The 124,748-nt window shown below is 42.3% G+C and overlaps 1 protein-coding gene and 1 long non-coding RNA gene across 6 annotated transcripts; one reads left to right on the forward strand and one right to left on the reverse strand.

The window, feature by feature from the left end:
• Window positions 1–211: 211 nt before the first annotated feature.
• Window positions 212–20,732, reverse strand: LOC132345138 (uncharacterized). Its single transcript, XR_009494279.1, has 3 exons — window positions 19,658–20,732; window positions 8,895–8,961; window positions 212–448 (listed from the first exon to the last, which is right to left on the reverse strand). It is a non-coding gene; the product is annotated as an uncharacterized lncRNA (long non-coding RNA).
• Window positions 18,736–119,425, forward strand: AGK (acylglycerol kinase). Of its 5 annotated transcripts, none has more exons than XM_059885553.1 (16): window positions 18,736–19,060; window positions 24,539–24,656; window positions 53,101–53,140; window positions 57,987–58,066; window positions 64,816–64,891; window positions 69,739–69,831; window positions 71,425–71,457; window positions 72,835–72,929; window positions 77,612–77,681; window positions 96,355–96,434; window positions 99,245–99,302; window positions 103,841–103,988; window positions 104,437–104,531; window positions 114,347–114,417; window positions 116,591–116,675; window positions 118,010–119,425. In XM_059885553.1, exons 2-16 carry the CDS (start codon window positions 24,556–24,558, stop codon window positions 118,145–118,147), a joined length of 1,263 nt encoding a protein of 420 aa, XP_059741536.1. In that variant the 5' UTR covers window positions 18,736–19,060; window positions 24,539–24,555; the 3' UTR covers window positions 118,148–119,425.
• Window positions 119,426–124,748: the final 5,323 nt, after the last annotated feature.

The following is a 124,748-nucleotide window of genomic DNA, read 5'->3' on the forward strand; positions in this document are numbered from 1 at the left end:
TTAAGTTAGTGTGGAAATCCAAAGCATAAACAGTTAGAAGCTGCCTTTGCAAAACTGCATCTCTTAAACCTGTGCCTTTGGACACTCAAGAGCCAGGGTCTGCTTCTTTTTGTCTTTGCCTTGTGGCCACTGTTCCCATTTCCCTTTTCTCCCAGCAGTATCTTCTCTGGGTTAATGAAAAACAAAATCTAGTTTGTGGAAATGGAGGAAATGGAAGAAATAAAGCTTTTATTCTTTGCCATGGGGATGGAGCTGAAATCACTGTTCTCGTGATAAACTTGGGAATCAGCAGCAACTGGATGGTTTTTAAAATACAGAAAAGGGAAGTGGGATGAATTGGGAGATTGGGATTGACATATATACATGATTGATACTGTGTATAAAATTGATGACTCGTTGAGAACGTACTGTGTAGCCCAGGGAACCATATTTAGTGCTCCATGGTGACCTAAATGGGAAGGAAATAAAAAAAAGAGGGGACATATGTATAAGTATACTTGATTCACTTTGCTGTACAGTAGTAGAAACTAACACAATAAAATAAAGTAAAAATTAATTTAAAACTATTGAAATGAATAAGGACACTTGGGGTAAGGATGAAGCAAAATGGGAGCTGTATTAGTTTCTTTTTTAAAAAATGATTTATTTGGCTGCACTGAGTCTTATTCATGGCATGCAAGATCTTTAATTGCAGCATATGGGATCTAGTTCCCTGCTGCTGCTGCTAAGTTGCTTCAGTCGTGTCTGACTCTGTGCGACCCCATAGACAGCAGCCCACCAGGCTCCGCCATCCCTGGGATTCTCCAGGCAAGAACACTGGAGTGGGTTGCCATTTCCTTCTCCAATGCATGAAAGTGAAAAGTGAAAGTGAAGTCGCTCAGTCATGTCGGACTCTGCGACCCCATGGACTGCAGCCTACCAGTCTCCTCCGCCCATGGGATTTTCCAGGCAAGAGGACTGGAGTGGGTTGCCATTGCCTTGCTGCTAAGTCACCTCAGTCGTGTCCAACTCTGTGCGACCCCATAGACGGCAGCCTACCAGGCTCCCCCATCCCTGGGATTCTCCAGGCAAGAACACTGGAGTGGGTTGCCATTTCCTTCTCCAAAGCATGTGAAAAGTAAAAGTGAAGTTGCTTAGCCGTGTCTGACCCTCAGCAACCCCATGGACTGCAGCCTTCCAGGCTCCTCTGTTCATGGGATTTTCCAGGAAACCAGGGATCAAATCCTTGGGAACCACTGGACCATCAGGGAAATCCCTGGGGGCTATGTTAGTTTTACCAAGTTCCACAAACTGGGAGGATTAAAGCAACAAAGTTATTCCTTCACAATTCTGGGGACTAGAAGTCAGAAATCAAGATGTGATCTGGGCCGTCCTGCCTCTGAAACCTGCAGGGCAGAGCCCTTCTTTGCCTCTCACAGCTTCTGGTGTTTGCTGGCAATCCTCAGCGTTTCTTGGCTTTTAGATACATCTCTCCAATATCTATCTGTTTCTGTGGTCACAGGACACCCTCCGCTCACATGTGTGTGTGTCTTCAGGGGGCCCTCCAGTTCCTGTGTGTCTTTCTCTGCTCTTCTTAGAAGGACATGAGTGCCATTAGACTAGGGGCCATTGCTGTTCCCATATGACCTCAACTTAACTAATTCCATCTGCAAAACCCACTTCCAAACAGGCTTACATTCAGAAGAGCTGGAGATCAGTGCACCTTCTGGGGACACAACTCAGCCCATAACGAGGGCCCTGGGATAAGCTCTGAGGAATAGCAACATCAGGGGTCAGGCAGGCTGGACAAGCGTGAAAAAATTAGCACCACGATGCTTGTCTTTTCCGCTGGGTCTGTGTTCCTATTAACACGTCTGTCTTTCCCTTCAGAATGTGAGACCCATAAAGACAGGGGCAGCACCTCTCTTGCTCACCACGGCCCCCCAACAACCAACCGTCTGTGGGTAGAAAATGTGGAACTAAATAGTTTTTACTGTAGTTTCCCAAACCACAGTCTTCATTTCTTATAGGAAAATTATAAAAAATTTCCAGAGACATTTCACCAATGATCTCTTGACTTTCCAAACTGGTCTTTCCCCTTTCTGACCACATCTATATTTATTCAGGTTTCACGCATGTTCCTGAGGCCGGACAGTGCGTAGTGAGCTAAGGACAGCCATCACGTAAGAATCACGAATGTGATGCCTCTGTTTTATCGTCTTTGCCCCGGTCATTTTATGGACAGTCCTAGGAGAAGGCGATGGCACCCCACTCCAGTGCTCTGGCCTGGAAAATCCCATGGACAGAGGAGCCTGGTAGGCTGCAGTCCATGGGGTCGCGAAGAGTCGGACACGACTGAGTGACTTCACTTTCACTTTTCACTTTCATGCATTGGAGAAGGCAATGGCAACCCACTCCAGTGTTCTTGCCTGGAGAATCCCAGGGATGGCGGAGCCTGGTGGGCTGCCGTCTATGGGGTCGCACAGAGTCAGACAGGACTGAAGCAACTTAGCAGCAGCAGCAGCAGCAGTCTACTTCAGTCTTTTTGAAAAGAGATCTTTCCAGATTTCATTCCTTAGTGAAATGGCTGTGCAACCTTGGCGTACAAACGTGGTCACATCTCTCTTGTTTTACTAGTTCATTGCTCAAGTGTTTAAAGGATGACTTAGCTGAACGCGGGTGACTCTTGAGAATTTTCACTCCCTTCTCAGGGATTCTGGAGGTTTAAACGGACTCAAGAAGAGCCAGTAAGATCTCCATAGCCAGGAGGAGAGAAAAAGTCATCTCGTCTGATTTCTGCTGCAGTTGACTCTCATTACCACAAGGTGTCGCTGTTGAGGATTTGCTCTGAGCCATCTCATGCCGGTTCCTTCTAGACTGAGCCTCCTAGAAAGGCTGAAGCCCCATCGCAAGCTGTTGCTTGTCTGTATGAAAGACAAACCCACACCCTCAGAGCAATATTCTATAAAAACACTAGACTTTTCTATCTGGTCTCTCTGCTTTCATTCTTGCTCTAATGACTTATCCTAAAAGTGGAGAGGAAGCAGTTTCTAAGACTCTGAAGAAGAGAGAGTAGAGCTGGGAGAAAAAAGTGCATTAAAGATGCTCTTTTATACCTGAAAACGTACTAAATAGTGTCACATAGCCACAGAGTGAAGCCTTGAGTTATAATTTATAGTGTGTATCTATAAAATTGGGCTCACTGAGAACCTTGGGAGAAAAAAGAATAATCACTAGAGAGTGCAGAAGACTGTCACCAAATTCCTTATTTGCAAGAAAGTGAAGAGGAACTCAAAAGCCTTTTGATGAAAGTGAAAGAGGAGAGTGAAAAACTTGGCTTAAAGCTCAACATTCAGAAAACAAAGATCATGGCATCCGGTCCCATCACTTCATGGGAAATAGACGGGGAAACAGTGGAAACAGTGTCAGACTTTATTTTTCTGGGCTCCAAAATCACTGCAGATGGTGACTGCAGCCATGAAATTAAAAGACGCTTACTTCTTGGAAGGAAAGTTATGACCAACCTAGATAGCATATTCAAAAGCAGAGACATTACTTTGCCAACAAAGGTTCATCTAGTCAAGGCTATGGTTTTTCCAGTGGTCATGTATGGATGTGAGAGTTGGACTGTGAAGAAGGCTGAGTGCCGAAGAATTGATGCTTTTGAACTGTGGTGTTGGAGAAGACTCTTGGGAGTCCTTTGGACTGCAAGGAGATCCAACCAGTCCAATCTGAAGGAGATCAGCCCTGGGATTTCTTTGGAAGGAGTGATGTTAAAGCTGAAACTCCAGTACTTTGGCCACCTCATGCAAAGAGTTGACTCATTGTAAAAGACTCTGATGCTGGGAGGGATTGGGGGCAGGAGGAGAAGGGGACGACAGAGGATGATATGGCTGGATGGCATCACTGACTGGATGGACGTGAGTCTGAGTGAACTCCGGGAGTTGGTGATGGACAGGGAGGCCTGGCGTGCTGTGATTCATGGGGTCGCAAAGAGTCAGACACGACTGAGCGACTGAACTGAACTGAACTGAGAATAAAGAGCACTGGATGGATAAGAATACCTGAATTCCAGTCCTTGTCCTGTAATATGAACTTGAGAAGTCACTCAGTTTCTTTGACGCCAGTGCCTAAATCTGTAAACTCAGGACAGTACCAGTCCCTTTCATCCTGTGGTGATGCTCTTGTGAGAATCAAATGGATTGATTCAGAAACTTTAAAGCCCTATGTAAATATGAAGTCTTTCATAACAGGTTTAAAAAAAAATTTAACCGATTTTATTTTTAAGCAGTTTCACGTTCATAGAAAAATTGAACAGAAAGTACAGAGTTCCCACAGAAGCCCTCAACTGCCTCTGCAGTTTCCACTTTTATAAATACTTGCATTCGTCTGTTACAATTGATAAGCCAATATTAGTACATTACTATGAGCTAAACCCATAGTTTAAGTTAGGGCTCACTCTTTGTACATTCCACAGGCTTTGACAAATGCTTAGTGACATTTATCCAGTGCTGCACAGAATGTTTCACTGCCCTACAAGTCCCCTGCGCACCCCCATTCATCTCCTATCTCCCCACAGCCCCAGCAACCACTGATCTTTCACTGTCTCTCTAGCTTTGCCTTTCCAGATGTCATAGAGTTGGACTCATCTGGCGTGTAGCCTTTCAGATTGGCTTTTTTCACTTAGTATTGTATTTAAAGTTGCTCTACGTCTTTTCATTGATAGCTCTTTTTTATTGTTGAAAAATATTCCATTATAGATGTATTCCCAGCTGGCATTTTTTTAAAAATGAAAGCCCAAAGACTGCATTGTATGAGAGTTAATTAAATATCAAGAGCTCCAGGAAAGAGAGAAAGAAGGTGCAAAGGGCAGCTTGGTGTGGGGGTAGGGTGGGCAGAGAAGTGATACATCATCTCCTGGTTTCCATGCAGATGGCATGTGTTGGAGGAGGCAGGGATTTAAGGGCTGGATGTAAACATAAGAACCATGGTATTTCCCTTCTTCTGCCTCCTGGAAACACAGCTCAACTGCTAGCAACTTGGTCCCCTAAGTGTAGGGCCTAAAGTGTAAGCCCAAGCACAGTACCTGGGCGTGGTGCTGATAGCAGACTAAGGGGAAAGAAAAGCTCAAGTCTTGTATCTCACACGCCACAGCACTCCTAGCTATACGGATGACACAGGCGTTTGCAATAAATGCTTGAAGGAACAGTAGAGGAAACACAGTTGATCCCAGACTTGGGAACCAAGGGAAAGTGCAAGGAAGAGGCAGAAAGATCCAGGCATTAATGATCTGTGATAAAGCTCTGGAAATACTACTGCCAAGCCCAAGATCCCCTTTACAAACTGCTGAGCACCGCAGAGCGACCGTGTGCATCAGCTTCAAGTCAAGACATCCCTAAGATCTCTGACAATAAAGAAAATAGCAGCCTCCTGCCAGCCAGTACACCCAGAGGAAAATAGTAACTTGTGTGCCTTGTGGAGCACCGATTCTCCTTCTACAGCCGGATCTTCAGCGCCACCTAGTGGTGGTCCGTTCAGGCTGGCTGCGCTACCAAAGCAACGGACTAGGGAAAACTTCATGCCCTGGCTTAAAACTGGAAGGATTAAAGCATCCTTCTTAAGGTTCAAGATAAGAGACTATGTGGAAATCATGCATAAATTGAGAGCTTTAGACTTAACGTCAGAGAATCTTAAGTCACAGAACTTAATCTCAGCAATTACATGCACAATTAGTAGCAGGGTTTTGGATTTGTGCTTATCTCCCTGCAGCTTGGGGTACTGAGCAATTTTGGACAGTGAGGCTGAGATCAAGAGTTAAAGTTGCGCAGAGAAGTACAGAACTGAGAAGTGGAAGAGAGGATCTGATCCAGCCCCTGCCCCCAGGCAGGGGAAGTGCTGTTTCCTTTTCCCACTCTAGCCACCCATCTTTTCTCTTACTCTTTTCCACCTTTTCCTTGTTTGTTCCCCAGCTTCATTTAGAAACAGCTGACTCATAGTCTGGTAGCCCATTTTAACCCATCCATCCTAGCGTACAGCGGGTTTCAAAGTTACCACTCACACCTATTCTGGTTTCCTCAGGGCTTATCAGTTTGATGTTAGCAAAACAATCAGATCAAATTAATATTCACTGTATTATCAGGGCTTCATGCTTCAGGAGCATTTGTAATTGGAATAAATAATTCTGTAACTGGAAAGTTTCAATTAGCTTTGAAGAGACTTGGAGAAAAGAGTTGATCAATCTAAGCTGAATATTTAAAAAATATATTTCTATATATTCTATATGTTAGAAATAAATAATTTGATATTGAAATTTAAAAAGTATCATTTACAAGAGTACTAAAAACATGAAAAAATAAAGATACATTTAACAAAATGTGTCCAAGACATGTATAGTATGGTATACAATTGCTGTTGTTCAGTTGCTAAGTCATGTCAGACTCTTTGTGACCCCATGGACTGCAGCACGCCAGGCTTCCCTGTCCTTCACTATCTCCCTGAGTTTGCTCAGACTCATGTCCATTGAGTCAGTTATGCCATCCAACCATCTCATCCTCTGTTGTCCCCTTCTCTTGCCCCCAATCTTTCCCAGCGTCAGGGTCTTTTCCAGTGAGTCGGCTCATCACATCAGGTGGTCAAAGTATTGTAGCTTCAACTTCAACATCAGTCCTTCCAATGAATATTCAGGATTGGTTTCCTTTAGGATTGACTGGTTAGATCTCTTTGCTGTTCAAGGGACTCTCAAGAGTCTTCTCTAGCACCAGAGTTCCAAAGTATCAATTCTTTGGTGCTCAGCCTTCTTTATGGTCCACCTCTCATATCTGTACATGACTACTGGAAAGACCATAGCTTTGACTATAGGAACCTTTTTTGGCAAAGTGATGCTTCTACTTTTTTAATACGCTGTCTAGGTTTGTCATAGCTTTTCTTCCAAAGAGCCATGTCTTTTAATTTCATGGCTGCAGTCACCGTCCACAGTGATTTTGCTGCCTAAAAGGACGGTATGGGTATTCTGTAGGAAAAATAGTAACATTGTCACTGTTCTCATAGAATTTAGAATATCAAGTGGGGGAGGAGCCTGGCACTAATACAATTGTAAAACACTCAAATTATGATGAATTCCTTGAAGGACAAAGGAGCTCTGGGTGAGTGTAACGGGAGGAACCTAATTTAAATGAATGACCCGGGAAGGTGTCTGCGGTGAAGTGACACTTAGTCAAGAGGAGGAAGATGAGTGAATCAGGTGATAATGTGCCAGCCTCAGTGAAGACCTTGAAGTTGGAAAGATCTTGGTACGTTCTGATAGAGAAAAATAATGATGAGTGAATATTTATTTATTTATTTTATTATGGGTGAATTTTAAAAGATTAATATAAATATGAAACCACAGAAAATTCCTGGGAAATAAATACAGGTCAATTTCTGGTTATTTGATAGAGGGTTCTCAAGACTATGACTGAGATTCAACTGTATGTCATACAAGGGGTTTTTTGTGGTTTGTTTGTTTATGTGTATTCATTTATTTGGCTGCATCCGGTCTTAGCTGTGGTGCTCGGGATCTTCTGTCTTCGTTGTGGCATGTGGGATCTTTAGCTGTGGCATGTAAAGTCTTGGTTGCTGCACATGAGATCTAGTTCCCTGACCCAGGATCGAACCAGGGCTCCCTGCATCAGGAGCTTGGAGTCTTAGTCACTGGACCACCAGGAACATCCCAAACTTCTTGTTGCAGAATATTTAGAATTGGGTTCCTCTGGGAAAACTGGGTTTTGCAAAACAGTATTGGAGGCCTTGCTTAAAGTAATCAGTGTGAACCCTATCTTCATCCCCTGCTGTGTGTGTGTATGTGTGTGTATTAGTTGCTCAGTCGTGTCCGCCTCTGCGACCCCATGGACTGTAGCCTGCCAGGCCCCTCTGTCCATGGGATTTTCCAGGCAAGAATACTGGAGTGAGTCGCCATTGCCTTTTCCCTGTTACTCCTATATTAAACAAGCAACTGGAAAGTGCCAGCCAGGGCCCAGATGTTGTCAGGAGGAGGACATGTCCGAGGACAAGGAGACGCATTCACAAGAGACGTCACATTCAGGAAAAGACAGGGCCTGTACAGATCATGGATGAGTATGGGCGTGGCAGAGGGCGCTGTAAAATCCATTTTAAATGTGGAATACAGTCTCTCTCCTAGGAACCTGCTGGTTTCTTGAAAGGCCTCATTTACATGTTTCCAATCTGTTAGTTACTACTAACAGTGGATATTAAAGGTCACAACAGAAGAGATTTTAAGCCTAAATACCAGGAGAACTCCACCTCATGCTTTCCTTAGAGGAAACAGAGTAGTCTAAAGAATCCGTGTGCCTAAAACACATACATAAACCCAAGCGAATGTTGAAAGAATCTGTACATAATTTTCTATAATAGAAATTCTGGCGGAGGAGCATCTATTCCCACAAGCAGATTCCATCTGAGAGGCTTCATATAAGACTATTCATGGTAATAAATTTTCTAACTTTTAACTCTACTTTCATATTAATGACTCTGTAGCCAATGAGTATGGCCCAGGTCCAGGAGAATGGTTAGAGAATGATTTGATTTTTTTAAAGTATTTGTTTAAATATTTTGGCTGTGCCAGGTCTTAGTTGCCACATGAGGGATCTTTAGTTGCAGCATTCAAACTCTTAGCTGTGGCATGTGGGATCTGGTTCCCTGACCAGGGATCGAACCCGGACCCCTTGCATTGGGAGTGTGGAGTTTTAGCCACTGAACAACCAGGTTAGGCCCCTGGAGAATGATTTTAGGAACAATAAAAGGTTAAACATACCAACTGATGTCAACTAGCTCCTTTCTCCCATCTATTTTCATCTGTTTTCCCCTTAAAATTTCAACATTATCTTTTTAGAAATGTCCTCACTGTGTCTGCTACTCACCGAGATCTGATGACTTGCACTTTATCAGGTCAGTGCTCTTGGCTTCAAGGAACAGAATACGCTGACTCTGACATAGACAATAACGGAATTTATTATTTCACATTATAGGATGTCCAAGTTTAAGCAAACTCCAGGCATAGTCCAACCATTTGCCTCAATGATGCCACCAAGCACCCAAGTTCTTTCCGTCTCTTCCTGCTCACCCTCTGTGAGCTGGCTTTGCCTGGGGCTGGCTCCCTTCATGGCCGAACAATAGTTGTAGCAACTTTAGGTATTATGTACACATATGACCCTGTCTGGGGTTTCCCAGGTGGTGCTGGTGGTAAAGAATCCGCCTGCCAATGCAGGAGACATAAGAGATGTGGGTTTGATCCCTGGGTTGGGAAGGTCCCCTCAAGGAGGGCATGGCAACCCACTCTAGTATTCTTGCCTGGAGAATCCCATGCACAGAGGAGCCTGGCAGGCTATGGCCCATAGGGTTGCAAAGAGTCAGACACGACTGACGAGACTAAGTGCACAGGCACATGCATGATCCTATCTATGGGGAAAAGTGGGACGAACCGTCCCTTTCATTTTTGTAAACAGCATTGCTGTGGTGTAATTCACACGTCATACCATTCTTTTATCTAAAGTTTATAGTATATTCATAAAATTGTGCAACTATCACCACAACCAATTCTAGAACAGTTCATCCCTACCCCCAAAAGACATCTCATACCCACTAACAGTCATTTTCTATTTCTCCCTAATCCTAATCCCATCTCCAACCCTAGCCTCAGTTCAGTTCAGTAGCTCAGTTGTGTCCGACTCTTTGCGACCCCATGAACCACAGCACAACAGGCCTCCCTGTCCATCACCAACTCCCAGAGTCCACCCAAACCCATGTCCATCAAGTCGAGGATGCCATCCAACCATCTCATCCTCTGTCGTCCCCTTCTCCTGCCCTCAATCTTTCCCAGCATCAGGGTCTTTTCCAATGAGTTAGCTCTTTGCATCAGGTGGCCAAAGTGTTGGAGTTTCAGCCTCAACATCAGTCCTTCCAATGAACACCCAGGACTGATCTCCTTTAGGATGGACTGGTTGGATCTCCTTGCAGTCCAAGGGACTCTCAAGAGTCTTCTCCAACACCACAGTTCAAAAGCATCAATGCTTCAGCGCTCAGCATTTTTTATAGTCCAACTCTCACATCCATACATGACCACTGGAAAAACCATACCCTTGACTAGACAGACCCTAGCCTCAGGCAAACTCTAATCCACTTTCTATCTCTATGTATTTGCCAATTCTGATTGTTTTATACAAGTAAAACCATACAATATGTGGTCTTCTGCCACTGGCTTATTTCACTTAGCATAATATTTTTAAGGGTCATCACCATGTCTTTCTTGAGTGTCTTCTTTTAAGGAGAATGAAGCCTTTCCTGAGATCTCTCAGCAGAGTCCTTAGACTCTCTGGTCTAAATTGAATTACACAATCGATTTCTAATCGAAGCACTAACAATGGAAGAGGAATTACGATGAGTATTTTGAAGTGATGTAAACCAACTCCCAGCCACAGGGATGGAGTTATATAGTTACCTGCAAAGTTGTCATAGGCTGGCAGGGACTGTGAATGTGAGAGGCGGATACCTGAGCAAAATTTGGTTCCTTTTAGGAAAGATGAATGGGGAAATGGATGACGGATAAAGAAAGTCTACAATGTGTTAGATAGTACAAAGTAATTCCAAATGGAGCCAAGGTCAGTGGTGAAAAAGGCCACACTTATCTTTGGTATATTTATTCTCATGGTCTTTTCTTCCTGGCTATTTGTTCTGCATCTGCAAGTTTCAGACTCTAGGACACCATGAACATCCTATTCCTGTAGGCTTGCCATGGCCACTGCCGCATGCCACTCCATACACCACCCCTGCCATACAGCCTACCGTCAGGTTTAGCTATGCTGACCAAGTACAGGGAAGTGGCAAAGGTGGGGAGAAGTAAGTGAGGTGCGGGCCACAGAGTACCCTCTCTAGGTCATCAACAGACAAAATTGCACATGTCAGCTTTGTTGTTCCAGCTTTATGTGGTTGATGTATATAACTAGGAAGGAGGTTGAAAGCATGAGAACGTGCTATATATGCACGTGTGTATATCTGTATATGTATATCTTGTCAGCGAGTAGTTAAAATGTGAAGCCACCTTAAACCTTGAGTCCTCCCCCTCGATTTAGTCTCATGTTTTCTCACTGTTTTCCACAGTAGGGAGCGATCCCACTGGGCACTTAAGCACTTCTTAAATCCCAGGGCATTTGTGAGTAAGCAAGGCTCTCCTGTTTCCTCTTACGCTACATCTAAAAGAGGTCCTTTCCCTCAAACATTCTTAATAACAGATTTTGTGCCAAGAGAAAGTCACCTCAGGATTGGTTTTGGACTAATGGGAAGCTAGTGGGTTTCTGGATGGTCTGTTGTGTTAGGAAAACAAGATTTTAAAAAAAAAATTGTATATTTTGTATTAAGGCGTAGTTGATTAACAATGTTGTTAGTTTCAAGTGTACAGCAAAGTGCTTCAGTTATACATATACTTGTAGCTATTCTTTTCCCACTTAGGTTGTTATAGAATATTGAGCAGAGTTCCTTGTGCTATATAGTAGGTTCTTGTTGGTCATCTATTTTAAACATGTACACACATGTACATGTTCAGGCAAAACTCCCTAACGATCTCTCCCCATGAACCCTTCCCCTTGATAACCATAACGTTGTTCTCTAAGTCTGTGTTTTGTAAATAAGTTCATTTGCATCGTTCTTTTAGATTCTGCATGTAAGAGATATTTATGTTTCTTTGTCTGACTTACTTAGTATGATGATCCCTAGCATCCATGTTGCTGCAAATGGCATTATTTCATTCTTTTTATGGCTGAGTAACATTCTATCATCTATGTGTATCACATCATCTTTATCCATTCCTCTGTCAGTGGACATTTAAATTGCTTCCATGTCTTGACTATTGTGAACAGTTCAGCCATGAACATTGGGGTGGATTATCCTTGGATTCCAATAAACTGTGGAAAATTCTGAAAGAGATTGGAATACCAGACCACCTGATCTGCCTCTTGAGAAATTTGCATGCAGGTCAGGAAGCAACAGTTAGAACTGGACATGGAACAACAGACTGGTTCCAAATAGGAAAAGGAGTACGTCAAGGCTGTATATTGTCACCCTGTTTATTTAACTTATATGCAGAGTACATCATGAGAAACGCTGGACTGGAAGAAACACAAGCTGGAATCAAGATTGCCGGGAGAAATATCAATAACCTCAGATATGCAGATGACACCACCCTTATGGTAGAAAGTGAAGAGGAACTAAAAAGCCTCTTGATGAAAGTGAAAGTGGAGAGTGAAAAAGTTGACTTAAAGCTCAACATTCAGAAAACGAAGATCATGGCATCGGGTCCCATCACTCCATGGGAAATAGATGGGGAAACAGTGGAAACAGTGTCAGACTTTATTTTTCTGGGCTCCAAAATCACTGCAGATGGTGACTGCAGCCATGAAATTAAAAGACGCTTACTCCTTGGAAGGAAAGTTATGACCAACCTAGATAGCATATTCAAAAGCAGAGACATTACTTTGCCAACAAAGGTTCATCTAGTCAAGGCTATGGTTTTTCCTGTGGTCATGTATGGATGTGAGAGTTGGACTGTGAAGAAGGCTGAGTGCCAAAGAATTGATGCTTTTGAACTGTGGTGTTGGAGAAGACTCTTGAGAGTCCCTTGGACTGCAAGGAGATCCAACCAGTCCATTCTGAAGGAGATCAGCCCTGGGATTTCTTTGGAAGGAATGATGCTAAAGCTGAAACTCCAGTACTTTGGCCACCTCATGGGAAGAGTTGACTCATTGGAAAAGACTCTGATGCTGGGAGGGATTGGGGGCAGGAGGAGAAGGGGACAACAGAGGATGAAATGACTGGATGGCATCACTGACTCAATGGACGTGAGTCTGAGTGAACTCCGGGAGTTGGTGATGGACAGGGAGGCCTGGCATGCTGCGATTCATGGGGTCGCAAAGAGTCAGACATGACTGAGCGACTGATCTGATCTGATCTGATCCTTTCAAACCGTGTTTTTCTCTGGATACATACCTGGGAGTGGGATTGCTAGATCATATGGTAGCTCTGTTTATAGTTTCTTAAATACTACAGACACTGAAACATGAGCAAGACTCTTCCAATACTAGACAGAAATATCAGACCACCTTACCTGCCCCCTGAGAAACCTGTAAACAGGTCAAGAAGCAACAGTTAGAACTGGACATGGAACATTGGACTGGCTCAAAATTGGGAAAGGAATACTTCAAGGCTGTATATTGTTATGCTGCTTATGTAACTTACATGCAGAGTGCAACATGTGAAATTCCCTGGCTGGATGAAGCACAAGCTGTAATCAAAATTGCTGGGAGAAATATCAACAACCTCAGATATGCAGGTGACACCACCCTAATGGCAGAAAGTGAAGAGGAACTGAAGAGCCTTTTGATGAATGTATAGGAGAAGAGTGAAAAAGCTGACTTAAAGTTGAAAAAACAAAGACTATGGCATCCAGTCCCATCACACCATGGCAGATAGATGGGGAAGAAATGGAAACAGTGACAGACTTTATATTTTCTTGGGCTCCAAAATCACTGTGGACAGTGACTGCAGCCATAAAATTAACAGATGCTTGCTTCTTGGAGTAAAAGCTATGAAAAACCTAGATGGTGTACTAAAAAGCAGAGACATCACTTTGCCAACAAAGGTCCGTATAGTCAAACTTACAGTTTTTGCATTAGTCGTGTATGGATGTGAGAGTTGGAACAGAAAGAAGGCTGAGTGCAGAAGAATTGATGCTTTCAAACTGTGGTGCTGGAGAAGACTCTTGAGAGTCCCTTGGACTGCAAGGAGGTCAGACAAGTCAATCCTAAAGGAAATCAACTGTGAATATTAATTGGAAGGACTGATGCTGAAGCTGAAACTCCAATACTTTGGCCACCAGATGCTAAGTGCTGACTCATTGGAAATCACCCTGATGATGGTTAAGTTTGAGGGCAGGAGGACAAAGGGGCAACAGAGGATAAGATGGTTGGATGGCATAATCAATTCAGTGGATGTGAGTTTGAGCAAACTCTGGGAGACAGTGAAGGATGGGGAAGCCTGGCGTGCTGCAGTCCAGGCAAAGAGTTGGACACAACTGAGCAAAAACGACGGCACATACTTCTAATGCTCTCAGGGAAACACAACTTCATTTTATAGGCAACTGAATTCACACTTTCAATGTGTAGTTAATTTCAATATGTTCGTGCGTGCTCAGTCATGTCTGACCCTTTGTGACCTCGGACTGTAGCTCCTGGCTCCTCCGTCCATGGGATTCTCCAGGCAAGAATACTGGAGTGGGTTGCCATTTCCTTCTCCAGGGGGTCTTCCCAACCCAGAGATCGAACTCATGTCTCCTATGTCTCCAGCATTGGCATGTGGATTCTTCACTGCTGAGTTTCCAGGGAAGCCCAGTTTCAATTTGTAACAAGTACCAAATATGGCAGCATGATGTGTGAAGGAGACACAAATCCCTATCTTTGACCATGCAGAATGTTCTCCAGGCACGAGTTGGAGGCCCAGGAAAACTCCACATGGCAACTGGGAATTGATTTTCTGCTCTTTGGGAACCTCACTCAACTGTTAGCAATCCTTAACAAAGAACGCAGCAGAAGAGTATAAGCCATGCCCTTGTCTCTGACTGTGCTCCTCCGCATAGTTCTTTGGCCTCACCTAAGGCATGAAAGTGCCGTCGAACCTCAGGGCTGGTGCCCAGCATCTAAGGGCTGTGGTAGCACACCTTTGTGTCCCTCTCTGTAACCTGAAATTCTCATCATGGCCCAGCAGAGATGTTCCAGGACTCTCCCTATGAGAGAGGACCAGTCTCCAGTCCTTGACTAATGGAATCAATACCTGCAAAAAAAAAAAAGTGGAGGGGGATGGGGCGGGGAGAAGGAAGCAGGATGAGGCAGAGGGAGTAGCTGAGCTGTGACACAGCCTGATCGCCTCAGCTGACCCTGTGAGGAGCTCTGAGGCTAGAATAACCAGTCAGTGGTCTCTTATTTGGGGTTGAATTTGACCAGAGATCAAATTGCCAACATCTGCTGGATCATCAAAAAAGCAAGAGAGTTCCAGAAAAACATCTAATTCTGCTTTATTGACTACGCCAAAGCCTTTGACTGTATGGATCACAAAAAAATGTGGAAAATTCTTCAAGAGATGGGAATACCAGACCACCTGACCTGCCTCCTGAGAAATCTGTATACAGGTCAAGAAGTAACAGTTAGAACCTGACATGGAACAGACTGGTTCCAAATCAGGGAAGGAGTACGTCAAGGCTGTATATTGTCACCCTGCTTATTTAACCTTTATGCAGAGTACATCATGAGAAGTGCTGGGCTGGATGAAGCACAAGCTAGAATCAAGATTGCCAGGAGAAATATTAATAACCTCAGATATGCAGATGACACCACCCTCAAGGCAGAAAATGAAGAAGAACTAAAGAGCTTCTTGATGAAAGTGAAAAAGGAGAGTGAAAAAGTTGGCTTAAAACTCAAATTCAGAAAAGATCATGGCATCCAGTCCCATCACTTTATGGCAAATAGATGGGGAAACAGTGGAAACAGTGACAGACTTTATTTTGGGGGCTCCAAAATCACTGCAAATGGTGAGTGCAGCCATGTAATTAAAAGACAATTGCTCCTTGGAAGAAAAGTTGTGACCAACCTAGACAGCATATTAAAAAGCAGAGACATTACTTTGTCAACAAAAGTCCATCTGGTCAAAGCTATGGTTTTTCCAGTAGTCATGTATGGATGTGAGAGTTGGACTATAAAGAAAGCCGAGCACTGAACTGTGGTTTGAACTGTGGTGTTGGAGAAGACTCTTAAGAGTCCCTTGGTCTGCAAAGAGATCCAACTAGTCCATCCTAAAGGAAATCAGTCCTGATATTTCATTGGAAGGACTGATGCTGAAGATGAACCTCCAATACTTTGGACCTGACGCGAAGAGCTGACTCATTGTAAAAGACCCTGATGCTGGGAAAGATTGAAGGCAGGAGAAGAAGGGGACAATAGAGGATGAGACGGTTGGATGGCATCACTGGCTAGATGGACAAGAGTTTGAGTAAGCTCTGGGAGTTGCTGAAGGACAGGGAAGCCTGGTGTGCTGCAGTCCATGGGGTCGCAGAGTCGGACATGACTGAGTGACTGAACTGAACTGACCAGGCTTTTCTGTTTTCTTCTAGATCATACTAAGTGCCCATCTGCAGCCTGGGCAGTGCCACACTCTCATCCAATTGTGGTGATAAGTCACAGATCACAGAGGGAGGACTCTTTTCACTGCCATGAAACTTGATACACCGTGTGCACAGATACACAGAGAGCTGACACAGCTGTCCTCCCCGGGCACTCACAGGCCAGCACACACACAAGCACATTTGACGTGGTCAGATCACACCCACTCGGGACAAGGGTGTCCCAGCCAGCCTGGATTCTGTTGGTCCTAATGACAGACATGAGTATAGAGCTCCCTGTGGATGTGTGATCCAAAACAAAGATGAAATCAGCTCTAGAACAACAGAAAAAGTGTATGTATAAAGAAAGTATACAAAGTATACATCTCCATATAGGGTATAGATATATACTTTAAGAAAAAGCTTTATTCTATATTTCTTCATTTTTTGATTGGAAACTTCTGGAAAAACTCATTTAGGCTGAACTTTTCTCACCGAGGGGAAACATTGTTCTGCTGAAGCCCTGAAGCTTAATCTGCCTGTTGGACCATGCAGCGTGAAGTTCCAAATTTTTCTAACCTGCAGGCAAGCGGTTCAGCAACTTATTTTCAAATGCAGATCTTTTAGACGGTTGGAAAAGACGAGTTGAAAATAACTGTCATACCTAAAATATCACAACATTTTACAGCTAGGCAAGATATTTTTTTAATGATGATCTAGTCTCCTAATTTACAGGTGGATGGTCTAGGAAGTTCACCCAACCCTTAATATGGCCCCTTGAGGATTAGAACTTGGCAAGTATGCTTTACTGCACCATAATCTCGTCGGCCTGTCTCATTTCTCTTAAACAGTTCATATAGGGGGGTGATAGGAAGGATGTGCGTCTTTATGCAGTAAATGGGGAAACTAGACTGCAAACTCTATGAGGGCAGGGACCATGGGGAGGGGTGATGTACAGGCGTGCAGCCCCTGTGCCTAGCGCATGCGCAACACTCTGCAACTGTTGGTTGACCAATAATGGATGGGAGAAGGAAAGAAAACATTCTTGATTGACTGGCATGGTCTCCACCCTACAGGTACTAGTCAGGGGAAGAGGTGGGAGGACAGAGAATTAGAACTGCCCTCTGGTGGTCTGCCAGTCCCCTGACGTCTCTGCCCTCTCTTACTTGCTAGGACCTATTCACTACATTGTGGATGCTTTGGAACTGTGGTGTTAGAGAAGACTCTTGAGAGTTCCTCGGGCTGCAAGGAGATCCAACCAGTCCATCCTAAAGGAAACCAGTCCTGAATATGCATTGGAAAGAGGACTGATGCTGAAACTGAAACTCCAATACCTTGGCCACCTGATATGAAGGACTGACTCATTTGGAAGAGATCCTGATGCTGGGAAAGATTGAAGGCAGGAGGAGAAGGGGATGACAGAGGATAAGATGATTGGATGGCATCACCGACTCAATGGATATCAGTCTGAGTAAGCTCCGCGTATTGGTGATGGACAGGGAGGCCTGGTGTGCCACAGTCCATGTGGTCGCAAAGAGTAGAACACGACTGAGAGACTGAACTGAACATTGTGGCCAGAGGTGTTCAAAATGCAAATTAGATCACGTCATTCCCTTGACCCTCCCGGTCTTCCCATCCTGGTGCCTATAACGTGCTCAGAGCTCCTTACTACCTTGGCCTGTCTTGCTCACCTCTCCCTCTTCACGCCTGTCACCCACTCCTTGGTTCTCTCTGCTTCACCCACACTGGTCCCTGACTTGGTAAACTGCCTCAGGCTTTACAGCTTTTGCCCTGATTGTTCCCTCCCTCAGAAAAGAAGACCTTGCTTGACCTGCTCCTTCTCGCCTTCGGGTCTCAGATTAATTGCCCCTTACTGGGAGAGGCCTAACTTAAAATGGTTCTCTCCACCCACTTTCTATCACCTGTTTTCATTTTCTTGCGTACATGTTGTTTAGTGGCTAAGTCGTGTCTCACTCTTCACGACCCCATGGACTGTATGAAGCCTGCCAGGCTCCTCTGCGCTCCACTGTCTCCCCGGGTTTGCTCAAATTCATGTCCATAATGAATGAGTGGTATATTATCACTGCCTAAAATTCTCTGATTTGGTGCCGGGCCCTAAAACAGTGTTCGCCTTTTAGGCTTCTCATAAAATATTGTTGAGCGACAGAGGGATAGGTGGTAAGGATGAATGTATGAATGAGTGAGTGAGTGAGTGAAGTAGCTCAGTGGTGTCCGACTCTGGGACCCCATGGACTGTAGCCCGCCAGGCTCCTCGGTTCCGCGGGATTCTCCAAGCAAGAATATAGGAGTGGGTTGTCATTTCTTTCTCCAGGAGATCTTCCCGACAGAAGGACTGAACCCAGGTCTCCCGCATTGTAGGCAGACGCTTTACCGTCTGAGCCACAAGGATGGAGATCAAATAAATGTTTGATCAAAACCCGAAGGCAGTCCCCTGGAGGCGGCGGCCCCTGCAGACCGCGCCCTCCCTGCGCGCCAGGAACCCGCTGCGGAACCTGAGGGCGGCGGTAGCTGTTTCCCTTCAAAGAGCGGGGGACTCTTAAGGGAGCACACAGGAAAGGCAGGGCGGCGAGCGGGACCAGCCGTGGTGAGTGCGGCGGTGCTGGCGCTGGGAGCAGGGAGCGGGTTTCGGGGACCGTGCAAGCGCTAGCGCGCTGGACTCGGGGGTGTGGGGCGGAGCCCCGGGGGCCGGGCCTAGGTGACCGCTGTCGGAACACCGCTGCGGGCGGAGGGTGTGGGAGCGAAGGCCGGGCGGAGCGGCACTGGGAGAGCTCCGAGCATTGGATGGCGGGGTTCCTGTTGCCCCTGCGGGAGGCACATCCCAGAGCTGTCGCTAACTTGTGTGACCCTTTCCTTTTCTTGGGGACGGGGGTAAGATGGGGGTGGGGGGGGGGGGAGAAGAGAGCGATTCAGCTAACTTATTTGCAAAATAGGGCTAATGGTTTCTGGTCGGTTGATTCATTCATTCCGCCCTGCGTTACTAGGTTCTGTTTGTGAGAACCTGCTTTCTGAGGGTTCACAGTCTAAGGAAAGCCCCACCGTATGTGAGGGGCGGTGGAATACAATTGGAATTTGGGAGTTCTTAGGGGAAAAGCAAACATGCATTTCGGATGAGACGTGCAACCATTATTTCTCCAATGGTTATTATATGCCAACTTTTTTTTTTTTTAGTAAAAAAAATTTTTTTTTTTAACTGTGATTGGAGAATAAGAATTCTGTTGGGTAATTAGAAAGCATATACATTGGTAACTCATATGTTGCATATTGTGATGAGGACCTAAATAAGGAGACATTTACAAAGTCATCCACACCTGGTACAATGAATGGGAACTTTACAGCCAGATGAGTTGATCAGAGCAGGTGTATCCTCATTTTGGGGTCGCAAAGAGTCTGACACGACTGAGCCACTGAACTCAACTGATCCTCATTTTATTCGTAAAAACATAAGAGACAGGTTAAATGACTTACCCAGGCTCTCACTGCCAATAAGTGACAAGAGTAGGACTTGAATCTAAGCCGATGTTCTTTCCACTGCTCGGGGTTGCTTGCACGGTTCTGCACTAGTTTTATAACGCACAGACCCATTCATTTGTGACGCAAGGCAGTTCCAGTGGGTCATGGGTGGCCTTAAAACAGACTCTTACAACTCTTAAATTGTTCTCTAATTTCTGTCCTTGCCCTGGGTATTTTATCTGCACTCTATCTTGACCTCCTTCACACTGAGTCCCAAATCTATATCTTCTATCCAGTTTCTCCTGGCTTCTAACTGCTAAGTCCAGATACCCATTGATCATTTCCATTGGATTCCCCATGGGAATCTCAAACTCAGCATCTCCTACACCACATGTAACACCTTTCTTCATGAACCTACTCCCCAGATCCCATGATTGAAATCATTATTCAATAAATTGCCCAGGTACAAACCTGGCTTGGTGCCTCTTTTCTCACCATCTATAATCAATTGATCACGGGTGAATATGTTAGTTGCTCAGTTGTGTCCGACTCTTTTCGACCCCATGGACTGTAGCCCACCGGGGCTCCTCTGTCCATGGGATTTTTCCAGGCTAGAATACTGGAGTGGGTTTCCATTCCCTTCGCCAAGGAATCTTCCCGACCCAGGAATTGAACCCAGGTCTCCTGCACTGTAGGCAGATTCTTTACTGTGTGAGCTACCAGGGAAGCCCTAATTGATCACTCAGTGCTGCCAAATTCTATTTTCTAAAGATCTACCAAGTCCATCCCCCTTTGTTCTTTCTTTCATTTATGTTACTAGAGATTGTAATAACTTCCTGCCGCCTCTTTGTAGCTTTGAGCTCAGCTTCTTCCATCCCATTTTCCGTTTTGCTACAAAGTGATTTTTCTACAGTCCAAATGTGATCCTGCCCCTCACTTACTTTAATCCCTTCAGGGTTTTTTATTATTGTCAATATAATTTCCAAAATCTTTAGCATGGATTCAAGGTCCTGCCTGAAGTTTTTCAAACCTCCTGGACCTTCCCCATCCTTTATCTCCAAACTACTCTTTGTCAGAGTGTGGTGCTGACCTCCGTTAGAAGCAGGGGAGGACTGGTTAGTACTGAACATGATAATGCAGAAAATGGCCTTTGCGCGGGTACCCAATCGAATCTTGGAGGCAGAATTTTGGGTGAAGAAGAAAAGCATAGCGTTATTGCTTTGCCAGGCAAAGGGGGACACAGCAGGATCATGCCTTCAAAACCTGTGTGTCTCAACTCTGGGGGACTTGGTGAGGAGTTTTATAGGAATGGTTTACAGGCAGGATTGTTAATAAGGATCAGCTGTGCAGGGCCTGCGCCTCTTTAATCTGGCCTCAGGTGGGTTTCTGATGCGCTTCTATGATTCTCGAGTTTATCACACTGTGACCGTCTCTGGGATGAAGAATGCTTCCTCAAGTAATTAACATATTCTATCTGTTGGGGGTTCTAGTTCTGGGGTAGAGTGCCAAGAATCCTTCCGTTTATTGCTTGAGGCAGAACCAGGACTCTGCCCCCCAAGGCTGCACTTTTTTTTTTTTTAAATTTCTCCTCCCTTGTCTCTGTATCCCACTCCTTTCCCTGATTAGCAACTGTTTGAACCTGCCCTTTGGAACTTGGGGAAGGTCAAGAAATGGGGGGCACAGGCTTTTGTGCCCAGGAGCTCCCCAGGGTACTGGTCTGTTTCACTGACAGCCCAACTAAAATAAGTCAGAATCTCAGAGTCATGCCCAAGAATCCGCATTTTAAACAAGTTCTTTAAATTTTAACAAGATCTACACTAGAGTTTGAGAGGCCTTCTTCTCACCTTCCGTACTGACCCTGTTCCCTATCTACACCTGACGGCAGACGTGTGTTTCTCTGAACATACCTTGCTGTTATTGAGGCCTTTGTGGGCAGAAGTCTCCTTAGCTGCTGCTTTGGTGTTTCTCCTCATTGTTCAAGACCCAGGGTACATGTCATGCCTTCTGGGAAGACTTTCCCAATCATGGACCACCCTGTCACCTCCAGCCCCCATTAGGTCATTCTCGTGGCTTCTCACAGAGCCGTGACTTAGCCCTCAACAGCCTCCCCCCGTGTTACAACCATACTTTATGTAATTGTTTCGTACTTGTGGCTTTCACAGTTGCCAGCACTTGAGAATAGACTTGTGCTTCTCTGCCTAGCAGCCAGCCCAGAGCCTAGCACGTTGAATGAATGAGCGCTTTCGGGCCAGGTGGAGAGGCATCTAATTATCACATGTGCTTTCGGGTTCCTTTATGTGCCATCCTGCACTGCGGCCCTGATGGCACCGGTTTCACATGTGACTGGTGATAAGGATGTGTCTGGCCTTGAGAGGAGTTTTAACCAGTGGTGGCAGTAAAGAAAAATTAAGTAGTGACACTTGTTAAAGACTGGTAAGACAGACTTCCTCCAGGGTGGGGAGAGGCATCTGGGTGGATGTAGAAACCACTGCAGGCGGTATTGGACTGAGGGGAGGAGCTTGGACTCAACCCTGACTCCAATGAGGACAAATGGGTGTTCATAGCCAAGGAGCAGGGTGGCATCAGTGGATGGAAAATTGCTAAAGAAATGTCAGGGATAGAGGGGACTCTTACTAGGTGACCCAGTAGAATTCTTGCTGAAGGCAGACCAGGGTGATAAGATATCCAGGGTGGTCAGATTCCAATGGTGGGGATGGGAGATTTTCACTTAACTACCTTAGTAGGATTCTTGCTCAAACTGGATTCTACAAGGGCCGAGAGGGAAGCCCAAGGTAAGTCCTAGTCCAGCAGAACTCAGAGCCTGATTCAAGTTTCTGGTCAAGAAGAGAGTCCCTGTGGTTAAATGGAGTAATAAAAGAACTTGTGTGTGCTAAATCACTTCAGTCGTGTCCAACTTTTTGCAAACCCGTGAACTGTAGCCTGCCAGGCTCCTCTGCCCATGGCATTCTCCAGGCAGGAGATGCTGGAATGGGTTGCTATTCCCTCCTCCAGAGGATCTTCGTGACCCAGGGATCGAACCCACATGTTTTACGTCTGCTGCATTTGCAGGCAGGTTCGTTACCACTAGTCCTGCCAACTAGAATCAGCAAAAGCAGCTGTTCCCGAGCTGCCCCCAGCCCCATCAGCATTGGTCTATTTACCTCATGCACACATAGTTAAAAATGTTCTATCTAGAAAATAATTAAGAAAATTTAAAAAATACATTGCCATTTAAAACATAAATATCAGCCGTTATCTCACAAGAGGGAATTACTACCAAGTCTCATGTGTTTATTTCTGTGTTTTTTTTCATTTATATTTGTGTTTGAACGTAACTGGTAAATGCCAATTAAATAAGACTTAAATCCTGGCAGTTTTACTTAAAATTATATTTTTTAGTTTTTTCCACGTCAACAAAAATTCTTAGTGAAAAAAAATTTAATGTAGGTGGGGGAATAGTGTTCCTTGACCCTTGTAGGGTCCCTACCTGGGTCTGGAAATCGAATTGACAAAGACAGATTAACAGGAGCAAAGCATGCAAGTTATTTAATGAAAGTTTTACATGACATGAGAGCCTTCATAAGGAAATGGGACCCAAGGATTTGAGTAGACCATGGTGGAGGAGCGTGATAGGGTAAAGAGTATGAGGTATTGTAGCAGAGGAAAATCTTAGAGACCTGCATGTTAAAGAGTGTTTGTCGACAAAGCAAGTGCCTCTCACTGGAGGGTTTTATGATCTGTTTAAGAAACAGCAAGGTGGGGAGGTGGTCAGAGTGACTTTCCTGCTTCTGCTATTTTCCAAACCTTTTCTGAGTACGATATCCACCCTCACAACGTGCCATGTTTGGGGTAGCATGTCTTGAGCCCCATCTCATTCCACAGTTATTTATCAAATGGCTGTTAGGCACCAGATCTTATTTTGGACATGGGGATTCTGCAGTGGATCAGAGCAGTCAAAGTCCTTACTCATGGAGTTTACATTCCAGTGGGATAGTAAACTAACACATAAGGACCATCCACGTGATAAGTGCAGTGAAGAAAAACAGAAGTATATATGGTCACTTTTTTTTTTTTTTTTGCACTTTTTTGTTTTTATTTATTTTTTTTAATTGGAGGCTACTTTACAATACTGTGGTGGTTTTTGCCATACATTGACATGACTTTGGTTTTGAGTGTGCATGCTCGGTGGCTCAGTCATGTCCGACTCCATGCATTGCAGCCCGCCAGGCTCCTCTGTCTGTGGAATTTCCCAGGCAGGCATACTGGAGTGGGTTGCCATAAGGTTATGCTAATTTACCTTCCTTATAGGAGTGTGTGAGTGTCTGTCTCATTTTATTTTGTCATCAGTGAATACGATCATTTTAGAATTTTGTTCATTTTATCGGTGAATGGTGATAGTTCTTTGTAATTTGCATGTCTTTGATTACCTTGGAAGTTGAGCATTTTTACAGTTATGTACATTTCCTCTTCATTGAGTTTTCTCTGAATGTTCTTTTATTAAGGGCCTGGTTGTTTTCTCCTATTTTGAATAATCCTTTTACATCACTAATTTGATTACCAATTTGATGATAATAAGCACTTTATATATAAAGGCTAAGCAGATACTTTTAAACAGGTATAGTGACTGTAAAAAGAAAGCAAAGACAGGACTTCTAGAATTCCTTTCCCCTTCTTTCTAAGAAAAAGTGATGAAAGAAGAAAAAGTATAGTTTGGGTGTAAAGAAGTGAAGAAAGCAAGGAAATGTAGGTGGGCAGGTAAGAGATGAAGTATCTAGGAAGGAAGAGGAGGAAGGAAAGAAGACGTGGAGAGGATGAAGGAAGGAAGATGATGAAAGCGTAGGGCCCACATGATTCCTTGGATAATTATATTTTTCTTTTCTGCCTCTACTAATCTAGCAAATCCCTAAGAGAAGATGACTGTGTTCTTTAAAACGCTTCGAAATCATTGGAAGAAAACGACAGCTGGGATCTGCCTGCTGACATGGGGAGGCCACTGGGTCTATGGCAAACACTGGTAAGCGTCTGACAGCCCCCACACCCCACCCCACCTCACGTGCAGCACAGAACAGTCCACGGGGGCCTGTGGTTAGCGTCCTGTTCAGCTGTGCTTGTCTCTAAAACGTTGTGGTATAAAAGGAAGGCAAATATTAAAACCTCAGAGACAATGGCTTCTTGTAACCAGTCCTGAGAGGTGGAAACTGTGGAACTGTTGAGACTTACACCTCAGTGGACTCAGAGTACTGCCGCCAGATCAGGACAGGGAGAGACTGAGCGCCGCCTCGAGAGAGGCAAGTGGCCGTCCAAGGAAGGGTAGAGGCTGGCGCTCACACGTCTCCTTGGGGTTTTAGTCCTCCTTTTCTCACTCTAGTCTCTCGATATGTGACGGTGGCCGTTGCCAGACACTGAGTCCGCTCCCTCCAATGTCTGGCTCGGGCTTTCCTCGTCTAACTCGTTAGCCTGGGTTCATTTAAATGAAACTAAGACTTTCCAACCTTTTGTTTGAGGAAGGGATTCCAGGGAGTCCTGGGTTTTATTACCCTTCAGGTCTGCAGGGAGAAGAAAGTGCCAAGCTTTTCTTCTGGTTTAACATGCTAATAAAATTTAAATAAACAGTTTTTAAAAATAAAAATTATACAGATTATTAAGAGACCCAGTCACACAGTAGTCTTTGGGGGATTCAGGGCTACATCTTAAATATATAGCAACCTTCTCTAAAATCCAGGTGTCCTAACTGATTGCTTTGTTAAATGGAACCCATTGAGCAGGCTTTACAATGGAAGTCTCCACATTGGAAAGCAGACTCACATTGGTCCTTTTGTGAACATCCTCAATTCACCCGTCAGAGATCATTTATGATAAACGTGGTATCTACTTTCTGCAAGTATGGAGAAGATGACCCGTTCCCACCTCCTCTTAAGTATTCTCAAGGCGGAGCATGTGAGCTCCATTAGCTAGCATATAAAGAACAGACCCAAGAATCTTAAAATTTTAATATATAAAAAGAAAGGCAGAGGAAAGGTTTTAACAAATTGTGTCTGGAGCACATAATTGGCTTTTCCTCCCTTTTCAAGCTACATTTGAGCCCTCGAGGGAAGGCTCCTTACAGCTCTAGCCTAGTTCCTACCTGGATTTCCTTTGGAGGAGCACCCAGTCCAGGCCTCAGCTGGCTCAGTGCAGGAGAATCTTCCCCTCACTGAGGGTTATGGCTGTTGCTCCTGTGGGGTGAAGGTCTGAGGAAACAACCACGTCCTCGGTTCAGGATGTCTTTAAGGTGCCATAGTTACTTCTCATACTATAGTCTTGAGACTTTTAAAAAGGCCCCATTAAGTCTCTAGCACTGAGTCAGAGGTCTTATTCTCAGTTGGATCTGAAATAGCTTGAACTGGAAGTGTAGCAGGAGCCTGAAGGCTTCATTTTGCTCTTTCTCTTCCCTTGACATTCAGGGTCACTGCTTAGAATGAGAACCTCCATTGTTCTGCATAGCTTGCTTTTCTCAAGTTCTCTCCTGCATGCTTTGGTGCTACTTAGCACCCCCGCCCCTTTAAAAATATTGTGATAAAAATCACTAGCAGAAAATTTACCACTGTGACCATTTTTAAGTGTACGCTCAGTAGCATGCAGTATGTTCATTTTGTCATACAACAAATCTCTAGAACGCTTTCATCTTGCAAAACTGAAACTCTGTGCCCATTGAACACTGTCTGTTTCCTCCTTCCAGCCCCTTGCAACCACCATTCCACTTTCTGTTTCTGTAAGTTTGACTGCTTTAGTTTATGGGGTCGCACAGAGTCGGACACAACTGAAGCGACTTAGCAGCAGCAGCAGCAGCAGCAGATACTTCATGTGAGTGGAATCATGAAGTACTTGTCTTTTGTGACTGGCTTATTTCACCTAGCATGGTGTCCTTAAGGTTCACTCATGTAGCATATGGCGGGATTCCTGTCTTTTTTAAGGCTGAATTGTATGTGTAGACCACATTTCTTATCCATTTATCTATTAATGGACATTTGGGTTGCTTCCACCTCTTGGCCGTTGTGCATAATGCTCGTACATTGGACTTGGGCATGCAGATATGGCTGCAATATCTTGTTTTCAGTTCTTTTGGATATATATCCAGAAGTGGGGTTGCTGGATTAATGGTATATCTATTTTTAATTTGTTGAGGAAGCTCCATACTGTTTTCTATAGTGGCTGTACCATTTTGCAGTCCCAGCTGCACAAGGGTCCTACTTCTCCACATCTTTATCAAGGCTTATTATTTTCTGTTTTCACGCCCCCCCCCTCCTCCCCCATTATTGGCCATCCTAATGGGCGTGATATGGCCTTTTGTGGTTTTGATTTGCATTTCTCTAATGATCAGTGATGTTGAACATTTTTTCATGTTTGCTGGCCATTTGTTTATCTGTTTGTTTGTTTACTGGTAGTATATGAAAACATGACTGATTTTTGTATTCTGTAACTTTGCTGAATTTGTTTTCTACATATAAGATTATGTCATCTGCAAACATAATTTTATTTCTTCCTCTCCAATTTGCATGCCTTTTATTTCTTTTTCTTGCCTAATTGCTTTGGCTAAGATTCCCAGTACTATATGCAGTAGAAGTGGCAAGAGCAGGCATCCTTGCCTTTTTCCTGATCTTTAAGGAAAAGTTTGGATCTTCACTGTCGAACATGATGTCAGCTGTGGGCTTTTAATACATGTTCTTTATTGTATTGAGGTAGTTTCCTTCTATTGTCTTTTTTAAAAAAAATTTATATATCCCCCAACTTTTCACATAACAGTCCTAACACAATTTTTTATACTAATCTAGTTTTTTTCCCTGAGAAAATCTTCCCCTGAACTCTCTTGAGTAGAAGCTACTCTTGCCTTCAAATGTGTTGGCATTCTCCTAGCTTCTCAGTACCTATTCCAAACCATTACTCTTTCATCATCATATAAAAAAATCTCTTCTCCTTTGAGGTTCATAATATCTGACTATATCATAAAACCATAAAAACCAAAACCCTCCCAGATTTCTGGGGTCTCATCTGTTGCATTAGACTCAGGCTTCAATGCCTGGCTTATCAATATCCTTTTCTCTTTAAGTCTTGTTATCTTTCTGAACGCCCTGAGTGTTTATGTGAATGACCCATCTAATAGCACCTCATCTTCCCTTTCCCTGACTTTATCTGTTCCTGTCACATTAAATCTTTGCCTCTTTCAACTCCACCCATTCTCATTGGTTGAATGCTAAACCTAATTATCACTTGTCCCTGTTCCTCTGTTGAAATATGGAACTTCAGCATCTGAATCTTTCATATCAGCCTTCTGTTATCCTGGTTTTCTTCCTTTACTCCCCTTTTTCAGTGTTATCAACCTCTTGTCCTTTGGGCCCTCCATTTCTTCCCGGTCTATCACTCATCCCTGCCTTCTTCACGTTCTTCTGTCCTTGGTTCCTCTATCCAACATATTAGACAACTTCTCAATACCAGTTTTCATATATCCTCCCTGGCTTGTTCACAATCTCACTTTCTCTCCTTCTAAGTTAAACTTTTTGAATAGATTCTGCCTCCCTATCTCCTGCCCATGCTACATCCTGTTTGGTCTTCATTAGAATTAGTCTTGCCAGTTTTATTCCTTATTCTTTTTGACTGTGCAGCTTTAGACACAGTTGATTCTTCCTGAAACTTTTTTTTCCCTTGACTTCTGACTGCCAGAGTCCTGTTTTCCTCCTACTCCTCTAGCTGCTTATTCTCAGTTTTCACTTTTCCCTTCTATTCAGACATTAGAGAAGTATTAATAGTTCTCTAGGACTCTGTCCTAAGGGCTTCCCTGGTGGCTCAGATGGTAAAGAATCTTGCCTGGAATGGAAGAGATCCGGGTTTAATCCCTGGGTTGGCAAGATGCCCTGGAGAAGGGAATGGCAACCCACTCAGTATTCTTGCTTGGAGGATTCCATGGACAGAGGGACATGGCGGGCCACAGTCCATAGAGTTGCAAAGAGTTGACCACTACTGAGTAACTTTCACACACGCACACAGGACTCTGCCCCAGGTCCTCTGCTCACTTTATACCCTCTCCTTATACAGTCTCATCTGCTTGCAGTGGCGTCACTGTCAGCTGTAGACAGACAAACCCCAGGTTCATATTTCCATAAAGACCTCCTCTTCTGAGCTCCAGACCTTTGCATGTATTCAGCTGCTTACAACTTGTCTCCTTGGATAATTCCCAGGTGCCTCCCAACTCAACAGACTAAAAGTAAAATCAAAAGCTTTCCTGGCAAGCCTGTTCTTCTCAGTGATGGGTACCACTCACCATCCATGTAGTTTCCCAAACTAAAAATTTGAACATCATTCTCCATTCATCCTTCCGCCTTATTTCCCACATTCAGGTTATGGCATTCTGAGTGATTTTGCTTCTTTTATATCGACTTTGTGCAGTTTCTTCTGTCCTTCCTCCCTGTTACCACCTTTGTCTTTACTACCATCATCTCGGGCTGGATTCTTACTAAATGCCTTCTGGCTGTTCTTGCATCTGATCTTGACTGCTTCTAATCTGTTTTGTGCTGCCAGTACCATACTGTCTTAATTACTGTAGCTTTGTAATATATTTTGAAATTAGTGTTAGCCCTTTAACTTTCCTCTTCTTTTTCAGAATTCTCTTGGCTATTCAGGGCCCCTTGAGATTCTATATGCATTTTAGGAAGTTACTGAGAGACTCAAACTTTTTGGCCAGCCCAGTTCAGATCTTTCAGACTGCAATGTCCTATTTTTTTTTAGGGTCCCTTGGAGAGCCTCCAGGAGTGTTCCCTCCTAGAACACTCTTCCCTTCTCTTCTTCCCTAGCCAACTACTATTTCCCCAGGTCTCAAATGTTACTTCTTCCCTTTCCCCTTCAGACTAGGCAGTCTTCCTGTATTCTCTCCATAGTACTACGAACTACTGTGTAATTGTTGTTCAGTCGCTCAGTTGTCTCTCTGCAACCCCATGAACTACAACATGCCAGGACTCCCTGTCCTTCACTCTCTCCCAGAGTTTGTTCAGATTTATGTCCATTGAGTTGCTGATACTATCTAACCATCTCATCCTCTGCTGCCTTCTTCTTCTTTTGCCTTTGATCGTTCCCAGCATCAGGGTCTTTTCCAATGAGTCAGCTGTTTGCATCAAGTGGCCAAAGTATTGGTGCTTCAGCTTTATCGTCAGTACTTCAGTGAATATTCAGGGTTGATTTCCTTTAGGATTGCTTGTTGGAACTCCTTGCAGTCCAAGGGACTCTCAAGAGTGTTCTCCAGCACCACGATTCAGAAGCATCAACTCTTGGGTGCTCAGCCTTCCTGATGGTCCAGCTGTATGTATATTCACTACTACTGTCGTTTTTTGTTCTGTTCGCTTCTTCCGTCATAAGACTCTGCAGGCAGGGGCCCTGTTTGTCTTTCTCAATGTCATCCCCCCCAAGGCCAGCACATAGAAAGTACTTTACATATATTTTATTTATCGAGGAAGGAACAAGCAAAAGAAAGAAGGTCTGAGTTCTCAGAGAGCAAAATCTCAACCGTTTTGATTGGCTACTTCTGAATTCACAAGCCCAGGCTTTTGAATATCCTCCTGAAGAAAATGATACACTAAAGCCATGGTTAGGTTACTCTTCCATCTTCACCAATTTTGTTTGAAATGGTCATGAATTTCCTCAGTTTCCTGCTTTACCGTCTTTATCCTCGTTCTTAGACAACCTTAACTCCTTTTCAAAGAGAAAGAACATCAGCAGTTACCTCTGTATGCACATTTCTGTTCTTTTTGTCTCATTGTATGAAGCTGTATCCTGCCCAGGACTAGCCTCTCCAACCCTCATATGGATCCAGTTCTTCCTCCTTTGTTGGTTATCCTTTTCCTTGCTTGTACCTTTTTTTAAAAAACTAATTTGTATCGGAGTATAGTTGCTTGACAATGTTGTGTTAGTTTCTGCTGTACAGCAAAGTGAATCAGCCACAGGTATACATATATCCCCTGCTTTGTAGATTTCCTTCCCATTTAGGTCACCACAGAGCACTGAGTCAAGTTCCCTTTGCTATGCAGTAGATTCCCATTAGTTATTTTATACATAGTATCAGTAGCCCTCACGTGTCTTGAACCCCATCCTTCCTGCTTCTTGCCCCCCGTTTGTCAAACTGTTCAGAGCTGAGATGTGTCGTTTCAGCCGTGTGTTCCCATTTATTTACCACCTGCGTTCTCCCTTTTACACCGTTCTTGACAGCTTGCCTCACACTTGCATAGCTCTCCCTCTTTTTAGAATAAGCTTAGTAAAACTCGGTTTTCTATCCCATCATTTGATTGACCCTGTTCTTGACGAGGTCATTAATGCTTGTTAAATAAAGTAGATACTTTTCAGTTCGCATCTGCCACGTTTGATTCTCCTCAGTTACCTTTAGGGCATCTTTTTTTTTTCTCCCATTGTTTGATATGCCATGTGGCATGCTGGATATTAGTTCTTTCAGTTCCCATACCAGGGATTGAACCTGTGCCCCCTTGCAGTTGAACCACAGAGCCCTAACCACTGGACCGCCAGGGAGTTCCCACCTGTAGGGTGTCTTTTTGCTCTGCTTGTCCATAGATGCCGGTGTCCTATCCTCATCCCATAGACTTCTTAGGTGATCGTAACCACAGTAGAGTTTTCAGGTGGGATACTTAGATCTTGGAGTCATAGTATTTTCTAGTCCATGTCTTACTTCCCTTGACATCCTGCGTGAGGCGTGTCCCTGGAGTTGTACCAGGCAGTCGACAAGCAGAATATTCTTTCTGAAAGAGAACTCGGATCATGTCACTGTGGTACTGACAACCTGGAAATAGCTCTCCATTGCTTGGAACAAAAAGACCCAACCCCTTAGCATGACATAAAAGAGCCTTCATGATCCAGCCCTGTTGTCCTCTCCAGCTTTCTTCTGATTCCTTTTCATCCCCCGTCCATCGCACTTGCACTCAACCTCTGTGTTCTGGAAGTCTCTAGAAAAAGCCCTGTGTCTCACTCTCCCTTTGCTTGTGTTCTCCCCTCTGCCTGGAACACTTCTGCTCTTCTTCACTTTGCCAACAGCTCAAAAAATGTGTTGCCAAGCTGTGTAAAGCAGTGGTGGCATTACTGAATAAGAATAAAAGAAAGCAATGTGTGTTAAGTACCCCATGCCTGCTGGGCTGCCGGTGCTGGGCTTGTTGTTTCCATGTACTTACATGGTCTCGTGCAATCCTCAAACCAGACCTGTGGGAGAGAGAATGTTACTTCCATATATAAATTAAGATGTTGAGGCTCAGAGAAATTAATAATTTGTCTAAAATGGTCTCTCGGCCTACTGGTGAAATTGAGATTTGAACCCAAGTTAATCATGTTCTGTAATACATTCCACATGCTTTCTTTGCTGCTGACCACTTTTGAACAGCGATGCTCACTTCAGTATATAAATTCTGCTGCACTGATTAAATGACATTACCTTTTAAATGCCTTTTTTATGCAGCTTTACTAGAGTTGTTCTATTATGTTCCCGTTTCATTTTTCGTTGCTCACATGGAATCCAGCTCCTTTATTAAATAGACAGAATGCATTTATTTGCGTTTAGTAGAGATGAGGTGCAAACTGGACACGTAGCCCAGGGAACGCGGCCCTCATTTCAGAACCTTCTGGACTCTCTTGGTTGGTCCTTCATGCTCTCAGTGGTTTTCTGTGGGCCTCTGTTCATATTCTGGTCTGACTCCCCTTCTCTTGGCCTTTCACTTTTTCTCCGTGTCTCCTCCACTTTTATAAAAGTTTTATTTATTTATTACGGCTGCTCAGGGTCTTTGTTGCTTTCTGTAGTTGCTGCGAGTGGGGGCTACTTTTCATTGTGGTGTGTGGGCCTCTCATTGTGGTGGCTTCCTTGCTGCAGAGCACGGGCTCGAGGCACACAGGCTCATGGTTGCGCTGCAGCATGTGGGATCTTCCTGGACCAGGGACTGAACCCACGTTCCCTCCCTTAGCAGGCAGCTTCTTAACCACTGCATCAGGGAAGTCAGTCCCGTGCCCTGCCCCTTTAAGCTTCCTTACCTGTGTGTAATTTATAGATGAGTACATTTCTTTTTCTTCCATTTTGTGAAAATCTTTAAACGTACAGCAAACTTGAAAGCATTTTACAGTAAACATCTGCCTACCTACTTCTTGGATTCCAGACTTCACTGTATTTGCCTTGTCACGTCCCTATCCATCTGTCCATCGTCTCGATCTTTCTTTCTGAAGCATTTCCAAGTAATTTGTCAACATTGATGTACTTCTACCTGAAAACCCAACCATGTGGGTCAGTAATTAGAGTTTAGCACTTGCTTATACTGTGTTTTTCCTTTACAATGAAATTTACATACAATGAAATATACAGATTTAAGCCTGCTTTCGCTGAGTTTTGTCAGATGCAGACACCTGTGTACCCCAGACTCCTGGTAAGACAGAGTGCTGTCATCCGTCCAGGTGCTTCCCTTGTGCTCCTTCACCATCACTCCCTGTCCCCCAAACCCTGAGGCAGTCATTATTCTACTTTCTTTTTCCCACCATAGACTAATCTTTTTTTTATTTCTAGAACTTTGTATGAGAGAAATCGTATAATATAAACCGTATTCTTTTTTTGTTAAGCTTCTGCCTCTTAGCATAATATCTTTGAATTCATTCATATTGTTCATTTCTTTCCTTTTTTTTTTTTTGGCTGAGTAGTATTCTAGAAGATAAGCATTAAATATTTTATAGTTATAGAATTTTAAGTTTTTTGTTCCATAATATTTTGCATTCCTCATTTTAAAAAGCAAGCAAATCGTTATATGTGTTTGACTTTCTTTCCTTTGGAAGGAAACTGGTGTCTCCTGATATAGGATTCACATACCAGTAAGAATAATTGACTGTGTTTCATTGTTGACTTTTTGATTAAATAACGACCCTGGTTTGATAGGTGGGCTTTGCTGGTGGCTCAGCTGGTAAAGAATCCACCTGCAATGTGGGAGACCTGGGTTCAATCCCTGGGTTGGGAAGATCCCCTGGAGAAGGGAAAGGCTACCCACTCCAGTATTCTGGCCTGGAGACTTCCATGGACTGTTAATAGTCCATGGGGTTGCAAAGAGTCGACACAACTGAGCGACTTTCACTTTCATTTTTAAGGAAAAGTGTGTGTGTGTGTGTATGATAGCTTTGGAAAAAATGACATATGTTATTTTTATCCATCCGATTTTGGACTGCTGTCTTTGTCTTTGGGCACAGGTATTATTTATTTGCGGGTGTTATTTCATGTTGCTGTATTTATAGTTTTTTTATTCTCCTGTGGGAATTTCTCTCCTTTTTTTCCTCCCTTCCCCTCAGTTTCAAGGGAAAAAAAACAAAACAAAACACCTATGATCTTCTCGTCTGCATCCTTCCCTCCAGAGCAAGTTGCAGTAGTTGACAGGAGCAGCAGAGGCTGCTTTCAGGACTCTGGAAAGAGCAATTGAAGAGGAGGAAATGACCCTCTTTGCTGGAAGTAAAGAGAATTTAAGTATTGCTCATTCCTCTTCAACTGCTCTCCCCAAGCTTTCTGGGTTCCCTAGGGGAGATTGTATTCCGGGTTGTTCAGTTCATCATGTCAGCAGTTACCTGCAATGGTCTTTCTCTCATTCGGAGCCCTTTCAGTGGCGAGGAGCCTGCTAACAGACGAGCATGAGAAAGGAGGCACCTCTAACAGTCTGACCTTGGGCTCTCTGAGCCTCAGGTTCATCTGTAAAGTGGGGATAATAACAGTGCCTCATTGGATCATTGAAGGCTTGACGTAGCTGAAAAGCTCTTAGCATAGTGCCTGATTGATATCAAGGTCCAGTACATGCTAGTAACTGACTTAATTTGATGTAATAGGTACTCACTCACTTTGGGAGTTAAAACGAATTACTGCTGGTAACTGGGCAGTGAGTGATTCGAGAGCCAGTCAGTGGGGAAGGAAGATGAGGATCGGCCAGATGGTGTAATGAGATCTCAGCCTTTTATTTATTTCACCTTTCATGTGTAACAAGACAGCTTGGAAAAGTGTAATTTCAAGAGTGACAGAACATAACCACAAAAGAGGCAGGGCATAAGTAGTTAAAAAGCCGTGAGCCGTGTCTGAACCCTTGTCCATCTGATTTGAGCTTAGATCCTTTCATCTTTGGGGACCTTGCTCATCCTGCCTCTGGTCTCTCTCTCCTCGAGATCCTGGCTGGCGAGGCTTGCCACAGCTTATCGACTCGTCCTCGTGGCTCGGCAGGTGACAGAAGCCCTGTTCTTGCTTAGTTCTGGCTCCTGGTTCTCAGCTTTGGCTCTGTGCTTCTGGCACCAGTTCGGCCACCCACCTTGGCCTGTGACCCGGGACTTCCTCCCGTTTATTTCTGGAGCATAAAGCCACTCAGCCAGACATCCTGGTATCTTCTTGGAACATTTTCAATACTATGAACACTATGCATCCCTCCACATGAGACTTGCAAAGCAGACGTGATACTGTAGCACTGGTCCTGGGCCATGTGTCCTGAAGTTTTTATTAATACTGGAATTTTTTCCATCTGAACATAGGAATGTTGATCTTGATTACGATACATTAATCTTGATTACTATAAGCATTGATAAGAGCCCACCTTTCAATTCTGTGGTCAAAACAATTGCTTAGAAGTAAAACTAAATGATGAGTTGGCCCAAGGGGTGTGTTCAGTGTCGTTCAGCTTTATTGAGAACGTAGTAGTATTAATCATGAGGATCACTAATACTTCATCAGAGCTTGTCACGTGTCAGACACTGTTCTAAGCACTTCACATTTATTAGCTCATTTTATCTTCCTAACAACTTTATGAGATGGTTGTTAATCTCAGGCTAGTGTGAGATTAATAGCCCTAGACAGATGAAGAAGCTGAGGGATAGCAAGATGAAGTAATTTGTCCAGGGTCACACGGCTAGTAAAGGCTTCCCTGGTGGCTCAGATGGTGAAGAATCCTCCTGCAATGCAGGAGGCCTGGGTTCGATCCTTGGGTTGGGAAGATCCCCTGGAGGAGGGCATGGCAACCCACTCCAGTATTCTTGCCTGGAGAATCCCCATGGGCAGAGGAGCCTGGCAGGCTACAGTCCTTAGGGTCGCAAAGAGTTGGACACAACTGAGTGACTGAGCACAACTAGTAAGTGTCAGGACCCTGATGCAAAACCAGGGCCTCCTCGTCACCCCTCACGATGGCCCCTGTGTCTTAGGTGACAACTGCAAACAGATTGTCCCAGGCCCACGCCCCACATGGCCTAAGATGATGATAGAATGTCATGCTTAAAATCGAGCTTCCCTCTGAGTCAGCTGGGTTTAGGTTCGAGCCCTTGCCTTTGTCACTTCCTGATGTGTGACTTTGGGCAAATTCTTCAGGCTTGCTAAACTTCACTTTTCCGTATCCTCATAGTATCTCACAACATTATTATGACCTTAAATGAGATCATCGCAGTTTCTGGCTCACATCAAAAAGAGCAGCACCTTTTATTTTGGAAGAATAAGGTACTGTGTGCTGCATCTTGTTCGAGTGCTACAAAGTCAGTGTTAGGGGTGCCTAAGGGAAAAAAGGATTACGTGAACATTTTTTTTATTATGGAAATTTAAAACATATAAAAATACAAATAGTATGATGAATCTCCATATATCAGCATTCAGCTTCAACAAATATCAGCATTTTATTAATCTCATTTCCTTTGTCTCTTCCTGTTTTTTTTTTTTTTTTTCCTGGAATATTTTTAAGTAAATTCCAGATATATCTTGTAACTATACCCATAAATACATTAGTCTGTTATTTTTAATAATTAAAGAATTTTAAAAAATCACAACACCATTAACATGGGCCTAACAAAATTAAGTACATCATGAGAAACGCTGGGCTGGAAGAAGCACAAGCTGGAATCAAGATTGCCGGGAGAAATATCAGTAACCTCAGATACGCAGATGACACCCCCTTATGGCAGAAAATGAAGAGGAGCTAAAAAGCCTCTTGATGAAAGTGAAGGAGGAGAGTAAAAAAGTTGGCTTAAAGCTCAACATTTAGAAAACCAAGATCATGGCATCTGGTCCCATCACTTCATGGCAAATAGATGGGGAAACAGTGTCAGACTTTATTTTTGGGGGCTCCAAAATCACTGCAGATGGTGACTGCAGCCATGAAATTAAAAGATGCTTACTCCTTGGAAGGAAAGTTATGACCAACCTAGATAGCATATTCAAAAGCAGAAACATTACTTTGCCAACAAAGGTCCGTCTAGTCAAGGCTATGGTTTTCCAGTGGTCATGTATGGATGTGAGAGTTGGACTGTGAAGAAAACTGAGCGCCGAAGAATTGATGCTTTTGAACTGTGGTGTTGGAGAAGACTCTTGAGAGTCCCTTGAACTGCAAGGAGATCCAACGAGTCCATCCTAAAGGAGATCAGACCTGGGTGTTCATTGGAAGGACTGATGTTGAAGCTGAAACTCCAGTACTTTGGCCACCTCATGCGAAGAGTTGACTCATTGGAAAAGACCCTAATGCTGGGAGGGATTGGAGGCCGGAGGAGAAGGTGATGACAGAGGAGGAGATGGCTGGATGGCATCACCGACTCGATGGACAAGGGTTTGGGTAGACTTCGGGAATTGATGATGGACAGGGAAGCCTGGCATGCTGCGATTCATGGGGTCACAGAGTCGAACACAACTGAGTGAACTGAACTGAACAAAATTAAGAACTCTCTACTGTTGCTTCTGTTTAATCACTAAGTTGTGTCTGACTCTCTGTGACCCCACAGCCTGTAGCCTGCCAGGCTCCCCTGTCCATGGGATTTCCCAGGGAAGAACACTGGAGTGGGCTGCTATACCCTCGTCCAGGGGATCGTCCCAACCCAGGGATCGAACCCATGTCTCCCACATTGGCAGGCAGTTTCTTTACCACTGAGCTCCCATGGGCGGCCCCCCGACCCCGCCCCAAATCCTTTATGTCATCTAATATTCAGTCTGTGTTTACATTTTGCCTGTTGATGCCAATTTCTGCTTTATGGTTTTGTTCAATATCAAAACAAGTTCCACACAGTGCACTTGATGTCTTATCTTTTAAGCCTCATAAACTCTCACTCCCTCCTCCTCTCATAGCATTTATTTGTTTTAGAAACCAGGCCTGTCTGCATTTGCCCTGTAGAATTTTTCATCCTCTAGATTTGACAGTTGACTTACATGGTTCAGTGGTGGGCAGAGTCATATTGGAGCCTGAGGCAAAAAGAAGAATCAGTAATACGGAGTCTGTATTTAAAACTCTGATATTGTGTTCATCATGGATCTTTTAGGCTCATTTTGATTTTTTAAGCATGATGTATTAAAGTGTTTATCTCCATTCCTGTGTTTTGTGGTGTTCCCTTAAATTTTGCACCTGAGCCAAGTGGTTCCTCCCTCCCTTTGTTCCAGGCCCAGCTCTTGTTCGTCTGTCTCGCCTGTGTCTTGTACACTGGTGATTAGTTCCCTGCTGCTGCTTTTTTTTTTTTTTTTTTTTAAGTCTTTATTGAATTTGTCACCATATTACTTCTCTTTTTTTGTTTTGGTTTTGTGGCTGCAAGGTATGTGGGATGTTAGCTCCCCAACCAGGGGTCGAACCTGCGCCCCCTGCTTTGGAAAGCGACATCTTAACCACGAGACTGCCAGGGAAGTCCCCAGTTCCGACTTCTAGATCTTTGCTCTTCAAAGCATGAGCTGCGGTCCAGTGGAACGAGTCGCTCCTGGGAGCTTTTACAAATGCAGAACGCCAGGGTCCAGCCCAGACCTGCTGAGTCAGAACCCGCATTTTTAGCCAGATCCCCAGGGGCCCTGCCTGCGCAGTGAAGTCTGAGGAGCGCTGTTCGGAGGGTGTGATTCCAGTCAGGGTTAGTTGTTGTGGCGAGAGCGCTTCACAGACGTGTTCTGGATCTTAGTGTATCACATCAGGAAGTACGTGGTGTCTGATTGTCCTGCTTTGGGCGATGTTAAATTGATCAGTGGGTTCAGATGTGATCAGGCTGACCCATCCGTTAGAAGGCTGAGAAATCTCTTCTGAGCGTTCCTTGGAGTAACATGGTGAAGAGGGGGGCAGCTGGATGGATCTGAATGTTGGCTTACACTTACCCATCGGTGACCCTGGATAAGGTACCTCATTTCTTTGGCCTGTAAGCAAAGATGGATCATGGTTGATCCATCTCACTGGGCGTCACACAGGTTTTCTTAGGCTTGGCACAAAGCAGGCTCTCCATCAGAGGCATTGCTACTCTTCTTTCCTCATCAGAGACAGTGTTGTAGCAAAGATGTCTCAAGTGGGGCCTTGCAGAATGGATGGAATGATGTTCTGGGTGAGATTCATGACCTGAGCACAGGCAGGAAACGAAAGTGTGTGGTGTGTTCTTGGAGACTGGCAAAGAATTTGACTTCACTATAGAGTTTGTTTGTTTTTTTTTTTTTTTTCTGTAGAACAAGGGGAAAGCCAGATGGTGGAAGGCTTTGACTCTAGGCAGTGTATAGTATTTGGAGCTCAAGGAGAGGAAGATGTCTGGAACAAAGAGGCGTTTAGGAAGTTGAATTCTGGTGCCTAGGAGGGAGAGAAACGTGTAGACTGTGGAGGTGGCGGGGCGGGGGCAGTGTTTCAGTACTTCACATAGAAGAGAGCAGAGGCCAGAGTGCTGGTGTCAGGAGGGGAACATAAAAGGGCAAATACGAAGTTGTGGCACTGTGAGCAATGACTGAGTGTGGGTGTGGGTGCCATGCCAGCAGACTTCTGTTTGGTCTGGGTTTCGCTTCTTACTGGTCACGTCAAGTTGCTTAACTTCTGAGCCTCCTTTTCTTTATTGGTGAATGGGGACAGTGAGGTCTGTTTAGCAGGTTCCCTGCAAGGATTCAATGAAATGGTGCAGAGATTTTGGCAGTCCAGTGGTTAAGACTGCGCCCTTCCAACGCAGGGGATGTGGGTTCGATCCCTGGTTAGGGAATCAAGATCGCAAATGCCCCGTGGCACGGCCAAAAGGAATTAAAAAAAAAAAGAAAAAAATGGTGTGATGCATGTCACGTGCTGCACTTTGATAAATGCTAACTAATAATTACTAGATGGTTGGTTGTTTGGTTAAAGGAGAGGAAGTTAGGAGAAATCTTTTTCAGCTTCAAGCCTAGAATAATTGACATGAGTTTGCGCAAGCTCCAGGAGATTGTAAAGGACAGGGAAGCCTGGTGTGCCGCAATCCATGGGGTCGCAAAGAGTCAGGCACAGCTGAGAGACTGAACCACAACTAGGATAACTGGTGATACAGAAAGAGGAAGGTCGCCTTGGAGAATTGGTTTAAGGAGGCTGTGTTATATATTTATATTCCTTTTTAGATGTATTGAGTTTGAGACCTTGACGGGATGTCCAGGAAGGAATGTCAGATTCCAGGGGGAAATGATGCAGGAGCCACACTTGGCTAGACCCATGCTATTTCTTTTGGTACAGATTATGGGTCCAATAATGCCTTGTGCTTTATTTCTCAGTGATTTCTGACAAAGCAGAGGTTTTACTTGGACATCCATTCAGATTAGCCTCTGACTTTGCAGTCAGTGGTCCAGAGCCTGGCTGGTTGAGCAGCAGTAGAAGGTAACGAGGCTCTTCTCCCTCATGACTTTTCCTCATTCCAGATTTTGTTGCAGTTTGAAGGAAGCAGTTTGTTTTGCTTTTTAGCCATTTGAAAGTTCCTCTCTCTCTCCCTTTCTCTGAGCACAATCTGATGCTGAAATTTGAGGTATCAGTAGGTGCTGTTTAAAGAAGTTCATTTATGGGCGATTAAATAACATGCCTTTCGGCCTATATTTGATAGAGAACAGGGAGACTTTTTTTTTTTCCAGTGCAATGAAGTTTAATTATTTCCCCGTTCCTTTTAACTCTTGTCATATTATTTAGGAAACAGGTCTCTTAAAAAAAAAGTCTATGTTGTTTATTTTACCTCCTTTCCATGTATTTTCTGTATGTTTACTGGTAGAAGGTGGAGTGGGATGGGGTGGGGGTACTGAGCTGGAATGGCAGAGATATATATTTATGTTATATTTGGTTTTAATTTTACATAATTTTTAGGGATATTTATATCAGTGGTTTCAGCTGCTCCAAGCACTGCAGAGAGAATAATCATCAGTTCAGTTCAGTCGCTCAGTCGTGTCCGACTCTTTGCAACCCCATGAATCGCAGCACGCCAGGCCTTCCTGTCCATCACCAACTCCCGGAGTTCACTCAAACTCACGTCCATCGAGTCAGTGATGCCATCCAACCATCTCATCCTCTGTCGTCCCCTTCTCCTCCTGCCCCCAATCCCTCCCAGCATCAGAGTCTTTTCCAATGAGTCAACTCTTCACATGAGGTGGCCAAAGTACTGGAGTTTCAGCTTCAGCATCATTCCTTCCAAAGAAATCCCAGGGCTGGTCTCCTTCAGAATGGACTGGTTGGATCTCCTTGCAGTCCAAGGGACTCTCAAGAGTCTTCTCCAACACCACAGTTCAAAAGCATCAATTCTTCGGCGCTCAGCCTTCTTCACAGTCCAACTCTCACATCCATACATGACCACAGGAAAAACCATAGCCTTGACTAGACGGACCTTTGTTGGCAAAGTAATGTCTCTGCTTTTGAATATGCTATCTAGGTTGGTCATAACTTTCCTTCTAAGGAGTAAGCGTCTTTTAATTTCATGGCTGCAGTCACCATCTGCAGTGATTTTGGAGCCCAAAAAAATAAAGTCTGACACTGTTTCCACTGTTTCCCCATCTATTTCCCATGAAGTGATGGGACCGGATGCCATGATCTTAGTATAGGTGATGCTAAAATGGACCCCTCTCCAGGTGGTCACTGGCAGCTCAAATACTGCCTGTCGTGGAGCAGCACAAATACTGACGACAGTAGCTGTGAGGTTGTGTGTTTACAGGTCAGAAATTTTCCAGATCTGTCCTGAATCCTGGAGCCCAAAGTAAATAACCACTTTCTGTGTGCGACTTACATAGTATACGTCATTGAGGGAAGTGAGGGAGATAGAAAGGAATTCTTCCTTCCTGTGCTTTCTTCCTAAATGTTGTTGTTTAGTCGCTACGTCGTATCCGACTCTTTGTGACCCCATGGACTGTAGCCTGCCCAGCTCCTTTGTCCACGGGATTTCCCGAGCAAGCATACTGAAGTGGGTTGCCATTTCCTCCTCCAGGGGATCTTCCCAGTCTAGAGATCGAACCCATGTTTCCTGTATTGGCAGGTGGACTCTTGACCACTGAGCCACCAGGAAAGGCCTTCTCCCTGAATACCTGTCATAATTTCCATGTCATCCGTTTTCTGTGTTTTCTCTTTCTGTGCAGATAGGTGAGAGTACCTTGTACATAGCTGACACTCCATGTGTGTGTGTGTTTGTAATTATATCCATAAATATGTAATGGTTGATAGAACAGAAAAAACTAGTATTTTGGTTGCCAACTAAAGTTAATATTATACGTGTGTGAAGGAGACTCTGTGGCACAGAATGTTTAAGTTGGCATGTTGGGTGGAAGCGGATGAATGGAAAAAGAACAGAAAGCAAAAGAAGTAAATGAACCACAAGAGAAAGTCAGAGTATTTGTGAGAATTAGGTAGGGGTAGAAATCATCCAAAAAAAGTGACTAGAGGTAGCAGCTCAAAGAATCCCTTTAGTGGCAGCCAAAGTCCACACTTGAGCGTAACCTAGCAGCCAGCTGGAGGTGGTCCTCAGACCTCAGCCTCTGTGAATGTTTGGACAGCGAAGTTGGAACAGTTGGTATTTTATGGAAAGCCGAGGCTCAAATAAGAGGGTGAAAATGGAATACTTTCATGTTCTAAGATGAGAAAAGAAGATTTAGGCTTCCTCCATGTCCATTGCTCTTGGTCAGTAGAATGAAGGAATAACCTGCAGAACACATTTCTATCTCTCTGGTCAATGGAAATTTCTACAGAACAGACCCAAATGATTCATTTATTATGTGAGCGGAGCCCTCAGGGGATGCTGTTTTTCATTAAGTCATTTCCCATCCTGAATTAGAGAGGAAATGTTCTATAGAGTAAACCTGAGAAATAAGCTACTTGAAATATTACAAGAGGTTCACTTAAGTACACAATGAAAGTGCAAGTCGCTCAGTTGTCTCCGACTCTTGGCAACCCGTGGGCTGTAGCCCACCAGGCTTCTCTGTTCATGGAATTCTCTAGGCAAGAATACTGGACTGGGTAGCCATTCCCTTCTCTGGGGGATCTTCCCAACCCAGGGATCGCACTCAGATCTCCCACATTGCAGAAAGATTCTTTACCATGTGAGCCACCAGGGAAGCCCAAGAACACTGGAATGGGTAGCCTATCCCTTCTCCAGGGGATCTTCCCAGCCCAGGAATTGAACCTGGGTCTCCTGCATTGCAGGTGGATTCTTAACCAGCTGAGCCACCAGGGAAGTACACATGAGTATAGACTGAAACGACCAGGAATGAGTAAGCTTGGAGGAAGTTGGCTTTGGAGTTCTGTATTTCAGAGAGTAAGAAAGAATAAGCCCTAGTTTACCCAGAGCTTCATGTAGCCGCTGGCCATCACTATAGACAGGGCCTTCCCACTGAGCAGAGAGATTGGGTCTTTTTCTGACTGATAAGTGTTCTTGACTTAATGAATAAAGAGTGGGGTTAGGTTTAGTTGGGCTTTTTCCTAAGCCAATTTGCAGGACATAAAGTAATCACTCTAGCAATGCATTGTGAATTGAGGTGACCATAGTGGTAGCATAGACCTGTGTGTAGTTAGACAGTGGATGGAGCTGTATTGACGGCTTTTTGTGTTATTTGGGCTTGGCCTTAGAGAACAGAGCAGAAGCAGAGTGTCAAGAGAAGAATCACCATTGTTGAGAATGAGAAGGCTTAAGTTCTAGTACTACGTTTTTGAGTAACTTCTGTCTGACAGTGGGCAGATCCCCAGACCAGAAGTTTCTCAGACTAGATGAGTTGGTTATTTTTCAGGAGCTCGAAGGAGATGGCACTGTTGAAGGAGTCCCTGTTGAAGTGAACCTTCAGAATCTCGTGGGGTTTAGGGATTGGAATTATATATGTTGTGTGTGTGTGTGTGTGTGTGTGTCTGTGCACGCGGTGTGGTATGTGTGTGTCTCTTTTCCCAGAAGAGGATCACTGCTGTAGTAAACTTGGTTACTAATGGAATGCCATGTCATTTGATTGACAGGGATCAGGCTGTGTTGGGAGAGGTTGAAAAGTATTGGACTAGATAATTTCTAAGGACTCGCCCGACCTTAAAAATGTCAGTTGTCAGGAAATGGAATTTGGGCTTGGATGACAAGGGTTCAATCCATGGGTTGGGAAGATCCTCTAGAGCAGGAAACAGCAACCCACTGCAGTATTCTTTCCTGGAAAATTTCATGGACAGAGGAGCCTGGCGGACTATAGTCCATGGGGTCACAGAGTAGGGGCTTGAACTTGAAATCAGTTTTGTGTAAAGCAGAAACTCTGTTTGCATGCCTCAAGGGGAAAGCTGGTGGTAGAAACTGCTGTACAGTTTGCCTCTAGACTATAGTGGGAAGTATTTTGAAGGGGGGGAGTAGGATGAATCAATGTAATTTTTCTCTCCATGTAGAGTTGTTAGTGAAGTAACAGCTTATCTTATTTTGCAGTCCTAAAGTAATAAATAAAACATTTATGGCTCAGAATAAATTGAGAGCATCCTATTTCCTGCAGTAGCAGGCATGTTCAAATTCTTTTAAAGCCTCAGGCAGGGTGACATCAGCAGATTTTTTTCTTCATTTTCTAATCCAGAAGCTTCTAATTTCTTTCTGTATAAGAACCCACATTTTAGTACTGAGCAGATCTTCAGGGACCCTTTTTGATATGACTACATTTTGCAGCACCTCTTTTAAATTGTGTTAAACTTCAGTGCTCTCAGGGGACACCATGCTGTAGTGGATGGAGTGTGGGCTTGCAATTTATATGCAGTATTTGGTTTTTTCCTGTTAGCTATGTCTTTGGTTCACATTCAGATACTTGACCCATTAGCATTCTGGAATTTCTGAGTTCCTGACTTAGCCTTTCTAGAGGGCTCTAGCTCTATGACCCTCTCCCACAAACACACACACGCCACACACCCACCCCCGTGGGTCTTCTTGATCCAGTCAAGTCTACCCACTCCAGTATTCTTGAACTTCCTTGGTAGCTCAGCTGGTAAAGAATCCACCTGCAATGTGGGAGACCTGGGTTCCATCCCTGGGTTGGGAAGAGCCCCTCGAGCAGGGAACAGCTACTCACTCCAGTATTCTGCCCTGGAGAATTCCATGGACTGTGTAGTCCAGTTCAGTTGCTTAGTTGTGTCTGACTCTTTGTGACCCTATGGACTGCAGCACGGCAGGATTCCCTGTCCGTCACCAGCTCCCGGAGTTCACGCAAACTCATGTCCATCGAGTCGGTGATGCCATCCAACCATCTCATCCTCTATTGTCCCTTCTCCTCCCACCTTCAATCTTCCCCAGCATCAGGGTCTTTTCAAAAGAGTCAGTTCTTCGAGTCAGGTGGCCAGAGTATTGAAGTTTCAACTTCAGCATCAGCATCAGCCCTTCCAACGAATGTTCATGACTGATTTCCTTTAGGATGGACTGGTTGGATCTCTTTGCAGTCCAAGGGACTCTCAACAGTCTTTTCCAACACCACAGTTCAAAAGCATCAACTCTTTGGCACTCAGCTTTCTTTATAGTCCAACTGTCACATCCATACATGACTACTGGAAACACCATAGCTTTGACTAGACGGACCTTTGTTGGCAAAGTAATGTCTCTACTTTTTAATATGCTGTCTGCTGCTGCTATGGAGAAGGCAATGGCACCCCACTCCAGTACTCTTGCCTGGAAAATCCCATGGACAGAGGAGCCTGGTAGGCTGCAGTCCATGGGGTCGCTAAGAGTTGACATGACTGAGCGACTTCACTTTCACTTTTCACTTTCACGCATTGGAGAAGGAAATGGCAACCCACTCCAGTGTTCTTGCCTGGAGAGTCCCAGGGGCGGGGGAGCCTGGTGGGCTGCCGTCTATGGGGTCGTGACTTCAGTCGTGTCTGACTCTGTGCGACCCCATAGACGGCAGCCCACCAGGCTTCCCCACCCCTGGGATTCTCCAGACAAGAACACTGGAGTGGGTTGCCATTTCCTTCTCCAATGCGTGAAAGTGAAGTTGCTCAGTCGTGTCCGACTCTTAGCAACCCCATGGACTGCAGCCTACCAGACTCCTCCACCCATGGAATTTTCCAGGCAAGAGTACTGGAGTGGGGTGCCATTGCCTTTTCTGAATATGCTGTCTAGGTTGGTCATAACTTTTCTTCCAAGGAGCAAGTGTCTTTTAATTTCATGGCTGCAGTCACCATCTGCAGTGATTTTGGAGCCCCAAAAAATAAACTCAGCCAGTGTTTCCATTGTTTTCCCATCTATTTGCCGTGAAGTGATGGGACCGGATGCCATGATCTTAGTTTTCTGGATGCTGAGTTTTAAGCCAACTTTTTCACTCTTCTCTTTCACTTTCATTAAGAGACTCTGTAGTTCTTCTTCACTTTCTGCCGTAAAGGTGGTGTCATCTGCATATTTGAGGTTATTGATATTTCTCCTGGCAATCTTGTTTCCAGCATGTGCTTTATCTAGCCCAGCATTTCTCATGATGTACTTTGCATGTAAGTTAAATAAGCAGGGTGACAATATACAGCCTTGACGTACTCCTTTCCTGATTTGGAACCAGTCTGTCGTTCCATGTTTGGTTCCAACTGTTGCTTCCTGACCTGCATACAGATTTCTCAGGAGGCAGGTCAGGTGGTCTGGTATTCCCATCTCTTGAAAAATTTTCCACAGTTTGTTGTTATCCACACAGTCAAAGGCTTTGGCATAGTCAATAAAGCAGAAATAGATGTTTTTCTGGAACTCTTGCTTTTTCTATGATCCAACGGATGTTGGCAATTTGATCTCTGGTTCCTCTGCCTTTTCTAAATCCAGCTTGAACATCTGGAAGTTCATGGTTCACGTACTGTTGAAGCCTGGCTTGGAGAATTTTGAGCATTACTTTTCCAGCTTGTGAAATGAGTACAATTGTGTGGTAGTTTGAGCACACTTTGGCATTGCCTTTCTTTGGGATTGGAATGAAAACTGACCTTTTCCAGCCCTGTGGCCACTGCTGAGTTTTCCAAATTTACTGGCATGTTGAGCGCAGTATGTCTGTATTGACTGTATATGACTGTATAGTCCATGGGATCGAAGAGAGTTGGACACGACTGAGCGACTTTGACTTCAGTTTTTTCACTCTTATGACTGGAGTTTCCCCTTCTCTCCTGTCCTGCCCCACAGTGAGCCCTCCTCTTGCCATTTGGTGAGCATGACCCTGAAAGAGCATCCCCTTCAAGAACACCAGATTCTCCTACAGAAAATAACTTTCAGTGTCTCCTCCAGAACAAAGTCTGCCTGAGCACAATGAGTCAATCTCTGCTGTTCAAACATTTGCCACTTATTTATTAAACAGTTATTTATTGAGTATCTTAGATTGTGTGTAAAAGTCTGTGCTCTATGCTGTGGGAAAGAAAATGGTGAATTATCCACGACTTCAGGACCACTATCATCAAAGAAGAAAGATAAGACAAGCTGCTTTGTGTGTGGTAGGGTAAGGACTTGGGTGGTGGTGTTTGGTCTTCAATTTTTTTTTTTTTCCTAAAGGGAGAGGAAAGGAAATGATCACATCCCTGGAGGGGAAAAGTGAAGTTCTTGGTGTCTTTTAGGAATAACAAAGCATGCTGTTTGCCAAGAGTAGGGGCAACATTGAGAGCATGGTGGGGATATGCGCCCTATCCACCACGTTTTTCCTTTGGCTTTGAGATGAGGTACGGTGTCCGCTTCCCTGGGTCACTTGCTGTTCTCTGTCCGGGGTCCTGACGTGCAGGCACTCTCTTCCTGCTTCCGCTTTCACCTGCTCATAGGGATGAACTTCTCCCCTCTCATCCCTCCTGTTACCATGTGTGTATCTTTTTTTGGGGGGAGGAGGTCTTTGTTACTGTTCACAGTCTTCTCTAGCTGCGGGAGCAGGGGTTGCTCTCTAGTTGCCGTGCGAGGGCTTCTTGTTACAGTGGCTTCAATTGTTGTGCAGCACAGACTCTAGGGCGCACAGGCTCAGTAAGTGTGGCACATGGGCTTGTCACAGCATGTGGGATCTTCCCAGACCAGGGATCGAACCCACCCCCCCTGCATTGGCAGGCAGATTCTTAATCACTAGACCCTCAGGGTGGAGAAGGAAATGGCAACCCACTCCAGTATTCTTGCCTAGAGAATCCTGTGGATGGAAGAGCCTGGTGGGCTGCTGTCCATGGGGTCACACAGAGTCGGACATGACTGAAGCGACTTAGCGTGCATGCATACATTGGAGAAGGAAATGGCAACCCACTCCAGTGTTCTTACCTGGAGAATCCCAGGGACAGGGGAGCCTGGTGGGCTGCTGTCTCTGGGGTTGCACAGAGTCGGACACAACTGAAGTGATTTAGCAGCAGCAGCAGAGCCCCAGGGATGTCCAGCCGTGTTCATCTTTAGTCAAGAACTCTGTCTGGAATTCCAGATGTGTATTTCTAGCTGTCCTCTGGATCCTCCCACCTGGTCTCTCACCGTTGTCCCAGATCGACCTATCCAGACCAGGCGTAGCTTCCTCTCTCCTCAACTAGTCCTCCGTGTTGCCTTCCATCTCTGTGAATGTGACACCTTCCACTGGAAGGTAAAGGGGTCTTTGACCCTCCCTACCCATGAACCAGCACTTAAGTTCACTCCTCAACCTCTGCTGAACCTGTGTTCTCTCCATCCCCACTACCACCTACCCAGTTCTAGTCCTTTTCCTCGATGACCTGTGTTCTTGAAGAATCCTCCCTGGTCTCCCTGGATTCAGGCTTATCTTTGACCCTTGCCCTCTTGACACTGCAGCCAGAATGATCCTTCCACCCTGTCAACCTGGTCATGTCAGTTCCCTTGTTAAAACCCTGCAGTGGCTTCTTATGGCCCTTAGGGTGAAGCCCACATTCCTTAAATAGGTTAGAAAAGGCTCTTGGAGGCCCCTGTCCTGGCCCTCCTGGTGCGCGGCTGCAGCTGTCCTGAGCTGCTTCCAGTCCGGGCCTCGGCTGGGACCTGGCACTTGCAGGCTTTCCCCATGCTCTTTCCTTTGCCCGCATTCTCCTCCCCGTTTTTGCCTGGCTACTTTCTGTTTCTCTCCTAGATCTCAACTTCACTATCCATGTAAAAGTCTTCTCTAATTCCCTCAAGACAAGGTTAGATACCTCTACTAGACACTCCTTTTATGGAGTAAAAATATAAGTCATATCATTTTATGGAGTAAATGATATAAGTCATATCATTTGATGATTGCCTAACAAATTGTCTTTCTTCCCTCCTCAAACTGTAGACTTCACGAGGATGGGGACTGTTGTTATTCACCTGTATATCATGCCTGGCATGTTATCTATCAAGAAACATATCTTTTACTATATCACTGATATTTACCAAGTGCTGTTCTTTGCTCCTGGATCCCAAGCTTCTTCAGGTCAGGACCAGGTCTTGTTCATGGTGCTGTACCTGGCGCTTTGTGTTAAATCAGTTTCACCAGTTCCTTTTGGGAGCTTTATTGCACTTGAATTTATATCTATTAAAAAAAACTGTATGAATATAAATTCTAAGAGTTATGTTAGCTGGGACTAGGAAGTGATGTGATAGCTTAATAAATGTGCTGTAAAGTATGAATCCAAAGAAGTACTGCCCATTCAGTATGGTCTGGAATTAAGAAGTAGCAGCATTAAGGCATTTGAAAGCCCGCTCTCCCACTTAGCAACACGTGCTCTTGGGCAAGTCAGTTCCTTTCTTTGAGCCTGGGCTTCCTCATCTGTAAGATGGGAATATGCCACCTGCCTTGCAAGGTGGTTGTGTGCTTGTCCCTCAGTTGTGTCTGACTCTTTGCCACCCCGTGGAGTGCAGCCTGTCAGGCTCCTCTGTCCTTGGGGATTCTCCAGGTCAGAATACTGGATATGAGTTGCCATGCCCTCCTCCAGGGGATCTTCCCAACCCCGGGATCGAATCCAGGTCTCCTGCATTGCAGGTGGATTCTTCACCGACTGAGCCCCTCAGGGAAGCCCTGCAAGGTTGTTACAAAGACTAAAGCTTTATGAAAACAACAGCCATATAGTATCTGGTGCACAGTAGTTGCTGTGTGGATTTTAAGTTATTTTCTTTTTTATTGCAGCGATGCTGCCATTATGGAGAACATACTTGAAATTTCTTTTTTGAAATAGTTTTCAAAACTTGCTGTAGACCTTCAGAATATGTCAATAGGAGAAATATCTTTTCTTTTGAGGATAAGTTTGAGTTTTAGATACAGCTTGGTTCAGAGAACGTGATCAAGATAGTTGATACCGTTTTTTGATGTTTAAAAACCTAGGTGTGATTATAATGAGGATTTCTTTTGTAATGTCTAAATTGGTACATATTCTGTCTTTCTCACAGGTGGCATTGGCAGCGTGCATATTCCATTTAACATCCAGGATGTTAACTATCTAAATATCTTTTGACTTTCAATAGCATGCTGATACATCAAGTAGTTATTAGTAAGCTCAAGAGAGCTGAGATCTTTAATAATACACTTCATCACAAGTTAACCATCAGAATTTTACTTCTAGCAAAAAAAAAAAAAAGAAATGGAGAAAAAATGATCCAAGATGCTACCCATATTCCTGTATCTGTTTGGGGGTCTTCCCTTTTCAGCTGGGTCCATAGGCATCAGCGTGGCTGAAATGCAGTAAGGGAGGTGGTGTCTGCTAATGACCCAGAGGGGCCTGGTGCCTTCAGAGGCCTGTCCCTAGTAGGAGGAGGAGCTGGCTGGGGGAGACGGACAGATATATAGAGATAGGCACTCAGCTTTTACAGAAGCATGTGTTTGTACGGAGTAATCCACAGGATGTCTCTGTAGGATAAGACGAGGCACAGGTCATTCTGTCTACTAGGAGAAACACATTGAGGCAAGGAAGAGGAGGAAGCCAGTCCCCTGAGACTGGCAGCAGAAACTTGGGCAGTCTGGAAACTAGACTGAGGGTTAAATCCGCTGAGAATGCTCAGGTGACTACAAGGAACCGTTTTATTTTATGATCCAACGGATACAGAGGGCCTGTATTTTGCCTCATCATTGTACAGAAGGGCATGAGTCTGAAGGGTTATTACAAAAGGTTATTGACACTTAACTATTTTTAAATATTTTACTAGATTGTACTCTGAATCTGCCTCATCTTGCATGCATGTTCTGTTGACTTTAGAATAATTCACTGAGAGCAGTTGATGGAGAGGCTTGGAAAGAGCCAAGCATTTTTGACTCTTGGGTGGGGGAGGGAGATGAGCTTGGACTCCCTTTGCCGCGGGCTGGTCGGGAGCAGTATGCTCGAGCAAGAGGGCTGAGCCTGGCTGTAACAGCGCCTCGTGGGGTTTGTTGTAGAACCGGATGCGCTTTTCAGGTACTGAAAGTGAAAGTCACTCAGTCGTGTCCGACTCTTTGTGACCCCATGGACTATACAGTCCATGGAATTCTCCAGGCCAGAATACTGGAGTGGGTAGCCTTTCCCTTCTCCAGGGGCTCTTCCCAACCCAGGGGCAGAACCGGGGTCTCCTGCATTGCAGGTGGCTTCTTACCAACTGAGCCATCCGGGTTTGAGCTACTAGTGTCATTCTAATGGGACACTGTCGCTGCCCTTAGGTTTCAGGTGGGCAGCAGAGATACTTCCTCTTAGGGAGTGCTTTCTCCTGGAAGCTGATGGCTCTGTGAAATTGGGCTTGTCCTGCAGCCTGGCTATGGAAGAAAATGCCATAGCCTTTGACTGCAACTATAGCGAAAAGCAAAAGTTTAATTTTAATTAGTATGTGTTATTTGTGTGAAAAGTATTATAATTCTATTACAGTGCAGTGCTATATAGTCGATTGTGTTAGTTGGGTACCTAGGTTGGTTGGGCTTATGGACAAACTGGACTTAGGAATGCACCCTCAAAACGGAACTTGTTTGCATGTAGGGGACTTACTGTACTGTAAAGATGCAAAATTCAAGGTCTTTGATGTTATGAAAAAGGTCTAGACAGGAAATTTAAGTAAAATAACCCTTTCGAAATCATTTTAATTCTTCCCTCTAAATTGTTTACTGCTCATGTTTTCTGGGTATTCATTTTCTTAACTGTTGTTAGCCAGGTTGAAGTTACTATATGAATGCCAGCAACTCGTGTTAGAATGGACTCTTACAAGGAGAAGATTCTGGAACATGGTAGGCAGTCAGCCATTTAAAGTGGTCTTAAGGTATAAGTGGCCCAAACACATATTAGAAAGCTTAATGCTGAATAGATGAACATATTCTGATAGAACATTTTGTTTTTGCAAGCCAAAATTGTGCCTCACGCCAGAATTTTCCATTTATGATATAATTGTGTATCTGACTGTGATATAAAAAATAAGCGATTTAGAGAAAACACTAGCAGAAGCAACTATATATCAAATTTATTTCTGGCAAATGACCTGAATAATTTTACTGAATAAGAAAAACGCAGGGTATGTGCATTCATTTTTCTGTTGCTGCCCTAACAAATTTCCACAAACTTAGAGATTTAACACAACACAAATTTATTATCTTACAGTTTTGTGGCTTCCCAGGTAGCTCTGTGGTAGAGAATCTGCCTGCCAGTGCAGGAGATGCAGGAGATAGGGGTGTGATCCCTGGGTTGGGAAGATCCCCTGGAGAAGGGAATGGCAACCCACTCCAATAATCTTGCCTGGAGAATCCTATGGACAGAGGAGCCTGGCGGGCTGCAGTCCATGGGGTCGCAAAGAGTAGACGCGACTGAGCACACAGCACTGTTGTTCGTGGAGTAGAGATCCAACACAGGGCTCCCTTAACATCAAGGTGTCAGCAAGGACAGCGTTCCTCCTGGAGGCTCCGGAGAGAACCCCTCTCCTTCCTGGTACCCACACTCCTTGACTTAAAGCCACCTTCCATCTCCAAAGCCAGCGAGGCTGCACCTTTGCGACCATCCTTTCCTGGTCACATTTGCTGCTGAAGTTTCTCTGCTTTTGAGGACCCCTGCGATTCCATTGGGCCCACCTACATCATCCAGAATTCTCTCCCATCTCCAGACCCTAACTTAATCATGTCTGTAGAAACCCTGTTGCCACATAAGGTAACCTTTTCAGGTTCTGGGAATTAGGATGTGAGCATCTTAAAGGGAGTGGGGATTATTCTGCCTGCTGTTGTGTGGGAACTCCTAACACGGATTTCATTCGGAGAAAGTACCTTTCAGATGTGCCCGTGATTTGTTACAGGTCTTAAGGAACGTTCACTTGACTACTTTAAAGAGTTATATTTACTTTAAAAAACGATGATTTGGATCTGAACCTACTTATTAAAGCTAACGTTCCTTCTCTTTTGTTTACTTTGATAGTGATAACCTACTAAGGAGAGCAGCCTGTCAAGAAGCTCAGGTAATGCCGTTTAATATGAAACAATTAAAACCCGCCTTATCTCCACCGTGCAGAAGTCTTGGGCTGTTCCAGGGGACTTGCCCAGCACCTTGCATCAGTGCAGCTTGGCTATTTTTTCCCTCACTATCGGGATGAATCAGGCTGCCAGCCAACTCTGAATAGAACTCGAGGAAGTTAACCATCTGGTGAAAAGCAGTTCCAACGCCCACCCCTTCAGACTTGTTTACTTCTGGATTAGTCCAAAGAACACAGAACCGGACTGGTTGGCGTTCTGGGAATTTGTTCATGTCTGCAGGTGGCCTGGAAGCTCTGGCTAAAGCCAGATTCATGCCTAAGCCGAATAAGCCCCAAGGATATCAGTTCAGAGCAGTCGTTACCTCTCAAAGTCAAATCTTCTTAAAACTGTTGATTCGTACTTTAAAGCCTGTCTCTTTAGCCCAGCTGAGTCATACCCTGTGCATTGTTATTCCCCGTCTCAGGTATTGCACTTAAATATTCATCTCTCTAGTTAGAGTTGAATTGTTCATCCTTTCAAATTTAAGATCACATTTCTTTTCTTCCCTCCCCTCCAAATATGCACAGTATAACTTGCAGATGAATTTGCATGGTTAGGTTGCTTTTTTGTTATGTCACTTAAACTTATGATGTCAGAAATACCAAAAAGAAACGTGAAATTAAAAAGTGACAAAGGCATGATACATTTAGTAGAAGTAGGGGGCAGAAAACATTCTGAAATGTTGTCATGGATGCCAATGACAATAGACACTATGAACGAATTTCTCTCTTTCGGGATTCCCTAACTGTTCTAAATCCATGTTTTAGGAGTTTGATTGCTTTGTTGTTTCATCTCATGGCTCTGAGTTGTTCAAATAAACTTTAGTATTAAATTTGAGGTGATCTTCACCCCAAGCTAATTTTGCATTAGCAACTAGAAAATCATGCACGGGGAAGCCTTTTGCTCTTGAACAAAGAGTGGATATGGGCACTCACTCCCTTTCTTGTGCGAAGTATTAATACCTTCACCTCTGCTCTGAATTCCCTCTCCTCCTACTTTTTCATGACCCTGTTCCTTCCGTTGTTTCTTCCCTTGCATGTTTCCCTCTTCCCATTGTTCTAATTCTCCACTTCCCAACACCCATTTAGCTCCTCTCATCTGAAAAAAGGAAGTGAATTCATCCTTACAGTCTACTCATTCTAGTTGCTTTTCCTGTGTCTGTCCCCTTTCAGTCTAAATTCTTGAATAAAATACGATATTTTTTTTAAAGCTCACATAAACTCACCTCATTATAGTTTCATGTAAACTCCTTCAGTTCAGTTTAGTTCAGTCGCTCAGTCGTGTCCGACTGTTTGCGACCCCATGAATCGCAGCATGCCAGGCCTCCCTGTCCATCACTAACTCCCGGAGTTCATTCAAACTCATGTCCATCGAGTCGGTGATGCCATCCAGCCATCTCATCCTCTGTTGTCCCCTTTTCCTCCTGCCCCCAATCCCTCCCAGCATCAGAGTCTTTTACAATGAGTCAGCTCTTTGCATGAGGTGGCCAAAGTACTGGAGTTTCAGCTTTAGCATCATTCCTTCCAAACACCCAGGGCTGATCTCCTTTAGAATAAACTGGTTGGATCTCCTTGCAGTCCAAGGGACTCTCAAGAGTCTTCTGCAACACCACGGTTCAAAAGCATCAATTCTTCGGCACTCAGCTTTCTTCACAGTCCAACTCTCACATCCATACATGACCACTGGAAAAACCATAGCCTTGACCAGACGGACCTTTGTTGGCAAAGTAATGTAAAGTAATAGCTTTTGAATATGCTATCTAGGTTGGTCATAACTTTCCTTCCAAGGAGTAAGCATCTTTTAATTTCATGGCTGCAGTCACCATCTGCAGTGATTTTGGACTCCTTAACCTACTATAAACCCGAGTCTTGAGTCGCAAGTAGCTAAGGCTTCTAGAGGCTAAAAACCCAGGACCAAGAGGAATAATCTAGAACTATAGATCTGGAATCTGGCTGGTTAATTCATTCCTGGCCAAATTCCAAAAATAGTATGGATAGAAGAAGAACAAATTACAATATTATATTAAGGTCTAACTCAGAGTGAAAACAGTAGAAATTATGAAGTACTAGAAACTTTTTACAAAGAAACAGTATATCCTTCTGAAGTATTCAGCAATAAAGGTTTATTTTTGTCTTTAGAGCAAGTAATAGACAATAATGAGAAAGGATCTCCAGTGGGCTGTCAGGGAGGTGGTAGAGTCAGAACCAGTTACTTAGTAAGATACCTGGTATAACTTTCATTTTTCTTCTTTGCTTTGTACTTCTGTACTTGAATTCTACCTTGGCCCAGACCTGCTTCCCACCAGTTAAGACTTGAAATTTTGCCGTCTTAGGGATTTCCCTATTCTGCTTCTTTTTATTGACTATCTTCTCCCATCCTGATGGAGCAGTGGCAGCTGTGATTAGTCCCCATTGTAACCCCTTGCATCTTATCTGTGAGTCTGAACTCTGTCTCACCCATTGTCTTCTCTTTAGAACTGATAGAGTGGAAGCTTGGGTTTTGAAGTTAGATGGATATAAATTCTGAACTTGTAATTTATTAACACTTTGACTTAATTTTTCTGAATCTTGGCTTTCTCATCTATAGACATGGGAATATTTAATTCCTACTTAGTTTCTGAGAACTAAGAACAATATGTGTGGAAGTGGCAAATATTAGGCACTTAGTAAACATTAATTATGTTTCTTTTCTTGTACCAGTTGATGCTACTGAGTTATCATTCAGGGTTGCAAAGAAAGGAAGCAGCTAGAGTATGAGATTTATTTTTTATGTGTATAGAGATATGAAGGTTAATTGGTAACACAAAGATTTTTCATTAATAAGCTTTAGATGGTTGGGAAGAACCCCTGGAGAAGGGAAAGGCTACCCAATCCAGTATTCTCACCTGGAGAATTCCATGGATTGAATCATCCATGGGGTCCCAGAGAGTTGGACACGACTGAGTGACTTTCATTTCACTTAAAAGGAAAAATGATTATATTCTGAAAACTAAAGACAAACTTCCTTTGTGACAGACTGCATCCTTTTTGGTTGCAATAAACCTAGCCATATCTTATAGAGAAAAGAAAAGTTACTTACCTGTAGTAAGTGAATGAAGTGGGTGTTTTATTATAATTTAGCTTACTTTTATTAAGTAACGGTCCACTTTTTTTAAACTTTTTATTTTGTATTGTAGTATAGTTGATTAAAAATGTGATAGTTTCAGGTAAACAGCAGAGGGACTCAGCCCTATATATATACATGTTTCTATTCTCCCCCAAAATGTGGAAAATTCTTAAAGAGATGGGAATACCAGACCACCTGACCTGCCTCCTGAGAAATCTTTATGCAGGTCAAGAAGCAGCAGTTAGAACTGGACATAGAACAACAGACTGGTTCCAGATCAGGAAAGGAGTACGTCAAGGCTGTATATTGTCACCCTGCTTATTTAACTTATATGCAGAGTGCATCATGTGAAATACCGGGCTAGATGAAGCACAAGCTGGAATCAAGATTGCTGGGAGAAATATCAATAACCTCAGATACACAGATGGCACCACACTTATGGCAGAAAGTGAAGAAGAACTAAAGAGCCTTGATGAAAATGAAAGAGGAGAGTGAAAAAGTTAGCTTAAAACTCAATGTTCAGAAAACTAAGATCATGGCATGCAGTCCCATCACTTCATGGCAAATAGATGGGGAAACAATGGAAACAGTGACAGACTTTATTTTTTGGGGGCTCCAAAATCACTGCAGATGGTGAGTGCAGCCATGAAATTAAAAGATGCTTACTCCTTGGAAGAAAAACTGTGACCAATCTAGACAGCATATTAAAAAGCAGAGACATTACTTTGCCAACAAAGGTCTGTCTAGTCAAAGCTATGGTTTTTCCAGTTGTCATGTATGGATGTGAGCGTTGAACTATAAAGAAAGCTGAGCACTGGAGAATCAATGCTTTTGAACATCGATTCAAAGGTGGTGTTGAAGAAGACTCTTGAGAGTCCCTTGGACTGCAGGGAGATCCAACTAGTCCATCCTAAAGGAAATCAGTCCTGAATATTCATTGGAAGGACTGATGCTGAAGCTGAAACTCCCAATATTTGGCCACTTGATATGAAGAGCTGACTCATTGGAGAAGACCCTGATTCTGGGAATGATTGAAGGCAGGAAGAGAAGGGGACAACAGAGGATGAGATGGTTGGATGGCTTCACCAACTCAGTGGACATGAGTTTGGGCAAGCTCCGGCAGTTGGTGATGGACAGGGAAGCCTGGTGTGCTGCAGTCCATGGGGTCGCAAAGAGCTGGACACGACTGAGTGACCGAACTGAATCTCCTCCAAACCCATCTCCCATTTAGGCTGGCACATAACATTGAGCAGAGTTCCCTGTGCTGTTACAGTAGGTCTTTGTTGCTTATCCATTTTAATTGTAACAATGAGTACATGTCGATCCCAAATTCCCTAACTATCCCTTCCCCCATTCCTCCCCTGTGGCAACCTTAAGTTTCTTCTCTGAGTCTGTGAATCTGTTTCTGTTTTATAAGTAAATTCGTTGGTGTCATTCTTTTTAGATTCATGCAGCTTTATTGTTGTTTATGGTGGGGTTGCTGCGATTCATGGGGTCGCAAAGAGTCAGACACAACCGAGCACCTGAACTGAGCTGATGGTGGGGTTGTCAATACGAAATCTTGGAAGAACCTTGGCTTCCTCAGGGTAGACACCGGAAGTAAATTCTTTTGGAATGAAAGAATGTATGTGTTCACTAACTCAATAGAAGGACACTTACTGAAAACTTTTCTTTGTTCCTTTTTAGGTGTTTGGCAATCAACTTATTCCTCCCAATGCGCAAGTGAAGAAGGCAACTGTGTTTCTCAACCCTGCAGCTTGCAAAGGGTAGTTCAGTCTGTGCTTTGTTACAAATTCAGTTTTTCCAGGGGCAAAGAGTCACGGTGTCAGGCAGCTGGTTGGAGTCTGTGAAACTGGAAGCACTGGGTTCATTGCTCTTGTAGCCATAAGATTCAATTGTATTGTAGAAATCACGGTTTAAGGGGATATAACTGTAAAGCTCACTGATGCTTAGCCAACTTGTCTAATTGAATTTTAATAATTATTGCAGAATTAGCTCACTCAAATCAGTCTTATCTGCTTGGTCCTAGTCACCTTGGGAATAGCTTCTGCTGCCGTGATATGAGATGTTCAGAGATGGCCAAGAATATTGTGGCCTTGTGAGGTCAGAAACATTCTTCCGCCAAGCAGTGAATGTAGAGTTAGGTCTTGGAGGTCAGCCGGGAGGACGCTCAGTCTTCCCGACTAAGGAAATGACGCGTGGCGGTGGGGGACTGTGGTTAGAGATAGGAGGGCGGACTTAGGCCCCTTGCTATGTCACTGTTCTAACAGTCCTGGAGGGGTCATGTGAGGCAGTTGTGAGAATTAACATGTGAGGACTAGCTGGGACCTTGGTTGATAGTCATGTGTTCATTTATTGTAACAAATGTACGATATTGGTGCAGAATGTTGAAAGGGAGGGAGACTGTGTGTTGTGGGATAGGGGGGCAGATCAGGGAGGGGGTTATGTGAGAACTCTGTATTGTCTACTCTTTTTTACTGTGAACTTGGGCTTCCCTGGTGGCTCAGAGGATAAAGCGTCTGCCTGCAATGTGGAAGACCTGGGTTTGATCCCTGGGTTGGGAAGATCGTCTAGAGAAGGAAATGGCATCCCACTCCAGTACTCTTGCCTGGAAAATACCATGGACAGAGGAGCCTGGCAGGCTACAGTCTTAATTTTTTAAAAAGTACCGTAAGCAAAATAAAAAACTTTTTCTTTAATACTATTAGTTGGGAACAACTCATTCAGTTGGAAAGGAGTTTTGATAGTTTCTAGAAGAAATCATTTAAAATTTAAAATTTAAAATTACGATCGTTTTTTGTTTATTTACGGCTTTGCTGGGTCTTTGCTGCTGTGCACGGAGGCTTTCTCTAGTTGCAGTGAGCAGGGGCTACTCATTGTTGCAGTGCTTGGGCTTGTCATTGTGGTGGCTTCTCTTGTTGCAGAGCACAGGCTCAAGGGTGTATGGGCTTCAGCAGTTGCGACACTCAGGCCCAGTAGCTGTGGTGCATGGCCTTAGCTGCTCAGCAGCGTGTGGTCTTCCTGGACCAGGGATCGAACCCATGTCCCCTGCATCAGCAGGCAGATTCCCATCGCACTCTACCACCAGGGAAGTCCTAAAATTATTATTTTTTAAATAGTAAGAATTGGTGGGGGAGGGGGAGAGTGATACCTTTTATTCTTTCTGAGCCCTGATTGAGAATCAGAAAATTAATTAATATGTATTAGATTGGATTCTGTAAGGTCAAAGTCAAATGGCATTAAGATAATGAGAACAAGAAAAAGCATAGTTGGGAGCGGCTCTTAAGTGGTACGTTAGACTTTGTCTGGAAGGAAAAGCAGGGGTTCTGAAATAAGTTTCTCTCATCTTTTCTAGGGAGGTGGTGAGTGTGGGTTCACAGATGTGAGGACTAGCCCTGCCTTATTTCTTTTGAATTTAGCAGTTCGAGATACTTACTATGGACTGCCTAAATCGACTTCATTGCTCTACCTAATTGAATCATATTTGCCCACCTTTGTTGCAGCCACTTCCTGCTGCCCTAAACATACTTAGCATAAGCCCTTATGACCGTTCTTGTGTAATATTTACTTATATATATTTATTTGCTTGGCTGCATAGGGTCTTAGTTGTGGCATGTGGGATCTTAGTTCCCCAACCAGGGATTGAACCTGCGTCCCCAGCATTACTTCAGTATTCTGGGCTGGAGAATTCCATGGGCTGTGTCGTCCATGGGGTCGCAAAGAGTCGGACACAACTGAGCGACTTTCACTTTCACTTTCCCCGGCACTGCAAGGTGGATTCTTATCCACTGGACCACCAGGGACTTCCCTCATTCTTGTTTAAACCAGCACTAAACAAAAATACCAACAACGGTTCTAACAGAACACAATCAAAATACCCAAGATAGCTAAATAGTCACTGTTGGCTTTTGGGAGAAGCCGGCAGGGAACTGGGTGTGAGTTTGAGTCTGGAGGATCAGGTCTGTTTCCTCGCTTCTGCTCTGTGATGCTGTGGGTGTTGCTTTTTAGCTTCTTAACTCCTCAATTTATACACATCTGTAAAATGGTAAAATAATGGCACATACCTTATAAAAATTACCATGTAATCCTTCAGGATTAAATGAGATAACGCCTCTAAAGTCTTTTGCATTCCTTCCATTTCATAGTTACCATTCGATTAAAGAAATATAAGCTGCTGTCCTTGTTGTTACGGACCTGTAGTGTTAGTCACTCTGTCGTGTCCAACTCTTTGCAACCCCATGGACTGTAGCCCACCAGGATCCTCTGTCCATGGGATTTTTCAGGTGTGGATACTGGACTGGGTTGCCATTTCCTCCTACAGGGATCTTCCCGACCCAGGGATCGAACTCAAGTCTCCTGCGTCTTCTACACTGGCAGGGTTTGATCCCTGGGTTGATCCCTGCATCTTCTACATTGGCAGACGGGTTCTTTACCCACTGAGCCACCGGGGAAGCCCTTATCCTGTAGGCTGAGTTCAAAAGGTTCTTTACTTGACTCTCCACCCTTGGACCTCTCCTTCTGTCCGAACTAATGTAACTGTTCCAGGTCCTATTCCTCTAGAGACCTAGTAAGTTAGTAACTTGCCAATTCTGATGATCTATATGGCAATTGTTTAAGCTATAATCAGTCATTTTGAATTTTTACATCTAAGAGATATTTGCATTTTTAAACAATGACACTTCTTTTAAAAGCAGTTTTAGGTTCTGCTTACACTTTTACATGGAAATGTATTTGTGATTTTAAAGGTGAAGTTCTTGTTGAAAAATATGATACCTTTATCTGCAGACGAGAGTAAGGAAAATCTTTCTAAAGTCATGGTCCGCTTTGACAAGGTGAATCCTGCATGCTTCTAGGAAGCAGTCACTCTGAAATTGCTTTCGCTACTTAATTGTACTATTTTTGTCATCTTGGCTTTGCCCTGACACATAATTTATAATTTATCATGTAGCTATTTCATTATGTAGTACTGGTTTAAAACTACATTAGAGCTTTAGGAAATAAGATAACTGTGTTTAGCATTAATACATAATACATTAAGGAGTAATTATTTTTTGTGTGTGCAGGAACCTGGAAATTGCTGTAGTATAGAAAGTTTTTATTTGACTCTGGTGCTATCTCACCCTTAATTATATAATAAATAATACATTTCGTACTGGTAACACTTGTTTTTCAATCTTTTATATGGAACATTAGAAGGAAAAAAAATGTCTTCACTTTCATCTTCGAGATTGTCTGTACCTGTGGCATCACATAAATATGTGAATAAAGGCCCAAATGTTCAGATATTTTTTTCTTTTTTTTAAATTATAGTTGAGTTACAGTATTGTGTTAGGTTCAGATGTACAGCAGAATGATTCAGTTATATATACATATATATTTTTTCAGATCCTTTTCCATTATTGATTATTATAATACATTGAATATAGTTCCTTGTGCTATACAGTAAATCTTTGTTGGGACTTCCTTGGCCGTCCAGTGATTAAGATGCCATACTTCCAATGCAGGAGGCTCGGTTTCAATCCCTGGTCAGGGAACTAAGATCCCACGTGCTGCTTGGCAAAAAAAAAAACAAAACAATTAACTGGTAAATCTTCTTTGTTTATCTAATTTATATATAATAGTGTGTGTATCTGTTAATCCCATACTCCTAATTTATCCCTCCCCACTTTGGTAGCCATAAGTTTATTTTCTATGTTTGTGAGTTTATTTCTGTTTTTAAAATAATTTTTTTTTACATGCCACATGTAAGTAATATTATATAAAATTTTTCTCGTTCTTTCTGACTTATTTCACTTAGTGTGATGATCTCTAGGTCCATCCATGTTGTTGCAGATGACAACATTTCATTCTTTTTTATGGCTGAGTAATATTCCACTGTGTGTGTGTGTGTCTGTGTGTGTGTCTGTGTGTGTCTGTGTGTGTGTCTGTGTGTGTGCCTGTGTGTGCCTGCATATGTGTGTGTGTACACACCACATCTTTATCCATTCATCTATCGATGGACACTTTGGTTGCTTCCAGGTTTTAGCTATTGTAAATTGTGCTGCTGTGAACATTAGGGTGCATGTATGTATCCTTTCAAATTAGAGTTTGCATCTTTTTCGAATATATGTTATGCCCAGGTGTGGGATTACTGTATCATATGGTAGCTCTGTTTTCAGTTTTTTAAGGAACCTCCATACTGTTCTCCATGGTGGCTGAACCAATTTGCATCCCCACCAACAGTGTAAGAGGGTTCCCTTCTCTCCACACACTCTCCAGAATTTATTGTTTGTAGATTTTTTTGATGATGCCATTTGACTGTGTGTGAGGTGATACCTCATTGTACTTTTGCAAATGTTATTTCCTAAGCTAGCTCAGAGGAGCCCACAGGTGTGTTATAAGTGATTAATATAGCCACTTGAGACTTCGCCAGAGTCCTGCCTCCCAGAGACAGATCTGATCCAGTTCCACCTGACCTTTCTTACTAGCCTGTTAATGAAAGCAGTCCTGCAAGAAGGAGTGTTTACAGTATCACCAGCTCAGCCTTTTATTGTTGGTCTAAGCCCCAGAAATGGTGATTTGGGAAGGAGGAGTTTCCATTTAGCCTTTCCCATTCATTCTAATAAGCATTCGGAGCCGTAGAAGTGGAGCCGTAGAAGTGGGAGGATCGGTTTGTTTCATTTGCTTATTACCTGCCTAGGTGGGCCCTTGGCTCAAGCTATTCTTTTGTCTGTTGTGAAAATTTGCTCAAGTTTCTCAATTTCTGTTTTCGTTCATAATCAGAAACGTTTTATGTTTTGTATTCCATGTGGTAGTTACTTCTTTTTAAAGAACGTTGAATTTGGTCTGTGCATAACTTTGCATGTTCCTCATTCACTACTTTTGCATCTCTTTCTAGTATAAAATATTCTTAAGAAATTCAAAGCATGCCTCACTGATAAGAAAAATAATCTTTTTGATAGAGGACTGGGTAAGTGTGAAAGTAAAAGTTAGATGTTTGGTGTTGATTGTTTTGAAAGTGCTAGTTTTTGTTTCTGTTTTGTGATACGATAGTTGAAAATATTTGAGTAAAAGACGTCAGCTGATTGGTATGTTTAACATTTATTTAACCTTGAGACTCTGTGATTGGGAACTTTCTGCAGCTTCTGTATCCCTTGATTTCTAGGCTCTTGTTTTTGAATCTTGACCTGAATTGGACAAGGGTCACTACTAGAATGATGTGTATGATACTTTTAAAACACACAAACTCTCCTAAGAGAGTTTTATTTCTGTTGTTATCGGATACCACAATTGTCTCATTTCCTTTTCCTCACAATATACCTGTCTACATTTGGAATGGATTATTCATTCATTCATAAGTGCATTAATGTACCAGGTGCTTACTGAATAACCTTCTAAGTATACCAGTCATAATGCTAAAGGCCATAGGACTCAAGGACTAATAAGGTTAGGTGTGTGTTTTTGCAAGGCTTCCAGTCTAGTCCTGAAGACTGTCTTGGGAACCACTATTCATCATAGAAGGTAAAAGTCCCTGTGAGAGGTGTGGACCATGTGCCAGGGCTACCCTGAGAAGCACATGACTGGGAGTTTTAGAAAGTGACAGTGAGAGTCTCTCTGTTGTGACCGGCTCTTTGCTACCCCATGAACTATACAGTCCAGGGAATTCTCCAGGCCAGAATACTGGAGTGGATAGCCTTTCCCTTCTCCAGGAGATCTTCCCAACCCAGGGATGGAACCCAGGTCTCCCGCATTGCAGGTAGATTCTGTACCAGCTGAGCCACCAGGGAGGCCCCTTGGAGTTTTAGACAAGCTACCAAATATCCCATAGTAAGATTAGGTAATTTAGAACTTCTCCCTTTCCCAGCAGAAATTCTGCCTCCATGGAAAAGAATTTTGCTCTTTCTCCAGGGATTTCACTACAGGGGTAAAACTCAAGAAATGGAGATACTCCTAGTATTTGAAATTGTTAAAAATGATGTCTCTTTCCTTCAAAGGTTGTGTTCACTGAGTCAGAATTAAGCAATACTCTCTTTGGTTCAATCTGTTCTCTCAGACCACATGAAAAATGTTAAATACATTCTCAGTCCACCAGTGGACTATAAGAAGTCCCTTGAGGGCTTGTTACATTTTACCTGAATCACACGTTTGTTTGTCTGCCTTGTCCTCTTGTTTGTCCCGCTCCTATGTGTCTAGCACACAGTAGAAGGTCGGTAGTGCTTGTTGACTGAATCAGACGTTGTTGCTAGACTGGAGCCATATCTAGTGTACACTTTCCCCTGGGGGAGCTAGAATGTGAACTGTAAGCATCCCATATGGATACGGGCAAGCTCCTGGGGGCTCTAGAGTGAGAGAGTTTGTGTTTCTACCCAGAGAAACCCATTCATTACTCATCATTAGCTTCCTGGGTTGAACAAATAGAGGAAGCCTTTGTGCGCTAGGCTGTTCCTCGTCCTATTCTAGAGAAGATAGTTGGGCTTTTTATTTTCCCTCCTGAGCACTCCTGTTAAAATATTTGTATTTTTTCCTTTGTTTACAGCAAAGCCAGGACTCTATTTGAAAAAAATGCTGCCCCGATTTTACACTTATCTGGCATGGATGTTACTATCGTTAAGGTGAGAATTGCTCTAGAGTGTTAATTTTATCCAAGCCACCCCTCCTTATATCCTGTTCTCTTTACTTCTTAGCAGAAATCGTTTATCACGTAAGGAGGTAAGAACAGAATAATCAACGTTGTGTTCTTCTTCTGATAATTAATACAATTATATTGTTTTTCCCAACCACTCTCAGCTTTTCATTTTCAGAATAGGATTAAATGGAGCCATGAACCTGGTTCCTTTCCTCTGAAAGATAGGACTTGGAACTCTTGTCTCTTAGAAGATGAAAAGTTGTTATAGCTGTAAGAATTCTTCTGACTCTTTAAAAAAACAAAAAACTTCAAGTTTGAGTAATTAATTTCTTGGCAGACAGGTAAACATTTTCTTTCTGATAAGGAATTACCTCTGGTGAGGAATTTTAAGTGGTAAAGCTTTAGAATTTTCAAGATTTGGATATGAAGAAAGGGGGTCAGAAATAAATGAGAGGGAATGTGTACTTCAGAAGATGCCTCAAGGCCCCACTTTGTTGACTTTAAGTGCTTTGTGTATGGTGTGTATATAGGTCTATGTATTTGGTAAAAATCACTGTGTCACCTGTTTTTAAGTCTGTGGTTTACTGATTTTTAATATTAGACACTTTCATTGAATCTTAGAGGTTGGATGGGCATTTAGTCCAATTGACCATGCAGTGCTGAATCGCACCTTGTCTGAGACAGGGTCTTCCAGTTGTCTGCCTCCAGGGGTGGGAGAGAGGGGAACACTGGCGCTTATTTTAGAACCTGTAATGTATACTGCAGACTCTAGTATAAGAGAGCTGAGAATGGTCATTTAAGACTGATACTATTTATCCCTGGAATGTTTGGTTGAACTCAAAAGTAGAACCACCTGGGCCTGACTGGAGCTTTCTTTGAAGGGAAATTTTTTTGTATGTGTGTATTAAGTTTCTTTACTGCCTGTAGAAGTACATCAAGATGTTCCATTAGTATTAGTAAGGTTAAAAATTTTAAAGGAATTTCTGCATTTCGTCTTAAGTTTTCAAATTAATAGGCATCATGTTGTTCATAAAATCTTCTTTTAAATTTCTGTACCATATGAAATAAATCATTGGCATGCTCAATATTGTTTTATTGTTTATCCATACCATCTTTTTTTTGCCTCCCAGTCATGTGAGGGCTGTGTCAATTTAATCTTGCCAAGAACCATTTTTTGGCCTGTTGATCCCTTTATTTGTTTGTTTCACTGTTTCCTTCATTCTCCTTTCTTTGGATTTTTTTTTTTCTGCTTCTGCTGTTCTGACATTTTAACTTGAATATTCATTTCATTAATTTTCACCCTTCTTTCCTAGTGTTTGGTGCTTCAGCTACATCCTAGAAGTTTTGATATATTTTCATTATCATTCAGTTCTAAATATTTTCTAATTTTCATCATGATTTTTATTTGACCTGTGAGTTAGTCATGTTTTAAAATTTTCAAATCTAAAACTTTTGCCCATCTTTCTGTTAATGATTTCTGATTTAATTGTGCTATAGTCAAAGAATGTAGTGTATATAATTCCAGTATTTTAAGGTTGGTTGAAATTTGTTTTATGGCCTCGCCATGTGGTTTGTTTTCATAAATGTTTTATGTATGCCTGAAAAGAACGGGTATCAGTTATTGGGTACCATGTTCTATATATGCCCAGTAAGTCAAGTCTGTTAATTGTGTAGTTCAAAACTTATAATGTCCTTACTGTTTTCTTCTGTTTTAACTATAGATTATTCAGAAAGAGGTGTTAGAAATATCCCACTGGATAGATTTGTCTATTTCTCAATGTAGTTTTATCCACTTTTGCTCTTTTATATTTTAAGACTATGTCAGTAGATGCATTCACATTTCAAATTATTTCAATTTTCTTGCATTTTGAACCCGTCATAATGCATAACCCTTTAGCATTAATGCTGCCTTTTAGTGTGGTCTATTTTATTTAGGGTTATTAGTTAACCATACTAGCTTACTTTGGTTAGTTTTTGCCGGGTATAATTTTTACTTATCTTTTTAATTTTAAGAAAGTCCAACTTACCAATTTTTTCTTTTAGGGTTGCTTTTGGTGATTTATTTAAAGACTCATCACCAAACCCAGGATCATCTAGATCCTCAACTATGTTATTTTCTAGAGATTTTATAGTTTTTTATTTGCATTTAGATCTGTGATCCATTTTGAGTTAATTTTTATGAAAGGTATAAAATTTGAGTTTTTTGCATCCTTAGGCCACTCTTTCTCCTTTCTCTTTGGTGCATTTAGAATTTTCCTCTTAAGGTTAGAGCCTCAAATATATCATCCGTATTAATGTGCTCTTTTAAATTATGGTCTGTTAAATATGTCAGTGTCTTTTGAAATTTTGGTTCTTTCATTCCTGTACTCATTCCTATTTTTCACTTTTTCTTGCAAATATTTGAGTACCCCAGGTGGCCCAGTGGTAAAGAATCCACGTGCCAACTCATCAGTTGTGGGTTTGATCCGTGGGTCGGGAAGATCCCCTGGAAAAGAGAATGGCAACCCACTCCAGTATTCTTGCCTGGGAGATCCCATGGACAGAAGAACCTCGTGGGCTGCAGTCCATGGGGTCACAAAGAGTCAGACACTACTTGGCAACTAAACAACCACAGCACCTCCTATAAAGTAAACTCTGTTCTAGGTATTGAGGATACAGTCTGAACAAAACATTTTCCCTGTCTGCCCTCAGAGAAATTCTAAAGTGGGAAAAGAAGGGATGCACATGATAAACGTATATAAAAAAACTTACGATTTGTCAGGTGGTGGTGAGTGCCAAGAGGAAAAGTCAGGAAGGATAAGAAAAGTAATGGGGGTGTTAGTTTAGTCCAGGAAGCCAAAGAAGGCTGGTCTTATAAGATGCCCTTTGAAAGAGACCTGGAGGAAATGTGAGTCATGCAGGTGGGCGAGGGAGAGGATCCAGGGCCAGCATGCTGCACGTTCAGAGGCTCTTCAGAGTATTTGTGGGTGTTTGAGGAAGAGTTAGAAGGCCAGTGTAGTTAGAGGAGGATGAGCAAGGAGAGACAGGCAGAGAGGATGAGGTTGGAGAAGTCAGGAAGGGCAAAATTGTCAGGTTTGTGTCACTTATATATTCAGTAAATGACCTTTCCTCTCCTTGTTGATCAAGTGTTATGCAGGAAAAGGCTGAATGGAGAGCCCTAAAAAAATGTCATCAGGAATCTGCCTACAATTTGATGTTCCTCCCCTGGGGGCATGTTACTTAGAGCATAGATGTTCACTTGGTAATCAGTTCACCCATTTGTATCCCAGAGTATTGTTCCCATTTATCTCCACCTTGTTCCCAAGGATATTATCAAATAGCTTGCCAGGTGCCTTGCTGAGGACCAGATAGAATGTCTGTTTGGATTCCCATATCTTCTTATCTAGTAATCTGTCAAAGATGAGAATAGTCTGAGACGCCTTGTTCTTGGAGAACCCTTGCAGATTACCAGTGGTCACCTATTTCGGGATGTTTACAAAGCCTCCTTTTAAATTAGGATCAACATATATTCTTTTTTTTTTTTTTAATGAAATATTTGGATTGATTGAGCTCAACCACTAGAGGGCAACAATTTAATCAACCATGGGTATGTAATGAAACCAACATAAAAATCCGAAGGGACAGGGTTCAGAGAGCTTCAGGGCTGGTGAACCTGTGGAGATCTGAGAAGTGGTGTACCAGAGGGCATGGGATGCCCCTCTCCACACAGTTTGCCCCGGGTACCTCTTCATTTGTTCATCTAAATCCTTTCTAATAAGCTGTTAAGTGTGAAAAAAGATGTGTTTGCAAATGTATAACTACAAAGCCAGTCTTTGAGTTTTTCAGGATAGAAGTAGAACCGTACTTCATGAGATGAGAGGATGTTAGTGTAGGGACTTCATTTTCTTTTCTGTGTTGACTATGGCTGGGTGCTTTAGCCCATCTGAAACCTCAAGTCTCTTAATTTTTGCCTATTAGTTTGGCTAGTAAAATGTCCACAGGAGATAGTGTTTCCTTATTATTAATTGCATTACCTTTACATCTGTTAAAATCCAGTATTTGGTTTTAGTCGCTCTGTCGTGTCCAACTCTATGCAACCCCATGGACTGTAGCCCACCAGGCTCCTCTATCCATGGAATTTTCCAGGCAGGAATACTGGAGCAGATTGCCATTTCCTTCTTCAGGAGATCCTCCCGACCCAGAGATTGAATCTGCGTCTGTTGCGTTGGCAGGCGGGTTCTTTACCAGCTGAGCCACTGGGGAAGCCGTTATTTACACAGTACCAGTTAAGAACAGGTACCTTACTGTTTGCTTTGCACGAGAAATCTCTTACCCTTTCTTCCAGTACACATGATTTCATTGATAAGGAAATTAAGATCTTGAGGGTTTAAAGCCACTCAGCTAAAAATAGAGTTGGGGTTTAATCTGGGTCTCTTGGGCTCTCAAATCTGTGCTCTTTTCATTATATCTGTTTCTCCTTATTTGCGTATACATTTGACTTCTTGCTTTCAGATGAAAGTCATTGGATAAATGAATAGTAAAATCTGCACTGGACTGAAAATGAGTCCCCTGATTGGCTAACTGTAACTGAGACACATCAGTTTGAGTGTGAATTTTATTTTTAAAGCAAGGAGCTGACTAGATGGTTTCTGAGGTCCCTTCCAGCTCTAAACATATAAAACTATAAAAACCATAACTAGTTGCTTTAGCAGATATTTAGTTTTTCATATGCATCAATTATGAATTTAAGAAAAGATTCAGTGTAAAACTGTAAAGAAACTTCTACATGTTTAGACCTTTGGCCTTGCAGCTCTAGGGATGATACATTTACCAAAGGCTTCCTTTGTATTGCAGACAGATTATGAGGGCCAGGCCAAGAAACTCCTGGAACTGATGGAAAACACAGATGTGATCATTGTTGCTGGAGGTGACGGGACTTTGCAAGAGGTATGGCCACTTTTCTGTCTGGAGCCATTTTGAAAATGAGGAAAATAGAAGTGAGATCTTAGAGCGGGGGCATAAAGTGATTATCGTTTAAGGAAATGATTTCTTGGTAATCCATTCTTTCTAGGATTGTTTTCTCTGTGAAGCAAGCATAGCATTACATTTTTCCTTTTATTTCATTGTTTTGTATAAATTCTGAACCCAGCACATAGAAAGGTTTTTGTTCTATCAAATTGAAGGTAGATAAAGTGGAATAAAACAGGGTACAAAATGGTGCTGGGTGTGAAATGCTTTTTACATTTTGACGACTCTTCTGCAGTAGCCCTATTTATTATGGAATTGTAGTTTCAATTATGGGAAGGTTTCTTGTAAAACTTAAATAGTGATTCCCTTTTTAAAAGAAGGCCTGTGTCCGTTCTCATATCATTTCCATCCTAGGCAGTGTTACCTCCCAATGGTGCCTTTAGAGGCAGAGGTTCCATGTTCCAGTGTGTGTCCTGCCTTTGTTCTGCAGTCCCTTTTCCATATTGCTTGCCTGGGACAGTAAGCATATTGCCCTGGGAGTGCTCTTCTCTTCCAGGGCAGTAGACCAGGCCCTTCATTGTGTGTTGGAAGCCCCTGAAGAGCCCCGTGCAGGGCCCCTCCCCCCAGTCGCCCGGCCTGTGTAGACGCTGCCTCCGGACCTCATTTCTTGCCTTTTGCCTCTGCCTCTGGTTTCCTGGTGTTTGTGGGTCAAGAGCTCCCAGCAGGCAGGGCATTGTCCTGTGTTTAATTTAGCAACCATGTGAGCCTTAGTAAGCTGCTTCTTTAAAAAGGCTGTGCTAATGATCTTGTAATTGTTTTTATGGCTTTTTAATGAAGTGTGAAGAAAACAGATAGCATGCCAGCAAAGAATGAAGTGGGCCACAGCAGAGCCCCATTTCATCCCAAAGTTCAGGGCGGCAGGAGATGGCGGAGAAGATTGGCGTCGGCCTTGACTTCACAAAATGTTTTTAAGAAAGATAACCAAATTGTGTATCTGGTATAATCTAGTCATAAAACTATGCCCTGATTAAAAAAAAAAGGAATTGGAGAGAAATGTAACAGAATGTAAACAACTCACTAATGATGTCTGGTGGGTTAATGAGGAAGTATTTTTTCTTCAGGTATTTTTTACAGTTTTTACAAGACTTGTGCGTTATAGTTTAAAAGTGAAAAGTAAATTATATAAAAATTAAAATTAAAAATGTCTTTTTATAGAGGGAACACAATTCCCCTTGTCTTTGTATTCATCGATAAGAAACTTTTATTGAGAGCAGGCTTCTGAGTGACCCATCTTATCGAACTTAAAACATAATTTTGCTAATATAATGTGGAGGTTTCATAATTATTTTATCTTAGTCTTTATAGTCCTATTGATCCCAGGTGAAGAATAAAACCTAATTTAGCTCTGATCTTATTGGAGAATGGTTTGTGTTTTAAGAACCAATACATCTTTTGACATAGTTTCTAGGAAGAAAACAGGAACAAGTTTGTGGTCCATGAAAATTGAATCCAATTATTTTATGATAAAGGAACTACAAGGTGTTTATAATAATTTTTTTTAAACATTTTTAGGTTATTACTGGAGTTCTTCGAAGAGAAGATGAGGTGAGCTTTAAAATAAGAATAATTGCATTTTGACTTTTACTTTACTCCTCTTTCTTTATTCCTCCCTTCCTCACTCCCTCCCTACTTTCCTCCCTATTTCATGTTTTAAGGTGGGAACAAGTTTTGCTTCCTTGGATTTTAGAAAGTAAAATCTGCCTGTCATAGAACACTTTTATTAACCTGTGGCGGACTTTTCCTGCTTTGGGAATCTAGAATATCCAATGTTGTTTTTTTTTTTTTTTTTAACCAAGAGTTGTTTAAACTATAAAATTTCCTTATAAAATCTTTTTCTCAAAGGATTCTTTCATTAATAAACCGTGATATATTCATATGTTGGAAGCCACACAACAGTTAAAATGAATGAACTAGACTTACAAACATCTACGTGGTAAATCTAAAAAATATTCAATAAAAAAGTCAGGTTGCCAAAGCATGTTATGCATTTCTCCAAAGTTTTAAAATTCAGAGAACAAAGATACTGTTGATGGAAGCATCAACTGTGTAGTCAAAGGATAATAACGTGGATGGAAAGGAATTGTACCAAGTCTATGATGATGGATGGCTGGTTTCCTTTGGGGGAAGGGAAAGAGGAAGAGGGTGAGAAGGGAGTTGAACTGCATCTGCATCAAGTTCTCTCTTAAAACTCTGAAGTAAATATGGCAAAATGTAATATTTGCCAAATCTGAGTCTTAGTTACATGGGTGTTGTGAGATTATTTTATCCACTTTTCTACAATAACTTAAAGTATTTTAAATAAGAAATACAACAAGAAAAAAGAAAGTAACCACAAGGAAGAAGATCCTTCACAGTCCCTGAGTAATAATAGATTGAGCTCAAAATAGTCTTTAGAACCTTACAGTATCTATTAGTATTTGTAGCGTTTAATTAAGTCCTCTGCGATGCCATTCTTCTGCTATTTGACCTTGCATTTTCTCTTAGCCTTGGTTATACTTGCAATAGTTTACAAGGCAGTTTCACCTGTCCTCAGTCACTATACCAATGTTAGACTTTTTAAATTGAATTTTATCTGCAACTTTGTCAAATAGTGTGGCAACGTAATATACTCTGTCACAGTCATGCAGTTACGTAATATCCAAGACACTCATTTTCTTAACCAAATTTCTTTCAACCCATTGGTATTAGTGAATATTCAAGTATTTCTTCCAAATTTGAAGTTTTGTTGTTTTCATGAACTGCCTTGTTCTAGAAACTGCTTCCTCAGTATTGCATGATGGCTGGTCTAGGGCCGTGGGAAGGAAGACAGGGAGGCAGGGCCAGGGTCACTTACTTTGTTTTATGGACACGTCTGTGCCTCTTTGTTCAATCTCATTTTCTGACCATAACAATAAAACTTCCCTCTCATTTTCTTCCCGCCAGGCTACCTTCAGTAAGATTCCCATCGGATTCATCCCACTGGGCCAGACCAGTAGTTTGAGTCAGACACTCTTTGCCGAAAGTGGAAACAAAGTCCAGTAGGTTGTCAGTGTGGGATGGTAGCATTTGTGGGTGAGAGAGCCTGGGAATGGCAGATCCGCATGTGTGATACAGTTTTCTTTTTGAGTTTTGCTAGCCTGAAACTTCAGATCATTAAGAGGAGGAGATCAGAGTTCAAGCATTCGGTTGATTGGGAAGTTTCTCTGTTGGGTGGTGGGACCCTGGTGATCTAATATTAAGTCCCCAGGTGAGGTATGGCAATGAATACTGATGTCCTTTTTTTCTTATGAAGTTAGCTTTGCTGATCCAGGCGTACTGTTTGTGTGCCTTTGTGCTGTAAGATCCTCTGGTGAAGACAGATTCGCAGTGCTCATTTGTTTGCGTTAAGTATGCATGATGACAAATAGCAAATCCCCCGTGGAGACCGAGCCAGCAGCCTTGGCTCCATTACCTTGATAATATAAGGAGCTAAAACAACCAAATATAGTTACCTCCTTTAGTGAACGCCTAAAGTAGAAGGCAGTACAGAGAGAGTAGACAGAAAGCAGTGCAGCCCTGACATCTAAATTAAATTGCTGTGAGTCTACCACTGTCTTCAGGAGTCAGGCAAATTGTTACCATTGCACTTTTCTTTTGAAAGCATTATGTAAACAAAAATTGAGTCTTTCAAGAAGATGGGAATCTTGAATTTGAGTTGTGACTTTGATTAGAAATAGAATCTTGGACACATCCTTATCAGGTTCTTATTGTCAGTTGCCTGATCTTTGTTTATTTTTTAAACTTTTTGTTTTGTATTAGGATATAGCCAATTAACAATGTTGTTAATAATTTCAGGTGAACAGTGAGGGGACTTAGCCATGCATATACATGTATCTCTTCTCCTCCAAACTACCCCCTGTCCAGGCTGTCACATAACATTGCTCAGAGTTCCCTGTGCTATTCAGTAGGTCCTTGTTGGTTATCCTTTTTAAATGCCTGATCATTAAGGCTTTGTGACACATTGGAGAGGTCAATAAATAGTGTTTGTTGAATGAATGAACTGAAATATTCTCAAGGCATTTCTGTTTATAACCTTCCGAATCAATGACAATAACAATATGCAAGTGATTTTCTGTTTTGGATTATTTTTTTGTTTCTGCTTTGGGATTTTTCTTTTAAAGTGTAATGGACATACAACAATATATTCGTCTCAGATGTACCACACAATGATTCAATATGTGTATATCACCACAGTAAGTGTAGTTGACATCTGCCACCCGACAGTAGTTACAGAATTTTTTCCCTTACAAGGGGAGCTTTTAAGATATGCTCTCTTTAAAACTTTCAGACATACAGCGCAGTATTAGCATTAGTTGCCACGCTATACCTTCCGTCCCCACAACTTACTTATTTTGTAACTTTTGACCCCCTTCACCTGTTTTGCCCGCCTCTCTCACCCCACCTCTGACAAACACCAATCTGTTCCGTGTCATTAGATGCCACCCACATGTAAGTGAGATCATATAGTATTTGTCTTTCTCTGTCTGACTTAACTTCACTTAGCGTAGCACCCTCCAGTTCATCCATGCTGTTGCAAATGGCATAATTTCATTCTTTTTTATTGCTGAATACTGTGTGTGTGCACGAACATATACATGTATCACATATTCTCTATCCATTCACCTGTCAGTGGACACTTGGCTTGTTTCCATATCTTAGCTATTGTAAATAATGCTGCAACAAATATGGTGCATATATCTTGAGAGTTAGTGCTTTTGTTTTCTTTGGATAAATAGCTAGAAGTGGCCTTGCTGAATTGTATCGTAGTTCTATTTTTAACTCTTTGAGGAATCTCCATACTGTTTTCCACAGTGGCTGTATCAATTTAACATTCCCACCAACAGTGAACAAGGGTTCCCTTTTCTCCACATCCTCCATAACACTTGTTATTTCTTATCTTTTTGATAATAGCCGTTCTCACGGGTATGAGGGGATATCTCTATGTGTTTCAATTTGCTTTTCCCTGAAGTTTCATGCTTCCGGGCCATCTTTTCATGTACATGTGGCCATCTGTATGTCTTCTTTGGAAAAATGTCTGCTCCAATCATCTGGTCATTTTTCAAGTGGATTTTTTTTTCCTCTGTTGTATGAGATATTTATATGTTTTGGATATTAACCACTTAGCAAATATATGACTTGCAAATATTTCCTCCCATTCCTCAGGTTGCCTTTTCATTTTGTTGCTGGTTTCCTTTGCTCTCCAGAAGGTTTTTAGTATGATGTAGTCCCACTTTTTTATTTTTGCTTTTGTCGCTTTTGGTTTCAGATTCAGAAATCATCACCAAGTCTTACGTCAAGAAGCTTACCCTCTTTTCTTTTAGGAGTTTTATGGTTTCAGGTCTTACTACATTCAGGTCTTTAAACCATTTTGAGTTTATCTTTGCGTCTGGTGTAAGCTAGTGGTGCAGTTTCATTCTTCTGCATGTGGCTGTCCAGTTCTGCTTGCGGATTTTGAATTGACTGGTTTTATGGATTTATTATTGCTGTTTAATTTTAGGAGTCATCCTATATCTTTTAACAATTCAGTTCTTTGTTTTAGATAAAAGCCTTGGTCCATATATCACAGATTAGGCATAAATGTAGACATACACTAATATCAGGTCTTTATTAAAATGTCCCTCATGCCTCAAGTCTTCATCTATCCAGTCCTTTACCAGTCTTCCTGCAGCCGAACGTGGCATTTCATTTTGCTGTATATTTTCCCCTGGTTTAGAATTTCGGAGGGACAATAAATATGACACCCAGTGAGTTAAACGTTTTTGCTTGTCAGAGACAAATCCTGTCTGGTTCGGGTCTTGATCACTTGTGATAGCTGTTCTTTCCGCCTGTCAGTGTAGATTATTCGAACTGCTTGCCAGCGTTACCGAATATGTCAGCAATGCAGAGGCAGACGGCATTCCTGGGAGAATCCCTCACCTATCCAAAGCCAGGGTCTGTGCTGGGCGCCCGCCCTCAAGTCCTTAGATAGCCCTCAGTGTCTTGAGAGCTGATTTTCCCTGTAGTTAAACTAATGTTGTTGCTGCTTCTATTTATAATTTGAAGATTTTTAAAACTTAATTTATAAGCATGCCTCAGGGCTCTTAGGTAATTAAGTCGGTCTGCCCTGGGTTCAGAATTTTGTAGACCCTCTTAACATGGCAGGTGCCTGAGGCTATTTAAAAGAACAAGGCTTTGCTTTTTGCATTGCTGTCAAGATTTGTTGTACCATAATTACTACAGAAGAAAAAGGAATTTTGAATTCGGAATGTTGCCGATAAATAAGCCTAAAAAATAGCTGTTCCATGCTACAGGGCAGCTTTATTTAGAACTTTCAATTATTGCCAGAGGATGACAAATTTAAGGTTGCATGTTAACCATCTTCTGCCAAGCAATTTTGAAAAAAATTAATATGGAAAGGCATTTTTCAGTCAGAACATTTTTTAAAGGTCAGCCTCTCAAAAGCACTTCTTAAACCTCTTAATGTGCTAGGTACCACTCAGAGCAAGCACGGAACTTTAGGATTCTTTCTGATAACTTCCTTTGAAATTAATATATTTATATCGAATTAATCTGAACCGGTGATCATGCATCTTGCTTTCTCCTAAATTGAATCTCATTTTCTAGACTTCTACCTGCTTCCCACATAGCATCTGTCTTGGAGGCGAAAATGGGATAAAGAGAAATTTGAGAAAGTAAATGAGGTTGTTTATTAAGTTTCAGCTTGCTTACTAGGGAACCCAGAAAGTTATCCAAGCACTAATGTGTATATTTTGAGGATGTATTATATTTTTCTAAAATAACTTCAACGAATCTTGGCCTTTATTATTTTTTTCTTTTTTTGAATGTAATCCCCACACCAGAGATACGTAGTTGCTTTTTTTTCTTTTTTAAAATAATGTTATTGTTTATTTTTATTTATGGCTGTGCTGGGTCTCTGTTGCTATGTGGACTTCTCTCTAATTGGGGCAAGTAGGGGCTGCTCTCTAGTTGCGGTATGTGGACTTCTCATCGTGGTGACTTCTCTTGTGCAGCACGGGCTCCAGGGCACACGGGCTCCAGGGCACACGGGCTGTAGTACTTGCGGCACTCGAGCTCAGCAGTTGCGGCTCCCTGGCTCTAGAGCACAGGCTTGGTATTTGGGGCACATGGGCTTAGTTGCTCTGCAGCATTTGGAATCTTCCTGAATCAGGGGATCGAATTCATGTCTCCTGCGCTGGCAGGCGGATTCATTACCACTGAGCCAACCAGGGAGGCCCAGTCCTGTCCTTTAGTTATCCTTCAGATTATTAGAGTAAAAAGCTGTATGGTTTTGAAGTGCTTGACTTTGTTACAATGAATGAAAGATGTTATTTATTTATCATAATTTCCAATGATAAGAGTTGGACACAATGCAGACCCTCAGTAAGTGTGAAGTAAATAAATGATCAGTGCTTCCTATAAACTTCTCTTTGCTGAAGCCTTCTTTTTGAGTCTGTATCAGAGCCTTCCACTCTATGTGTATCAGCAATTCTTTTATACTCCTTCATTCTGTTTTCTTGGGGGTATTTCGAAGGGATATGTCTTTTTCCTGATTCATCTGTTGGTACTCTGGGCAGGAATGGTTTTGGGGGTGGTGAGTGTGTGTATACGTGGGTGTGTGTGTCTTGGGGGTACTGCTGCTTATTCTTCACAACGTAATAATTTCCTTCTTGTTACCTTTTAGACGTATTACAGATGCTACACTTGCCATTGTGAAAGGAGAGACGGTTCCACTTGATGTCTTACAGATAAAGGTAAGGAGGTCTTTTCATCAGAGTTAGAAAAAATGACAAGCTAATACATATTTAAAAAAATAAAATGTAATAGTTCAAATAATGTTAGAATGAAACCAATTCCTCATCTTACCCTTTCCTATCTGAAGTATAACTCCACATAGAAAATAATTTTACCTGGTTATTCTAGCTGTTACCACTAATTAGTATACCTATGATGCTACTTTTTAAAATTGCAGTTTAAAAACCCCCCACAAAACTTGAAATTTGCATCATAACCATTTTCCCGTGAAATTGGTGTAGGAGGCGTCCCAGGTGGCACGGTGGTAAAGAACCTGCCTGCCGATCCAGAGACACGGGTTCAATCCCTATGCTGGCAAGATCCCCTGGAGAAGGAAATGGCAACCCACTCCAGTATTCTTGCCTGGAAAAATTGATGGACAGAGAAGCCCGGTGGGCTATGGTCCACGGGATCACGAAGAGTCAGACACGGTAGAGCGACTGAGCATGCACACACAGTTCAGTTTATCAGTTTTAGGCCTTATCTCTTGGCCTCTCTTACGTATCAGAAGTCCTCTATATTGCCTCTCAATATAGTTGTATCATGATTTTTAGTTCCTCTGTTGATTATGTTTGACCCACAAGTAATTTTTTTATCTTATACAGTTGTTTTGAGTACCAGAAGAGCGAATAAAAGCATGTGGGACAGCACCTGGTTTCATTGTTGGTGTTTGTATAGTGGCTGCCTCTTAATCTCATGTTCTGCCATGGGCAGAACCCTTCTCGTGGCCTGTCTCTCCTCTGGAGGGCCTTCTGTTGGGAATTTAGGTTATTTTGTTTTCTTGTATTCTCAGCTCTCTGAAGAGCTTAAGAAAAATTATGATTCTGTAGATTATCAGGCTTTTTCTCAGCTTTAGGGTGGGAACAATGTTCTCTGTTGCTTCCTATGTCTTCTTTTGGGTGGCCTAACATTTTCTTAGTGATTTGTAGGTAAACTCATGAATTATTCTAGAAATACATTTGCTGGCTCTGCCCACTGAAGGGGCTTGAGACAGTGACAACAAGCAGCAGTGAGCATACCTGGCGCCCAGATTTTGGTCTCTTAAGTGCATGCCCTAATAAAACTTAGCAGCACTCTGTGCAGAGATGTCTTTCAGTGGCAGGGCAAGAACAAGGCAAAGAACTGCTCAAAAAAGAATGGGGACAACACTGAAATGACACGGGAGCCAGCCTGATGCTGTCCTTCATTGTTGTTCAGTCACTCAGTCGTGTCCGACTCTTTGCAAACCCCTGGACTGCCGAACGCTAGGCTTCCCGGTCCTTCACTATGTCCCAGAGCTTGCTCAAACTCACGTCCATTGAGTTGGTGATGCCACCCAACCAGTTTGTCCACTGTCGTCCCCTTCTCCTCCTGCCTTCAGTCTTTCTCAGCATCAGGGTCTTTTCCAATGAGTTGGCTCATCATGAAAGGCAATGCCAAAGAATGCTCAAACTACTGCACAATTGCACTCATCTCACACTCTAGTAAAGTAATGCTCAAAATTCTCCAAGCCAGGCTTCAGCAATATGTGAACCGTGAACTTCCTGATGTTCAAGCTGGTTTTAGAAAAGGCAGAGGAACCAGAGATCAAATTGCCAACATCTGCTGGATCATGGAAAAAGCAAGAGAGTTCCAGAAAAACATCTATTTCTGCTTTATTGACTATGCCAAAGCCTTTGACTGTGTGGATCACAATAAACTGTGGAAAATTCTGAAAGAGATGGGAATACCAGACCACCTGATCTGCCTCTTGAGAAATTTGTATGCAGGTCAGGAAGCAACAGTTAGAACTGGACATGGAACAACAGACTGGTTCCAAATAGGAAAAGGAGTACGTCAAGGCTGTATATTGTCACCCTGTTTATTTAACTTATATGCAGAGTACATCATGAGAAACGCTGGATTGGAAGAAACACAAACTGGAATCAAGATTGCTGGGAGAAATATCAATAACCTCAGATATGCAGATGACACCACCCTTATGGCAGAAAGTGAAGAGGAACTAAAAAGCCTCTTGATGAAAGTGAAAGTGGAGAGTGAAAAAGTTGGCTTAAAGCTCAACATTCAGAAAACGAAGATCATGGCATCTGGTCCCATCACTTCATGGCAAATAGATGGGGAAACAGTGGAAACAGTGGCTGACTTCATTTTTCTGGGCTCCATAATCACTGCAGATGGTGATTGCAGCCATGAAATTAAAAGATGCTTACTTCTTGGAAGGAAAGTTATGGTTTTTCCTGTGGTTATATACAGATGTGAAAGTTGGACTGTGAAGAAGGCTGAGCGCTGAAGAATTGATGCTTTTGAACTGTGGTGTTGGAGAAGACTCTTGAGAGTCCCTTGGACTGCAAGGAGATCTAACCAGTCCATTCTGAAGGAGATCAGCCCTGGGATTTCTTTGGAAGGAATGATGCTAAAGCTGAAACTCCAGTACTTTGGCCACCTCATGGGAAGAGTTGACTCATTGGAAAAGACTCTGATGCTGGGAGAGATTGGGGGCAGGAGAAGGGGACGACAGAGGATGAGATGGCTGGATGGCATCACTGACTTGATGGATGTGAGTCTGAGTGAATTCTGGGAGTTGGTGATGGACAGGGAGGCCTGGCGTGCTGCAATTCATGGGGTTGCAAAGAGTCGGACACGACTGAGCGACTGATCTGATCTGATCAGGTGGCCAAAGTATTGGAGCTTCAGCATCAGTCCTTTCAATGAGTATATAGGAATGATTTCCTTTAGGACTGACTGGTTTGATCTTGCATTTTAAGGGTCTTGAGAGTTCAAGACTCTCAAGAGTCTTCTCCAGCACCACAGTTCAAAAGTGTCAATTCTTCTGTGCTCAGCCTTCATTATGGTCCAAATCTTGCATCCATATATAACTACTGGAAAAATCACAGCTTTGACTGTATGGACCTTTGTCGGCAAAGGTAATATGTAATATCTGTATTACATATTAATAATTGTAATATCTCTGCTTTTTAATATGCTGCCGAGGTTTGTCAAAGTTTTCTTCCAAGGAGCAAGTGTATTTTAATTTCATGGCTGCAGACACCATCTGCAGTGATTTTTGAGCCCAAGAAAATAAACTCTGTCACTGTTTCCATTGTTGCCCTATCTATTGGCCATGAAGTGATGGGACTGGATGCCATGATCTTTGTTTTTTGAATGTTGAGATTTAAGCCAGCTTTTTCACTCTCTTTCACTTTCATCAAGAGGCTCTTTAGCTCCTCTTCACTTTCTGCCATAAGGGTGGTGTCATCTGTATATCTGAGGTTCTTGATATTTCTCCCAGCAATCTTGATTCCAGCTTGTGCTTCATCCAACCCGGCATTACTCTGCATCTACATTAAATAAGCAGGGTGACAGTATACAGCCTTGACGTACTCCTTCCTCAATTCAGAACCAGTCTGCTGTTCCATGTTTAGTTCTAATTGTTGCTTCTTGACCTGCATGCAGGATTCCCAGGTAAGATGGTCTGATATTCCCATCTCTTTAAGAATTTTCCACAGTTTGTTGTGATTCACACAGTCAAAGGCTTTAGCATAGTCAGTGAAGCAGAAATAGATGTTTTTCTGGAATTCTCTTTGCTTTTTCTGTGATTCAGTGGATATTGGCAATTTGATCTCTGGTTCCTCTACCTTTTCTAAATCCAGCTTGAACCTCTTGAAGTTCTTGGTTCATGTACAGTTGAAGCCTAGCTTGGAGAATTTTTAGCATTACTTTGCTAGTGTGTGAGATGAGTGCAGTTGTGTGGTAATTTGAACATTCTTTGGTATTGCCTTTCTTTTGGATTGGAATGAAAACTGACCTTTTCCTGTGGCCACTGCTGTGGCCAAATTTGGAAAACAGCAGTGGCTTTGCTGGCATGTTGAGTGTAGTACTTTAACAGCATCATCTTTTAGGATTTGGAATAGCTCAGCTGGAATTCCATCACCTCCACTAGCTTTGTTTGTAGTGATGTTTCCTAAGGCCCAGTTGACTTCATACTCTAGGATGTCTGACTCTAGGTGAGTGATCACACCATCGTGATTATCTGGGTCGTGAAGATCTTTTTTGTACAGTTCTTCTGTGTATTCTTGCCACCTCTTCTTAATATCTTCTGCTTCTGTTAGGTCCATACCATTTCTGTCCTTTATTGTGCCCATCTTTGCATGAAATGTTCCCTTGGTATCTCTGATTTTCTTGAAGAGATCTCTAGTCTTTCTCATTTTATTGTTTTCCTCTTATTTCTTTGCGTTGATCGCTGAGGAAGGCTTTCTTACCACTCCTTGGCTGTTCTTTGGAACTCTGCATTCAGATGGGTGTGTCTTGCCTTCTTTCTTTTGCCTTTTGTTTCTCTCCTTTTATCAGCTATTTCGATGGTATCCTACTAACCACTTTTGGGGCAGTTTGAACATCAAAAAGAGTAATGCTAGTGGATTATAATACATTAAATAAAAATGATCAATCCTGAAGCTACAGTCATATTACAGAAGAATCACCAAATTGTGTAAGTTATGACAGAGTTAGAGAATTACCGTTTGGCAGTCACTAACGAAGTAATTCAAGCAGAGATCATCAGTGGATGCTGCACACATTGAATAGAAGGTTGTTGAGAAACAAATATTATGCCAGATTACTGTACTTAATCATTACAAAGGGAAAAAACACCTTTATCATAGAGAGATCTAGCATACACCACCTTATCCAAGTGATCAAACAGCATCACCAGTAATGGGACAGATGAACATCGTCTGCCTCCTGATATGATACATTGAGAAGGACACAGCATCACCTATGTAGTGTCTTGCCTAAAACATTAATCTTAATGTAACTGACTCTAATCTTGAGAAAACAATCAAATCCAAGTTGTAGGACATTCTAGAAGCAACCACTGATTTGGCTTCTTCAAAAATATCAGTGTCATGAAATCTTCTTTTAGAAGATTTAATCTTGAGCAGTTAAGGAAAACTAAAGAAATATCATAATTAAGATATGAGATCTTGGATTAGAAAAAGAAAAAATAGTGTCAGGTATAAAAGATACCAGCGATATTTTAATATGGATGATATATGGTGCCATGGTGTTATGGTTATGTCTGGGTACATCCTTTTTCTTAGGAGACACATGCTGAAATTTTTTGAGTGAAATGTCATGAAGTCTGCAGTTTCTTGTACACAGATAAAGCTAATACAAGGAAATGTTGGCATGGTGAAGCTGAGTGTGAGGTAAAAATGGTGTTCATTGCACATACAAAAAGTTTTTTGGTTTGACATCTTACCAAAGGTGAAAGTTTGGAGGGAAGAAGCCCCAACAGCTATTGTAGGTTCTTGATCAGAATCTTCTAAAAAGGGTTCAATTCCTGGAAATTGAAAAGATACTCTCGCTTGATAGCAGTTAAGTATCTGTTCCTTTGTCATCTGTATTTCTCCCCATCCCCCCACCCCCCGCCAAATAATCCTGTAAACAGTGAATCCCTCATACTTTACTCAGATTTGGCCTTAAAAATGTACCAGCTACATTCAGGTTGTCCTCTAAAGGTTATGCACATTTTATATTCATGCAGGTTTCCAAGTCTCTGTGGAAGGCTCCACGCTGTGTCACGATTCCAAGCTTCAGCCCTAAAAGGCACTCTTGTTCTATAGCGTTTGTTATGTGCTTGTTACAGTTGATGAGCCCGTGAGGTTGCAGTCTGTTTTCCTTTTATTTTCCTTGTTCTTTATGCAGTGACATCTGCACTCTCCACTGTGACCTTGCTGGTCAGGGTAAGAGTGATTTAAGTTGCAATTGATTCTTCAGCATCTAATAAAGCTTAATTGTTTTCACAAAAGGTACTGAGAGAAATGTTAGGCTAGAAAAGGAAACTACAGATCAGCATCTATGAAGATATTATTCTAAAATATTGTTACTATCAAAGGAATGCATCAGGGTAGATCTCTTAATAACTGAGTGAGTTACTGCTTCTCTTTTATGTGGGAGAAGTTGTACATTCTAAAATAATTAGGATTTAACTGGAAATTCTTGACTGTGCTTGCATTTCAATATCTCGTCTCCTTTATCTTTTTCTTTCAAATATACCAATTCTGTGAATTGATAAAACCAGAGTCAAATTTACCACAGCCTCTTTATATTGGTAACACACCCCGGGAAGCAGAAAACTTTTAAAATCAATTCCTAGAAAACAAAGTACAGTAGCCCCTACTGTGGTTTCTGAGGCACCCAGCTAGGCGGAATTTGTCTTTTTCTTTTTTCTTTATTTCTGGAAATTGCTTTCAAAATATGCTGGAAAGCATTATAGATGAAGCCTGATACCAGATTCCTCTTCTTTTAAAAAACAAACTGAAACACAGTTAAACATATAATGGAAGATTCTCCAAAGATTAAAAAATGGCCCTTAGAAGCTCTAACAGTGCTTTATATTTTCATTGTGGAGTGTGAGTTCGCATCTCCTTAGGTCCTCTAACTCAGTGAGAGAGGCAAGACGTGTATTAGTGTCTTCATGGGACAGATTAAGGAATAAAGGGTTATCTGATCATAGACTAGCTGTGCTGGAGACAAAATAAGGATTCTCTGTCTTATGGGCCATTGCTTTTTCCTTCAGTGCTTTGTCCAGGGGGGATCACTGTTTTCCTGTCCCACATAGATATCTACAGTGCCTTGAACTTGACTTTAAAGTAACTACGGGAAAGATTTATGAAATTCTTTCTGGTTCTTTATTTTTGGTCTTTCGGTTTCACTCAGACTCTGCCAACCCAGAACCAAATGAGGAGGGTGGGGCAGGCAGTGAGAAGCTCCCCACCCTTCCCCACTCTGTCATTCCTGGCTCATCACATGGCTCCTTTCTGTGAAAGCCCCAGTGCAGATCCTTCTCATATGATGATGCTTAGGGCTGCTTTAGAGCTCCTTCTACCCTGGGCTTCCCTGATAGCTCAGTTGGTAAAAAAAAAAAAAAAAAAAAAATCCACCTGCAATGCAAGAGAGCCCCAGTTTGATCCCTGGATAGGGAAGATCTGCTGGAGAACGGATAGGCTACCTACTCCAGTATTCTTGGGCTTCCCTTACGGTTCAGCTGGTAAAGAATCCGCCCGCAATGCGGGAGACCTAGGTTTGATTCCTGGGTTGTGGGAAGATCCCCTGGAGAAGGAGACCCTGGGTCCGATCCCTGGGTTGGGAAATATTCTGGCCTGGAGAATTCCATGGACTGTGTAGTCGGACATGACTGAGCCACTTTCATTTTCTTTGCCTTGCTTCTTTTTCTTCATCTAAAATCCCTAAGATTCCTATATTGGGCAGCTGTCTGGTTGACCAGGATTGTTTTCTTTTCACTGTTCTGTTCCAGCCGGCTCTCCCAGTTAGTTACTTTCCTCTGCAGAGCACAAGGCCATTCCATGCAGGGAGTCACTCTGTCCAGGGGAGCCTCTGACTTGGTGCAGCATGTCTCCTCTGCTGCTAAGATCTGGCTCTGCACCATCTTTCTGTATCCATTCTTGTTTTGTGACCTCTCTATTTCATAACCTGTCAGCCAGACCTTCACTGACCTAAGATACAGTGATGCTTTGTCTGTTGGCTTCCACTCTGTCCATTTGACCTTGCTTGTTTTTGCCGAACTCATGTGTTCTCTAACTGGGACCAGTCTCTTCGCTACTGCGCCTCAGACCTCTTCTAATCCTGAAGGCTCTGTACCCATCTGCTTCTCTAGACTCTTCACACTCCTTTCCTATTGTCCAGAGCCCTTTATACCACTTGCTAGAACAGCACCTCAGGTCTGTGGAACCTTAAGGTTACAAGGCTTTTCAGTTAGTCTTAACAGAATAGTCCCCAAATTCTTCCCCCACATGAAGAAAGGGAAAGTGGTTTTAGAGCACCAGTCAGGAAATCTTGAGTACTTATCTCAGAACTTCTTGCCTCTACTACATTTCCCCAAGGAATATATTATACTTATGCAGGATGTCTTTCCAGAGAGGGCTGCACAAATGATTCAGGAAAACTGTGTATTGTATTTCTCCTTCTGGAAATTTATAATGTACGTTAACATATGAAAGACTCTAAGAAGAACTGCGGTCAACATAACTTGTTTCAAGCCAAATATGTTTGCTATTTCCCAACCTATTTCAGCATGGAATCTTCTGACATCAGAATCATCATCATCATATGTAACACTTAAGATCTTAAAAGACATTTGGGAAATGTCCCCATGGATACAGCGTACTATTCACGTAGTGCTGTTTCTCTCCCTTAGGCTAGAGCACTCTTTCTCCTCTTGTTTCTTTCCTTTCTCTCTCCTCTCCTCTCCAACCTCCCTAATCCAGGTTCTTTTTTTTTTTTTTTTCATTCCTTTTAGGAGAAGGACTGGTGAAATCACTGTGGTATGCACTTGTTGTATTGTAATCTAGTATTCTTCCTCAGTTGAGGGACCTGGTTTGTTTCTCTCTTTTTAATTAGCATGCATCTTCCCTAGTCCCAATACTGTATGATTCAGCCTTGTTCATTCTCTTTGAATCCTATATAGTGCTTAGGTCACTGTTGAGAACCTCCTATGTATTTCTGCAAAAATTATAATGAATAGATAAAATAATCCAGGCTTCATACAGATATAGATGTATATACAGATATACATATGTATATATGCTGAATCAAAAAAGATAGTTACATTGCATTAAAAAAAACTTCCCACCCACTACTTCCTACCTGTGTGAACCATGAGTCTGGTTTCTGTATCATCTAGGAGCTTGTTTTTTTTTTTGTAGTTGTTAGGTTTGTTTGTTTTTTTAATGATTCTACATGTAAGAGAGATCATACAGTATTTTTCTTCCTCTGACTTACTGCATTTAGCCTAATGCCCTCAAGGTCCATCCATGTTATCCCAAATGGCAAGATTTCATTCCTTATTTTATGACTGAATAATAAACATTGAGCATGTCTGCATGTGTGTGTGTGCATGTGCCACAGTTGATCCATTCATCTGTCAGTGGACACTTAAGTTGTTTGTGTACCTTGGCTATTGTTAATGATGATGCAGTGAGCATGGGGTGTGTATATCTTTTGAGTGAGTGTTTTGTTTTTGGATAAATACCTAGAAGTGGATTTGCTTGGGCACATGATAGTTCTATTTTTAATCCTTTGAGGAACTTCCCTACTGTTTTCCATAAAGTGAAAGTGAAGTCGCTCAGTGGTGTCCGACTCTTTGCAACCCCATGGACTATAGCCTACCAGGCTCCTCAGTCCATGGAATCTTCCAAGCAAGAGTACTGGAGTGGGTCACCATTTGCTTCTCCAGGGGATCTTCCCCTCCCAGGGATCGAACCCGGGTCTCCCGCACGACAGGCAGATGCTTTACCGTCTGAGCCACCAGGGAAGGGGCTTCACTGTTTTCCATAGTGAATGCACAAATTTACATTCCCACCAGCATTCACAAACGTTCCCTTTCCTTTGCATTCTTAACAGCATTTATTTTCTTATCTTTTTGATAATAGCCTTTCCAATAGATGTGAGGTGTTATCTCACTGTGTTTGATTTGCCTTTTCTGATTAATGATGCTGGGCTTCCTATTGGCCATCAGTATGTCTGTTCCTATGCTTTGCCCATTTTTCAATTCGATTGCTTCTTTTTTTCTATTGAGTTGTATGAGTTCTTTTTTTTTAATTTTTTTTTATTTTTAAACTTTACAATATTGTATTAGTTTTGCCAAATATCGAAATGAATCCGCCACAGGAATACCCGCGTTCCCCATCCTGAACCCTCCTCCCTCCCCTATCCTCCCTCTGGGTCGTCCCAGTGCACCAGCCCCAAGCATCCAATACCGTGCATCGAACCTGGACTGGCGACTCATTTCATACATGATATTATACATGTTTCAATGCTATTCTCCCAAATCTCCCCACCCTCTCCCTCTCCCATAGAGTCCATAAGACTGATCTATACATTGGTGTCTCTTTTGCTGTCTCGTACACAGGGTTATTGTTACCATCTTTCTAAATTCCATATATATGCGTTAGTATACTGTATTGGTGTTTTTCTTTCTGGCTTACTTCACTCTGTATAATAGGTTCCAGTTTCATCCATCTCATTAGAACTGATTCAAATGTATTCTTTTTAATGGCTGAGTAATACTCCATTGTGTATATGTACCACAGCTTTCTTATCCATTCATCTGCTGATGGACATCTAGGTTGCTTCCATGTCCTGGCTATTATAAACAGTGCTGTGATGAACATTGGGGTACACGTGTCTCTTTCCCTTCTGGTTTCCTCAGTGTGTATGCCCAGCAGTGGGATTGCTGGATCATAAGGCAGTTCTATTTCCAGTTTTTAAAGGAATCTCCACACTGTTCTCCATAGTGGCTGTACTAGTCTGCATTCCCACCAACAGTGTAAGTGAGTTCCCTTTTCTCCACACCCTCTCCAGCATTTATTGCTTGTAGACTTATGGATCGCAGCCATTCTGACTGGCGTGAAATGGTACCTCATAGTGGTTTTGATTTGCATTTCTCTGATAATGAGTGATGTTGAGCATCTTTTCATGTGTTTGTTAGCCATCTGTATGTCTTCTTTGGAGAAATGTCTATTTAGTTCTTTGGCCCATTTTATGATTGGGTCATTTATTTTTCTGGAGTTGAGCTGTAGGAGTTGCTTGTATATTTTTGAGATTAGTTGTTTGTCAGTTGCTTCATTTGCTATTATTTTCTCCCATTCTGAAGGCTGTCTTTTCACCTTGCTAATAGTTTCCTTAGTTGTGCAGAAGCTTTTAAGTTTAATTAGGTCCCATTTGTTTATTTTTGCTTTTATTTCCAATATTCTGGGAGGTGGGTCATAGGGGATCCTGCTGTGATGTATGTTGGAGAGTGTTTTGCCTATGTTCTTCTCTAGGAGTTTTATAGTTTCTGGTCTTACGTTGAGATCTTTAATCCATTTTGAGTTTATTTTTGTGTATGGTGTTAGAAAGTGTTCTAGTTTCATTCTTTTACAAGTGGTTGACCAGTTTTCCCAGCACCACTTGTTAAAGAGATTGTCTTTAATCCATTGTATATTCTTGCCTCCTTTGTCAAAGATAAGGTGTCCATATGTGTGTGGATTTATCTCTGGGCTTTCTATTTTGTTCCATTGATCTATATTTCTGTCTTTGTGCCAGTACCATACTGTCTTGATAACTGTGGCTTTGTAATAGAGCCTGAAGTCAGGTAGAGGTTGACTTCCTCCAGTTCCATTCTTCTTTCTCAAGATAGCTTTGGCTATTCGAGGTTTTTTGTATTTCCATACAAATTGTGAAATTATTTGTTCTAGCTCTGTGAAGAATACCGTTGGTAGCTTGATAGGGATTGCATTCAATCTATAAATTGCTTTGGGTAGTATACTCATTTTCACTATATTGATTCTTCCAATCCATGAACATGGTATATTTCTCCATCTATTAGTGTCCTCTTTGATTTCTTTCACCAGTGTTTTATAGTTTTCTATATATAGGTCTTTAGTTTCTTTAGGTAGATATATTCCTAAGTATTTTATTCTTTCCGTTGCAATGGTGAATGGAATTGTTTCCTTAATTTCTCTGTTTTCTCATTATTAGTGTATAGGAATGCAAGGGATTTCTGTGTGTTGATTTTATATCCTGCAACTTTACTATAATCATTGATTAGTTCTAGTAATTTTCTGGTGGAGTCTTTAGGGTTTTCAATGTAAAGGATCATGTCATCTGCAAACAGTGCGAGTTTCACTTCTTCTTTTCCAGTTTGGATTCCTTTTATTTCTTGTTCTGCTCTGATTGCTGTGGCCAAAACTTCTAAAACTATATTGAATAGTAATGGTGAAAGTGGGCACCCTTGTCTTGTTCCTGACTTTAGAGGAAATGCTTTCAATTTTTCACCATTGAGGATAATGTTTGCTGTGGGTTTGTCATATAGCGCTTTTATTATGTTGAGGTATGTTCCTTCTATTCCTGCTTTCTGGAGAGTTCTTATGATAAATGGATGTTGAATTTTGTCAAAGGCTTTCTCTGCATCTATTGAGATAATAATATGGTTTTTGTTTTTCAATTTGTTAATGTGGTGTATAACATTGATTGATTTGCGGATATTGAAGAATCCTTGCATTCCTGGGATAAAGCCCACTTGGTCATGGTGTATGATCTTTTTAATGTGCTGTTGGATTCTGATTGCTAGAATTTTGTTAAGGATTTTTGCATCTATGTTCATCAGTGATATTGGCCTGTAGTTTTCTTTTTTTGTGGCATCTTTGTCAGGTTTTGGGATTAGGGTGATGGTGGCCTCATAGAATGAATTTGGAAGTTTACCTTCCTCTGCAATTTTCTGGAAGAGTTTGAGCAGGATAGGTGTTAGTTCTTCTCTAAATTTTTGGTAGAATTCAGCTGTGAAGCCGTCTGGACCTGGGCTTTTGTTTGCTGGAAGATTTTTGATTACAGTTTCAATTTCCGTGCTTGTGATGCATCTGTTAAGATTTTCTATTTCTTCCTGGTCCAGTTTTGGAAAGTTGTACATTTCTAAGAATTTGTCCATTTCTTCCACGTTGTCCATTTTATTGGCATATAATTGTTGATAGTAGTCTCTTATGATCCTTTGTATTTCTGTGTTGTCTGTTGTGATCTCTCCATTTTCATTTCTAATTTTATGGATTTGATTTTTCTCCCTTTGTTTCTTGATGAGTCTGGCTAATGGTTTGTCAATTTTATTTATCCTTTCAAAGAACCAGCTTTTAGGCTTTGTTGATTTTTGCTATGGTCTCTTTTGTTTCTTTTGCATTTATTTCTGCCTTTATTTTTAAGATTTCTTTCCTTCTACTAACCCTGGGGTTCTTCATTTCTTCCTTTTCTAGTTGCTTTAGGTGTAGGGTTAGGTTATTTATTTGACTTTTTTCTTGTTTCTTGAGGTGTGCCTGTATTGCTATGAACTTTCCCCTTAGGACTGCTTTTACAGTGTCCCACAGGTTTTGGGTTGTTGTGTTTTCATTTTCATTAGTTTCTATGCAAATTTTGATTTCTTTTTTGATTTCATCTGTGATTTGTTGGTTATTCAGCAGCGTGTTGTTCAGCCTCCATATGTTGGAATTTTAAATAGTTTTTCTCCTGTAATTGAGATCTAATCTTACTGCATTGTGGTCAGAAAATATGCTTGGAATGATTTCTATTTTTTTGAATTTACCAAGGCTAGATTTATGGCCCAGGATGTGATCTATCCTGGAGAAGGTTCCATGTGCGCTTGAGAAAAAGGTGAAATTCATTGTTTTGGGATGAAATGTCCTATAGATATCAATTAGTTCTAACTGGTCTATTGTATCGTTTAACATTTGTGTTTCCGTGTTAATTTTCTGTTTAGTTGATCTATCCATAGGTGTGAGTGGGGTATTAAAGTCTCCCACTATTATTGTGTTATTGTTAATTTCTCCTTTCATACTTGTTAGCATTTGTCTTACATATTGCAGTGCTCCCGTGTTGGGTGCATATATATTTATAATTGTTATATCTTCTTCTTGGATTGATCCTTTGATCATTATGTAGTGACCATCTTGGTCTCTTTTCACAGCCTTTGTTTTAAAGTCTGTTTTATCTGATATAAGTACTGCTATTCCTGCTTTCTTTTGGTCCCTATTTGCATGGAAAATCTTTTTCCAGCCCTTCACTTTCAGTCTGTATGTGTCCCCTGTTTTGAGGTGGGTCTCTTGTAGACAACATATGTAGGGGTCTTGTTTTTGTATCCATTCAGCCAGTCTTTGTCTTTTGGTTGGGGCATTCAACCCATTTACATTTAAGGTAATTACTGATAAGTATGATCCTGTTGCCATTTACTTTATTGTTTTGGGTTCGAGTTTATACATCCTTTTTGTGTTTCCTGGTTTGGTGGTGCTGAATTCTCTCAGCTTTTGCTTGTCTGTAAAGCTTTTGATTTCTCCTTCATATTTGAATGAGATCCTTGCTGGGTACAATAATCTGGGCTGTAGGTTATTTTCTTTCATCACTTTAAGTATGTCTTGCCATTCCCTCCTGGCTTGAAGAGTTTCTATTGAAAGATCAGCTGTTATCCTAATGGGAATTCCCTTGTGTGTTATTTTGTTGTTTTTCCCTTGCTGCTTTTAATATTTGTTCTTTGTTAATTTGATTAATATGTGTCTTGGGGTGTTTCGCCTTGGGTTTATCCTGTTTGGGATTCTCTGGGTTTCTTGGACTTGGGTGATTATTTCCTTCCCCATTTTAGGGAAGTTTTCAACTATTATCTCTTCAAGTATTTTCTCATGGTCTTTCTTTTTGTCTTCTTCTTCTGGGACCCCTATGATTCGAATGTTGTAGCGATTAATATTGTCCTGGAGGTCTCTGAGATTGTCCTCATTTCTTTTAATTCGTTTTTCTTTTATCCTCTCTGATTCATTTATTTCTACCATTCTATCTTCTAATTCACTAATCCTATCTTCTGCCTCTGGTATTCTACTATTTGTTGCCTCCAGAGTGTTTTTAATTTCATTTATTGCATTATTCATTTTATGTTGACTCTCTTTTATTTCTTCTAGGTCCTTGTTAAACCTTTCTTGCATCTTCTCAATCTTTGTCTCCAAGCTATTTATCTGTGATTCCATTTTGATTTCAAAATTTTGGATCAATTTCACTATCATTCGGAATTCTTTATCAGGTAGATTCCCTATTTCTTCCTCTTTTGTTTGGTTTGGTGGGCATTTATCCTGTTCCTTTATCTGCTGGGTATTCCTCTGTCTCTTCATCTTGTTTAAATTGCTGAGTTTGGGGTGTCCTTTCTGTATTCTGGCAGTTTGTGGAGTTCTCTTTATTGTGGCGTTTCCTTGCTCTGTGTGGGTTTGTACAGGTGGCTTGTCAAGGTTTCTTGGTTAGGGAAGCTTGTGTTGGTGTTCTGGTGGGTGGAGCTGTATTTCTTCTCTCTTCTTTCAAAGACTTGGGTTGCTTTTCTGGGTGCCTGATGTCCTCTGCCGGCATTCAGAAGTTGTTTTGTGGAATTTACTCGGCGTTTAAATGTTCTTTTGATGAATTTGTGGGGGAGAAAGTGTTCTCCCCATCCTTCTCCTCCGCCATCTTAGCTCCTCCCCATATTGAGTTGTATGAGTTCTTTATATTTTGTATATTAACCCCTTATCAGATATGTGATTTGCAAACATTTTCTCCCAATCATTTGGTTACCTTCTCATTTTGTTGATGATTTCCTTTGCTATACAGATGCTTTTTAGTATGATGTAGCCCCACTTATGGAGAAGGCAATGGCACCCGACTCCAGTACTCTTGCCTGGAAAATCCCATGGATGGAGGAGCCTGGTGGCCTGCAGTCCATGGGGTTGCGAAGAGTCAGACACGACTGAGCGACTTCACTTTCACTTTTCACTTTCATGCATTGGAGAAGGAAATGGCAACCCATTCCAGTACTCTTGCCTGGAGAATCCGAGGGATGGGGGAGCCTGGTGGGCTGCCATCTATGGGGTCGCACAGAGTTGGACACGACTGAAGTGACTTAGCAGCAGCAGCAGCCCCACTTATTTATTTTTGCTTTTGTTGCTTTTGCTTTTGGTGTCAGATTCAGAAATCATTGCCAAGATTTATGTCAAGAAGCTTACCCTCTACATTTTCTTACAGGAATTGTTTCAGGTCTTCTATTTCAGGTCTTTAATCCATTTTGAGTTAATCTTTGTATATGGTATAAGCTAATGGTCCAGTTTCATTCTTCTGCACATGACTGCCAATTTCCCTAGCATCATTTACTGAAGACATTGTCCTTTCCTCATTGTATATTTTTGGCTCCTTTATCACAAGTTAATTGACTGTATATATGTGGGTTTATTTCTGGGCTTTTAAAGTCTGTTCTCCTGATTTTTGTGTCTGGTTTTATGCAAATGCCATGCAGTTTTAATCATTACCACTTTTGTAATATAGTTTGAAACTGGGAATTGTAATGCCTTCAGCTTTGTTCTTCTTTCTCAGGATTGCTTTGGCTATTTGCATTTATGTGTGTGTGTGTGTGTGGTTCCATGAAAATTTTAGGATTATTCTGTTTCTTTGAAAATGTCATTGGAATTTTGATAGGGATTACATTGAATCTATAGATTGCTTTGGGTAGTGTGGACATTTGAACATCAATGATTTTTTCAGTCCAGGATCACAGAGGATCTTCTTATTTGTTTGTGTCACTTTCAGCATCTTTCATTAATGCCACGTAGTTTTCAAATTTCACCTCCTTGGTTAAATTTATTCCTGGGTACTTTATTCTTTTTCATGCAGTTGTAAATAGGATTGTTTTCTTTATTTCTCTTTCTGATGATTTGTTATTAGTGCATATAAATGTTACAGGTTTTTGTGTATTGACTTTGTATCCTACATCTTTACTGAATTTGTTTATTACTTCTCTCATGTCATATGTAAATAGTGATAGTTTTTCATCTTCCTTTCCAATTTGGATGTCTTTATTTCTTGTTCTTGCCTAATTCCTCTGGCTAAGACTTCCAATACTATGTCGAATAAAAGTGGTGAGGGTAGACATCTTTGTCTTTCTTGTTCAAGATCTTAGACAAAAGGGTTTCAGTTTTTTACTGTTGAATAGGATGTTAGCTGTGGTCTTGTCATATATGGCCTCTATTATGTTGAAGTGTGTTCCCTTTATACCCACTTTATTGAGTTTTTTTTTAATCATAAATCATTGTTGAATTTTATCCCATACTTAAGTGTGTTCCCTTTATAGCCACTTTATTGAGAGGTTTGTTTTCTTTTTATCATAAATTAGTGTTGAATTTTATCACATACTTTTTCTACATCTAGTGAGGTGAACGTATGATTTTCACCCTTTGTGTTAATGTGTCAAATCACACTGACTGATTTGAAGACGTTGAGCCATCCTTGCATCCATGGAATAAATCTTAACTTCATCATGGTCTTATCCCTTTAATGTATGGTTGAATTTGGTTTGCTAATATTTTGTTTAGGGTTTTTACATCTGTATTTGTCAGGAATATTGGCTTTTAATTTTCTTGCGTTGTCCTTGTGTGATTTTGGTATCAGGGTAATGCTGGCCTCATACCGTCAGTCTGGAAGAAATCCCTCCTGTTTTTTGGGAGAGTATGAGAAGGATTTGTGTTAATTCTCCTTTGAGTGTTTAATGAAATTTACCAGTGAAACTGTCTGGTCCTGGATTTTTGTTTGGTGAGAGGTTTCTACTGATTCAGCCTTCTAGCTAGTCATCAGGCTGTTCAGATTTTACCTTATTCTTTAAAATGCCTGGTTGTCTTAGAACTTACGTCATGCTTCCCTGACCATCTGTCTGCTCTGTTCTCTCACTCATACAGTGGCACCCACCCTGTACTTTGATAACACTCGGTACATATCTTTATTCTTTGGACCTACTGCATGTTCTTATTGTCTGTGTCTGTCTATCCCCCCATTATACCTTGAGCTTTTTGAGGACAGACATTTTTTATTGCTAGTTCCTAATATACTATAAATATCCTTAATGATTCATGGAAAAAATGATTAAATGAATGATTAATAGCGTGAGAAAGACTCAGGCCCTGCTATCTTCCACAGCATGCACTTGGTACCCAGGAGACTAATACATCCTTGCCTTGCCCGTCATGATGTAATCTTAACATCACCTCTTTGCTCTACTATTTTTCTCTTCCCTCTACTGTTTCTTCTCTTGCTCAAGCAGGTACAGAGAGCAGAAAAGCAAATTTGCTTCAATCGATAGACAGCCAAGGAGTGAGAGGCCAGTGTCTTTTCCTTGTAGGCTGGCCCTGTTTATGTGTGGTTCTCCTAGAAGAGCCTTGCTTGTTTCAGCATAGTGGGAACAGGAGTGAAAATGGGACAGATGTCCTCTCCTAAGAAGACTTAAGACACTTTCTCTCGGCCAGCAACTTAGAGTGCCAAGAGTCTCCTCCAGTTCCTACTCTGCTTACACTGGTTCTGATGATGGCACAGTGGAAACTGACCTGGTTCTGTGCACGGTTAGCAAATTCTGTGGAGTTGTGTCTAGCAGTTGGCAGCTCTCTTTAGAATGTGGGGGAACCTTTGGGCTTTTGCTGCAATTCTGAGGTATAGGGAATGTCCCTTTCAAAATTCAGATGTGTATATGGAGTATAGACTCTTAGAGGCAGTGGCATTGTTAATGTTTATTTTCTAAAATAGGTATTGCTAAACTCACTGATTTATTAGAATTTGGTGATTATAATATGCAGTATTTGGCCATAAAGCACTGAATTAAACCCGAATCACTTTGCATCCTGATTTGTTATGACAAATACCTGGCTGTATCTTCAGAGACTCAGGTGAAACATTCTGGAGTACATACCAGAACTCTGATGATCTTGCTTGACCACTCTTGGCCCTCCATAGAGAACACAGATTTAAATTACCTCGGACAAGTACATGTGAGAGAAGAAGTTCTGGCTGACCCGATTAATTGGTCCAAGAATCAGCATAGTGATTACAATCTGAAGTATGATAGCATGTTTTCTTGCCAACCGATTCACGAGGCCTAATACACGAATGTTAGTTTCATTTTATTTCAGTACTTTTACTGAGCACTCAAAAGAGTTCATTTCTTAAATTTGGAACATCCCTTTTGGAATTTTATTTTGACGAAACATAGGCCGTGAACGTTTTCTGGCTACTTACCTGTAGAGAGTTCCAGGTTATTGTCATTAATTTAAGTGAAATGTATTTAACTTCCAGGGTGAAAAGGAACAGCCTGTGTTTGCACTCACCGGCCTTCGATGGGGATCCTTCCGAGATGCTGGCGTCTCAGTTAGCAGGTAGAAGGGCACTGGGTTAACCAGTGGTGGTTTTTAAACACCTTCTTACTCTGTCCCTGTCTTTGAGGTTTCAGTATACAGTGATCTCGGAATACATGCGGTGGGCCCAGCGGTTGAATTGTGTATGAATAACAGAAGTGGAGTTTACATTCTGTGTGCACAGAGGCTGGGGGAAGTCCCAGTTTCCTCCACGCTGGCTGAGTGGTAGCTCAGGATGAGCAGTGTCCACCTCTCTTTCTAGACGTCGTATTTGACCGGGGGTGGGGCTCAGCTGGACCAGAGGGACACTGGGTGTCGTCTCCTCCCACCGCCTGCTTAGCTGGGTGCCAAGTGCAAGGCACCACTGGGGCTGCAGCCTCCTGGAGCTTTGACAGCCCTGGTCGGAAGACCCCTTTTCCCCCAAGAGGTGTTCTTTCTGAAGGCCTGGTGGATTCACCGACCCCAGTGGAGGAGGGAGAAAGGCAGAGACCTGGGAATGCCAGAAGGTGGAAGAAACAGGCCTGCGGAGGAGGCCATGAGAGGGCTGCTGGTGGCTTTTCATGGCAACCTGCTTATTTTTGGTGAATTCATTGTGTAGCATATAACTGCCAGCTCAGAAAGAGGGTGTGCCCTGTGCTGTGTGCCATGGAGAGGCCGCGTGGGCAAGGCTTCCTGAGGTGGGGCTGGAGGAGACAGGGCATGAAGTTCAGTCCTAGCTGGTGGGCGTTATTTTCTTTCTTTACCTCTTCTTGACAACATGCTTACAATTTGAGTGTAGTGTAAATGAACGATGATTGAGCTCACACACAGCTCTTATCAAGAAAGCTCTCTTTACTTTGTAGGCATTCTCGCCACATTTTCTTTACAGATATTCCTCTCATTTGTTCCACATGGTTATTCCTGCTAATGAGGTTCCTGACAGTGGACTGTCAAAGGAGAGAGACCACTGAGTTACATCACACACTGCGTTCTTTTGTTTCCAAGTATGCATGGTTATCTTCATTCTGCAAGTCACCTTGTATCTGATCTGTAATCTCACGTGACAGCGGTTTACCATGAGGAATTGCTTAGTTTCCCCTGAGAAAGTCTGATGAGAGTAAATTGCTCTTTTTTTTTTTTTGGCCACACGACGTGCTATGTGGGATCTTCCCTGACCATGTGGGGTTCCTTGACCAGGGATGGACCCCATGCCCCTTACAGTAGAAGTGCAGAGTCCTAACCATCGGACTGCTGGGGAAGTCCTACATTGCTTTCTAAGTGTGTTCAGCACAAGCATAGGTCAGCCCTTGAGGAATATCACACCCAGACCCATATTCTGTTTGATTTCTGAACATGGAATTTTAAAATGCTGGCTGTTATTGTACCTGGACTAGAACCATCTGCTGAGTTGCTCTGTGTGTTACGGGAGAAACAGTGGGGGTGCAACAAGCCATTTCCTAGGTGGCCTCGCAGAGTATCAGTTCAGAATAAAGTTATTTATTTCTAAATCAGTTTAGAAATAAACTGCCTTGGCTGGGATGTGTTTCTGTCTGGCTACCCTGGAAAAGAAGCAAAGCATCGAGTAAGCTTTCAAACAAAGTAACAGAAACCAAAACATTAGATGATCAAAGCGGTTGTTAATAGCCTTGTGGTGCTTACTGGGATAATAGTTAGAATGGTTCTGCTCTGCTCCTTGGATGGCTAAACTCCATACTCTGGTGTTCCAGACCAACTTACTCCGTCGTCATCCCTAACTACCGAGTTCTATGTCTTTGTTTAGAGCTTTTGCTCTGGCAACTACTCTAAGCGCTTCCCGTGCTGCTACCCCTGTCCTGCCTAGAATGATGTCCTTGCCGCCTCCCTGTGTCTGCGTCCAGCCCAGCTTTCTAGGTCTCACGGCCTCACTTTGTTCTTGGGTCATTGGTTGTGCAGGTGTGGCTGCTCCAGTGATTTCAGGCCCATAATGATTTCTTGCGCCTTCTTGACTCTCCTCACCAGTAAATAGTGATCCGTTCATACCATGTCATAGAAATATGTTTGTTTGTCATCGTCTATTCTATTTGGGGGCCTTGTTTTCTCAGAAGCCCGCAAAGGCAAGAATTTTGTACTGATGATATTGCTTCTGTTTCCTCCATATACATCGTCAGTGCTAAATGAGTGCATATTGGTTTGAATTGAATAGGGAGCAGTTAAGATGGGCTGGTAGGTGAAAGAGACATTTTAAGAGAGAAGTCTACTTTATGCTACTTTTCTAAATCCAACCAGGCGTCTTTTTCTCTTCAGTAGCTTTTAGGAATTTAGCAATATGAAGTAGACCCTCTTTACTCCCAGATTTCCATTTCCCATGTTGAAGCTGCATAACATGAGTAATGCGGAATGATGCTGATTTACAGATTTTAATTGTATGTTTGTGCGTTGAGAGAGAACGCGGTGTACAGCATGCAGCCATTCAGCTCACGAGTAATACATTAGCACCCACACCCGCATCTCTTCGTGGCTTTATCACTCTCCACTCATTCAGAATGTGAACTTAACTGTGTTCCACGGTGCAAAGTACATATTACAGTGATACCTGTGAATTTAGAGATTCAAGAAGACTCTGATTATATATCTCATAAATTGCAAGGATTTAGCTGATGTATAACTAATTATGTTCTGTTTGACGTGGTATTCAAATGCAGATTAAAAACTTACTGTAATACTTTTTTATGCTAAACCACAATCTCCAAACCTCCAGAGCAGACACTTCTGGTAGAGGTGTAATTCTAATGTATTATCTGTCCTGAATGGTATCTAGCACATTGATAGTTTTCTTAATAGTCTAATCAGATTTTTATCTTGCTCTTTTTTAGGTACTGGTATCTTGGGCCTCTAAAAACCAAAGCAGCCCACTTTTTCAGCACTCTTAAGGTAAATGCAGGCTACAGTATTGACATTTGACCTCTGGTATTTTGTTATTCCTTTGTGATGTGTGTATTTGGAATTTTTAAAAGTTTCTTGCTATAGATGTATATGGCATGCTCCTAAAATGGGGCCTATTTACTTACACACAAATCCAGAAAGCATTCCTGTTCTGATATTTCTCATCTGCCAACTTATTCTCTATTACCAAGCCCATATTTAATTTCATTTTAGTATTTCACTTCCCTTTGTTCATTCACTCTTAACCAAACAAACCTTGAACACAGTGACCTATATCTCATTAATTACTTGCAAATGTGTCTATATTAGTATCGAGAAGCTAACTGAAGATTTGTATCTGAATACGCCATGAAATTAAAAGACACTTACTCCTTGGAAAAAAAGTTATGACCAACCTAGACAGCATATTGAAAAGCAGAGATATAACTTTGCCAATAAAGGTCCATCTAGCCAAGGCTATGGTTTTTCCAGTGGTCATGTATGGATGTGAGAGTTGGACTGTGAAGAAAGCTGAGCGCCGAAGAATTGATGCTTTTGAACTGTGGTGTTGGAGAAGACTCTTGAGAGTCCCTTGGACTGCAAGGAGATCCAACCAGTCCATTCTAAAGGAGATCAGCCCTGGGTGTTCTTTGGGAGGAATGATGCTAAAGCTGAAACTCCAGTACTTTGGCCACCTCATGTGAAGAGTTGACTCATTGGAAAAGACTCTGATGCTGGGAGGGATTGGGGGCAGGAGAAGAAGGGGATGACAGAGGATAAGATAGCTGGATGGCATCACTGACTCAATGGACGTCAGTTTGAGTGAACTCCGGGAGATGGTGATGGACAGGGAGGCCTGGTGTGCTGCGATTCATGGGATCGCAAAGAGTCGGACACGACTGAGTGACTGAACTGAAATATAGTAGGCTTCAAACAATGCTTTGTGCTTCAAACCATGCTTAACTAGCCAAATATGTGTAGAGGTTGCTGCATTGGACAGTACAAGTATGAGACCATTGCCATCATAAGAGAAAGGTCTATCAGGCTATGCTGTTATAGGCTATACAATGAAGAATATTGGCATAGAGAAAAACTCAACAGTGTATGTTAATGAAAATGCTAATAGAAGAGGCACAGTTACCTTGTACTACGTACCATGTTGAGCTTTTATGCACATGAAAGTAGTATATTTACAGTTTGAATCTGAAAATTGGCAGATGAAGTTTCAATGTAGTAAAGAGTTTGGTTCTATGTAATGTTAACATTCAGAGTATCGAATGGGTTTGAAATTAAAGAAGTAATGTATGTCCATTGCAAAACGTTTATAAAATATAGCTCCCTTTACCTGGAGCTATCCAGTTATTCATTAACAAAGCCATTAAAGTACTAGGGGTAACCAATCTATGTGATTACTAAAATGAACTTGGAGTGCTGGGGAGCAAGGACTTTCTATGCTTAAGGCGAACTGTGTGAGTAAAATGCACGACTGCTGTTGCTTGGAGGAATAATTTCATTGGTGAAATATTCAGGAAGAAATAGAGTAGCTCCGTATTTAAGTTTAGAATCTGGGACCATATAAACTGTTTCTATCATTTCAACAGCAGACAGTGATTGCGTACCTATTGGGTGGCAAGCCCTGCTGTATAATTGGACTACTGGGTCAAATAAGACAGGTCTCGTGCCCTCAAGAAGTGTTCACGTGCCAGGAGTGAGGGCCTGGTAAATCAGCAGTTTGGCAAGTGCTAGGAGAGAAGCAGGAAAGAATAAGATGGAAGCACAGAGGAGGAGCATTTACCTCTGACTGAAGGTCAGTAGAGTCAGCCCAGAGAAGGTGACACTTCAGCCAAATTTTGAAAAATATACTAAAGGGCATTCCAAGTGCAGGGGTCAGGATGTGTGGAGGCAGAGAGGTGTCACATGGTCTTTAATTATGGCCAGTGTGGAGTGGCTTGCGGGCTGACTGCAGGTTTTGACGTGGGATCTGACCTTTATCATGAAAGCACTGGAGGGTCACTGGATCTTAAGCAGGGGAATGACAGGAGCAGGCTTTCACTTTGGCAAGGAATTGTTTGGCAGCAGAATGGACGAGAGATTGGACATTGGTAGTAACAGGCAAAGGCATCAGATAGAAGATTGCTAACACGATCCAGGTGAGGAGAGATGAGGTCTCGCCAAGGTGGTAGTAGTGAACCTTGACCCCAGAGCATTGACTCAAGAGGCACAATCCTCGACAGTCAGCAGGACAAGGGCGTAGTCCCAGGTCTCTGGCTCGAGGGGCTAGAGTTTGGTAACTAGAGTTTTCCGTGAATGCTGATAATATCAGAGTTGGATCACATTCGTGAAGAAAGGTGAAATTCTCAGTTTGGCGCGTATCGAGTTTAACATTACCGGTGGTACAGACCAGTGAAGTCATACAATTATGACTTAGATCTGGAATTCAGAGATATCTGGGCTGAAGAAATAGATTTAAATGTCGTAAGTGTATGAGTGGCATTGAGCTATGGGTTTGTTGAAGTTACTGTTGAGAATAGGTGGGCAGGAGTAACCCATCATTTTAAAGAGCCCGAAATGATGCCCAGAAAATCCAGAGAGAGACTCTGGGAGGAAGTACTGACATAGAAGCCAATGAAAGAGAGAACTTCCAGAAGAGAGCGAGGTTTTAAGAAGCAGCATCAAAGAGCAAAATAAAGAGAGGAAAGTAAGGATCCATTGACTCTGGCAACCCCTGCAGGTTTGGTAACGTGTTAGGTGGAGGGGCCGAAGCCAAATTGAAGAAAGTTCAGGAGTAAACCGGAGGTAAAAACTGGAGGCAGCAGAGCCACTCCTTTAAGAAACTTGACTTTGAAGGAGAGGAGATTAAAAACAGCAGAAGGTACTGAGAAATACAGGTCAGTGGAGCACTCTGGGTTCTTTGTTTTGTTTTTTTAATTAGAGAGCTGTTCATGTGTTTTCTCCCTGAAGCAAAAGTAAAAGCGAATGGGAGGAGAGGAAAGGGCACCAAAAACATGACTGATTCGGCCAAGTCCGTGAGCAAGAGAAAGGGAGTGGATCAGAGCCCTGGACTAGCCTCGGACAGGGGCAGGGACACCTTTTTCCTTGAGACAGGGGAGCAATAAAACAGAGGTCCAGATGAAAACACATTTATAAAGAGGTGAGGCAGTTCTCTCTGATGTCCTTGTATTCTTTCTGAATGGTAGGAAGCAAGGTGATCTTTTGACAGCGAGGTGGGTGGGGAGTTTGGAAGAAGGATGAAAATAGGAAGGTTTAGAAAGATTATCAAGTGACGTAAAAGACCTTAGACCAAGAGCTTATGGTGACCTGGGTATGCTCACTTGGGCGGTGTTTTCCCTGTGTCAGTACTCAGCAGGAGGCCTCATCTCCCCCTCTGATAATACTGAGCCACGATGTAGAAGTACAGACACCAAGTGACAGATTGATCGAGAACTGAGGCTTTTCAGGGTACATGTTAGAGAAGGAAGACACGAGGGCCGAAAGCCATAGAAGAATGATGTAAAATCCACTGTTCACCTGGTTGGTGCTGAGGACAGCTGGAGAGGCCAGGAGCTGGGACTCTCTGAGAGCCCGGTGTGGTTAGAGTCTTCAGGGGCCCCCAGTTCATAGCCCTCTCTTCCTCCTCTGACTTTGAACCAAGTTATGAAAACAAAATGCAGAAACAAAGCAGATGGAAATTGACATACCGGCTTTATCAACGTCAGCAGGCGTGAAGGACACAGTGTAGATACGTGGTCACAATCTGATTTCCTCATGGTCCAAATTGAATTTCTCCGCTTAAAAGACCTCCATCAGGACAGAGGCTGCTAAGTAAGCCCACTGCATGAGGAATCAATGGATGTGTGATTCCGCAGGACTCTGATCACTTACAGAGAAGGAAGAGAAGAGGTTGGGTCTTTCTGGACTTGGGAGGAGTAAGAGATGGAGTGAGAGAAGTCAGAGTTAATTGTTACTGTTTTGTAATTCACCATGTGGAAACTTGAGAACAGGGGAGTGGTTCACCCTGAGAGCACTGAGCACAAAAATATCAACTGGAAGAATAAGGGTAGTGATTAGATAATGGGATACCAGGGCTTTAGACTTCTAAGATGGAGTAGTTCTGGGTACTGATAAGGACAAGGATGTGGCCATGGAAGTGGGTTGCTATGTAGGTTGGAGGCAATGTCAAGGGCTGAGAGGTTAGGGTATTATTTTAGAAATCCTCGAGGACACTGATGAGACCCAAGATGGTACTGGACTCGGGATGCCAGGAAGACGACAGATCTGGAGTGTGAGAATGATGGCCTTTGAAGCAGGAACAAGAAGCCTTGGGCTGGATTTCGAGGCCAGACCAGTGTGGCCTCTGAGTGGAACATGCTTCCCGAAGTAAAGGAAGTATGTGATGCAACTAGATTTCATCAGTCTCATGTGTGTGTCACCATCTCTAAATGAATGATAAATTTCTTATGGTGTGATTCTATGCTGGTTCATATTGAGAAGCTCCAAGAGTTTGTAATTGTGTTGCATGATAAACATTTTTTTCCCTTCATTGAAAGGAGTGGCCTCAGACTCATCAAGCCTCGATCTCGTACACGGGACCTACAGAGAGACCTCCCAGTGGAGCAGAAGAGACCCCGCCCCGGCCCTCCTTGTATAGGAGAATATTACGGAGGCTCGCGTCCTACTGGGCACAACCGCAGGGAGGTGAGGAGCCTGGGGACTGGAGGTTGGAAAGTCCTGGGCAGCTCAGGACTGCCTGAGGCAGACCCCACACCAGTGTCAGACCCTCCCAGAGTTGGGGACGCCTGAACTCAGCCCTCGATGTGCACAGCGCAGGCCCAGACCAGCAGCAGCAAGGTCCCAAGAATGGGAACAACAGCCTGTGTCATTCCTGACTCCCAGCGACTCCCTCTTTCTCTTGCCAGCCTTTATGTCACTGTAGCTGCTTTTGTTGGGTTGTCTCAGGCCTAGAGATTCCATTTTGAACCTGGCTCTTTATCCCATGTATAAAAAGTATGAGATAAAGAAAATTAAGCCTGGGATTCCACAGATGGCCTTGGGAGGCCATCTGAGCTGCTGGCAGCTGGCCGCGGGTGGCAGTGCTGAAATGTTCGTGGGAGATAACTGACTTGTATTGGATGCATTCACACAGCCCTGCAAGAGGTGAACCCAGAGGTCTGGAAGGAAGTGCAGTTGTCCACCCTTGAACTGTCCATCACAACCCGGAACAGTCAGCTTGACCTGGCAGTAAGTGTGCTTTTTTTTTTTTTTTTAATTAGAAAAGCATTTCGGAAAAGTGACAAAGGCTACAAAGGCTGCACACTCTTCTAGTAACTTGGTGTTTTTATTTTTACCCTGTGGGGGGAGAGAGGGGTCAGGAACAAGAGGATGTGGGATCCCTTTGAGGAATAACAGCATGAGAAGAAACAGCTGAGTGAAGTGCCTAAAAGCTTATGGGGCTCTGGTCAAGTATCTGTCACCAAGCTTTGTGCCTGGAGAGAACTGAGGGCAAAGGGCCTTTAGCAGTGGAGTTAGTCTACTCCTGTTTGTTATAGGAGTCACAAGTTGCAGAACTTTTACTTGAGTAAACATCTATTATTTTTGTGACTGTATTAAATATATAGATTTAGATCTCCAGGGAAGAAAACTATATATATATATATATATATATATATATATATACACACACATACATACACACACACACACACAAATATCTGTATTTACATATTTTGAGTCCAATCTATTGACATGGATTGTCCAATATAATAGCCACTAGTCACAGGTAGCTGTTTAAATTAATTACAAAATAAAATTTAAAACTAATTTCTCCTGCTATGTGTCACGTGCCATATGTGGCTAGTAGCTACCATATTGAAAAGCACAAATATAAAATATTTCTACAGTGCAGAGAGTTCTCCTGGAGAGTGCTGATACGGACAACAACGCTAAAAAATATTCTGAAATAAATCAGAGGTTAGCAAACTGGTCTGCTACCTGTTTTACTACAGCCTGCAAGCCAGGAATTGATTTTAAGTTTTTAAATGGTTGGAATAAAGTCAAAAAAGGAATTATATTTTGTGATAGGTGAAAAGTTATACGAATTCAAGTTTCAACATCCATAAGTAAAGTTTTACTGGAACAGAGCTGTGTTCATCCATATCCGTGTTGTCTGTGGCCATTCTTGTGCTGCAATGGCAGAGCTGAGTCATTGTGACAGAGACTGAATGGCCCAAAAGCCTAAAACATTTACTCTCTGACCATCCACAGTCAAAGTTTACTGACCCCTGGTCTAGAGGAAACCTTAGTAGTTTATGTTAATGAAGATGCCGGCAGGAAGGTTATTCTTAACCATGGACCAATACTATGTTTAGCTTTTAAGTAAATCAAAGTAGTATGTTCACAATTGACCTGGTCAATCTGAAAACTGGCACATGGAATTGAATGTATGGATGTAGTATGGTGAGTAAGGGAGAGAGGTGCAGTGGGAAGCTTGATTCCAGTATTAATATTCAGAGTGTAAAACTAATGCATGTCTGTTGTATAACATTTGGACCACATAGCTCTTTTCACTTTCTAAATTGATTCCAGTTGGATTAAAAGGTTAAATGTAAAAAAAATCAAAATTATGAAAGTACTAGAGTGAAGTCTTAAGTGATTATCAATATAAACTTGGGAGGACAAGACTAAACTGCCACCTGAGGCAAAAGTCATATTGACACATTTGTGTACTTCTAATAAAAAATAAACAAAAATTTTTGTGAAAATTGGAAAAAATATTAGGATATGATAGACCCAGAATTCATAGCTTTCCTTTATACTAAACTGTTATACTAATCAATAAGAGATGGACAAAGGATTCATATAAACAACAGGCAGAGGACAAAAATAGAAATTCACAGAGGAAGTAAACATAAAAAATCACTGGTATTTACTACATGAGAAGCACTGTGTAAAAGAGAATTGTACATAGTGTCAGCGCATGTACTCATCATAACTGCACTATCAGTTGGATATAATGTCTATCTTAATTTCACAAGTAAAGAAAAAAATGCTTAATGTCAAAGAAATACAAATTAAAATCATAAATATTGAATGGCCGTAAATTAAAAATCATGCTAGTTTCCAGTGTGGGCGGGGAAATGGGCTATCAGGTATTACTGGAGGGAAGAGGGCTCAGAACACCCTTTCTCCACGGCATTGTGGCAGTATATATGAAGCAGCTGAAATACAAGCACACCACTGGCCCTGTTAGCATATTTCTAAAAATGTATCCGTCAAAAATAATCAGATGATGTATAAAGACAAGACAATCCCTTATTTCTTACATAATGGGATTCTGGAAATGTTGGTGGCAGTGAATGTATTAAGGTTAAAAAATACTCTGTTAAAAAGAAAGATAAGATTTCTAATTATGCATTTCCTTTATTCCCAGTCTCTGATGATATGTATTTCCAGTGTTTTGTTCGTGTTCTTTAACCTTGTTCTTTGCTCTGATTATTGAATACCAGTGAATGGATCGAGTTCAGCAAGCAGGTGATTGTGGCTAGAGATTAGCTGCATTCAGAATGCCGAAAGCTTTTTATCTTTGTGCCAATTATAAAAGTATATGATCCTGTGCTGCTTATCACTGGCAGCAGTGCATTCATTTTCTTTTATTCCAAAACCTTTTTGTCAAAATAAAAGCTAATGCAATAAAATATTCAAAGACAATAAAGCTGCCATGTAGTAGCTCAAAATGTTCATTTATCATTTAAAAAGAAAAAGTCCATTCAGAGTCTGAAAGAAGCTTTAGGGGTGTAGAATGTTTGAAAATTAGGATCTTTTGCAGAGCTATGTTCACTGTATTTATCATTGCAAAATACATGAAACAAAACTAATCAGGCAACTGATTAAATAGATTTTGATGCGTTTAGTTGCTCAGTCATGTCCAACTCTGTGCAACCCCATGGATTATAGCCCCCAGGCTCCTCTGTCCAAGGAATTTGAATACTGGAGTGGGTTACTACTTGCTACTCCAATAGATTTTGGTACATGTATTTAAATGTATTTAAAAGTTTCTCTACCAGCATGGAAGATGTTCGTTGTATATTTAAATGAAAAACCAGGTAATATGATTTGCATCAAATGATTCCATATATATGTTAAAAAGAAATACTCCCACTTCTAATTGAATTTTGTGAATGATAGAGTTCAGTTCAGTTCAGTTGCTCAGTCGTGTCTGACTCTTTGCGACCCCATGAACCGTAGCACGCCAGGCCTCCCTGTCCATCACCAACTCCTGGAGTCCACCCAAACCCATGTCCATCGAGTCGGTGATGCCATCCAACCATCTCATCCTCTGTCGTCTCCTTCTCCTCCTGCCCTCAATCACTCCCAGCATCAGAGTCTTTTCAAATGAGTCAGCTCTTCACATCAGGTGGCCAAAGTATTGGAGTTTCAGCTTCAACATCAGTCTTTCCAATGAACACCTAGGACTGATCTCCTTTAGGATGGAGTGGTTGGATCTCCTTGCAGTTCAAGGGACTCTCAAGAGTCTTCTCCAACGCCTCAGTTCAAAAGCATCAATTCTTCGGTGCTCAGCTTTCTTTATAGTCCAGCTCTCACATCCATACATGACCACTTGACTAGAGGGACCTTTCTTAGCAAAGTAATGTCTCTGCTTTTTAATATGCTGTCTACGTTGGTCATAACTTTCCTTCCAAGAAGTAAGCATCTTTTAATTTCATGGCTGCAGTCACCATCTGCAGTGATTTTGGAGCCCAGAAAAATGAAGTCAGCCACTGTTTCTACTGTTTCCCCATCTATTTGCATGAAGTGATGGGACCAGATGCCATGATCTTAGTTTTCTGAATGTTGAGCTTTAAGCCAACTTTTTCACTCTCCTCTTTCACTTTCATCAAGAGGCTTTTTAGTTCCTCTTCACTTTCTGCCATAAGGTGGTGTCATCTGCATATCTGAGGTTATTGATATTTCTCCTGGCAATCTTGATTCCAGCTTGTGCTTCTTCCAGCCCAGCGTTTCTCATGATGTACTCTGCCTAGAAGTTAAATAAACAGGGTGACAATATACAGCCTTGACGAACTCCTTTTCCTATTTGGAACCAGTCTGTTGTTCATGTCCAGTTCTCACTGTTGCTTCCTGACCTGCATACAGGTTTCTCAAGAGGCAGGTCAGGTGATCTGGTATTCCCATCTCTGTCAGAGTTTTCCACAGTTTATTGTGATCCACATAGTCAAAGGCTTTAGCATAGTCAATAAAGCAGAAATAGATGTTTTTCTGGAACTCTCTTGCTTTTTCAATGATCCATTGGATGTTGGCAATTTGATCTCTGGTTCCTCTGCCTTGTCTAAATCCAGCATGAACATCAGGAAGTTCACGGTTCACATATTGCTGAAGCCTGGCTTGGAGAATTTTGAGCATTACTTTACTAGTGTGTGAGATGAGTTCAATTGTGTGGTAGTTTGAGCATTCTTTGGCATTGCCTTTCTTCTGGATTGGAATGAAAACTGACCTTTTCCAGTCCTGTGGCCACTGCTGAGTTTTCCAAACTTGCTGGCATTTTGAGCGCAGCACTTGCACAGTGTCATCTTTCAGTATTTGAAATAGCTCAACCGGAATTCCATCACCTCCACTAGCTTTGTTTGTAGTGATGCTTCCTAAGGTCCACTTGACTTCACATTCCAGGATGTCTGGCTCTAGGTGAGTGATCACACCATCGTGATTATCTGGGTCGTGAAGATCTTTTTGGTACAGTTCTTCTGTGTATTCTTGCCACCTCTTCTTAATATCTTCTGCTTCTGTTAGGTCCATCCCATTTCTGTCCTTTATCGAGCCCATCTTTGCATGAAATGTTCCCTTGGTATCTCTAATTTTCTTGAAGAGATCTCTAGTCTTTCTCATTCTGTTGTTTTCCTCTGTTTCTTTGCATTGGTCGCTGAGGAAGGCTTTCTTTTTTCTCCTTGCTATTCTGTGGAACTCTGCATTCAAATGGCTATATCTTTGCTTTTCTCCTTTGCTTTTCACTTCCTTTCTTTTCACAGGTATTTGTAAGGCCTCCTCAGACAGCTGTTTTGCTTTTTTGCATTTCTTTTTCTTGGGGATGGTCTTGATTCCTGTCTCCTGTACAATGTCACAAACCTCTGTCTATAGTTCATCAGGCACTCTGTCTATCAGATCTAGTCCCTTAAATCTATTTCTCACTTCCACTGTATAGTCATACAGTGGTTTAGTCATCTGGTGGTTTTCTCCACTTTCTTCAATTTCAGTCTGAATTTGGCAATAAGGAGTTCATGATCTGAGCCACAGTCAGCTCCCGGTCTTGTTTTTGCTGACTGTATAGAGCTTCTCCATCTTTGGCTGCAAAGAATATAATCAGTCTAATTTCAGTGTCGACCATCTGGTGATATCCATGTGTAGAGTCTTCTCTTATGTTGTTGGAAGAGGGTATTTGCTATGACTAGTGCGTTCTCTGGAGAAGGCAGTGGCACCCCACTCCAGTACTCTTGCCTGGAAAATCCCATGGATGGAGGAGCCTGGTAGGCTGCAGTCCATGGGGTCGCTAAGAGTTGGGCACGACTGAGCGACTTCACCTTCACTTTTCACTTTCATGCATTGTAGAAGGAAATGGCAACCCACTCCTGTATTCTTGCCTGGAGAATCCCAGGGATGGGGGAGCCCGGTGGGCTGCCATCTATGGGGTCACACAGAGTCGGGCACGACTGAAGTGACTTAGCAGCAGTGTGTTCTCTTGGCAGAACTCTCTTAGCCTTTGCCCTGCTTCATTCTGTACTCCAAGGCCAAATTTGCCTGTTACTCCAGGTGTTTCTTGACTTCCTACTTTTGCATTCCAGTCCCCTATAATGAAAAGGACATCTTTTTTGGGTGTTCGCCCTAGAAGATCTTATAGGTCTTCATAGAACTGTTCAACTTCAGCTTCTTCAGCGTTACTGGTTGGGGCATAGACTTGGATTACCGTGATATTGAATGGTTTGCCTTGGAAATGAACATCAGAGGTAAGGAGCAGCAGCTGCGCTTTGCTGGGGCAGCCATGAAGAGAGACCCCACGTCCAAGGTAAGAGAAACCCAAGTAAGACGGTAGACACTGAGAGAGGGAATCAGAAGGCAGACAGACTGAAACTACAATCACAGACACCTAGCCAATCTGATCACACGGACCACAGCCTTGTCTAACTCATGAAACTAAGCCATGCCATGTGGGGCCACCCAAGACGGCGGGTCACAGTGGAGAGGTCTGACAGAATGTGGCCCACTGGAGAAGGGAATGGCAAACCACTTCAGTATTCTTGCCTTGAGAACCCCATGAACAGTATGAAAAGGCAAAAAGATAAGACACTGAAAGATGTACTCCCCAGGTCGGTAGGTGCCCAATATGCTACTGGAGATCAGTGGAGAAATAACTCCAGAAAGAATGAAGGGATGGAGCCAAAGCAAAAACAACACCCAGTTGTGAATGACCTGGTAATGGAAGCAGGGTTCAATGCTGTAAAGAGCAATATTGCATAGGAACCTGGAATGTTAGGTCCATGAATCAAGGCAAATTGGAAGTGGTCAAACAGGAGATGACAAGAGTGAACATCAACATTCTAGGAATCAGTGAACAAAGATGGACTGGAATGGGTGAGTTTAACTCAGATGACCATTATATCTACTCCTGTGGGCAGGAATCCCTTAGAAGAAATGGAGTAGCCATCATAGTCAACAAAAGAGTCCAAAATGCAGTACTTGGATGCAGTCTCAAAAACGACAGAATGATCTCTGTTCGTTTTCAAGGCAAACCATTCAATGTCACAGTAATGATAGAGGGTGAAGCTCTAATTTTATTTTCCTTCCATATAGAAAGCCAGTTGTCCAAGCATCATTTATTGAAATGTGCCCCACCCCTCCCCCCTCCCACTGATCTGCAGTAAACCTGTCATACATCAAGAATTTGTATACATGGAGGTGTTCCTAAGTCTACTCTGTTGCTTTATTTTTCTGTATTTGTACTAGTACTATGCTTGTCTTAATTATTAGTTTTAGAGTAAGTCCCTCTGTTTTTCTTCTTAAAGGGTTTCTTGGCTATTCTTGGCTCTTTGACTTCAATAAATCTCTTAGAATGTTTAAGTTCTACATAAATATCTGTTATAAAATCGATCAGGATTCCATTGAACCTGTAGATCAGTTCGAGGAGAAATGACATTTTTTACAACATTGACTCTTCTGTCATATAAACATGGCATATCTCTTCATTTATTTAGGCTTTTAATGTCTTTCAGTGAAGTTTTATGATTTTCTTTAACATTTTGTCTTGCTGAGTAGATTCCTGGTTATTTTAATTTTTGACATTGTTGTAAATAGTGTCTTTTAAAATGTCATTTTTTAACTGATTTAGTAGACGGTCATGTAATTGATTTTTTTATATTGATGCTGTACCAGCAACCTACAGTTCTTATCATGTTTATGGATTCCTTTAGATTTTCAATAGGTTCAGTCATGCCAACTGCAAATGGTGCAGTTGATATGATTTTTTTCCTTTCAAATACTTAACCTTATAACCTTTTGCCTTGTCACGTTGGCTAGGACCTCAGTACTGGGTTGAACAGAAGCAGTATTGGCAGGAGTCCTTGTCTCATTCCTAATTTAGAGAAAAAGGCTTTACTGCTTCATTCTTGAATTTGATGGTTTTTTTTAAAAATAGATAGCCTTTATCAGATTAAGGAAGTTCCCTTCCATTCCTATCTTAGTTTGCCAAGAGTTTTTATCATGAGTGGTTATATAATTTTATCAAGTACCTTTTCAGCCACTACTGAGATAAGGCTTTCTCACTGAATCTGTTGTATTACAATACATTGATTTCTACACTTGCACGCTTTACAAAAGTCAAATCCTAGACTCGTATATATATCCACTTACCCCTTTTGATGTCTCATATACATTTCAGTCTTGGCATGTCCTGAGCTCCTCAGCTTCCCTCCCACCCCCTGAAAACCGCCTTATTCTCACTCTTCCTCCAGCGCAGCTGATTGTCACTCCATTCTTCTAGTTGTTCAGGCCAAACATCTTGGATACTCCTTGTCCACACCTGAAACCTCTGGGGAAATCCTAGTGGCCGCGCCTTCTGTTAATGAATATTGCCAGCACGTCACAGTCTCCCCTGCCAACTGTTCCAAGCCAGGGTCGTATTTTAGCCCAATTATTACAATAGGTCCCTAAGTGGTCTCCCTTCCCCTTTCACTCTTCTCTAGACACAGTATCCAGAGATATCCTTAAAAAAACAAAAAGCACATCACATTTCTCTGCTTAAGACCTTCCAGTGGCTTTTTGCTGCGCTCAGCCTAATGGCCAGCTTCCTTGCAGGGCTGTCCAGTGTCTGTCCTCTCTGATTTCTCCTCCTCTTGTCTCCTTTTCCCACTCTGCTCTGGCCGTGCCGGCTCCATGCTGTTGTTTCCCACGTCACACCTGCTCCCACCGAAGGCCCCTGCCCTGCCAGTATCCGTTGTGTGGACTGCGCGTCCCTAGACCAGTGGTTCTCAAAGTGTGGGCCTTAGATCAGCAGCAGGAGCATCGCTTGGGACCTTTTAACAAAGAAGGTTCTCGGGACCAACCCCAGATTATTGAACTGTAAGCTCTGAGAATGGGGCCGAGTCTGAATTTAACAGCCACCCTGGTGACAGAAAGCTTGCCCTGGGTTTCCACAGTTGCTGCACCTTCCTCAGGTGTCTGCTTAGAGGTTACCTCGTCATATTTCTAATATACTCTATACCACTTATGCTAATGCACATACTCTCCAGCTTACTATTTTTATACTAGCATACTCTAGCATACTTCTAATATTTGTGATCACTTATTACTTTATTATGGTTGTGTTTTGTTCATCCCTTCACTGCCTCCGGTAGAATGTAGGTTCCTTGTAGGCAGAAATGTTCGTGTTTCTGGTTCGTTGAGGGGACCCTAGCACTTAGAAAAGTTCATGGTACAAAGATGACAATAAGTCGTTTAGTAAGAGGTGACCTTAGAGCAGAGTTATCCCTCTGTGTTTTGTAATTCCTGGTTGAGATGTTAAAGTTGTGCTTTGGTTGAGCCCTTTAATCTTGGGCAAAGGCTGACAGCTTGCAGAGGCCTGGGGATGACCCTGGGGCTATGAATTTTGAACCTTTCCAAAAAGAACAAAATTCTATTTGAAGCAGACCCAGAACGATTGGGATTGATTTATAGAGGGCCAGATTGTATTGCTCACTACCAACTGGTAGTAAATTTCGGGGGTGGCCAAAGAACCAAGTCTGTTTTTTTATAGCCACTTCCTTGTAGCTTAGTTCTTCCAGAACATTCTGTGGTTGGGAATGCAGTGTTTTAAAAACATTTGTTGTTGTTTAGTCACTGAGTCACATCCCACTCTTCTTGTGACCCCTTGGACTGTAGCCTGCCAGGTTCCTCTGTCCATGGGATTTCCCAGGCAAGAATACTGGAGAGGGTTGCCATTTGCTCCTTCAAGGGATCTTCCCAACCCAGGGATCACACCCACAACTCCTCCATTAAAAACACTTCCATTCCATGGCATAAATGGATTGCTGCTCTTCAACTCTGGCCACTCACTAAGTTTGCATGTAGAGAGTTAAAAAAAAAATCCAGATACTTCTCCACACTAAGAAGCCGATCAAGCTGGTATGGTGTGATGCTGACATACAGTGAGGGTGGAGGCTTGCTGGGAGAGAGGCTTGCCAGGGAGGGGACCCTTGAGACTGTAACAACTGTTATTATCAGCAAGCAACAGAACTTGACCAACCTCCAAACCTGAGTTTTTACCTAGCTTATGTATATAGTCAAAAAAAAAAAAAAAAAGCAAGCAACGGAGATGAATTTTATGGTATGTAAATTATGCTTCAATAAAGGTCTTAATGAAAAAGGAAAGAAGGACTGAAAATATACTCAGGATTAAGTCATTCAAAGTCAAGTCCCTTCTGTAATACACAGCTCCAACCACGACCCTCCAAGGCTAAGAGGGCAACAGGGTCCATAGGCCAAAATTCAGAGCATTAACATTAATTTTCCTAACTTTTCAGAGCAAAGAAGACTTTATGAACATCTGCATGGAACCCAACACCGTCAGCAAAGGAGACTTCATCACTATAGGGTAAGCGGACTGGGGTTTGTAGGCAGTGAGGCTTTAAGTGGTTTGTGTTTTCAGACTTTACCAATCCGAGCGCCCAGAAAGTCCAAGCAGAGATCTCACTGAAGACTTGCGTGGTTTGGGAACTGTAGCACCCTTTTGTTTTTGGGGTTGGCATGCGTAGTGCATGTCTCCTAGTTTGGCCTTCCCCTTGCATTTTGGGAAGATCAGAGTTTGGGAACTGTCTTAGTCTTTTGACTGAAATGACAGGAGTCAGTGTAACATGGTATCCTGGCCAGAATTTTGGCCTCAGGGTCTGAACTACTGGATACAAATCTTGACTTTGCCACTCACTGGCCTCATGATCCTTTACCTTCCCTGAATCCTGGAGTGGAATAACATAATTGCTTCTCTCTCTCAGGGTTGTTTTTGAGTCTCATATGAGGGACTGTGTGGGCAAAGTCTTTTATCAGCGTGAAGTACCATCAGTTACCATTCATGTCAGCTCACCTTGCCTCTTCCCAGGGCATTAATGAAAAGGTATTGAGTACCTTGGACATTTTCCAGACTTTTTTTTCCCTTTTCCACTACAAAATACCCTCCCAAGTCCTGTCTGATTTGTTAAGCCGTACCTCTGCCAGAGTTTTATTGGTTAAGGATGCTCTCAGCCTTCCGCCAGACTTCAGAGCGACTGAGAAGGCTGTGTGTTACCATGCCAACTGGAATCTGCTCCATTTTTTCCTGAACTCTGTCTCAGAGCTCCCTCTTGTGCCCACGTAAGGGTTAGACATTGCTGCTGCAGCGGCCGGGTCTCCATGGCTACCTCAGTCTCTGTGCCAGCACTGGCAGCACAGTGTCTTTGCTCAGTTTGGGTGGTTCTCGCCTTGGGTACCAGTTCTTCAGATGCTGAATAGCTGCTTCTGCAGCCTTTGATTTACTTGCTGTAACTATAGTAAAAGGGAGGAAGGGAAAAGTCTCTTCTCCTAGGAAGGGTCCAGAAGCTACACAGTGTCCCACAAGCCTGTGGGACCAGCTATATTCGAATCTCCTTCATAATGCTGACACCCAAAACCAGAAGGAAACACTGATATTGCTTAAATTAGACGAAGTTATTACGGTGCACATGGTTGCTGTCATCATCTGCAGCAGCAGCAATAACATAGTTTCCTTTTGGTCTCTACGGGAAGTGAAATCAAGTCAGCTTCCTCTGAGTATCTGATTAGAACACTGTAAAGTTGCTTTAGAAAACCGATGATGTTTAATTGAAAGAATTACTATTGTTAGTTAATGATAAAGTGAAGTGGAAGTCGCTCAGTCATGTCTGACTCTTTGCAACCCCATGGACTATACAGTCCATGGAATTACTATACAGTCCATGGAATTCTCCAGGCCAGAATACTGGAGTGGGTAGCCTTTCCCTTCTCCAGGGGACCTTCCCAACCTAGGGTTTGAACCCAGGTCTCCTTCATTGCACGTGGATTCTTTACCAGCTGAGCCACCAGGGAAGCCCAAGAATATTGGAGTGGGTAGCCTATTCCTTCTCCAGCAATTAGTGATAAAGATGGACTAATTTTCTTAGATTTAGCTTTTACCCATTTCCCACTGACTCTGACTAGCTGCAGGGTGTATATACATGAGGGTGAGTGTGTATAGAGAGGCTAATAGTTTTATTTCAAAGCCATGTAGTCAAGGTCAAGATGCAGTATTCTAAGTAGACTGTTTATATCAATACGGAGAATCATACAAAAGCTGCTAAGGTTGGTTGTTCATATAAATCCATCCAGTTTAAATTAGAATAAAAATTTTTCTCTTTCAAGTAATAGACTCACAAGAAGTACCAAATATCAAAAGTTTAGTACTTTTTTATAAAGTATTTCATTTCATTCCAGTTTTTAAACTTGGGATTTTTAAATAGCCCAAGAATTAGGTATACATGGAACTACTTAAAATCAGTTGAGAGAAAAATCAGTCTTCATGCCCAGTTCTCTGCAATAAATAAACCTTCTCAATCTAGAATGTATCTCAATACTAAGCAAGAAGCACTGGGGGAAGAATTATTCACAGAACCCCATGGTTCAAGACACCATGAGTCCATGTATTTGACTTTACCCAAAGACGTGCAGAACTCGCTTTGTCCTGGCAGTCGAATGCAGTTGCCAGCACTGGTTTCCAAGGTTGCTTTTTCCTTTACCGACAGAAGTAAAAAGGTGAGAGATCCCAAGCTGCATGTTGAGGGCACCGAGTGTCTCCAAGCCAGCCGCTGCACTCTGCTGCTTCCAGAGGTGAGCAGGGGTGAGCGGCCCCACAGCTTCGGGTCTTTTCCTCTTTGGTCTTCCTTTCTGTTTTTTCTCCCTCCTTCCTATTAACAGACCCTTCCTTAGGTACCTCATACCTGCTGTGTGCTGTGCCAGGCTCTGGGTTATATTAAGGGAGGCCTGAAAAGATGGCAGAAAAGCCCCTTCGGAGTCACAAGTTTAGAGTTTGGCTCCTGAAGACTTCCAGTGTTGTCAAGCCAAGGTTCTATAAAGTGATCCTTCAGTTTCCTGAGCTTTTATTTTTCTGAATGTAAATTATGCGAATGGTTACTATAACAACCCACAGAATTCTCCAGTGTGCAAATGATCATGGTGAATTCTAGCTTCACATTTTTAAAAAACGATCTGGAAGCGTTTTCAGGATGGCAGTAAATTTTTCTGTACTGGGAAATGCCAAGCTATGTGGAATAACCTATAAGTGGGGAAAAAAAGTTACTACAGATGGCCTCTGAAGACTTGCATGTTAAACTAAGGTGGTCAAAAAGGACTGTAGGTAAAACAGAAGGTGTCCCCACAGTGGCTGGTACCATAGTTTCAACACAGCAAATGTTGAATTAAACGCATGAGTTATGGAAGGGTTTTCTAGAATTTGTAATATTAATGGTGCTATACCTTAGGTGTAAAGGTAAGCAAGTCCTAAAGAACTTGATTATTATGAAAATAATCAAGTGGCTGTAACGGCTTTCCTAAGAGAACTGGCTGTGTTGCTCACTTTTCATTTGGGCAAGATTAGGGCCGAGAAGGACATACAAATCTTATATGAATTCCTTAAAGATATGACAGGACCCCGTCTTTCAATAAGCATTTAAAAACGATAACCTTGTTTCACAAATCCCAAAATACTCTGAGAGGAGGCAGAGGCCACTTAAACCTTTTTCATGGTGGTGAAGTAAGCTGAAAGTCGCTCAGTCGTGTCTGACTCTTTGCAACCCCATGGACTATACAGTCTATGGAATTACTATACAGTCCATGGAATCCTTTCGGCCAGAATACTGGAGTGGGTAGCCTTTCCCTTCTCCAGGGGATCTTCCCAACCCAGGGATTGAGTCCACGTCTCCAACATTGCAGGCGGATTCTTTACCAACCGAGCTATGAGGGAAGCCCCCCTATTTCCAGAACCAGCCCTGTGTCTGACACAGGCACTGAAATCTCTTTAAAGAACAGGCTAAATCCTCAGAGAGGATGCGGTTTTCCCTAACAACCTGCCCAGATGCTCAGAGTGATGACGTATCCCAGCCAGCTGTGGGCACAGCTGTTCTGAGAGTCCTCTTCCCCCACCCTTCCACCCCTCCTCCACACAGGGCACAGGGGGCGCCTTCAGCATCGACAGTGAGGAGTACGAAGCGATGCCCGTGGAGGTGAAGCTGCTCCCCCGGAAACTGCAGTTCTTCTGTGACCCTCGCAAGAGGGAGCAGCTGCTGCAGAGCCCGGCCCAGTGAGCGGGCGGCACGTGGGCGCCCGAGACTGCACTTTAGGCCACCCCGGGACCAAAAGGGAACCAAGGCCTCCTCTGTCCCCCGCAGTGTTGTCAGAGGACCCCCAAGGGCCGGTTCACGGCAAGTAGCACCCCTCCCACCCGCTAACCCCCGTCCCCCTCTCAGTGCTTTCCAGCTTTGCAGCCAGCTTCCCAGCAGCTTATGCTCGACTCCGCTGTGTTGGCCCGGTCCCTCCTGAAGACCGCTTTTCCTAAGACTAGTTCCAGGAAATCCCCACCCGCAGTGGCCAGAGAAGGGCTCGACCTCGACAGCGCCCCCTGGTGGGGAGCAGGATCCTCCTTTGCGCTGGTCCTGCGGTCACCTTGGGGCTCCCAGGGAAGCAAGCCACCTGCTTTCCCGCCACTCTGCCTGTTCGCAGGCCCTTCCACGGGTGCTGCGACTTGGTGAGCTGCGACTCCGCTTCTTTCAGTTTACTCTGCCCAAGCAAAAAACATAGGGGGAGGTGTGTCCCTCTTCAGCCATGGCTGAAATACTGTCAAATACTCTTCTCTCCCACCTCCCCGCCTCCACCCCGCAGTCCTGCTTCTGAAATGTTGGTTTGCCTGAGAACCACGTAGGGTGCATGTTGAAAACTGACTTAGTCGGGGCCCATCCCGAATCTAGTAACTCGGTTTGGAGGGCGGAGCCCAGGAATCGGCACTTTTTAAAAGGCAGGCCACCCTCCCCAGGTGGTTCTACTAGGAGAGGTACCCCGAACTGAATGGGGCGGTCTTGTAAAGCAGCGGTCCACACACACTGTACGTCCTAAAAGTATTTTGAAAAATCATGTAACCCTTCGCAGTTTTAAGTTGACAGCTAAAATTTTTCATGGGAAGTTAGTTGCAAAAGTACATACTTTCTAGTGTCATGTAAATATTGATATTTTAAACTAAAACTGTTACATCACTCTTTTAAACATTTTCAGTGTAATTGAGATACATAGCAATTTGACACTCATCATCCATTTACAAAAATAAACTAGTAAGTTGTTTAGTCATTGAAAAATGCTGCTTTTTCTTATATGTGTATTTCCATACCACTTTTTGCAAAGAATGCTATCATAATGTAATGTTTTTGTGCTTGAATTTTTTTTAATTGGAATTGTCTTCTTGCCAACAAAAAATATAAATGGAAATAACATTTTTTAGTTCGTGTCAATTAACTCAAGAGAATAAATGTTATAAATTATTGAAATATGATATTATAAATTTTTGAAAATTAAAAGTTAACATTTTATTAGAATGCTCTTTATCCTGAGTTGATTTATTGAAAAACACTTTTTTTTTTGTTTAACTCGTTTTTGTTTTTTTATTTTACATAGTAGTAGTGTTGATTACAGTGTTGTTCCAGGTATACAGCAAAGTGATTCAGTTATGCAGATATGTGTATCTATTTTTTTCAATTCTGTTTCCATTAGGTTATTACAGAGTGTTGAGCAGAGTTCCCAACCAACATTAGGTCCTTGTTGGTTTTCTGTTTTAAATATAGCAGTGTGTACATGTTGAGCCCAAACTCCTAATCTATCCTCCCCACCCACCTTGCTGGTAACAGTAAGTACGTTCTTTGGGTCTGTGTTTTGTAAATTAGTTCATTTGTATTTTCTTATTTCATATGATATTTGTCTTTGTCTGAGTTATTTCACTTAGTATGATAATCTCCAGGTCCATCCATGTTGCTGCAAACGGTATTACTTTATTCTTTTAAACGGGTAATAGTTCTCCTGTATGTACCACATCTTCTTTTACCTATTCATCTGTCCACAGACACTTAGGTTGCTTCCATGTCTTGGCTGTGGTAAATAGCACTGCAGTGAACACTTGGCTGCATGTATCCTTTCCAGCCACGTTTTTCTCCAGATATACGGCCAAGAAAGGGATTGTAGAATCATGTGATAACTCTAGTTTCTTAAGGAACCTCCATACTGTTCTCAACAGTGGCTATACCAGTTTACATTCCCACTGACAGTATAGGAGGGCTCCCTTTTCTCCACACACTCTTCAGCATTTATTATTTGTAGACTTTTTGATGATGGCCATTCTCAGTGGTGTGAGGTGATGTCTCATGACAGTTTTGATTTGCATTTCTATGGACATGGAACAACAGACTGGTTCCAAATAGGAAAAGGAGTTCGTCAAGGCTGTATATTGTCACCCTGTTTATTTAACTTATATGCAGAGTACATCATGAGAAACGCTGGACTAGAAGAAACACAAGCTGGAATCAAGATTACCGGGAGAAATATCAATAACCTCAGATATGCAGATGACACCACCCTTATGGCAGAAAGTGAAGAGGAACTCAAAAGCCTCTTGATGAAAGTGAAAGTGGAGAGTGAAAAAGTTGGCTTAAAGTTCAACATTCAGAAAACGAAGATCATGGCATCCAGTCCCACCACTTCATGGGAAATAGATGGGGAAACAGTGGAAACAGTGGCTGACTTTATTTTTCTGGGCTCCAAAATCACTACAGATGGTGACTGCAGCCATGAAATTAAAAGACACTTACTCCTTGGAAGGAAAGTTATGACCAACCTAGATAGCATTTTCAAAAGCAAAGACATTACTTTGCCAACAAAGGTTCGTCTAGTCAAGGCTATGGTTTTTCCTGTGGTCATGTATGGATGTGAGAGTTGGACTGTGAAGAAGGCTGAGCACCGAAGAACTGATGCTTTTGAACTGTGGTGTTGGAGAGGACTCTTGGGAGTCCCTTGGACTGCAAGGAGATCCAACCAGTCCATTCTGAAGGAGATCAGCCCTGGGATTTCTTTGGAAGGAATGATGCTAAAGCTGAAACTCCAGTACTTTGGCCACCTCATGGGAAGAGTTGACTCACTGGAAAAGACTCTGATGCTGGGAGGGATTGGGGGCAGGAGGAGAAGGGGACGACAGAGGATGAGATGGCTGGATGGCATCACTGACTTGATGGACATGAGTCTGGGTGAACTCCCGGAGTTGGTGATGGACAGGGAGGCCTGGCGTGCTGCGATTCATGGGGTCGCAAAGAGTCGGACACGACTGAGTGACTGATCTGATCTGATAGTGATGTTAAGCATCTTGGTCATCTGCGTGTCATCTTTTAGGTCTTCTGCCCATTTTTTTGTGGAGAAGGAAATGGCAATCCACTCCAGTGTTCTTGCCTGGAGAATCCCATGGACAGAGGAGCCTGGTGGGCTACAGTCCACAGGGTCACAAAGAGTCAGACATGACTGAGCGATGGAGTCACATGAGCTGTTTATAAATTTTGAAGATTAATCCCTTGTAGTTCAGCTTATTTGCAAATATTTTCTTCTATTTCCGTGGGTAGTCTTTGCACTTTGTTTATGGCTTCCCTTCCTCTTCTGTTCTCTTGTGATTTGATGACTAACTTTAGTATTGTGTTTGGTATCTATTGTAGGTTTTCTTTTTGCTGTTACCATGAGGTTTTGATACAGCAGTCTATGTATAAATATGATTGTTTTAAGTTGGTAGTCTTAATTTCTAATGCATTTCCAATATCCTGCATTTGTGCTCTCCTCATGATTTCTGGTTTTGATATATTTGGAATATTTGAATCATTTACAGATGATTTCCTACCTTTACTGTGTGTTTGCCTTGACTGGTAAGCTTTTCCATTTGTAATTTTCTTGTTTCTAGTTGTGGCCTTTTCTGCCTAGAGAAGTTCCTTTGGCGTTTGTTGCAAAGCTGGTTTGGTGGTGCTGAATTCTCTTAGCTTTTGCTCGTCTGTAAGGCTTTTGATTTCTCTGTCAAATCTGAATAAAGAGTCTTGGTGGGTAGAGTATTCCTGGTTGTAGGTTCCCTCTCATTACTGTATATATACTGTGCCATTCCCTTGGCCTGAAGAGTTTCTGCTGAGAAATCGGCTGCTAACCTTATGGGAATTCCCTTGTATGTTGTTACATTTCCCTTGTTGATTTTAATGTTTTTCTGTCTTTAATTTTTGTCAATTTGATTACTATGTGTCTTGGCATGTTCATTCTTGGGTTTATCCTGCCTGGGACTCTGTGCTTCCTGGACTTGAGTGACTGTTTCCTTTCCCATGTTAGGGAAGTTTTCAGTTATTGTCTCTTTAAATATTTTCTTAGGTCCTTTCTCTTCTCCTATGGGACCCCTATAAGGCGAATGTTGTTGCATTTAATGTTCCCAAGATCTCTTATATTGTCCTCATTTTTGCTCATTCTTTTCTTCATTATTCTGATCCATGGCAGTGATTTCCACCATTCTGTTTTCCAGCTCATTTATTCTTCTGCCTCATATATTCTGCCACTGATTCCTTCTAGTGTATTTTTCATCTCAGTTATTGTATTGTTCATCTTTGTTCTTTAAATCTTCAAGGTCTTTGTTAGATATTTCTTGTATCTTCCTGATCTGTGCCTCCATTCCTCTTCTGAGATCTTGGCTCATCTTTACTATCATTACTCTGAATTCTCTTTGAGGTAGATTGCCAGTCTCTACTTCACCTAATTGTTCTTCTGGGGTATCTCCTTTTGTCTGACTTTCTGACAGTTCTTCAGGCTGTAGGGTAGTAGTTCTTGCTTCTGCTCTCTGCCCCTGGCAGGTGCAGCTATCTAAGAGGCTTATGCAGGCTTCCTGGTGAGAGGAACTGGTACTTGCCCACAGGTGGGTGGAGCTAGGTCTTGTCCCTCTGGTGGGCAGGGCTGTGTCAGGGACTGTTTTTATTGGGCAGCTGTTTTCTCAGGATTTTAAGCAGGCTGTCTGTTGCTGAGTGGAGCTGTGCTCCTGCCCTGTTGGTTGGTTGGCTTGAGGTGTCCTAGCACTGGCTGTTGGGTGGGGTCTTGGTGAGAAAATGGGGGCATCCAAGAGGGCTCACACCAGTAAGTGTTCCCTAGAACTATCACAACCAGTGTCCTTGTCCCTGCAGTGAGCCATAGCTGCCCCCTGCCTCCACAGGAGACCCTCCAATCCTAGCAGGTAAGTCTGGCCTAATCTCTTAAGAGGTCACTGCTTTTTTTCCCTGAGTCCTCATGTATATGAGACTCTGTACCCTCCAAGAGTGGAATTCCTACAGTCAAACCCCACTGGCCTTCAAAGCTGGATTCTCTGGAGCCACCTCCTCCTGTCACCAGACCTCCAGGCTGGGGAGCCCTTTGTGGGGCTCAGAACACTCACTCTTGGGGGAGAACTTCTGTGGTATATTTTCTAGTTTGTGGGTCCCCACCTGGTTCATTGGGATTTGATTTCATCTTGATTGTGCCCCCCTTGGATGTAGCACATCCTTTTTGGTGGGTTCCAGCATGTGTTTTGTTGTTGATGGTTGTTCTCCAGTTAGTTGTGATTCTGGTGTTTCCGTAAGAGGTGAGCTCACGCCCTTCTACATTGCCATCTTGTCTCCCCCCAAAGGATGATATTTACAGCTGAGACAGTGTTTAACATTATAGATGTAAATAGATGATAAATAAGCAGATGGGATAGAAAGATTCTGTTATGCAACTCAAAGAACTGCATGACATTGTCATATCAAAAATCATAATGATATATCAGCTTAAATGCTTAATTAGATCCTTTAGTTTGTTGAAAGCAGAGAACTAGACAGTCCTGGCCTTGCCATAGATTTGTTAGCCAGTCATTGTAATCACTTTGGTGCCCCTGAGGTTTTTATACTCCAGAGGGCAATGACTGCAATAAGGTGGATGAGACCTAAGGCACTTAAAAAAACACAGAAGGGAAAAGGGGAAGAATTGGCAGGCTTCTCAGGCAGATCAGTTTTAGGACACCGCATATACTTGCACCCACGGACCTTGTGAAGAGGGAAGACCAACATGCTTAAAGGATTACAAAGCAGTTATGATAAGACCATGACAAGCAGCTTAAAAAGCCCATAAAATAATGCTTACCTGTTTACCTCTGTATTCTTCAGAGTGGTGTTAAAAGCTGTACTTTTGCAAAAACTAATGAAACAAAAAGCAGGCAGGTCCAAACGTGCCAGGGAATGGGTGCTGTGGTCTGAGAAAATACAGTCTCTACGTGAGCCAAGAGAATCTGGCATATGCTGGTTGTATAATAGAGTGCAAAAGACCAGCACAGAATCTTGACTACCAGCAGGTATGTGTTTATTCAGTGATTCTAATTTTTCTATAGAAATAATGGAACATAGGATTGGGGAAGGATATTTTAATTCAGATTAGTGTTTTTATTCATTTTTAGATGTAAATATGTCCTAGTTGAAACTTTGTTTTCTTGATTCAGGCTTTTAACTGAGAACACAGTTGCCTTATCATCTACTGCCTTCTTGCCACTGTCCTTCCATATAAGGTCCACATAAAGGATGTTTAACACAACTATGACAGACTCGCCCAAGTCAGCCAGACCTGAATGCAAAGGGGTCCAATGAGAACCTGAGTCCCCCCCCCCACAGACACCTTCTATTTAGTACAAACCTTATGTCAGATGAATGTCACTGAAAAACCAACAGCATTTCTATTCAAAACAGAGCAGATGTTTTATATTAAATATAGCTTAGTATAAAGTCTTTTGCTTCACCCCACAGCCAGTGTGTATGCATGGTTATAATTACTATGTGCCAGTGCTTTACACACACGACTGATTAG

This window comes from Bos taurus, chromosome 4 (genome assembly GCF_002263795.3).
Source record: "Bos taurus isolate L1 Dominette 01449 registration number 42190680 breed Hereford chromosome 4, ARS-UCD2.0, whole genome shotgun sequence".
NCBI classification, from domain to species: domain Eukaryota; kingdom Metazoa; phylum Chordata; class Mammalia; order Artiodactyla; family Bovidae; genus Bos; species Bos taurus.

Coding starts and splice junctions, on each gene's coding strand:
- AGK (XM_059885553.1), top strand. CDS start 24,556: ATGACTGTGTTCTTTAAAACGCTTCGAAATCATTGGAAGAAAACGACA. Junction 71,458..72,834: donor TTCTTCGAAGAGAAGATGAG/GTGAGCTTTAAA, acceptor TCTTCCCGCCAG/GCTACCTTCAGTAAGATTCC. Junction 99,303..103,840: donor ACTTTTTCAGCACTCTTAAG/GTAAATGCAGGC, acceptor CTTCATTGAAAG/GAGTGGCCTCAGACTCATCA.